Source organism: Netta rufina, assembly GCF_964035555.1.
Source record: "Netta rufina genome assembly, chromosome: 26".
Classification (NCBI taxonomy): Eukaryota; Metazoa; Chordata; class Aves; order Anseriformes; family Anatidae; genus Netta; species Netta rufina.
In genome coordinates, this window is record NC_140150.1 from 3465731 (window position 1) to 3603082 (window position 137352).

At 56.5% G+C, this 137352-nt stretch overlaps 8 protein-coding genes across 8 annotated transcripts; 3 read left to right on the plus strand and 5 right to left on the minus strand.

Annotated features, from left to right (window-relative positions):
- Window positions 1-7209: 7209 nt before the first annotated feature.
- Window positions 7210-21277, plus strand: MDFI (MyoD family inhibitor; the record flags this gene model as incomplete). The annotated part of the gene is made up of 4 exons (XM_084301746.1): window positions 7210-7276; window positions 17188-17370; window positions 20353-20607; window positions 21021-21277. 4 exons carry the CDS (start codon window positions 7210-7212, stop codon window positions 21275-21277), a joined length of 762 nt encoding a protein of 253 aa, XP_084157872.1.
- A 23111-nt stretch (window positions 21278-44388) lies between these two features.
- TFEB (transcription factor EB) lies at window positions 44389-61065 on the minus strand. The gene is made up of 9 exons (XM_084301702.1): window positions 60990-61065; window positions 49710-49957; window positions 49365-49619; window positions 49197-49277; window positions 48260-48380; window positions 47911-47967; window positions 47380-47455; window positions 47054-47201; window positions 44389-46752 (listed from the first exon to the last, which is right to left on the minus strand). Exons 2-9 carry the CDS (start codon window positions 49902-49904, stop codon window positions 46318-46320), a joined length of 1368 nt encoding a protein of 455 aa, XP_084157828.1. The 5' UTR covers window positions 49905-49957; window positions 60990-61065; the 3' UTR covers window positions 44389-46317.
- A 3476-nt stretch (window positions 61066-64541) lies between these two features.
- On the minus strand, window positions 64542-68013 carry LOC311218995 (pepsin B-like; the record flags this gene model as incomplete). The annotated part of the gene is made up of 9 exons (XM_084301941.1): window positions 64542-64709; window positions 64880-64978; window positions 65260-65404; window positions 65561-65683; window positions 65830-66029; window positions 66346-66464; window positions 67014-67131; window positions 67500-67653; window positions 67958-68013. The coding sequence occupies 9 exons, from the start codon at window positions 68011-68013 to the stop codon at window positions 64542-64544; spliced, it is 1182 nt and encodes a 393-aa protein (XP_084158067.1).
- Window positions 68014-70567: 2554 nt separating this feature from the next.
- LOC311219109 (gastricsin-like) lies at window positions 70568-81968 on the minus strand. Its single transcript, XM_084302105.1, has 9 exons — window positions 81835-81968; window positions 73724-73877; window positions 73035-73152; window positions 72690-72808; window positions 72189-72388; window positions 71801-71920; window positions 71371-71518; window positions 71039-71137; window positions 70568-70855 (listed from the first exon to the last, which is right to left on the minus strand). Exons 1-9 carry the CDS (start codon window positions 81846-81848, stop codon window positions 70700-70702), a joined length of 1128 nt encoding a protein of 375 aa, XP_084158231.1. The 5' UTR covers window positions 81849-81968; the 3' UTR covers window positions 70568-70699.
- Window positions 81969-82559: 591 nt separating this feature from the next.
- On the minus strand, window positions 82560-90276 carry FRS3 (fibroblast growth factor receptor substrate 3). Its single transcript, XM_084302104.1, has 7 exons — window positions 90162-90276; window positions 87996-88128; window positions 87675-87763; window positions 86968-87154; window positions 84848-85009; window positions 84282-84439; window positions 82560-83483 (listed from the first exon to the last, which is right to left on the minus strand). Exons 3-7 carry the CDS (start codon window positions 87738-87740, stop codon window positions 82563-82565), a joined length of 1494 nt encoding a protein of 497 aa, XP_084158230.1. The 5' UTR covers window positions 87741-87763; window positions 87996-88128; window positions 90162-90276; the 3' UTR covers window positions 82560-82562.
- Window positions 90277-92330: 2054 nt separating this feature from the next.
- Window positions 92331-99135, plus strand: PRICKLE4 (prickle planar cell polarity protein 4). The gene is made up of 8 exons (XM_084301907.1): window positions 92331-92492; window positions 96317-96469; window positions 96609-96716; window positions 96797-96934; window positions 97035-97235; window positions 97482-97668; window positions 97770-98078; window positions 98338-99135. Exons 2-8 carry the CDS (start codon window positions 96320-96322, stop codon window positions 98814-98816), a joined length of 1572 nt encoding a protein of 523 aa, XP_084158033.1. The 5' UTR covers window positions 92331-92492; window positions 96317-96319; the 3' UTR covers window positions 98817-99135.
- An 11855-nt stretch (window positions 99136-110990) lies between these two features.
- Window positions 110991-112187, plus strand: TOMM6 (translocase of outer mitochondrial membrane 6). Its single transcript, XM_084301920.1, has 3 exons — window positions 110991-111124; window positions 111240-111341; window positions 111852-112187. The coding sequence occupies exons 1-2, from the start codon at window positions 111012-111014 to the stop codon at window positions 111334-111336; spliced, it is 210 nt and encodes a 69-aa protein (XP_084158046.1). The 5' UTR covers window positions 110991-111011; the 3' UTR covers window positions 111337-111341; window positions 111852-112187.
- Window positions 112188-120594: 8407 nt separating this feature from the next.
- USP49 (ubiquitin specific peptidase 49) lies at window positions 120595-127664 on the minus strand (the record flags this gene model as incomplete). The annotated part of the gene is made up of 5 exons (XM_084301803.1): window positions 120595-120785; window positions 121573-121778; window positions 122524-122632; window positions 124281-124485; window positions 126282-127664. 5 exons carry the CDS (start codon window positions 127662-127664, stop codon window positions 120595-120597), a joined length of 2094 nt encoding a protein of 697 aa, XP_084157929.1.
- Window positions 127665-137352: the final 9688 nt, after the last annotated feature.

Genomic DNA, 137352 nt, shown 5'->3' on the forward strand with positions numbered 1-137352 from the left:
TTCTTCATCCCCGTGGGCTCCTCAGCAGCGAGGGGACGGCCAAGGGAAGGGAGTTGGCTTGCCCTGGGCTTTGCTGCCTGGCTTCGGGGCTGCAGCATCACTCTCGGATTTTTAAATTATTGTTTTAATTCCCCCTCCACCCAGTCTGTGGGTGCAATCGGTGTGAGCTGCTGAAAACGGAGGGAGTTGCGGTTCCCAGCACAAGCTGACTCGGGATTTCTCTGCAGGTTCGAGTTGATGGGATGGGATGGGATGGGATGGGATGGGATGGGATGGGATGGGATGGGATGGGATGGGATGGGATGGGATGGGATGGGATGAAGCAGCAGCGGCCCCAAGAAAGGCACAGCTCAAGCAGTGGTGTCCCTCCTCTTCCTCACCCCATGCACCAAGCAGCCCCTGCTCCATCCCGCTGGTACGGGAAGGGTTTTTCCAAAGGTTGGGAAGAAGGTGAGTGGTCGGATGGGCGCTGGAGTTACCTTGCAGTGGGGGATCTGCCAGTACAAAAAACAAACACAAAACCAATCATTAAGAAGTTAACAACTGGTAAGGCAGAGCTGTTGCCTCTGCCCTTCGGAAATTTACTTGCTCCTTTTTTTTTGTTGTTGTTAAAGACCAGTTGTGCGCCAAAGCACCTCCACCAGCACCTTCAGTAGCTTCAGTGCTTGATTTTTGGAGGCTTTTTGAACTCAGCAGCAGCAGCAGCGGGCACCCAGCACCCACCCCACAGCCCCCACGTCCCCCCAGGGCCATCCAGGGGGACACACGGAGCTGGGTTCATCCCAACACCGAGCGAGGGGCAGCTCCGACGCCTCGGCACCCGCAGCTGGAGGAGCAGAAGGTTTTTTTTTTTTTGAAAGCTTTCAGCACGCATCTCCGAAACGAGGGCCAGATGTGCAGCCTCGGGATCTGCCCTTTCCAAAACGCAGCAACAGAGGGGAGATTTTGGCACCGCCACCGGGGAATCGACTTCACGGGGAACCCATTGCCACCAGGAGCTTTGGGCCATCGTATTATTTTTTTTTTCTCCCTGAATCTCCTTGCTCCGAGTCCCAGCTGGAGCCGCAGCACCAAGAGGGACAGGGATGGGGCTGGGAGCAGGTTTTGGCCACTGCCGTGGCCCCCGGCCAGCTCGCAGCCCCCCTGCTCCGCAGCGCAGCGAGATGGCTCGCTCCCATCTGCGTCTAGACCCTGCCAATATTAATAGACTGCTATATCCCCTTTCCCTCCGCTGCTCCGTCTCGGCCAAACTTCCTTAATCTTTTTTCCAGTGGGCCTTTTCCAGGGCTCTTTGAACCGCAGCCAGCTCGCCGGTGTCTTCCTGGGGCGCGCTGAACGTGCCTGTGCCAACAGGACTCCCCCCCACACACGGCCCCCAGCCAGCACCCATGGGTGCAGGAGCCACGCAGAGACCCCAACCCCATCCTCAACTCCCGCAGCGCCTGGGGCTCGGCACGGGCTGCGGATCGCTGGGGGGAGCATGTGGCTTTGATGGATTTAACACTTGGAGAAAGAGCTCGTAGCTTTTCAAGCTGAAACATTTCCCCCCCCCCCCCCCTTTTTTTTTTTTTAACTTTCTTTTGTGTGTGTGTTGTTTCTTTCTGTTTTGTTTCCCTTTGCTAGGAACATGAAAGCTGGCTTGGTTTGATTGCTAAACCAGTGAGTGGCCGGGGAAAGAGACTGGGAGCAGCCACCCTGGTCCGGAGCAACCCCAAGCACACAGCAGGAGGCACCCAGCCCGCTCCTCCTCGCGGCTCTCCCCTCCTGGGTGCTGCTGGGTGCTCTTCTCCCACCGCCCTGATGCTCTGCCCAAAATCTGGGGGAGTTTATCCAGTCCTGGAGCACAAAACGGGCTTTTCTGCTGGGAGCTGAGCCCTGTTTTGGGATGTGCCATAGGCGAGTGGCTGCCTCGGAGCGAGCGTGTGCGTTCCTGAACCTGCACCACGCTCCCATCGCCACCCCATTACTCCACTTCATCCCTGCCACCGTTAAATTAAAAGGCTGCCACCAGTAACAAACGAATCTGGATATGCACGGCTGGGCCGGCTTTCGAATAGTTAAAAAGAACAAAAAAAAAAAAGGAGGGAACGCTTTGGGGTGTTTTGTTGTGTTTTCTTAAATCAGCATTAAGGAACTGCAACGGCTGCGGTCAGGAAGGGATGTGGCCAAAGGAGCGGCGAGCGGCTTTGCGCCGTGCTTTTTCGTCTCTTTTGCACTGGTTTTGCTTCTCGGCCTGTGCACGCCCCTGGCCTTTTACACCCCAGACAGGGCACAAACGAGTTACTGTAAGAGCAGACCACGGACATGCTCTGACTGCGCGCAGCTGATTTATTTTCCTCTTGCCACTCAGACAGCAAAGTATTCCCTGCGGAGAGATGGAGAGCGCGGCCAATTCAGTACCAGTGTCACGGTGTGTCCGGAGCTGAGAGCCCTTCACAGCAGGGGGAACACGGGGGGGGTCCGAGGGGCAAAGGGGGCTCAGCTCCTCGCTGCTGTGTGCCAGGATGGGTGCGAGGCGCACCCCAACCTCGGTGTCACCGTCACCCAGGCTTGGTGGCAGTTTTGGAACAACCTGAGGATTTCAGCCTGCGGGTCAGGATTGCTGAAATAAAAAAGTGATGGGAAGAGTCATTTGGGCTTCAGCAGCCAAGAAGAAGACAACCTGTAAGCGGCGGAGCACGCCGCCTGGCTGGCTGCACGCGCCCGCTTTTGCCACGCTGCCCTCTCCAAGCGCCTCACCTCTTACAGGGCCGGGCAAAAAACCCACAAACCTCACCAGGAACCTGCGCTTCCCTGCGCACCAGGATGGGGAGGGAGAACAAAGGGGGCTTGTTGGGGAGCAGGAGCAAATCTGGACACCCGTGGGACCCCTGGAGCTGCTCAAAGCCCGGGCAGCCCAAGCAGCTGAGCCCCCTGCCCCGGTGAGCCCCAACCACAAATCCCCTGCGGTCCCCAAAGGGGTGACAACAGCGGGAGCCCCCAGCCATGGTCCCCTGCGGTCCCCAAAGGGGTGGCAGCGGTGGGGTCTCTCCAAGACGTGCAGCACGGTGCTGCCCGACCCGGACCCTCGCGTGCCGCTGCGTCCCTGCCAGCAGCAGGCTGCACACAAAGCCCCCGGGGCCAGAGCACGGCGCAGAGGGGAGGGGGAAGTCTTTAATTTTTCCATCTTCAAAAGATGAATGTTCGTGGGGCCCTTCTTCTTTTTTTTTTTTTTATTTATTTTTTTAAAAAATGTCCATTTCCTTTTTTTTTTTTTTTATTATTTACAGAAATAGCTCGTGACTCATCAAAAATCTTTCAGCAGCAAATGTGAAACAGTGGGGTCATTCACTGCGGACCCAGCGGAGCGGGCTCCCCTCCTCCCCTTCCCGCCTGCTTTTGGGAAGGTTATTTTGCCGAGATATTTTTTTTGTGTGTGTGTGTATGAGCCCAGCCGCGGGTAATTCTGCTCGGCAGATCGGGGGGTTGTGGCTTGGGCCCTGAGCAAACACGGCTCGGGCTGCACAGCCCAGCTCTGTGCTGCGACCCAGCCGAAATCTACGGCCCCATTCACGGCAGGTTGACCGCACGGCGCGGCTCAGGGGGGCGTTGGGTTGGGTTGGTTTTTTTTTTTTTGGTTGTTGTTTTCAGATCCACGCATTTTTTCTCTTATTTATTTGTTTTTCTTTCGGACCAGCACGGGGCCCGCCGCGGGACAGCCGCCCGCGGGTGTTGCAAAACCTCCCCGGTGAGCTGCGAAGTCGGGGCTTAGCTCTAAATCCTTGCCGAGTCGGAAAGGTCAGGAGGGGCTTTTCAGCTGCCCAAAATCTCCTCTCCCCTTCCCCTCACTGTTTTTTTTTTGGGGTGGAGTGGGGCAGAAGCTGGGGCGCAGACCCTGTAGCTGGGAGCGCTGGGGAGGATTTATTTTGGCTGCGGCCGCCCCGTGCGAGCCCGGCGCGGAGGCTGCTGCCAGATGCTTGTGAATGTGGGTCAGTGAAGTCCCACACCTACATAACCGGCCTTGTTTTCCAAAATCCAGCCAGCTCCTCGGGGCGCAGCAGCCCCGGGTGTATTTTCCCTGCAGGATTTGACTTTGCTGCGGCACGGCGCCCGCAAACCTCCTCCTGCCCACCCCAGCACCCTGCCAACAACTGCTCAGGGGATGTTTTCTTTAGAGGGGACAACGCTCCGAGCAAAAATACTTGTTTTTTACGGGAAGAAAACACTCCCGTTGGCTCGCTGAGTGCTTGGCACCGCGGAGTAAAGTTAACCCAGGAGCGAGAACAGGCTGGACTCGTTTGCACGCCTCCTGCCCGCCTGCATCCGCTGGGACGAGGACGGCCCCGCGCCTCTCCCCAGGGCTTTGCAGCACGGGGACGGGCCCGTGGGGTACACGGCCCTGCCCGCGGCGAGGGAGGGATTTGGGGGCCGGTTTTGTCACCGTTGGGCAACTGTGGAGCAGAGTGGCCATGTTTTTTTTTTTTTATAGGGTGCTCCGTGGGAGAGTGGTGGCAGGGCCGGCCGAGCCGCTCGCCCCACCGGGTGCCTTTGGTGACGTGCTCGAACCGTCCCCGCCGCAGCCCTAATGAGAGGTCTGGGGAAGGCTGGGGCTGTGCTGGCCAAATGTCACCTCCTGCGTGCTGCTGGGTGAACGTGGGATGCAGAGAGAAGTTTGGAAAGCCCAAGGGGAGGAGGCAGAGCAGCCTGGGGGCTGGCAGAGGAGGGCAGAGCCTTGGGGTAAGGCAGCAGGGAGCAGCCCCGCTGCCAGCCCTCGTGTCGGCAGCACGGAGATGGGATGTATCCTGCGAAGGCACCCGGAGCAGGTACCGGGGTGGCAGCTCGCCTTGTGGCTAAGGGATTTGGGTGTTGGAAGAAAGGAGGGTGCAGGGCTGGTGTGGGGTGTCAGATCCTGCCTTTGGTTTTGGTGTCGTTAGGAAGGGGAGCAGGGCTCTGTCCCTGTGTCCCCACGTCCCTGCGAGGGGCACCGAGGCTCTGAGGGATGCCCAGGAGAGGAGGCAGGCAGCAGCACGGCTGTGGGGCAGCTCTGGGTAAAGCCCTGTCCCCTCCATCCACTGGGTGCCCTTCGTGTCCCCACACACTAACGCTGCCCAGGGTGCACCCAGCCTTGGGGCTGCTCACCCCTAAATCCCAGTAATCAGCTCCTGGGGGGGGGGTTATCAGGCCCCAGGAGCCCCAAAGTCAGGTTCGTGTTTCTGTGTCCTCAAAGAGGCTTTCGAGTCAGCGCTCTCCCCCAGCTTGCTGCAGTCCCTAAGTTAAAGCAACCCTACAAAGCAACCCTACAAAGCAACCCTACAAAGCCCGGGTGCCTGCGCAGCCACCGCGGGGACCCAGGGGTGGTGCTGGGCCACCGAAGCCGTGGCTCAGCCTCGCCAGCACTCCCAAATTCCTTCCTGTGGGTTATCAGCCCCAGCTGTCAGCACGGAGGAAAGTGCTGAGCTGCAGCCTCGTATCCTCAGCCAAGCACGTGGCCCCGGGGTTCCCAAATCCGGGTGCCCCCCCAGGCAGAGCATCGCAGCCACCCTCCTCTTTCCCCCCTCCCCGCCGGCTGCTCCTGGGCCATGCTGGGGCTGCTGGATCCTGCTGGGTGCCACATCCCCTGGGGCTGGCGGGTGTCAGAGGGCAGGGAAACAGGCAGGAATGTGAAACGGCGGCGTGTGGGGCTGGCGGGGCCGCACCGTGACTCAGGCACTGTCTCAGAAGCCGGCGATGCCGGCACACCCCACGGCCCCATGCACCGGTGTGAGCACACCCTGATCCCAGCTTGGGTGCTGCTTGCACGTGGAAATCGGGGTTTAACGGGGGGTGGCAGGGATGGGGCAGCGCGGTGCCATCAGACGCTGCGCCCCCGGTGAGGGTGCTGAGGGCAGGAGGGTGGGCGCGTGGGGTCGGTGTCAGGGTGCCCATCTCCCCAGGGAGCACGACGTGCAGTGCCTTGCACAGCGGGGTGGGCAGGATGCTGCTGGTGAGGGTTTTAGGGCCGTTTTGTAGGGTGCAGGCCTGGAAGGAGCACAAACCCTGGTAGTGCCAACTTGCCTTTGAGCAGAGTGGGTTTTTGCGGTCTCGCCCCCTCTCCATCCTCCGGGTGTTCACAAAGGGTCTGAGCTGGTCGGGTCCCTCCAGCCCCCCTCATTTCCCCTTCCCAAGTCCTTTCCTTTAACATGTGGCTGCGGTGGTGATGTCCCAGCACCGTCCCCTGACCCCTCTACACCCTAAAAGCTGCACGCACGGGGCAGGGGATGGCAGCGGGGCGACGGCAGTGCCAGGCAGTGGGACAAGGGACGGGGACGGGTGTCACCCCGCTCCATCGGCCCTGCTCCAGCATCCTGCAGCTCCAGACTGCAAAATGGAGCGCTACGCTTTGGGGATAAAAAGCAGCAAAAAGTGAGGCTGTTAAAGAAAAAAAATCAACCTTCAAAATGTCCCCCCCGGGTCTTGGAGGGGAATGGTCGCTGCGGGGACACAGCACACCCTGGTTTGTCCCCCTTGGAAAATCCTGATGCTGGGAGGGGGGAGCCCCAAAGCCCGGCTCGCTCCGGGGGCTGCTTCCACGTAGGGAAACTGAGGCACGGGGGGGTCGGGGGGGGCTCTCCGGGGGCCGTGTTCCTGCGGCCAGGCGCTGGGACCCTCCTGGCTCCGCAGCCGGGCCGCGGGGCGGGGGCACCTCCCCAACCCCAGCCCCAAAAGTTTCTTCCCGCCGCTTTCCCACCCCCCCCAGGCCGAAAAATCCCCGGCCGGAGGCTGGCCCCGGGGGCCCGGCAGCTTCTGCCTGCCCTGCGCCTCTCCCCTCCCCGGCTCCAGCCCCCAAAGAAACTTTTCCTCCCCCTCCTCTTCCTCCTCCTCCTCCTCCTCCTCCTCCTCCTCCTGCACGGAGCTGCTCGGCTGACGCGGGTGGTTGGTTGGTTGGTTGTTCTCGCGGCTTTTTTTTTTTTTTTTTTTTTTTTTTTAAGGAATTGGGGAAGCAAACAAACAAAACAAAACAAAACAAAACAAAAAAACTTTTTTTTTTTTTAAAAAAAAAAAAAACAGCGCTTCGCGAGGGTCCCGTGCGCGCAGCCGGGAGCGCAAAGGGATGCGCGGGGGGCGCAGCGCGGTGCGGGGCTGAGCCGCTGCCCCCCGGGGGGGGCCCAGGTGAGAGGGGGCCGCGGAGGGGGCGGCCGGGGGGGGCCGTGCATGAGCCGAGTGTCCCGAGCAGCGCCCGGCCCCTCTCCGATGTCCCAGGCCAGCAGCCACCGGCAGAGCCGCCCGGAGCCCCGCCGCGCAGAGCCGCCCCCGGCAGGTATTGGGGTGGGGGGGAGAGAAAGGAAGAGTTGGGGGGGAGTGGGGGAGAGTGTGGGGGGGCGTTTGGGTGCATGGGGGGGTGTCTGGGGGGAGAGTGGGGGTGTAGGGGGAGTGGGGGTGGATGTTTGGGGGTGTTAGGATGCTGGTTTGGGGGTGTTGGGGTGCGTGGCTGGGGGTGGCTGGGGGTGGGGAGGGCGTGCGCGTGTGGCTGGGGGTGTCTGGGTGCACAATTGGGGGTGTTTGGGGGGGGAGTAGGGGTGTAGGGGGAGTGGGGAGTGTGTGTTGGTGTGTTTGGGGGTGTTGGGGTGCATGGCTGGGGGTGTCTGGGGGGGAAAGTGTGTGCGTGTGTGGTTGGGGGTGTCTGGGTGCGCAGTTGGGGGTGTCTGGGGGGATGTGGAGATGTAGGGGGAGTGGGAGGGGTGTGTGTTTGGGGGTGTCCGGGGGGGAATGGGTGTGTGGGTGCATGGCTGGGGGTGTCTGGGGGGGTTTGCACAGCTCTGGGACGTGCAGAGGTGTGTGTGTGTGTGTGCGTGGGTAGGGGAGCTGGGTGATGGGCTGGGGGGGCTGCGAGGAGCTGCAAGGCTTGGAGGGGGTGCCTGGCTTCTGGGGGGTATGGTGTGAAAGTATGAGAGTGTGGGAGTGTGTGCGTGTGGTCTGGGGGGGTCTGGTGAGGTGTGTGCATGGTCTGGGGGGGCTGGGGTGGAAAGTGTGTGCGTGGCCGGGGCGTGCGTGGTCTGGGGGGGGGGGGGGCGCATGGCTGGGAGCGTGCGCGTGTGCAGGGCTCTGCGCGTGCAAGCGTGTGGCCGTGTGCGGCCGTGTGGCTGGGAGCGTGGCCGTGTGGCCGTCTGCACACGCGTGTGCACTCACACGTGTGTGCACGCAGCTGGGGAGGGGGGGGGCCGTGGACTTCTCCAGGAGGGTCCGCGTGTGCGTGTGCGCGTGCACGGCCGTGCGCGTGGCCCCGCTCCCGCCTGCGTGCGTGTGTGCACGCCTGGCTCGGTGCGAGCACAGCTGATGCAGGCGAGCCCCCGGGGGAGCTCGCAGCACAAACTTCGCAGCGGTTCCTGTCACTTTGCCAAGTGCACGGGCCCGGCTGGGGCCGACGCAAGCTGAAGGGGTTAAAAATGTGCCTTAGGGGGGGGAGCTGCAAGGGGTTAGGGCTGTGGTGCAGCCCCGATGGCAGCACCCCGAGAGGGGTTGGGGGTGCACAGCAGTTCCCTGGGGGCCCCTGGCCAAAAGGAGGCAGCGGGGCAGGATCAGGCTGTGGAGAAGTGGATGGAAGGGTTTGGGGGATGGTTTTTTTTTTTTTGGAGGGCAGAGCTGAGCCCCTCGAGATGCTGGGGTGGCACTGTCGGGGCTGGGGAGCTGTGCTGGTGACCCGTGGTGGCCGGTCCCTGCCTAGGGCAAACCCGTGCCGAAAGCCCAAATGGGGAGAGAAAAAAGCCAGAGCTGGAAGGCGACGGCACGGGGTGAAACTCCCTGCCGCACGCTGCCCGAGCAGACACAAAAGGGGCCAAATCCAGCCCGGGACGGGCTCTGCCTGCTCTCCAAAAAGAGCTGCAGCTCTGGGGGCTGAGCAGCAGGAGCTGGGTGCTGTGACACCGGGCGCGGGGATGCGCCGAGCCCAAGCGAGCGCCGCTGGGTCGCTCCCCTTGGTTTTGGCCCACGGCACAACCGGGCCCAGATTTTGGAGCACGCGTCCTCTTGGTCTCTTCCCCCTGTGTTTCCAGCTGGCTGCTGCTGGCTCCGCTTCCCGGCTGAGCTCCTCGTGCTGCAGGGGTTGGGGTGAAGTGGCTGCAGGGGCTGCCCCGTGCTGGTGACCCCCCCAGCTCCCTCTGGGTGGGAAATGGGGAAGCGATCGTGCCCCGGCCTTGTGGAAAAAGGTTTTTTTGTGTGCCCTTGCCAGGGGTTTAAGGGAGTGCTGTGCACTCAGTGCTGTGAGATCAAGAGTGCTTTTAAACAGTGGTTTAGAAATCGATGAGGTTTGGGGAGCTTGGGGGGTGCTGGGTGGGTAGGAGCCGGGCTGTGAGCCCTCGCTGGGCAACGTCAGGGAGCCTGGGGGCACCCATGGGTGCCCAACCTGGTGCACCCTGGTGCAAACCAGCACCCACGCCACCCTCCTCCTCCCCAGCTCCTCTCAGGGAGGAAACCTGAGCGGAGTTGCTCCAAGGTTGCCCCCTTTAGACCCTCCCCAAAGCCGGGGCGTGCAGAGGGGGTCTCCAGGACACCCCAATTTCCACCCCCCCCAGGCTCCAGGGACCCAGTCCCACACCGAGAGAACTTCCCCATCCTTCCTCACCCGGCGGGAGGGCTCCAGAGAGCAGCTTCCCAGGCGCATGGCGTGAGCTCGGGCTTTTTTGCTCGCACCATTTTTTAAATTAATTAATTATTTTTGAGGGATGAATGGACACGGGCCGTTTTGTGCTTGGTGCTGGCTTGGCCTCGTGACGCTGCAGCACAGAGGCGTTATCTCTTGGGCCCTTTCCAGGGGCTCTGTCACGCAGCGTGGAGCCTGGGAATTTTCGCTCGTCTCCCTTCGCAAATCGGACCCGAAAATTTGGCGATGCCAAGCCTGGAAAATAAACAGGGAAACCGAGGTGCTGGAGGGGTTTGGGCGAAGCCAGGGTGATGTGGGCAGAGCTGGGATGGTGTCGCCCTGCTCGGTCTCATTTCCCAGCCTGAGAGGAAGTTCTGCTCCTGGATTTTATTCCTTGGCATGGCTGGGGATGGGCCCCGTGCCACCACAGCCTCCTCCTGCCCGGGGGATCGGGCACGCAGCAAGCCCGGCCCTCGGAATAGCCGCAGGGAGTTTGCGGAGGAGCCTCGGAGAGAAGAGGCAATTGTCTGCTCACGTGAAGTACGTGGGGTGTAATTATTTTCCGGAGGAATTAGCTGAAAACAGGAGAAACCAGCACCCCTCTGGCTGACGGGACTGGGTTTGTGCTTCCTTCCCTTTGCGGGGAGGCAGAAGAAGGGGGACGGGGGTCGGTGAGCGGGGCTGCCCTTAGGGGAGCAAAGAGATGTGAGGATGCTGGACCCAAAACTGCCTCCAGGAGGAACAGCTTGCCCTGCAGGCTGCCTCTCCTCCCTCCCACCACCCTTCCCAGCGGGACAAACTCTGCGTGGGGCCACCTCCGCGTCCCCCCCTCCATGCCCACGTCCGGGCTCAGCCGCAGGCGCCAGCAGCTCTGCGCCTCGTTGCTCGCACACAGGCACTTCTCGTTTTTGTGTTTCTTCTTTTTTTTTTTTTTTCTTTTTGGTTGGTTTTGTTTTTTAATTCTTTCTGCCTGTTCCCGAGGAGTTTGCCCCGAGGTGGAACATGAGGCCAAGCCCTGAACAAGGCAGCTTTCATGGCAGCAAAGCTCCACTTGATGAGCTCAGGGTGCTGGGTGCTGTCCCTGGGTGCTGTCCCAAGCCCCCGGCCAGGCAGGAGCCGGGGCTCAGTCCTGCACGGAGAGGTGGGAGAAACAAAGCCCCCCCCCCTCCCCCCGAGGTCAATATAAAAGGGTTTGTGTTAATCCTAGCACTGATTTAAATGAAACTCGTTGCAGATTTGTGCACAGCAAATGCAAAGGAGAAAAAGGAGGGGAAAAAAAAGCCCCCCAAAGATTTTTTTTTTAAATCCTAGATTAATTTTTTTTTCACCCAAAGATTCATTTCTCTTTTCTTTTATAGTTACTTGTCAGCTCATGAAAATATTTGATTTTTTCCTCTTTCTTTAAACAGAAAAAAAAATCTTAAAAAAAAAAAAGAAAAAGAGTCAAGAATCAGATTTCTGGCTTTTTTCAAATGTTTCTCATTTGGAGCAAAACAAAGCAGGCCCTTCGGGGCTGTGCCGCTTGCCACCCGAGCGTCCTGTTGCTGCTCCAGCCCCTAACTGAATTTCCTTGGAAAGCGCTCGCCCGAGCCTGTTAGCTGCAGAAACCTCAGCTCTCCTCTGGGCATTTGCTGTGATTTTCCTGATTTTTTCCCAGAACTCTGCCTTGCTCGTGCCATACCTCCTGGTGCGGGCAGCAGCACCCAGGGTGTTGGGTTTGGGGTGGGAGAGGCTCCACATGGAGACACCTCGGTCCTTCCCGCATTCTCCAGGCGCTGTGCTGCCCGCTCAGGCTGTGCTGGTGGAAATGAGTTGTTGGGTATCAGCAGAAATGGGTTAATGGGACTTTTTTTGTGCCCCAAATCTCCATCTTGAGGCTTTCCTCAGCCACCACAACCACAGCTCTGCTTCACCTTCAACCAGGCTTTGGCAGCGTCTTCCCCGCTTGAGCCTCGTGCACTTGACTTTGGGGACGGTCACCCCCTCGCTCCAGTGCTGTCCTGCTGGGACGAGTGTCCTGCTCTGCAGTGGGACATGTCAGAGAGCACGCAGCAGCTTCTGGACGTGCTTCCATCCCAGTCCCGTTTTCCCTTGGGTCACCCTCCATGAGCACAGGAGGCTCTTGGCTGCAGCACCGACTCCTTCCCTGGTGCGGGATGCGGCGCACGGGGTGGGATGGGATGGGAAGGGACAGGACGCGTTGGGAAGGGACGGGACGGGATGGGAAGGGACGGGACGGGACAGCTCCCGCCCGGTTCAGCCACTTTCAGTGCCAGGGCTGGGCTGCTGGGGCGGCGTGTTCTCCCAAAGGGCCACCTCACGAGGAGCGGGTCGGCTCGCTGGCTCCAGGAGCTGTTAATTACTCGCTCCACCCAAATGGCTCATCGTTGGACGGCCTCGCCGAGCCGGCACGCTGCTGCCCCGTGTGCCGTGCCCTGACCTCTGCAGAAGAGCTTGTTCTCACCTCGCTGCAGCTCCTTCAAAGCTGCTTTAGTGTCCGTGCTTAGGAAAAGCCCCAGCCTCACAAGCACGCAGCCCGCTGCAAGGATTGCGCACCACGACTGCAACATTTTGTGCTCCGTCACCGTACGGTGTTGTCTTGAGCAAATCCCTTCTGCCTCAGCTTCCCTGTTGAGCCAAGCAGCGTTAAGGCTATTTCATGCTGCCTTAGAGCTGTGGCTGTGCTAAAATGAGGTTCATCAAGTCTGGGGAACGTGTGATGGGCACAGGCTTAAAACTGTAGGCTGGGCAGATCTCCGGATGAAAGGTGCTGCATAAGTGCAAATTATTATTCTTGTTAATAATGATGTCCACCAGCTCACATTTATCTGCTCTTCAATTAACTTTTTTTTAAGGACTCTTAACAGGTTAGAAAGACACAAATTTTTCCTGGCAGAACCTGTGCTGGTTTGACCCCGTAAGGTTACGCAATTACTGTACTGGCATGGTCCTTAATTAGACTCTCCATAATTTTCCCCGGCACAGCGGTGTGGCTCGCTGCTCTGTAATTCCCAGAATCTCCTTGGATCTGATAGGCATCGCCTTCGCTGCTTTCCAGGCTTCAGGGATAATTGCTTGCTCTTAGGGACACTTTGCACGTCTCAGGACCTCCTCCCCATCCTACAAGGCTTCAAAGTCCCCTTGGCCAGCTCGGTGAGGAAGCACCGAGCCACCACGGTGCTCCTTGGTGTCCATGAAAGCTGACTCAATCCCAGACTGGATCCTTCACCCTTTGTTGTTCTCCATCCTTTTTCTCCACTCCTAGACCCCACAACATGTTTGGGATGCAACACGATGCTCTTTGGTTTCCGTAGGTAGAGCTGGGGCAGGAACCTAATCCTGCTGGGTCCGTGGGTGTCCTTGGCAAGCTGCGTTCTCCCACGGCTTCCAGTTTAGTCCGAGGGCTTTGGGGCTTGGAGACTGCTTCTTCCCTTGGATCTGCAGCCCCTCAGGGGTCTTGAATGCCACCTTTTACATATATGTTAAATATATTCTTGAGGCATATTTCCCCAGCATTGCTCAGAGTGACGGATGCTTCCTGCAGTGATTTATTTCTCACCCTCCCTGGGCTCCCTTCTTGCAGATATTCAGGCAGGTTGGTTGTGTGACGCGGCTCCAAGTCATGCTCTTCCTCTCTTTAGGAGACAAGGGATCACTCCTGCCCCACCATCGCATCCTCACCAGCAGATTTTGGGCAGGAGCAGGTACTCCAGGAGGGATTTGGGGTGGTCGGTGCCTCCTTGGCAGGAGCCATTTGGGTGGACGAGGCCCTTTGGGTGACGGGTTTGTAGGCACAGCCAGGCCCAGGCTCTGTGCCCCAAACTCTCAGGAGGGTTTTGCAGCTGGAGAAGAGGCTTGGTGGTGTGCTTTCAGCCCGGGTCTGATGCTGCTGAGCGTGGTCCTGGCCATGAGTGGGACCTGTGGGGTTTTGTCCCTGCTCCTGCCCAGGTGCTGTGACCCTGCCCTGTGCCAGGAGGATGGACGGGATGGACGCTGCTCCTGCCTGTCTGGCCAGCCCAAAATTCCTCTCTTCCTACCCACCCACTGGCTATAAATAACAAATAATAACATCTCCCAGGCTGGCAAGCTATTTGGGGTTTTGTGGGTTTTTCTGCTTTGTTTTGCTTTTTTGCATTTAGGAAGTAACTTTTCATAGAAACCAATATTTTTATTTTTTTTTTCTCACCGGATTCCTCATTGTCCCGGGACCGAAATGTTTTTACAAACCACGGCCCAGGTGAGCGCGGGGGCAAATGGGGAGCTGCAGGGGGGTGAAGCTGGGAGCTGAGCTCTGCTGGATGCGGCCAGGGCTTGCTCAGGAGCATCGCGACTTCTGGGCCTTCCCCCCCCCCCCTCCTCTTCCTTTCCCTGAATATCATTGAATGCGAAATGCTTTAGTGCATTAATTTCAGACTGAATGTAAATAAGCCATTTGGACTTCTCCCAGTCGAGCAAACTTTCAAACCAGGATTTTGCTTTCCTCTCCGCCAGCCTGGCTCGTGGGATTGGAAGGATTTGCTTCAGCGCTGTCTCTTCTGCACTTGAAACCACTTAATCAAGCTCTGAAATATCCCCCGAATAGGTCAGACAGGCACCTGATTGGGACAGGCGGCGTGTAAGGGAAAACCAAGAGAGATTACGCGCCCGTTTTATCTGCACGAAGCAGATTAGACAGCTCCCAAACTAAATATTGCTGCGAGGTAGCGTGTTGTTCATGGCAAATGCCTCGCTAGACCGTCTCTGTTTGTGTCTCCGTCCAACACCATCACTTCCCTGCCCTGGGACATGAAAGGGAGAGGAGACGCGAGGCTCCTGAGCTCCTCCACGTCAGCCGGTGCCAGCTTTGGGTGCTCCTCAGGTCCCAAAGAGCTCAGATGTGGCTCCAGATGTGTCCGAGGCCCTCTCCTGCCACCAGATTTCTCCCTTTCTGCAGCCAAAGGCACAGCTCAGCCGGCGGGGGAACAGCTCGTCCCTAGCGCTCGGCTGCAGCTGAGAAAACCCAAGGGGGAGCCATGGGAAAACCTGGGAGGATTTAACCCAAAAATGCAGCTGCGGCGTCGCCTCTTCCCACATCCTCCGTGCCTGCCAGCTGGGGGGCTGAGCACCACGGGGACGAAGGAAAGCCACCCATGGGACACCCGCAGTCACCCTGGGCTCAGTGGTTCTTGTTTGTGCTGCTGGGCGGCTGCTGTGATGCTGCCGTGTCCTCCTGCTTGTGCCCAGGGATTTTGCAGATGGGTCAGCTCAGGCCTGAGAGCTTGTTGGGAACAAAATGCATTTCCAAGGCATGCGTGTGCTCACCCCTAGCCAGCACAGAGGTGCTGCATGGGGTCCATCCCAATCCCGGTTTCCCCCCGGTCCCAAAACACTCATTTTGTGCCTTTTGCTTTGCGAAAGTCTTGTGAGATCCTCGGTGAAAGGCAAGGGGAGCTCACAGCTCTCTGACATCCACCAGCTCTTTCCCCTTCTCCCTCCTTTTTTTTTTTTTTTTCCCAAGCCCTGGGCTGTTCGGTGGGCACCGGAGCTCAGCGGTTTCCTGGGGCTTTTGCAGAGGAGCTCCACATCCGTCGGCCTCCCTAAATCCACGTGTACCCGACGGCACTGCAGTGATTTACTGAAGCCCCAGCTGGTATTTTAAACACCGTGTCACCTCTGCTCTCCTAAAGCCCCCGGGGCGAGCTCCCCGTGTCACCTTCATTTCTCCCTGGGATTTTCCAGGAGGCTTCCTCGCGCTCCTCACCCCACGGACTGGGGCAGCAGGGATGGGACCAGCTTTACCTGAATTTCTCTCCCGTCTATTTCTGTCCCTCTCCTGGCCAGCTCGTTCCAGTGGGAGGTAATTTCATCGCCAGCTTCCTCCCTCCTTCGCTGCGGTCGCGTGTGCGGGGTAATTACCCGGAGGGGAAGCGTTGCCTGCAGAGAGCTCGGCCGCAGCGATGCTCAGCACCTCGAGCCCCTTCCTGGGGATTTTTTGGAGCCGTGCCCTCCATCCACGGCTCCAGATCACACCTCTCCAGCTCAGGGCTCTGTCTGGAGCTGCCCAGATATCGGGGCGTTCGTGTCTGGTGCTAAGAGGTGTGAGATCAGGCGTGGGCCAAACCCTGCGGGGCTGACTCAGGCCGGTCCAGGTCGGGGCATGACAGAGGACTCGGATGCAGCAACCTGTGGTTATTATTCACCTTCTCACCACACCTATGCCCAAATACCTGGGGGTAGAGGACAGCCTGCTCCCTTCCCTTTCACCCCGGGCTTTCTCAGGGAACATGTTTCTTTCCGGGGCTTGCTTGCTCCCACTCCATTTGGGTTTCTGCGCAAAATTCATCCAGAACTGGTGGGTTTGCCTCGGTCGAGCACCAAAATCGCCACCCCTGTGGGAAAGGTTGCAGGAGAGCCACGCTCAGGGCTCTGCAGGTTTTACTCAGTAAAAAAATCTCCTCCACCAGGCGACTTTGGGGCCAGGGAGCAACTCTGTGCTGGAGCTCCGGGAGGTGGTTTGTAAAACAAAAACCCAAGGCAGGTTCGTCCTTTCCTGCCAAGTCGCATCAAGCTGTTCCGTCAGGGGATTTTTGTCTTGGGGAGGAAACCCGAAACCAAGCTGGGGCTGGATCACCGAGCTCTGCAGGGGGGAAACTGAGGCAGGGGGGTGCACGCGTGGGGCTGGGCGAGCGTCGCTGCCAGCTCCTTGCAGCCCCTCTGCGACAACCCCGGGCTCCTCCTGCCCCCCTAGGGCTGCGGGTGGTGCCCCCCCTTCCCTTGTAGGGCCTCTTGTTATAGTCCCTATAATTATACGTGTGCGGTCTGCTCGCCTTCCTGCCCAGCTCCTGCCTGCAGGAATATTTTGCTCGTTATATCGAGCATCACGAAGCGGCCCAGCTCTCCTTCTTCCCCCCCCCTTCTTGCCTGCCTGCATGTAGGGCCTCTTGTTATAGCTGGGAAAATGACGGGTGTTTGGTCTCCCTCCCTTCGCCCAGGCTATAATTTAGTTTTATAAAAAGTGCAGCCCAGCCCCTGTGGTGCAAGCGGGAGCTATTCCTGGGCCGGGGAGGAGGAGGGGGCTTGGGGGGGCTCAGAGCTCTGCGCTGAGCCCCGTGCGGCCCCCCCCGGGCACACCGCTTCTGCAAGAGGATGTGGGATGCTGGGGTTTGTCCCCGTGAGGCTGCTGGGGATAAATCCACTGCTTTTGGGGTTTTGCTTGCAGTCCCTGGGGGCTGCTCTTGTCCCAGTGATGGGGGGGTGGCAGCCAGCTCCCCGTGGGGACGACACTGCCCTTTTAGTGGGAATGGGGGGAGAAACAGCTTGGGAGGCTGCGTGTAACCTGCTCCCCTCTCGTTTTTTAAGAAGGAATCTGTGACTTTGGGGAGGTTTGGGGAGGGTGCCCGCACACCGCTGGTGTTGCAGCAGGGTGAGCGGCCCCCCCAAATCCTTCACGACGGTCCCCCTGTCCCCCCAGCCGTGTACTGGGGGCGGATGGCTCTGCTTTATGCCCCAAAACACAACCCCCGGCGTGGTCCGGCACAGCGGGCGTGATGGCAAGGGGGGTGCATCCTGGTGGCACCCCGAGGCGCTCGTTTCCAACCCCGTTTCTCTTGCAGAGGCGGGCGAGACCTCGCGCCCTTCGCCAGCGGCCCCCTCGGCGGAGCCCCGGCCCCCCGCCCGCCCCGCAGCCCCCAGGCAGGAGAAGTGCCCAGAAGACGAGGAGGAGTCCCACAAAGTGCTGACAAACGGCACGGCACCGGCCAGGACCGAGCTCGCGGGCGCTCCCGAAGCTGTGACATGTGAGTGCTCCCTCCACGGCGCTCCCCGGCAGGGCTCGGCCCGTTAATGAGCGATGGGGCTGATTAACGAGGCGGGCAGCGGCGGTGGGAAGCCGGCTCCTCCTCGCTCTGTTCTTCCCCACATCAAAGGAAAAGGCTGGGGCTGAGCGTGAGTCACCGGGAGCTGGGGAAAGCCAAGGGTGGCAGCCAGCAGCCCCTGGTTTTGGGGAGAAATGGGGGCTGAGAGGAGGTTTGGGGCGCACCGGGTTAACAGCAGGGCTGGGGGCCATGGCTCTGGGTCCTGTTACGGGGCTGGGAGAGCAGAGCTGGCCGAGGGGGGAGGCTGGGGGCCAGCCCCTCCTGCAGCCACGCCATCCAGCCCTTCCCTGGCTCCCAGCCTGGCTGCTGGGATTTTGCTCCCAGGCTGCCCATGGCGCACGCGGCCGTTCCCCGTTCGCTGGACGCGAGCGCACAGCTTTCCCTTCCAAGGGGCGGAAAGCGGGTTGATGCTTCCCCGCGGGGCAGGAGGAGAGGGTGGGAAAAGGGGGAGAGAGGAGAAGGTGGAAAGGGGGCGAGCAGAAAGCGGGAAGGGGGCCACAAACTTCGCCGAGCGGGCAGGAGGAGGTGGGGGAGCGGCGCACCGCGGGCGCTCCTGCCGGCGCGGCGTACGTGGAGCGAGGCGAGCGCACGTTTCCTCAGCCCCAGCTCGAGCCCTTGCAAGCATCTGGGAGCTGGGCCGGCTGCCCACAGACATTCTGCACCTCTGAGTCACGCCGCAGCCGCTGCGCCCCGCGTGGTGCGGCCCCGCGCAGCCCCCTCCCCACGCCGCGGGCCCCGGGGCCGGGAGGAGCGCAGGCACCCGGGGGCATGGGGTGCAGGGAACCCCCCCCAGCTCCTTTCCATTTCCTCCCCAGGAGGTTCAGCTCCCCGCATCGTCGCCGGCAGCCCTCGCTTTGCAGCCTGCTCGGGTGCAAAGGGAGGGCTGGGGCTGTGGTCGGTGGGGCTGTCATTGATTTTGGAGGGCAATTTTCCCCGTCGGTGCCGTGCCAGGTGCTCCAAGCCCTGCTGGTGGCACCTCTGGACCTCTGGCAGAGCTGGGTGGCAGCTGGGAGAGGACGGCTACGGGTCAGACATCCACCCACCAAGCCCCAGGGATCCTCCAGGGTGTCCAAACCACGCTGGTGGTGTGCCCATGCGGGGCCACTGCCACCCCAAGGAGCATCCCCCTGGTGTGAAACACGAAGTTTCGCCCTTCCAGGAGGGTTTCGGTCAAGCACAGGCAGGATCTGTCCCATGGGCTGCTCCTCCCGGCCCTGCCACCGCCTTACAGAGCATCCCACATCGCTCCTGGTGGCCCCAGGCTGAAGATGTCAGAAGAGCTTTCTGAGCTGTAGCCCCCTCTGAGAAATGGGAGCTCTTTTTCGTGGCTTGAAGAGGTGTGGGGGGGGACGGCTGGCTGGCCCTCACTGCTGCTGGCTGGAGCCGGAGCGTGATTTTGATTTACAAACAGTTTAATCTGAGGAATGCAGCGAAATGGAGAACGCCAAACCCAGCACACTCCGTGCTGCTGTAAGCCCTGCTGCTTCTCAAAAAAAAGAATATATATATATCATAAAATAAAGAACAGCAGGCAAACCTGCGGGCCAGTGAGTGGCTGCACTGGGCTCTGTCCTTGTCCCCTCCCCGTGGCTCTGGCCAGCCCCAGGTGCCACCATCCCCCCCAGCCCTGTGCACGATGGCACCTTGGGGGGTGCCCCTTGGAAACCAAAGGAATCTACTTGGGACCTCGGGAGGTTTTGGGGAGAAACGTCCCGTTTTATCCAAGGTCCATTTACTCTTTCTCCCCTCCTGCTTTCAGCCCGATCTTCCAGCTCAGCCCTGCCTATTTCCAGCTTCCTCCCCAGCGCGTTTCGTGCAGTTTTCACCCAAACTCCCGGTAAACTTCCCTCCGTGGTCTGAGCCCAGCTCCCTTTTTGGAAGGGGCAGGGGCACACACTTGTGGTTTTCGAGCCTCCATCTATTTTTGCCAGTGCAGACAGAGGTGGTGGGGCTGTGCACGGGGGGGGGCTCGGCCGTGCCCCCTCCTCCTGTGGGACCCCCGTGGCCACGGTTCACAGAAAGCAGCTACTGTTCCCCGGCGGCCAGAGGTGCCTTTGCCCTCGAGCCTCTGGGCTGAATCATCCCTTGTTTACTGGCGCAGGAGAGGAAAAAAAATCAAAGTTTGGCAAAAGCAGGGGGTGATTTGTGCCTTCGAGTGGAGCTGCTGTGCCAGGGGGCGAGCGCTCGAGCCCCCTCCCTTGGGCCTCGTGTCCACGGGCGGGACACGGCACCGGGCAGGAGCGAGGACCAGCATGCGAGGGCTGGAGGCAGAGGCAGCCGGAGCAGATCTTTGTTCCCTCCTCCAGCAGGGAAGTTCAGCCAGAGGCTGGGGAGCCCATTCACGAGGCGGCGGTGGTGCTGAGCTCTCCAGCTTCGCCTTATCTGGCTGCCCGCAGCGCGCTGGGGACGGCCACGGGCAGCACGGGGGCTGTGCCATGGGACAGCGACATGGCCCTGGGGTTCCTTTTGGTGCTAGCAGGGGCTGATCCTTCTTTTCCCTGCTCGGCACGAGGGGAGCTCATCGCTCCGTGCCGCCGGTCACCCCCCCCGGTGGCTCCATCCCTGCTGCCTGCGCTGGCGATGCCGGGACCCTGGGGACCTCCTCCCCAAGTCCTCCGCTGAGTTTTGGCAGCTGCGCCACGTCCTGCACGCCAAGCCTTTATTTCTTGCTCTGTTTTTTCATCCCTCCCTCGCTTTCTTGCTCTGCTTCTCCCTCCTTCCCTCCAGCCAGCGGCTCCTTTTCCCTCTCCCTCCTCTCAGACCGCTACGGGGCCGCACCATGCCCAGCTGGGGACCAGGTCCCCGTGTAGTGGCAGGGGACGGGGACCAGGACCACATTTTTTCCCCCCTCACAGTGCTGCAGGGGCGGCAGGACCAATGGTAACGCACTGCTCTCCCCTCCAGGCCAGCCCCAGGTGCGAGCAGCCCCGCAGCCCCCCGGCCCCTGCACCCACCTGCTGCAGAACGGGGCCGGGCGAGGGCCGGATCCGGGAGGTGCCCTCGGGGACGCGGGGAACGGGGTCTTCCGTCCCTTGCCCAGCTCGCAGAAGCCTCACCGTAAGCTGCAGTCCCACCACTCCATCAACAGCCAGAGCAGCAAGAAGAGCAAGGGCAGCTCCAAGTCGGCTTCGTCCCACATCCCTATCGAGGCGCAAGAAGGTACCGGCTCTCCCCAGGGGGGGGCCCTTCCCAGCTGGTTTCCTCCAGCCCCGCATCCCTTGGGGTTTCTCGTGTAGCACCCTTCCAGCTCACCGGGACCCCGGGTGTCAGCCCTGCTCCCCTCCTGGGACCCCACTGCGTCTGCACCTCTTGCTCTTCCCCAGGGTTGGCGCTGACCGGGTCATTTCATATCCCCCAAAATCGGTCTCTTTTGGGGTCTGGGCATGTCCCAGGCAGCAGAACTGATGCCCAGGCATTGAGGCAGATCCCTAGAGCGGTGCTGGGCTCCCGGCCCCTTCCCATCCCTTAATTCCCAGGGGAGAATTTTCCTCTGGGGGCTGAGCGTCTGCTCACCGGGTGCTGCCCCGGCCCATCTTGGGGTGTCAGCACCTCCCCGCCCTGTTCCCCTGCAGACTGCTGCGTCCACTGCATCCTCTCCTGCCTCTTCTGCGAGTTCCTGACCCTCTGCAACATCGTGCTGGACTGCGCCACCTGCGGCTCCTGCACCTCCGAGGACTCCTGCATCTGCTGCTGCTGCTGCAACTCGGGCGAGTGCGCGGACTGCGACCTGCCCTGCGACATGGACTGCGGCATCATCGACGCCTGCTGCGAGTCAGCCGACTGCCTGGAGATCTGCATGGAGTGCTGCGGGCTCTGCTTCTCCTCCTGAGGGCTGGGGGCAGCGGGAGGGAGGACGAGCAGGAGCGGGATTCCCCCTCCTGCAGAGCCCCTGAGCCTCGCCGGTGGGGAAAGCCGGGCGCGAGGCAGAGCCAAGCCTGGTGAGGGAGGAGAGCGCAATTCCCCCGTTGCAAACCTCGTCCTTGGAGCCTCTGAGCCTGCTCAGACCCTGTCTGGGGACAGTGCCTTCGGGCTCTACCTCTTCCCCATACGCCAAGGGTCGCGGGAGCACCCTGCCACCTGAGCCGAGCGCAGGAGCTCCCATCCCGCGCCCCCGCTGCCCGAGGAAGCTGCTCCGGGCACGGCGACAAAGGGGAGCCTGCAGCATCCTCACCCCTGGGACCCTCCAAGACTGGGTGCAGCTCCCCGGGGAGACCCCACGGACACCAAAACCTTCAGCCAGGCTGCGGGACTGGTGTTATGGGGACGCAGCGCCGCCCCCCAGCACCTCCCCAGTGCTGAGATCGGCAGCCAAGTGCAATAAACGGCCCACGGCGGGGATCCCTCGGCAGCCGAGTGCCTTCACCCCTGCCTGGTCCCTTCCTGCGGGGCCGTGGCAGCTGTGCCAAGCTGGCACCAACCCCGTGAGCATCCCTCAGTGGGTTGGTTAGGGCCAAATGACCCCCAGCTGCCATCACCCCAAGGACGGGGCTCGTGGCTGGGTGAGGGTGGAGCACGCCCCCTTGGAGAGCTGGGGAGAAGGGGAGGGAGAATAAGTGTCATGGTATTATTATTATATATTTTTTTTTTTGGTCCCTTTTGTTACTGTAAATAAAGGTCTTTCTTCATTTCTGACCGGGGGCTGCTGCATCACGCGCTCCTCTTGGTGCTCCTGGGGGGGACCGTGCCCCCCATCCCTGCGCCGTGTCCCCTTGTCCCACCACAGGGCATGGGGGCTCGGGCAGGGGCTGCAAGGCTTTCCAGCCCGAGATGGCTCGGTGACAGCCCTGGAGCTCTGCCCTTCACCCCTCACCTCCCGCAGGGACACGGGGTCCTTACAGGAGAAAATCAAAATGCTAATTCCCAGCTGTGGGGCTGGGAGGGCGCAGAGGGTCCGGGGTTTGGGGATGCTTCAGGAGGTGGCAGCCAGCCAAATTTGGTGGCCTGGGTGCTCTCGTGCCACCCACCCAGCCCTGTCTAGGGACCGTGGAGCATGCCGTGCCGTGCCGTGCCGTGCCGTGCCACGCTTTGCCATGCCGTGCCGTGCTGTGCCGTGCCAGCAAGAGATTTTGACCCCCCCCCAAAGTCTCGTGGCCCCTCGGGGTCCCGACTGCCCCGGCGAGGCTGCTGGCTGGGCTGCAGTTGAGCAAGGAGGGAAAAATGCTTAAAAGCCGAGGCCAAATGGGTCAGTTGGTCACGGTGACACAGGCTGGTTTGGGATCTGGGCTGCCTGCCCTCCGGGGCTGCGGCTCAGCCATGAAACCTATTTTTAGTGGTGAGCGCAAGGCGGCCGGAGCCCAGCGCAGGGCAAGTGCACGGAGGAGAAGAGGACGGTGCGAGCAGCCTTCCTCCACCCCACCCATGGGACTCAGGGTGGCAAATCCAGCCTCAAACCCTTCCCAAAATTCAGCTGAGCCCCAGGACGAAGAACTGGGGGGGGCTGCACTTCGCTGCCTGCTCCGGGACGCGGACGGGAGCGGGGCCCCATCGCGGAGCCGGTGGGAGCTTTGCCACAGGCTCTGGCTGCGGCTCGGCTCCAAGCCGTTCGCATCCTTGGCAAGGAGGGACGGAGGCGCCGGCCTTCCCCAGCCTGGCCTCACTCGTGGTGTTAATTAGGGAGGCTGGAGCTGGCAGCACCCCACCAGCCGCGGTAACGAGCGCTGCTGCCGGAGCCGCTTAATGGGGAACAGATTCCCCGGTGCGGGAGGGCCCCGCGGCTGGCGGTGCCGTGCATGCTTGTGTCCCAGATCCTCCTTCTCCCTGTGGGGAGGGTGGCACGCACCCCACGCCCCCAGTTTCCCCAGTTCCAAAAGCCCTTTGGAACTGGGAGCGATCCCACGCTGCCCCCAAGGAGCAGGTCCTCAAGCACTGGAGGGGGGGAGCAGCGCCGGGCTCTGCGTGGAGCATGATGTGCTGCTGAGTGTATGTGATATTCACGCCTACAAATGTACTTTAGTGAGGGCTGCTTCCAAAAAAAATGCAAATAAAAGAGCACCCGGTGACTCCGCAGGGCTACCCAAAGGCGCAGCTCAGCCCTGCCAACTGATGCTCTGCCCCCAGGAGGCTGAGGTCCGCTGGCTTTATTGGGCACTGGCAGGGGCACGGCCAGATTTTTATTTTAAACCCTTTTTTTCCAAGCCTGGGTTTGGAAAAGAAAAAGCATGTGCTACCCTGGGCAGCGCTGGCTGCTCTGCTCATACCCCAGCTGCTCCTGAAAATTGGCTCGGGGGCACGGGGATGTGGCAATGAGGGAGCTGAGCTGCCCAAGCGCCTGGCAAGGGCTCGGGAAGCAAAGTGCAAACCTTCCTCTGGATGCGAGCTGCTGCTGGCCGTGCACCTTGCAAAGCACCGGGGGGAGGCAGGGGTTAACCCTCCTGCCTGGGAATTAATTAACAGCAGATGTGCTCAGTTTTTAACTAATTACTCTCCTGCCAGCACTTGGTTTTCACGCTTCCCTTGCAAGCTGCTGGGAGCTGGGCGCCGTCACACCGTGGCCAGGCAGGTGCTGGCTCTGCAGACTGGGCTGTGCTGGGTGCCCGGGCTCATCCGTGTCCTCCCCCCAGCCCGAATGGGGTCCTCACCGAAGGAATTCACTGAAATGGGCTAAAATTCATTCAACTATTGAGCGCCTGCAATAGCTTCACTCTGTTAAAGCTCGGTGACCGGCTCCCAAAGTGACTTGGGTCTGTTTGGGGAGTACGTGGTGGGTGTATTGTTCATCCCATATGGGGCTGTGCTGCTGGGGTAACCCCTGCCCTCCCTGCTCCCTGATCCCTTTGCTGATAACCCAAAGCATCTCCCCAAAACCTCACCCAGGGCAGGGAGAGCCGCAACACTCGTTGCCTTCAGGGCTTTTGTTTGCCTCTCTCTGCAGGCAATTTATTATGGCTGGGACATTTAACATATTACTCAAGGAAGTTTATTATCGAGCGTTGTCAGCGGGCAGCACGGTGTGTAGGGACGCAGCACCCATCAGGATACGGCCGAGCCCCTCCGGCCCCATCGCTGAGGGCAGCAGGAGGATGCTGGGGGGGGGACGGGCGGCGCGGATGCGCCTCTGCTCCTTCAGTGGTGATTGCTTTCAGCAGCCCAGGCTATTTCTGTCTACAATCACAATCAATAAAGCAAGTGAGAGGGTTTTTATTTTTCCACTCCAAATGCTTTCTTCATCCTGTTTCCTCCCTGTTCACACGGCGGACTGGGGCGCGCTCCAGCAAGGAGGCCCACGGAGCCGTCTCCTCCTTCCTCCTCACCACCAGTCCCGTCCCTGCTCCCACTCCTGCTCCCACTCCTGCTCCTGATCCCACTCCTGCTCCACGCTCCCCATCCCGGCCCGTGCAATCCCTGCCCCATCTAACACACCGCAACCACAGGGGCAGGTTTGGCAGGAAGCGAGAGGACAGCATCGCACGTGTGCATGCGTGCACACACACACACACACACGAAAACCCTGCCAGAGCCAAAACCAAAAAAAAAAAAAAAAAACACCCTAGAACTAGGGCTCTGGAAGATGCGGCAGCTCGTGTAATCCCCAATTCTGCTGGGCTGCCTTCGTAGCGCGGCGATGGGGGGACGGGCCGAGGGGAGCCGACTGCAGTCTATTAAACTTCCTTTGAGAGCCTGCCAGACTGACAACAGCTGGAAGGAATTAGCTTTGCAGGTCCACCAGCTCCTCTCCTCGCTTTCACCCTTCCCCAAAAAAGCAGCTTGAGGCCGCGGGCCTGACAGCATCACTTTTTCCCCGCTCTCCAAGATCCCTGGCGTCCCGCGGGATCTGCTCAGCGCTGCTTTCGCCTTTGATCCCAAACCTGCAAGGAGCGCGAGCACCCGACGGAGGAAAAATCCCAGGACCTTCAGTGATGGCTAACCACTGCCATCCTGCATGAGTGCAAGGTGCTGGAAAGGGTTTATTGGGCAGTGACCCCCCCCCAGGAGCCTGTGTTCACCATCACTGCTCGGTGTCCTGGTGCTGTGCGTGTACCCGTGCCAAGGGGGGACGCTCAGGGCCAGTTGCTGGGGTGCCAGCCCAGCACCCAGCCCCTTTGCTCCACACGGCGGTGGGTTTTGGGAGCAGGGTGTGACAGCCCCACGCTGCTGTTGCCAGCAGGGATTACCCAGAAATGTCTCTTTTCCCTGGGGAAGGGGGGTGCAGAAGCCGTCTGAGCTCGGCGATATGTGCAGCAGTGCAGAATTGGCCACCACTGGAGGGTTTCGCTGCCAAAGAGCAAGCTGCCTGCAAGCGCTGCCTCCTCCAGCCAGCCTCGGGGGCCGGGACCCAAGCGGAGACCATATATCTCCACGTTCTGCCTTGCTACCAAGTTGGAGAAGGAAAATGCAGGAGGGGTTGTGTTAACCCTCTGCTGGGTGCCTGCGGAGGAGCGGAGCGGAGCCGAGCAGCCCCGCGAGCCTCTCGCACGCTGCTAGACACCCAGCAGGGAGGGCAGGACAGGGCTTTGCCCCCCAAAAAAACCACCAAGACCCCAGGGACACACCATGGGATGAAGGCAGGGTGTGCAGCACAGCCGGACCAAGGTCCCCATGGGCACAGACACCCAGGGAGCAGCCACGGGGTGGCCGGATCCTGCCCCAGCAGCGCTGCTGCTACACGTCCTGTCCGGGCTGGTTGCATCCCCTAGGTCCCTACCTAAGAGCCACGTCCTGGGTCCTCTATAAGTGCAGAGCAGGGGAAACGTGGCCAACAAAATCCAGAGTGAGTTTATTTTCATTTGACTAACATTTCTCACACCTTCAGTGCCTCGACGCACAAAGCTCTGTGCACCAAAGGCACCGCTGTGCCTCTCCTCTCCTCTATTTCATCTGAGGAGCCGACGCAAGCTCAATCACCTCAAGCATCTCCTTCTTTCCTGCTGGCAGAAGCTGCAGCCCTTGCAGGAGTGGCTTTCCTGTGTCCCCCTGTCCCTCTCCGATGCCGAGGGTCCACGTGTGACACTGTCGGGCCAGGGACCAACCTCGCAGAGCCAGCAGAGCCGTCTCCACGCAGCCCGTCAGGAAGAGGTGCCTCATAAACCCAAATAGTGATTTCCTGCTGCAGTCGGTGGGAGTTGTTTTCTTTAAAAACGCAGCTGAAACCGGAGAGGAGACGGAGTTAGCTGAAATATCTGGGAGCTGGGGAGCTCGCCGTGCCGGGAGACAGCGCCGGCAGCCAACACACACACACACATGCGCAGGCACCCGCCGGGGATGCCAACATTTGAAAGCCATTAACGGGAATATCTGGGGAGGAAAATCCAGCCCTACCTTTAACCCCACACCGAAACGCACCGAACGGCCGCGGTGAGTTATAGAGTGAAAAAAGCGGCACCATTTTTTTTATTTTGTTTTATTTTATTATTTTTTTTGAGACCAAAGCGCTCGTCCCTCCCAGAGCAGGGAAAGTTGGCACACGCCGCGCACACGTGCGTGACAGAGCAGGAGGCAGCCGGGCGCCTCCCACGCATTAAATTCGCTCCTCTTTACGTGCTCGGCCTCGTGTGGGCTCCCGCTCACACCCACTGCACTTCTCTGTGTGCACAGATGTGGGGTGGGGGGCGAGCTGAGCCCCCTGCCTCCTCCATCCATTCGTGTGTGTGCGTGAGACGGACCCAGCAAGATGCCAGAGAGTCTGGCAAGGGTGTGTGTGTATACAGACAGACACGTATTTATATATATATTTCCCTTTCTGCATATATATAGCACATATATATAGCCAAACACACACACATATACACACAGAGACATATTTTTATGCATTCATCTGCTCGTGCACATTTTTACGCGCCCTCCCCGGTGCTGCTATCCGCGTTATCTCACTGTTGGAGGCTTCGTCCCAGCAGCAGGCTCTGGATTTCATCTGGCTCTGGGTGGCTTTCCCGAGCACTGGGATGCCCCAGCCTTGTTTGCTTTCCCCTCCCCGTGCTGGAGACGTCCCCTTTGCCCTCTCGTTTGCAATTACCAGGGCTCAGCAGCCCCTCAGCAATCTGGGAGCCAACCCCTGCGCTGCCGTTCGGTGTTAATTATTTGCCAGTACCGCTGGTGCTGGAGGGAGATGGGGCTGGTGGCTCCAAGCTCCATTTCCACCCAAGCCCTGTTGATTCTCAAGCTCTTTAGTGCTTATGCCTGTTCCAGACTATGGACCACAAAATATTTTGCATTTAAGGATCAGGGTTTCAGTGTGCCTGCGTGCTCAGCACCGCCGGGTGTCCGGGTGCTGCTTGAGGCTGTGCACTTCGTGCCACATTTTGGGCAGAAAGGCATCTCGCTGCTGCTCATCGTAGTCATTTTACTCAAGACTCTGGCAGCACGAAGGGAACTCTCACAACACGAACACGCTGCTGGGTGAGCAGCCTGTGCTGGCGATTACCCGAGTAACCTCACGCCTCCGAGCCGCCTTTTTTCTTTTTTTTTTTTTTTGCTTTGCAATAAATCCAACCCCGGCCATCGCCGCACTGCCTTTCATTTGTGCTCAGCCTCCGCTGGCCGCGCGAGCATCGCGCCACTCGCCCCTCGCTGCACATCGGCTGCTCCGAGATGGTTTCCAGATGTCGTGAGCAACCGGACCACGTTGCTCCAGGGCTCAGCCCCAAAGCAAGAGGCTGTCCCTCGCACCCAACACGGGCTCGGCCACGCTCTGAGATCACAGCCGGGCTTTTTGGGCAGCCCAGACCTGGCCTTTTCCACCCGAGCCGCTGCCTTTCGATGCCAGCTTGACCAAGGTGTGAAGTTCCTTGGGTGCTCCCACCTGTTTAATCCCCAATCGCACGGATTTGGAGCTGAAGTTACTGGCATGCTGCTGCCCTCTAGTGAAGGGCTGGCCTCTGCTCCCAGTCACGCTCGTACTGGGCCCAGTTGCCCGGCCTCTGGTCGGTTCCTCGCGGGGGAAATCAGGGCACAAGCATCCCATTTTTATTGCTCAGCATCTGCCCTGCTCGGTGCCATCCATCAGGTCAGCCAAGACGTCACAGCATTTGATCTGAAGCAGCCTCTAGCCCAAAAGACAATTCCCTTGTTGGGGGAAATCCTTGTAAGAGACATTAAAAGAGATGTTGGAGGCTGCATTGAGCCACCTGCCCAGGGACTGGGGTATAAAAGGGTCTCGGCAAGGCAAGGCTCTCTTTGCTGGGGTCAGTGGGATGGACTGCAGTGAGCAGCCAAGGTAAGCACGCGCTCCCCTTCCCCCCGTAAAGCAGGGGAGGGTGGCTGGGGGCACACGCAGGTTCCTGTGGTGCCCCGTGGCTCTGTTCTCCTGGAAAACTTCAGCCTCTGGAAGGACCTGGGGTTCCCCGAGTGCCTGTTACAGGTCTGCTCATGGGCTGTTTTGCCAAACTAGCTTGACCCCAGGGCTGTTTCCAAAGCAGTAGAAATCTGGGGCTCCCCTCACCTGGCTGGTGTGCAGGACCACACCAGGTGCCCACGGCCCCCAGCTCTGCATCCTCCATCCCCATGTCTTGTACCTGGGGACCAAGCAGCTCTGTAGCAACCACACAGCCACCGCTGCCTGTAGTGGGGCTGTTTCAGAGGTTTTTTGATTTACACAGTGCTTTCCAAGCCTGCAGTGAGAGCAGCTCCGTGCATGCTTCAGCCACCGTTATCCCCATGTACCGGAGCGCAGAGCAAGGCTGGCCTTGTGGGCACAGCTCCGAATGGCAGACAGCAGAGCCAGCTCCTTTCACCTCGCTCAGGCACCAAGTAGGACTGAAAACCCCTCTCCCCTTCCCACCCAACCTCTTTTAATTGCAAATATTGGTGTTGGCATCCAGGCCCTGCAGAGCACCTAGCACAGGGTAGCCCCTCTGCTCCAGGCTGTGCAGGGATGACCCTGAGCTGTGCCAGGAGGAAACCTCTCCCCAAAACCTCTCCCCAAAACCCCTCTCGGTGCCCCAGTCCCGCAGTCCTTCTGCCAGACCAGCCTTTGGCTCTCCTACAGCCTCCTAATTGAGAGCAAACACTCGCCCATGGGAGAAAGGAAGCAAATAAGGGAGGTGAACATTTACATCCCAGGCAGTATTTCCTGGCTGTAAAGGGGAAGCTGTTGTGGCCACGGCACATAAATAGCCCTTTGATTATTTTCCTACTTACAGTTTTGAGCAGCCCAGCAGCAGCCCCGGCTGCCTGGCAGGGCACATCCTGGCTCGGACCCCCCAGGGACCATTTTTGGGTCAATGCTCCTCTGTGCTGCCCATAAGCACCTCCGACCCCCCCTCCTGGGAGGAATATCGATACCCCTTCCTTCCAGGGAGGACACGAACACCCCTCATGCTTAATACCCCTACTCTAACAGGGGCTGGCTTGCTCCAGAGATCACCGTGGCCTCTGCAAGGACTCGCTGGGCACAAAGCAGAACGTGCTGGGGTCTGGGACTGTCCCTGCTGGGCGCCCCTTGGTCCCTTTGAGCCCTGTTTGGGGTTTGCTGGGCGTGCATAACACGATAACGCCCTGTAAAGCTTGCTCTGTTCCAGGCTGTGGTTTATGTCCCCTTGGTTTTATGTTTACATTGAATTATTTTCAATAAAGTTTTTTTTTTTTTTTATTGTCCCGACTATTTCATGTTCAACAGAGGCTGCTGTTGGCGATGGCTCGATCTGGTGCTGTAAAAAGGGCAGGAACGTAACGAAACGCCCGTTCCCGATATGGTTGCACAAAGTACAAAAAAAAAAAAAAAGCCCCTGATAAATTCTCACTTAACAAACCCCCCTGCAGAGAGGTGAGAAATGCTCTCAGAGCACGTAACACCTCAGGGCTTTGGCTTTTGAGATGGGGGTGCCCTGCGCCCCTGGGGCTGGCTGGGGGCTGGCTCAGCTCCTTGCTGCTGCTTTTTCCAGATCCAGGGAGTTTTGACTTTTGTCCTGTGAAGAGTTTTGCCAGGACATGTACCGCATTTTCTCACTTTCTTCTTTCCCTCTGTGGCTTTCAGACAGCACGAGGCAGCCCCCTCTGCATCATCCCACCAAACCAAGCAAAAGGGACAAACGTAGCTGCCCTGTGCAGGCAGCAGTGTTGGGGGAGCATCAAAATCCCTAAGAACAGCTCTCTCCTTTCCCAGGGGTAACCTCAGGTATCACCAGCTCTTAAAAGGAGCTCGTCCAGGCATGAGGGGAAGGCTGGAGGGCAGGGAGGAGCGTTTCCTACAGCCCCATCCTCACCTGCACTGCTGTGCTCCCCTGTGCAAGCCTGAAGCACGAAGCCACCCGCCCTCCCCACCCCTCTCCCTTTCCCTGTTGCTGTTTGTGTAAGCACAGCAGCGCTCTGGTTAATAAAATAAAAACGCTGATGGGGCATAAACCCATCAGCATTTTTAAAGAGGGGGGTTAAAGAGGGACTTGTCCTCATGCTGCTGCTGCTGCTCTGCAGCTATCCCTCCTGGAGATGGTTTTGGGGGGGTTTCTGGGCATCTGGTGCCAGCTTGAATGGAAAAAAGTTGGCTGCTACCATGAGGACTCCTCCCTGCAGAAGAATGGGGGTGCAGAGCAATGGATAAAAGTAGTAAGATGGGGGAAAAAATAATCTATCAAGTTCTTTTGCTGCTATCCCCAAACAGAAAAACAAAAAAATCCTGTCCTTTTGTCCCCTTGCTTCCCTGCTACAGATGCGCATGCAAAATCTAATTAAAATTTAGCAGAATAACAATAATAAAAAAGACACAGTTTTTAGCTTTAAAAAAAAAGAGGGAGAAAGAAAGAAGATCCTTAACAAAGGCCATAATATTAACAGGGCTGATTCGTCAGCCGCTACCTGATAATATAGAGTTGAGAGAGCTTTATTAACGTTGGAAGCCTTGGCTCTTTGTTAATTACGGGCTTTGCTAATGATTTGGAATATTGGCCGGTTCTGGGGGATGTTGATGAATAGAGACCTCGCCAAGATTTATTCCTAATTATCTCATTTGTCTCCCTCCATTACTTTTTATGGCTGAAATTTATGGAGCTATTACCAGGGACCTCGCCACAGCTATGAGATGATTTGGGAGAAGAGAGATGTTTAATAATAATAACAATAATAATAATAATAAAATGCCAGATTAATAGGGAACCGATTACGTGGTGGCGGGCAGGGGGGGACCATTCCTCGGTGACCCCTGGGCATCCCCTTGAGCCCCCACCCCTGGGGGGATGATGTCCTTGCCAGGCAATGCCTGGAGATGCTGATGGAGCCAGCTGGAAACTCCTCCTGGCACCTGTAAGAGTTGAGAAACTCGCTTCAGAGGGGACAGCAAACATTCAGCAGGATTTTCTTTCCTCCTCCCTCATCTCCGGATTTTTCTGTGGATGTTTGGGAGCTGCTGGGGGTGCTCCAGCGGGGCTGCACGCGGCCAAAGGGAAACCTCAAGCCCTGCTCCGACACGTGGCTCCTGCTGCAACCCTGGAGCTGGTGACAACGCTCCAGGGATTGTATCTAGATGCCAACATTTCCCTTTCCCCATTCATCCTTACCAAAATAACCCAACGCTTCCATCTCCCCGTGCCCACGGAGCAGAGCTGCAGGTGGTCCCGCTGAGCACCAGCGATGCCCTGAGGGGCTGCAGCTCCCTCCAGCCATTCTGTAGGATTTTTGGCTGCGTCCCCACAGCAATGGGGGCACCCTGACACATCCATCACCACACCCAGGGCACCACCAGGAATGCCAAGGGGTTCCCTGCAAAGCAACGCCTCCCCGCAACCCCAGCCGGGGGCAGGGGGCAGAGCCCAAACCCATTAATTACAATGCAAAGCAATTATTTTTCTCAGCTGCACCAGGGACTAATTCTCTCCCAGAGTCTCCCAGTAAACATTTTCCCAGTACTATCAAATTTGCCACACAAAGGCGAGCCAGGGCTGCAGCTTATCTCTGCTGAGTATTATTCCCCTATCTTCCAGCGTGTAAACCTACTCTCGTCCCGATAAGAGGCCTTAGACAAAAGATCAAAGCAAGCAAGGCTCTTACGGAGAGGAGGGTTTTCTTCTCTTCTTTCTTTCTTTTTCTCTCTCTTTTTTTTTTTTTTTTTAGTGTTAGTATAAATTCGCAGATCCCGAAGAAGCTGCGTTCCCGCCCAGTAACACAGATTAAAATAATTACCCACAGCTGGCTTCACGAGCCAAGGGGAAAGAAATATCAGCGCCGCAACGCAGGGAGCCCCAAACTGCAGCTGTGCCCTCGTGGGGACCTGGCAGCCCCGGCTGGCACCAAACGTCCCCGGCCCTGCAGCAGGGTGGGTGGCAGAGGTGTCCCAGCAGCTGGGTGAAATATTTTTCCCTTGTCCCAAGTCCCCATCACCCACCTGGGCACGGCTCCACGGCACGTGCAGCTGCACCTCTCCGAATCAGGGCAGGAAACAACGCGGGTCTTTGTCCTCTCCACCGGGGCTGCTGCACCCACTGATGGAGCAGAAGGCTCCTGCTTCCACCCTGAAGCTCCCACCTTCAGTATTTCCCCCTACGGAGCAGGAGCCCCCCGGTTTGCAACAGCACCAGCCAGAAAATGCAGCTTCAGCGCCAGCTCAGCCACCGCTCTGGGAGAGAGGAGGGAATTTCCCACTGAGAAACTTGGATTTTCTGGCGTGTTTTGGATTTGGGGCTGCACACGGGGTCCCCGGGGGCTCCAGGCACTTGTCCGTGCCATGGGCATCGATCCCTGGCACCTCACCCCGCATCCTGTGCCCCTGCAGCTGGACCCCCAGCCCCCTAATTCCCTATGGAGATCGGGTGCTGGCACAGCAACCCTAACCATTGGTGAGCCTGAGCCAGGTCACACAGCTCCTGCAAATAATATAACAGGGAAAAAAAAAGGGAAATATTGCAGTTGTTGAAACAAAATATGTCAGTGGTCATTATTTTTTATTTTAAATAAAGCATTTTTTAAAAAGCATTTTCCAGGTTTTGGCTGCCAGGTCGGTGATGCTCCAGGAGGCACCAGCCCTGCGTGGGGATGGGTTAGGAGCTGCGGTCCCACCAGCCAAGTGAACATCAGTGCAAATGAAAATCGGGACTGCCTGGGGACTAATTGAGCCCTTTTCTTCTCCAGATGGGGAAGGAGGCAGGGGGATCATCGCGGTTATTTCTGTTTAGAAACACCCAGGCGATGCTCAGAGACGAGGGAGGTGGAGATGGATGAGACAGGGATGGGTCTCAGCACATTCATCCCATTCATCCCAGCACAACCCCGGGGATCTGTGCTTAAATCCACACTCCCAGCACCCTGCAGAGCCCAGCAAGCCCCCAAGGCACCGAGGAGGTGCTGAGCCCCCTCTGCCCCGCTTGGTTTTGTCCCCCAGAGCCAGGCTCAGCCCCTGGCAGCGCTGGCAGGCAGCAGTGCAGCATCGGGCTCCCAAACGCAGAGTGCGAGCACCCCCCTTCCCGCCCGTCAACACAGATGGCAAAATCTAAATGTTATGATAAGGTATTTCTCCCAAATTTCCATCTTAATAGAATTACGAGCCTGTAATTACCCTACAAGCCTGAAAACCTGCCGGAATCCCAATTAGGAATCTGAGGACATAATTGGCCCCTAATTAGAAAGATTTGTCAAATGTGAGCAATTTTCTCACCTCTTCATTTTTTTTTTCCCTTTTCCTCCTCTTTTTCCCTGGTGAAAACACAGATATTTTCCTTTCCCCTCCGCCTCTCTCCCCATAAACAGGGGGCTGTGCCCTCCCAGCTGCACCGTGCTCCTCTGGGCTCTCGTGAAAGACGAACTCCACGGCAGGTGTTAAGCTGCTTTAAAAATTCCTGGAAAACTGCACTATTAAAAAAAATAAAAAATAAAAAAATATATATATTAAACAAGAGAGAGGGAGAGACCTGGCAAAACTGCAGCCTGGGGGTTTGGGCTTCGCTCCGGCCGTGAGGATGGGTGCTGGTGGGTGAGGCTGGGTGCTGGTGGGGCAGTTTTAGGGCAGGGAGATGAGTCAAAGGCAGCGGATTTGGGGCATGGCAAACTGGAGTTCAGGGCATCGCCTCATGGCTGTGATCCACGGGTGGCCAAAGGGTTTTGGGGAGCAGCTGGGCAGGGGCACAAGCACGGCAAGGTGCAGCAGGCTCTGGAGCAGCGAAACTTTGCAGAGCATCGTCCAGTGGCAGTAGCACAACCAGATACAGAACAATCCCCCTCCCAAACCAAGCAGGGAGCTTCATCACGGTGCCCAGCCTGGCCCTAAGGCACACACAAACCCTGCCCCTGCACGCCAGAGGGGCACAGAGCAGCCAAAAAATGAAAATCCTCCAGGGGAGCAAAACCACCACAGCTGAGGTGGGCACGCAGCAGGGAAGTGTGCTGCTCGAAGCATCCCCAAAGCAGGCGGCCAGCTGAGCTCAGGGGGAATTTGGGCTGAGGAAGGTCTGCTTGAGGCAAAGCGTCGCTGCCCCTGTGATAACAGGCAAGCAAGCACTGCTGCCTGGCAGGGAGAGGTGGAGCAAGGAAGGAAAAGGAGAAAAACCAAAGGGGATGAAGGGAGCAAGGTGACGGACTTGCCAAAAGGGAAAAGTTGCCTCTTGGGGGAAGGATGCCAGGAGCAAGGTGCAGGAACGTGGCTTGCACAGCACCTCCTGGGGACATCCCCAGTGTGGTCATGCCACATCCCTCGTGCCTGATCATTAACAACCCCTAACGAGCACTCGGTGCCCTCTCACCCCTGGCTGGGCACGGCCCCATCCCCTGCCCAAGCTCCACCTGGAGCCACGCGTCCCAGTCCCAGTCCCAGTCCCAGTCCCAGTCCCAGTCCCAGTCCCAGTCCCAGTCCCAGTCCCAGTCCCAGTCCCAGTCCCAGCACCCGGGTGCTGGGGGCACAGCCTCCCCCCTTCCTCCTCCTCCTCCTCCTCTTCCTCCCACCAGAGGCTCTTTAGTTAAAAGCGACAACAGGAGGGGAGGGATTGGGAGGGGAGGGGGGGACATAGGGGGAAGCCTGGTTTTCCTAATTAACAATTAGCACAGAGTGTGCTGCTAATTATGTGGTTCCATGTAATTAAGAAGCTAATTAGTGCAGTGTCAATTAAGATTTAATTAGTACCCTTGTCAAAAATACTTGAAAGCGCAGTTTATATGCAAGTACTTCAATATTTCAGTGGTCATGATCTCTCCCCGGCGCGGGGAAGCAGCCAGCTTGCCAGCAGCCCTCGTCGGAGCCTGCTCACAGCTCGCCGGGGTTTATTGATATCGTCCTTTAATCCACCGCCGCCGCTCGGAGCCCCGGACCAGGCACGTTTCTGGATGCTGCAGGCGGTGACGTGGCACAGCTCGGCTTCCCCCGGGGGGTGCCGAAGCCCCCTCGCCGTGGCTGCGTGGTGCAGGGCCCCCGCTGCCCTCCTGGCTTTGGGCATCACCGGCACCCCCGCGCAGCCTCCTCGCCTGCCAGGAGCTCTCAGCTCCTTTAAAGCAAGCACGCAGCCCCCGCAGCTGCAGTAATTTGTGCTCCCAAGTGCTTTAATTCTCATATCTGTCCCTCTTATGACTGAGGACAGCGGTGACTTGCTTATGGCCACATCGGTGCCGGAGCTGAACCCACATCCTTCCAGATTGGTGACCTGTGCTTCCCCCTGGGCACCCCCCGTGTCCCCATGGGACACCTCGGGGCAGCTTTGGTCATTTCTCTGAGCTCCGATTCGCCCCTGCCACAAGGAGGGGACAGCAAAGAGCCCCCAAAAGTCCTGGACGGCATGGGGTCCCCAAAAGTCCTGGGGAGCCAAAGGTGGTGCCTGGTGATGGCACAGCAGAACAGAGACATAAAGGAGGGATGGGGAGATGGGGGGCGAGTAATTCCCATCGCCAGCACCCACAGCAGCAGCAGCCGTGCCCCCCCCCAAGTGAGGGGTCCCATCTGCTGCCCCCAGTGCCCCCATCCGAGGGCTGGGATCACCCCGGGATTCCTCACACCAGGGGAGGTGTGGGATGAGGCAGGGGGAGGAGAGGAAGAAATATGTCCAGGGCTCTCAGGGCTCCAGGAGGCACACAAACAAAAACCCGCCTAGAGAAACAAACCAGGGAAAGTCTGCAGCTTGTAAATCATCCTCGAGCAAGCAGCTCGAAGGCTGACGAGCCCAGAGACGCGAGGACCAGAGCCAGCTGCTCGCGATTTCTCAGCTCGCCCCGTCTCAAAGGTGCGCTTGTGGCGCACAAGCTCCGATGTGTCAGCGCGGCAGCTGGGAGGGGAAGCAGCTCCCGAACCTGGCAGCTGGCCCCAGCAGCCACCAGCCAACCCCTTCCCAAGCAGATATCACCATGAAATGATAAACTCGGCTGTGGACTGGAAGGTTTTGTTGTCTCAGGGAGTTTTGAGAGTGAGAGGCAGAGGCAGCATCTCTGCCAGGCCACAGGACAGGGCTGGAGCAGGGCAGAGGGTGCAGAGCATCCCTAGGAGATGGAGCCCTCCCTCGCTCTGCTTCTCCCCAGGGGAACACGGGTGGTTTTATACCCCCTAGAGCACCAGGAGCCAATTTATTGTCCCTACAAGAATTGCATCTCCACGGGAGGCTTTCAGAAGTACGTGGAAGAACCAAATGTGCCCAAGGAACTAAAGCAGGGTCAGGCCAATCACCCCAAACAACCCCAGGGATGAAATCAGACCAGGGCAGCAGCAGCACCGAGCACCCGGGGGTCTCAGTGGAGGGAATGCCCCAGGCAGAGCCAGACCCCTGCATTTTGGGGTAGGTGAGAATAAACCCTGCGTCACCCCGTGGCTTTGGGTCCAACAGGTTGTCACCATCCCAGCACCTTGCCGCAGCCCTGGCGATGAGGACAGGGACGTGTAGGACCGTGCCCTTGTTTCCCAAGGGAGACGACAACACAGGACAGCAGCAGAGCACTCACCCTCATGGAGCTGCGCCCATCGAGGCCCCCAGGCAGAGGGGACGAGCCCAGGAGGGGCTGGGATTTTTCCCTTCTCCCTGCCCCCAGCCTCGCACGCCGCCGAGCCGCCTGCTCTCCCACAACGGCTGCCAAAATACAGCGAGACAGGGTATAATTACAGACACTTACTGCGGCCATTACACCACCAGCACGGGCTGCGCAAAGTGACACACGACCCGTCAACTCCTTATTCACGCCATTAAGGGGACTCATTAGCATCTTCGCTCAGAAGCAAAATTACCCTCACTGCTCATTTCAAGATGTCATAAATTTTAATTTAGGACCCAAAGATAGCACAATGGGAGCCAGCCGGCTCTCCCGGCAGTGGCGGGCTGGCTGAGGGAGGTGGTGGTGGTGGTGGTGATGCTGGGGGGGGAGGAAGGGAAAAGGGATGGTTTGGGAGAGGGTGAGGGGAGTTTGAGGTGATGGGGAAAGAGGATGAGGTGGGTTTGAGGTGGGGAAAGAGGAGAGAAAACATGCCCAGGGGCCTGGCAGGAGCTTTGCCCCGTTGGAGGGGATGGAATTGGCCGAGGGCTGAACGATGCTTGGGTTTGGGTTGGGTTTTGCTGGGAGGTCTCGGCCAGTAAGGGGGATGTTGGTCAAGGGAGGTGGGGAGGAGAGCAGAGCCCCGTGCACGCGTTGCTGCTGCGTGAGAGCAAATCCCCTGCGGGGATGCCCTGCTGGCCCTTATCACACACCGTGCTTGGAAGCACATTAAAGATAGGCACAAACCACCCTAAACACCCCCCCACCACACCATGCACAAGCAGAGCTGTGAGAGGAGCGATGGGGGCGCATCCTGCTGGGGCTCAGCCCCCGAGTCCATCACCCCCCAGCTTCACTCCTACCCCAAACTGCATCTCCTGGGGCCGGATGCCTGCAGCCCACGGCACAGAAACCCATTAGAGCCTCCCAAGTTTCTTTGGTCTTTCTTCCCCCTTCCTGATGGAATCGTATCTGCAGAGGAGATGGCCGAGTGATTTTGCAGCAGCACCACCTCCAGCCCACCTCCCGGGGGTAGCTCCAAAATCCTGCTGGGATTTTGGCACCTCCACGTGCCCGGGGTTGCCCCTCCGATGGGCAGGCGCGCCCCTCTTCCCTCCCGCCCCTTCCCGCAGCCAGGACACAAGGCAATTACAAACCTCTTCAACTTTACCAGCCACCAGGCTCCGTGATTAATGACTCGAAATGTCCACATCTTTAAAAAAAAAAAAAACAGGGGGGCGAAAAAAAAAAAAAAAAAGACCGAGAAGGAAAGCAGCTCCAATTACAGGCGGCTGAGGGACTCTGGCCCGCTCCTGTGCTCTAAGAACATATATCCAGAAAGGTTATGTTAATTTTTAATGTACAAGACTGTAATTAATTTCTGGGGCTGGCTGGATTAGCTGAGTGTAAATTCCAGCCTCAGCTCGGGCTGCGGATAAACCAGCCCTGCTGGGAGCAGCCCCATGCTGTGGACACAGCTTCAGGGGGCTCCGGGGGACCTCATGTCCCTGGCACGGACCCACCGAGACCCCCTCTGAGGGACACAGAGGTGATGGCACTAGGGACAGGGGTGCCACGTAGGCCTTCCGAGACTTAATGCAACTGAAGCATCCAAACCCACTCTGGAAAGATAAAACTACAAAATAATCCCTCGGACAGCCTTTGGAGAGGCTGCGAGGAAAGGGTCTGGACCCAGCAGGCAGGGATCATGTGGCCTGGAAATACAGTAAGTTTTGAAAGGGAAGAAAAGGCTCCATTATTCTCCCATTAAACTCTCCCCGGCTCTCCCCCTCTCCCTTCCTCTCTGTCAGTCTTTGGTTTGCTCGCTGACTTCCCCCAGCCTCTCCGAAGACAGATCGTTCCCTTAATCACTCTGGAAAAGAACCCCAAGCCGATATAATATTATAATTAATTAATTCACTAAAAAGGTATTAAATTTCTTTTCCCCCCTGTGGATATTATCTGAATTCATTGACCTTTAGAAAAATCACCCTCTAATTGTAACCAGGTTCAAGTGCATTTCCAGCCTGTCCCTTTTACATTAATAATATCTTCCAGGACTCTACTATGCTGCTTAAATATTGTATAAATTTCACTGCCCCCTCAAAAAAAGGAGAGAGAGAAAGGCACGAAATGAAAACTGTGAGCTGATTAAACCAGCTCGGAGCACGGGGGAAGAGGCAGAACTCCGCAGTGGCCTGAGAGATGCACGAACCCAAAGCAGGACCCCAAAGGGGCTCGGGACGAGGAATTCCCAATTTCCAAGGTCCCCACAGCACAAAGCCCAGGGATCCGAGGGCAGGATCCAGGGGAATCCCAAACGGAGCATCCTTGGGAAAAGCAGGCTGCCAAAGGCTTTGGGGTTGGGTTTGTTGGAAGAGGGGCACCCCGCGTGCCCGTGGTGGTCACTTCGGGGGGTGGGGGTTGCAGGAATTGCACGAGGGGACTGGGTTTCCAAGAAGGTTTCTAAACGCTGGGACAAACGGGGTGCAACTGGTCCCAGCCCCTTGGATCCCGACACCTCCACGCCTCGAACCACCCCTCCTGCAGCCGCTGCCCCTTCCCCACTTTCCCCATTTTGGGGCCACGCTGTGCCAAGCTCTGGGTGCAGGGACCGGGCTCCGCTGCTGTCTCAGGGACACTGCGCTCGAGCCACCAGCCAGCCCACAACATCTCCAGCATCCAGTGCTGTAAATTCAGCATCAGGCATGGAAAATCCAGCTGGGCTGCTGCTCCTGAGCCCACTGGGGATCCTGGGCCAACTCTGCCTCTGGAGCGGGGCCATTTGGCTGCGGCGGAGACCTGGGAGGGGGGCAAATTCCTGCTGCTCTGCTCCTCACCAGGGAGGGGGAGCCCAGCTCGTCTCAACTAAATGCAGCATATGGGGCTGTACATGACCAGGGGCTTGGGTTTTCGCTCTACAGGACTCAAGCCTGGAGGCTTGACACCCCCAAACCAACATGAGCTGCCTTCTGCACCACAGCGAGCGCCGTGGCATTGCCCCCGAGTCAGCCTCTGCATCACCATCCAGGCTGCAGGGAAACTGAGGCACGCCGTGGCCTTCCCCACGAGTTGCAATCTGCCTCCTGCACCTCATTTATGTCTTCCCAAGGTGTTTTTTTCCCTGCAGTGCTTCGCCCAGCCAGCCCCTGTCCTTCTGCCCAGGTTCTCCTGCCCCTTGGCTTATGGCACACGGCTGCTCCCGCCGAGGCACCAGGCATCCCAGCAGCGATCCCACCCTCTGCAAGGGCTCCCCGCAGCTCTGAAAAGCTGCTGGAGGAAAAACAACAGGCCAAACACATCCAGGGTAACCCTTCAGAAGCAGGCACCAACCTCGCCCCCTCCCCTTGGATGCGGTTCCTGGACGGACATCACAGCTTTCCCCCTCTCCCGCCCTTTATTGCACGCACAGATTCACTTGCAAAGAGCTGTATGGGGTTCTGGAAGCCAAGCTGCCTATTCCCCCACCTGAAAAAAAGCCAGCCCTTCCTTCTGAGCTCATCCCAACCGTTGCCACAACCACCCCCGGCCGAAGCACGTCACCGGCTCGGGCTCCAGGTGGGGACGGAGGCGCAGGAGCAGCCCCAGGAGCTCGGAGCACGGGAGGAGCTCGGCGAGAGCCAGAAAGGAAATGAAAGGAGATGGGGGGGGGGGGGGGGAAGGAAAACTCAGCACCAGCCCAGCAGCGAGACAGGGGATGGCTTCCAGACTGCAGGGCCGGCTGGGCCTGTGCCAGGCTTGCTGCCGAGCCCCACACCCATCCCATAGAGGCTGAGATTTGGGGTGGAGCAGGGAAAGCCCCCGACCGCCCACCCCCAGCTCCCATCGCAGGCTCCTTGCTGCTCTTCTGCTTCCATCCTGGGGAAGGGCTGCCCTGCTCGGGGCTGGGGCCAGGAGCAAGCCAACCTTCTGTTTTATTAAAGTTTCCCTCCCCGCCTTCTTCGAGCAAACTTTTTTTAGGAAAATTCCTGTGACTTGGGAACCTCCCAGCGCCACTGGCGAGGGGACCTGGACGCACGCCTGGCCAGCTGCACGTGAAGGGTGGTGCTGGGGAAGTCACAGGGCTCTGGACGAGGAACCTTGCTGCTCTCAGACAAACCCAGCTTGGCCAAAAACCCAGCAGAGCCCCCCCCAGCCCCAGCCCCCTGCCCACAGAGCAGAGCAGGGAGGACACGGCCGCGTCCTCCCGTGGGGCTCGGTGCCCACAGCTCAGCCTCGCAGGGGGTTTTATCCTGTCCTGGCTGCCCACGGAGCTGCTGCAGCTTAGTTTGTGGCTCAGCTCAGAGGTAAAAGGGCTTTAGGCTCTCAAAAAGTCACATTTGCAGCTTCAAGGGACTTTAAAAACCAGGCAAGTTTGTTGGCAGCGCTGAGGGACCTGCAGGGAGGCCTTGGCACAGGGCGCTGGTGGCAGCAGAGGTGGCACCCGGGGTGGCACGTCCTGGGCCAGGACCGTGGCTCATCAGCTGTGCCTCGTCCTGCCGGGTCCCTCTGCAGCCCCAAAGCATCCCAGAGAGAGGAGGAGAGGATTCACTGCTGGCTGGATGCCTCATGGGGACGGAGAGCCGGGGACGTGCTGCCACCCCTGAGCACCTCCAGGTGCACCCCAGCCTGGGGAGCCAGGGATGCTTTTTTGGGCTCCCTCCCCAGCCCAACCTGGAGGCAGAGCTGGGCTCGGCAGGGAGCTGGGGCTCTCCAGCAACAGTCTGGCTCTCTCTTGTGGCTGCTCAGGCCCTGTGCAGCCTTCCTGCTCCTGCCCAGCCACCAGCACCACGTCCCCCCAAACGCAGCCCTTGTCCCCCAGCCCTGCGAGCACCCATGGGTGTTCTCAGATGCTCCTGAACCTGCCCCGGGCCAGTTGGGGATGAGGGATCACCTCTCCTCTTCTCTCTTTTTAGGGTAACCGGGGGATGAGCCCCACATTGAGAGCCCCTTTAGAGCAGGGGGACACGGCTGTCCCCAAAGGGCCCAGGCGATGCCCATGGGAAACACAAGGGGGGCACAGCACTGCTGGGGCTATTTGCAGCCTGCCCTCCCTCCTACCCCCCAAAAAAACACCCCGGGATATCGCGTGGGATGATGGAAAACAGTCCCAAAGAGTGCAAAGCCAGCGGTACCACTGCAGGGCTCGAGGACATCCATGCGGGTGCTGAGACAGCTTCAGCTACACCCAAACATTCAGCTAAATAAATCAAAAATAAATTTGGCTACACCCAAACGGGCAGCACCAGGAGCAGCAGCAGCCCTGCAGCCCACCCCCACTGCTCTGCCAGCCTGTCCACCCATCTGTCCGTCCGTCCATCCATCCATCCATCCCACCCAGCCCATGCGCAGAGCCCCTTTGCAGCTCATCACAGAGACCGCAGCCCGGCTGGCTCCATCCATCCCTCCCTTCCTTTCTATCCCACTCGCAGCCCCGACACCGGTTTCTTTCTGCGGGTGGCTCGCACGCTGTAATTAAGAGCCCTTCTCTCCCGCCCGCCCGAGCCCCGTCTCCAGCAGCTGTTGTCGAGGCGAAGGAAACCCCCTTTCGTCCTCTCTCTCCTTTATAATTTTTTTTTTTCCCTCCTCCCTTCTGAACATAAAGGGATGACAGTGCTCCAAGCCAGGCTCTTTTGCATTTCTGAGTTGGTTCTGTTAATTGGAAGGAGGGTTAAGAATCTGCAAGGTCGTTTCAATCTACATCTGACCTTCAGAGTAATCCTCTATGCCAACACCAGAGCATGTCATTAAAATGAGGCCCTCTACCATATCCCGGCATCCCTTTATTCTCTCCTTGTGCACATTAATTGCTCATAAGTTGATTTGATCTCCCTATTCTGCAAGAAGTAAATTGCCCTCTTATTTCGCCATTTTCATCCTGTTTTCTTAATTAGGCCCTTAAAAATCTCTAGGGCCTCAGCCGGGCCGCAGGCCTCATCCTGGGAATAAATTTTGATCTCAGCCTGATAAAGAGTGAGCAAACCCAGAGATTGAACAATGTCAGCCCCCCCCCCTCCCCTCCGCGCTATTCTCTTGACATGAAAAGGCTATCAGTTTTTCTCTGTGTTAATATAGGAAATAATTCACACTTCAGGCGTTGTTCTCTATTTAGTGTTCACACTCCCCAGATAAATCAAATCAGGATTTTTTTTTTTTCCTTCGAGTGGCTGAAACCACTTACTCCCTCTCTCCCCCCAAGCCTCCTCTCTCTCTTTTTCTCCCCTTTTGCTTTTAATAAAGTTTCCGAGATTAGCCCCTGCGATTTTCCACCCTGGGAAGTCTATTTTAAGGCCGAATCTTGTTTTTTTCTTTTTTTTTTTTCCTTTTTTTTTTTTTTTTGTTTTCTCTCTTATGTGTGTGTTTAATGCCATGGCCGAGGGGCAGCAGGGACCTGGATGGGGTGGGACGAGCTTCCCCAGGTGGGGGCTCAGCCCCCTGCCCAGCCCACCAGCTCTCGGGGACCACCATGTCCCTGGTACACCGTGCACACCCCTCCTCCTGAGGTTTAATTAACCAGCTGGACGCTAATTGCAGGGTGTGCGGCTGCCCAGCTCCCCCAGGCCTGTGGGGGCATGGTGTGGAGGCAATGGGACCACTGTGCCCCATGAGGTGGGGGTCCGGGCACCCCACATAGGGACACCGCAGCACCCCAGGTGGTGCTGAGCAAGGGGCAGAGCAACCCCAGGCCTGCTCCAGAGGTGACCCCAAAAACAGGAGACCCACCTGAGCTCCTGGGATGGCTCCACAAGGGTCAGGCCAGGCCACCACGAAGCTGCTCAGCTCCAGGGACTCAGTTCCTCCCAGCCCTGCTTCCCTGGGGCCTCACAACTATTTATTAATTAGGGGGCCTGGTTCCCATTAAGCAATCAGCAGCTGGGTCAGCACCACCGGAGCTGCGGAGCAGCATCCCCCCCCCCCAAAAAAAACCCCAAACCACCCTGGGGGGGGCTGAATCAGAGCAGTACCAGCGCTCCCCCTTCCAACCAACCTGGGATTTCTGGAAAAAATAAATTAAAAAAGCACCAAAAGGGCAGCCCCCAAACTCAGCCCTGGGAGAAATGGGGATTATGCCCCAGCACCACGGGGGGAACAGGGCTCTGGGTGCCCCCCACCTCCCTCCTCCGGGTAGAGAAGAACCAAGGCCACGCTGCGACGCTCCGGCGTGTTGTAAATAAATATATTTTAATGATTCTTCTTCCATTCCAGTTCATTCTTTTATACATTTCTTTATAAAACAGTAGTAAAATTTTTTAATCAGAGCACAGTGCATTAAAAAAAAAAAAAAAAAAAAAAAAAGACAAACAAAAACCCCAAAAGATTAAAAAATAATAATAATAATAATAATAATAATAATCCACAACTGCTAACTCACGGCCTGGGGGGGGGGGGATGATGCCCCGTACGGCGCTGAGCAGCGGATGACCACCGGTGGGGGCCCCAGCCAGCCCCCCGCGTGCCATATAGCAGCACAGGGGGGTTTGGTGCAACCGTTTTATGGCCACGGTAAATCCCACAGGGCTTGGTGGTGGCGCAGCGCGGGGGCACCGCCCGCCAGGATCAGTCTCTTTACAGGCACTAACGGCAGCGCACCAAGGACGCCAAGGCCTCCTGTGAAGATTTTGGGGTGAAACGGCCCCAAACCCGCCGGCGTGCATCCCACCCAGCCGGTGTCCCCCCCCTCCCCTTGCTCGCCTGCCCCTGCCCGGCACCGCCAGCACCTCTCTGCCCCTTCCCTCCTCTCATCCCCGCACTATCCCTGCACCCTCCACGTCCCATGGGAGCTTCTCCGGGGGGCGCTGGGGCCACCCCACGTGCCACCTCGCGACCCCACCTCGTTGCTCCTTCTCCATCCTGCTTTCCCATCGCGTCCTGATCCCGCCAGCCACGACATTCCCCGTCCTCGGTGCACAACGTGACCCTCGTCCCCATACGAGCTCCTGGCCATGCGCCCACCGTCTCCAACACCCAACCTCCCGCAGCCCGGGGGGGGGGGATAACGCCGTGCTCTAATGGGGTTTTGCAAAGGGGTCTCCTCTCTCCAGCCTTCCCCTGCACCCCGCTTTAGGCTTCCCACCAAGTCAGAGCAGCGTTTTCGTGTTGAGCAGCTCACCCCCCTGGCCCCAGCTCCCTCCTACCACCAGCAGCACTGACGACCGAGGTCCCACGGCCCCCGTGGGCGAGCTGTTGTGGCCGGGGAGTGAGCTGGCAATTTGGGGAAGAGCAAGGAGCCCCGTGGGGAACCGCCACCGACCATCCCCAGCCACAGCCGCCGTGCCCAGACGCAGGGCAGGACGTCAGCGTTGGAGCCACGGCGTGGCCTTTTGGGGCGGGGGCACCTCCACGGGGTGGATGTCACCGGTGCCCAGGTGACAACGGGGTTTGGGGTGCTGCCAGACCCACCCTAAAGGGTTTGCACGAGCTGTGGAGGAGCTGCACACCCGAACAAACCCCGGGACACCAAGCAACAAAATTCACAGGACCCCTCCCGTGCCTCGTGAATTAATTTGCTCTCCCCACTACCTAGAGGAGGAGGTTGGTGGGGCCAGGCAGCACCGCTCCTGCTTCCCCAGCAGGGAAGGAGAAGCCCCCACGGGGAGGTGGCAGCGTGACACAGCCACCGATGGCATCTGTGGGGCCACCGGAGCTGGGAGGGGGGCGAGGGGGCGGCAAGGCAAAAAGCTCTGAGCATCCTCTCCCTCCGGGGACTTGGGGGCTCCTCGCTCCGCTCCCAGCCCCGGGGAAGGAGCGCGGTCCCAGAGGGTTTTGCTGCAAGGCGAAAAGCAGCCGAGGAGCTGGGAAAGCTGCAGTCAGGCCAATGCCATGGCAAGCCAAGAAGGTCGGCTCCAGCTCCGGGCGAAAATAAAATAATAAAATAAAATAAAAAGCTTGCAAAAAGACGTGGCGGTACCCGGCGAGCCTTGAAGCGAGCCCCCTCCCACCCCTACCCCATTGCATAGAGAAAATGTACTCCTACGTAGATTCAAGTGCTCGGCGGGACGGGCTCCTCCTCCTCCGGGGAGGGGAGGAAGAGCGCGCCGTGACTTCAGCAACCAAACTCGAAGGCCCAGTCCTCGCCCCCAGCGCGGGCGCAGCTCCTGGTCACAGCATGTCCGCGTCCTCCATGCTGAAGCTGCTGCGGCGACTGCTGGCCTTGGAGGCCTCCGGGGACATGGCCGAGAACAAGGGGTCGGAGGCCAGGGGCAGCATGGTGTCCTGCATCAGCATCAAGTCCAGCTCCTTCTTGGAGAGCGAAGGGAAGGAAGCGCCGTGGCCGGGCTCCAGGCTATCCGGGAAACCCCGGGAGCCGTCGTCGAAGCTCAGGCTGTGGGTAAAGTCCAGCTGGTGGTAGGGGGACTGCGGCGGCGCAGGCAGCGTCGGCTGCGATTCGGGGTCCTGGGGGGGCAGCAGCGGCTCCAGCGTCCCCTCGTCCCCGCCGGCTTCTTGCTTCACCACCTGCTGGGCCAGCTCAGCCACGTTGACACCCGAGGGCGAGGAGGTGGGCAGCCCGTGGACGCGCGCCTGCATCTCCAGCTCCTGCCGAGAGAGCGTAGGAAGGCTCGGTGGGGACGTGGGGACACGGGGACAGGGCGCACGGAGGCAGGAGGGAAGAAGGGAGGCACAGAAATGAAAGGGAAAAGGGGACAGAGGGACCAGGAAGCTCATGGGGAGGGACAGGAGCGGTGACCCACGCAGAGCTCGCTGCGGTGGCCTCTGCCCGCGGTGTTCCCGGTGAGTTGGCAGCCCTAAAAGAGGGAGGGAGGCTGTGCCCCGCTGGTGGGGCAGGAGGGAGGTGTGCTGGCAGCTGCAGAGCAGGGCAGAGGACGGGGAAGCTCACCTGGATGCGGAGCAGCAGCTGCTTGTTCGTCATCTCCAGCCGCCGCGAGTGGTTCTCCAGGTCCCGCGACCTCTGCAGGTCCTTCTGCATCCTCTTGATGTAGTCCACCGAAGCCTTCAGGATCGTCCCTTTGTTCCAGCGCACGTCCCTGCGGTGCAGGATGGAAAAAGAAGACAAAAAAAAAACCACCAAAGGATTGCAGCTTGCACCCACTCCCCCAAAACGCCCCTCTGCAAGGATCTCCCTGCCACAGGGTCGTGCACGGCGTGGAGCAAGCCCACGAGAGCCACGGGTGTCCCAGCCCCGCAGCCACCAGGGATACCTACAGGTCGTTGGCTTTGGGGATCAGCATCCCCAGCTCCTTGATGCGGTCGTTGATGTTGAACCTTCGCCGCCTCTCAACTGCAGGGCGAGAAGAGAGGGGAGAGGTGAGGAGGTGGGGGGGAGCTCCCCAGCTCGCAGGAAGGGGGGATGTCATCATGCCCCTATGGGACCCTCTGGATTCGGGGAGCTCAGGGTGAAAAACCAGCGGGGTGTAAGGAAAGGTGGGAGCTGAAATAGGGGAGGCAGAGCTCCTCCTGTCCGTGTGCACTGAGCTCTCCGGGGCTCAGGGGTGACCTCTGGTCCCACTCCCACCCATCGCCCCCGCAGCTCTGACCTTCCCCCGGTGCTGACGGGAACACCAAGCAGGTGTTTTCGGCCCCACGGGTGTTTTGCAGAGCTGGGGAAGAGGTGGCCGTGGGGGTATTCCCCCTAGGGTGAGACGGGAGGGGAAGGGGACCCAGCTCGGACAGAGAGGGAAGGAGGACGGAGGGTGCTGGGGTGGGAGAGGGATCGGCGTGCCGCCCCCAACTCACTCAGGTTGTGATTGTCTTTCTTCTGGCGCTCCTTTGCCAGGGCTCGGCTCTCGGCATCTGCAACGGAGACCCACAGCATCACCCGGAGAGGCTGAGGCTGCGTCTTGCCCCTACAGCCTCCCCCAGGGCCATCCTCGCCACCCGTGGGGACAGGGGAACCCCAGCCAGCCCCGCTCCTCACTGTCACCGCGGGCTCCAGCCATGGGGATGGATATCCCTGGGGCTGGGGACGTGCTTTGGGGCTGGGGACACGCTGTGGGGCTGGGGACACGCTGTGGGGCTGGGGACATGCTGTGGGGCTGGGGACACGCTGTGGGGCTGGGGACACGCTGTGGGGCTGGGGACGTACCTGTCAGCTCTCTCTTCTGGGTGAGGTCGGCGGGGCAGGAGCTGCTGGTGACACCGACGAGCGAGGCGGTCACCTGGGGGTCCCCGCTGTACACATTCATGTGACTGCTGGACATCGGCAGCTGGAAAGCAAAGGGACAGGCGGGTCAGCTCCATCCGGGGCCGGGAGAGAGGCTCGGCAATGGGATCGGGGTTTAAGATCAGCTCCTTGGCCTCCAGGACGCGAGTGCGCAGACTGGGCAGGTATAATTGTCTTCCCGGGCCCTTAAAGCAGCTATAATCAGAGTCGCCAAGAAAACAAGACTTCAAAGGGCGCAGCTGATCCCCTCCCACGGCCAGCATCTAAAATAGGGCAGGTGAATCACAGCCCAGGAGGGCCCGGCAGGATGAATCCCACTGCAAGGCTCACACCAACCCACGGACCTGGCCCCGGAAGGCGGTGCTGCGCTCCTGGGAGGGGATAGGGTTAGGGTTAGAGGTTGGGGTTAGGGTTATGGTTAAGGTTAAAGGTTAGGGTTAGGGTTAGGGGTTACGGTTACGGTTAGCATTAGGGGTTAGATGTTAGGGTTAGGGGTTAGGCTTAGGGTTTGGGGTTAGTTTTATGGTTCGATCCGTCAGTTTTAGCGTTAGGGTTAGGGTTAGGTTGGGGTTAGGGGTTCGGGGCAGGGTTAGGGGTTAGGGGTTTGGGTTAGTGGTTAGGGCTATGGTTAGGGTTATGGTTATGGTTAGGTTTAGGGGTTAGAGCTTGGGTTAGGCTATGTTTAGGGTTAGGGTTCGGAGTTAGGGTTAGGGTTGCAGTTGCAGCAGGGCCATCTTGCTGCCTCCCTCCCCCAGCCCCAAGCCTCCCCAAACTGTTCCCCATCCCCCCCTCGGGTCCAAGCCAGCTCAGCCCCCTCCACGGCACGCCCCCCGGCCACCCTCCCTCAGTCAAGCCTCACCGTGTTGGGCATGTGGACTTCGGGGTTCATATACCCCAAAACATCATCCAGGCGCATGATGTCATCGATGACCTCATCGAACTGCAAGAGGAAGGCATATGGGGTCACTCTCCAGGCCGTGCTGAGGATCCCCGTGCCCACCCAGCAGCCCAACGGCCCCCTCCTCACCTCCCTCTCGGGGTTGGAGCCGATGTTGAGCATGGCCATGGGGCTGTTGGGCGCGCTGTTGCCCGCCGAGGAGGAGAGGACGTGGCCGGGCCGCACGCCGGGGGACGCGGCCGGAGGGGGCTTTGGCGAGTGGCTGGCGGGGCTGACGTGGGCGGCGAATTTGTTCCCGTAGGTCTCGGAGAGGTACGCCTGCACCTTCTTATCCCGCGACTTCTGCAGGTGGTAGGTGGTGGGGTTCTCCAGGTAGGACTGCACCTGCGTGGAAATAACCCGTCAGGACCCCCGCGTCGCCGAGGGATCCCCCAAATCTCCTCCTCTCTCCAACCCCGTTCCTGGCACCGTTACCTTGAGGACCTCTCCGGGCACGGGCGGCGGGGACTGGTAGTGGACGGGGGTGTTGATGGCCGGGCTGGAGGCCACCGGCATCCGCTGCTGCTGCATGTAGTTCATCATCATCTGCTGCTGCATGCGCTCCCTCTCGGCCTCCTGCTGCGCCTGCTGCTTCATCAGCTCCATCCGCAGCCCGATGCGGGACGCCATGGTGCGGCGGGGGGGCGGGGGGCCACGGGCGCCCACCAGGCACGGAGGTGACCCTAAAAGGAGAAAGGAGTCGGGAATAAGAGCCTGCTTCGAAACTTTGAGGCACGGGGAGGGGACGTCCTGCTGATCCTGCACCTGACGTCGCTAAGTCGAGGAGCCAACCGTGCCGCGAAGCCGCGGCTCAGATTTTGGCTCCGATTCGGGCGCTGCCATCATTGAGCCGCGCACCGAGCGTCGCGCCGGGGCAGCTGGGCTCTGCCCCAACGTGGCTGAGCGAGAAAGGACAGCCCTAATGACAGATGGACGGACGGACGGGTCTGCCCACAGATCCCTGTGACAGCACCGCTGGCCCTGGGGACAACGAGAGGAGGAGAGGACAGGGCACGGCGGGACTCGGGGGACACCCTGGGGGAGATGGGGATGGTGAGGGGCACAGCATCGGAGCATGCTCTGGAGCCACCAAGCCCCGAAAAGAGGGGCAGCAAAAAGCCAGAGCAGCCCAAAAGAGAAACAGAAAGCAAGGGAAGGCCGGGAAGAAAAGGCAGCCCCGTGCCAGGCGCCGCAGGCGGGCTGCGACCAAACCTCCACCGCGGCACGGGCGAACAACGCGGCTTTGTGCCGGGCCGGCACGCGAGCGCGGCGGTGGGGAGAGGCGTGCACGGCCCCGCAGCGCACAGAGCTGCCCTTGTTCCCCCGTACAAAAGGGGACGGTGGCCCGAGGAGGGCAGGGGAGGCTGTAGGGACAAGGGGACAGCCACGGGGCCAGGGGACGGCCGCATGAGCTGCCCGGCACGGGGTACGAAGCTCGGCTGGGAACCGCGGAGATGTTTTGCCACACGGGGATGGGATGGGGATGTGGGACCAGGGCTGTGCAAAGGCCCCGTCCCCTCTTGTAGGGCAGCCCTAGGGCAGCACACCCAGAGAAATGGGGAGGGTTTTGCTGTTTAAACTCAACGTGTAATCGCAGGCAAAGGGGAGACGTGGGGGATGCAGCACGCCGGGGGTCGGCGAGGCGTCCGACGCACGGTGCCACGCCGCATCCTAAGGGGGAAATTAAATCGAGGCAGCGTGGACAGGAACAGGATTACATGGCTCAAGAGCCAGCTATTGAACAGCAAGGGGAAGGTAATTAATTAGACATGGTGGCCCATCTGAAGGGGGCAGGGAGGAGACGGGCCTAGGACAGCTTGCGAGCAGAGCTCCGTTAAGGCGCCAGCGCAAACGGCCTTGGAGGGGGCGCAGGAGGATGCTGGAGATGAGCAACAGCTGAGCTGCCAGGGGACGGCCTGTAGGGAATAAAACAGGGCTGACGGGGGAGAAATCACAGCTTATTGGGATAATAACCCCAAATACAGAGCGCAAGGTGAGAGGAAAAGCCTCCAAGAGCAGCTGGGACATGCAATGAGCCCTCCTGGTGTGGTGGAACAGGGTGGGCACAGCCGGAGCACGGAGGGGGAAAAGCAGCCAGCCCCAAAAAGTGGTGTTTTCTGGGCTGCTTCCAGCACAAGGGGATGGCAGGAAGGGATTTCAAGCCATGCGTGGGACCCTGTGGGATCGCCCGCCCTGGTTCCAAGCCAGCAGCTCCAGGCCCCACGAACCATCCCGAGGGGGCTGCGTGGCCAGGCTGGGTGGGCACAAGGGGAGGACGAGGAGGGGAGCAGGGGGAAGGTGAAACAAGAGGGACCGGCACCTCCAGCGCTGGGGAAACCCAGTTTGGAGGGCGAGGATGGAGCTGCAGAGCTGGGGGGGGAGGTTTGGGGGCTCCCAGGGACACTTTTCAGAAAGGGCACAGGGCAGGAAGGTGTCACGGGAAGCGTGCCGGAGCGCAACCACCCACAGCACAGCACTCGTCATCCCCGTCCCCCCTAAACCAGCCCGGCTGCAGGATCTTCCCCTCAGCCCCTGTATCGGAAACGGGGGCGGGGGGAGCAGAAAACGCTGCTTTTCCCACCCCACCCCCCCCAGGGAAACCCCTGCTCGAAGCCACAGAGACGGGGCGCCGCCGAGGGCGAGATGGGGAAGGGTGGTCAGAGCAGGGCCCGGCCTCGAGCGAGCGATAAGCAGAGGGGGAAATTGGGTCAGGTTTAAAATAACCCGCTGGGTTCTGCTCGGCTGCGCCCCCCCCGGAGTGCCCAGCAGCTTCTGCTTTCGCTCTGACTCAGCCCCACCAGGAGGGAGAGGGCCGGGGTGGGCCGGGGAGCGGGGAGGCACCCCAGGCGACACGTCCCGTCCCCCTCCAGGGGACACATCCTGCATCTCTGGGGTGGACAGGACCACGTTTGGGATTCCTGCTATTCCTGGGAAGGAGAAAGGTGTTCGCAGCCAGAGCAAAGCACATCCAGCGGCTCGCCCAGACCTGGTCCTCACCTGGAGGGGACCCCGGTGGGTCAGGATGCGTTGGGTTACCCCGTGGGTGCTGCCAGGGCACCTGCTCGGGGCGATGTCCCCGGTGGTCACCGAGTGGATCGAGGGATGGAGTGGGGTGGTGGGAGGCAACGGGAAGGGGAAGGAAGGGGAACGGGCACAGGGTGAGAAGGCAGAAGGGAAATAGGGAAAGAGGCCGGGGAGCCCAAGCTGCCCCAAGAGATGCACGGAGGATGGCATGGATTTCCCGGAGGAAACCCCCGGTGGGAACGCCCCAGACCTGCCCCTGGGTCCTCGGGGGGGAAAAAGCAAATCCCCGCATCACTGCAGCATCGCACCCTAAAATCCCAGCAGCTTTTAGGGAGAAAAGCTCCCGGTGTGAGCAAAAATCGTTGGCTCTCCAGGACAGCGTCCCGGCCGGTCGCGTGCAGCAGGGTGAGTGCTGCCGGTGCCCCCCCCGGACACCGTGCGAGGCCGGAGCCAAGGAATTCGTCTCCCTTCAGAACACCCCCGGTGCTACCGAGCCGCAGGGTTATTTCTGGACCTTTCCTGCCTTTCCTCTGGGGGTGTTATTTCATCAGGCAGATCCTCCCGTGCCCTGGCAGCGCTCGGGAATAAGCACAGCCGGAGCTGCCCCCCACGGCACCGACCCCAGCGCTGCTCCACGGGGCTCTGCACGGCCCCACAGCCACCTGCTGACCCCACACGAGGCCAGCGGCCCCACAAAGGGGCAGACGTGTCCCCAAAGCCACTCAGGCAGTGGGGGCGGCAGCCAAGGGCACCCCGCTCCTGGCGCTGTCCCCGTCCCCACACGCGCGGCCCCCCACCGCCTCGCCCCCAAGCGCACCTCCGAGCGCGGATGCGGCTGGAAGGCCAAAAAAAAATAAAAATAAAAAAATAAGAAGTTGGGGTTAAAAATAAAACCTGCCCGGAGCCAGTCCCTGGACACAGCCCCAGCAGGATCGCGTTACCCTCCCAGCAGCACCCAGCGAGTGCACCACCTCCAACCTGGGAGGAGAAGGGGGGGGGGGCACTGCCCCAGGGTTTCGTGGCATTGGGGCCGAGTCCCCCACCCCACCCCATCGCCGGCACACCGGGAAGCTCCGTGGCCAGTCACTCGTGGGCATCACAAATGGAAAAATCAATCGGCAGCTTGAGCCTGCCCCGGCCCTGGGGAGCCGGGGAGGGGGGGCTGGTGACCGTGCCGCCCCTCCACCCCCACCCCCCCCCCCCAGGTCCTGTGCTGCTTCATTGAGAAGCACGAGGGCTGAGAAAAGGAAACGGGGAAGAAAGAAGTGAAAATAGCTCCGCTTCTTGCTACGGGCAGCGAGCGCCCGCCGAGCCTTCCTTCCTGGTTTTTGTTTTTCAAAGGCAGGGAGTGGGGGGGGGGGACACGAGGGCAGCGAGCGAGGACACCCCAGTGCACCCCAGCCCGGCTCTGGCGAAGCACCCGCGGCCGTTTTGGGGACGCAGCAGCCCCCTGGGTGCAGGGCAGCCCCCTGGCCTGGCCAGGACACGCGGCGGTGGCGATGCTCGGCCCACGCTGAGATTTCCTCCGAGGGCACCCAGCGCCTCCTGCTCCCCCCCCCGCGGCTTTGTTTCACCCCAGCTCTGGGTGCCAAGCGGCAAAAAAGGCACCCGGCTGCCCCTACACCACGGGGGCACCCCAAAACCACCCCGCGGGGTGTCCCCAGCAAAGCCACCCGTGGACAGGGAGGAAGGGGGACACGCGTTACCTGGGCAGGGGGTGGCGGGGGACAAGGGGGGGTCTCCGGGCGCCGAGGCTGGCCTCTCGCAGCTCCTCTGTGCTCCTCGCTGCCCTGCCCGGCTCCTGCGCCGGCCCCGCGTTTCCTCATTTTTAGGGCCCTGCTTTTAACGCAGCAGCAGCCGCAGCGGGCGCGGGCGGAGGAAGTTGCAAAAAAGCCTCCCAACCTGCTGGCTCGTCTCGCTGCAGCACGGGAGTCAGCGCTGGGGCCGGGGAAAAAGAGAGGGACAAAAATAGCCCCGGCCACCGCCACCCACTGAAGGGCTCTCCGGGGTGCCAGAGTCCCCCCGGTGGGGTCTGCCCCATCGCAGCCCCTCGGGGCCACCGGGAAAGAGCTGCTGGTGGTGACATCCTGCCCTAAAAGCAGTGATGGAGGGGGGCAGGCTCCTCGTCCCTCCGAGGGATGGGATCCCAATCCCAATCCCAATCCCTCGGTGTGCCCGCAGAGCTGGATCCGGCCCCACATGGGATGAGGGGCGCAGCTCAACCGGGGTCCCTATGGCACCCCCAGCAGCACCCACCGCTGGGGATGGAGATCCCGGTGCTGGGCACCACCAGGATGGTGGCAGCAAGTCTGGGGGACAACAAGGACACCAGTGTGATGCCCTAAAGGGCTGGCACGGTGCCGGGGACCCCGCACACATCCTCCTTGTGCAGAGGCTCCTCGCACCCTCTCCATTTTGCGCCTGTGCTGAGGACACCCACGGGGCTGGGGTCCCACCACGAGGGCAGCTGCGTCCCCATTGTCACCTCCTGCATCCTCCCCGTGGGACGATGCTCACCCCATGGGTGAGCCCCCGAGGAAGCCCCCCCAGGCCAGGCGGCTGAGCCACCGCCCTGCCAGCACCACGGGCTGGCACCCAGCCGGTGCCACGCAGCTGGGCCCGGCCCCACAGCCTCCCCTCGCCCCGACTTGGCAGTGGGGGGGGGATTTACGCCGTGCCAGCGTCCCCACGGTGTCAGGGGTCGGGTGACGCTGGCACCCAGCGGGAGGAAGGTCGGGGTCCTTCATCATCATCGGCACGCGGCTCCTTTTTGGCGCACGGGGCAGCGGGGCAGGGTCGGACCCGGGGTGGGAGGAAGGAATTCCTCCCCACGAGGGTGGCCAAACCCCGGCAGCGGGGCGCTCTCCGTCCTTGGGGACACCCAAGGCTCAACCCAGGCTCAGCCCTGAGCATCCCCATCCAACGGCTCCGCTCGGGGCTGGGCCAGAGGCTCTCGAGGCCGCATCTGCTGGAGGATGAGGATGGGGAGGTGAGAATGGGGACAGCCGGAGAGCAGCAGCGCCCTCGGAGGCGGACGGGGCCCAGCCAGCCCGAGGCACCTTCCCTGAGCCACCAGCACGCAGCCCTGAAAGGGAGAAGGAGAAGGCGGAGGGGGGGGGAACTTGGCAAATCCCAGCAGGAGTCAGTTGACAGCGCCAGCGAGCGCCTGAGTCACCGGGCCTGTTTTTAGCCCCGGCATTTGAGAAACGTGGACCACGGCGCTGTTAACAGGCGCTTGGGTCAAAGGCCAAATGTTTTCCCTGCCATGCGTTAAATGCTGCTCTTGGAAGCGGCCCAGGCGTTTAGCACAGTGAAAACATTAACGCTCGGTGCGGGCGGCAGCAGGACCCCGAGAGAACCAGGGCCCCGATGGGGAGGTCTCGGGACCCAAAAAGCATCGGGGCACGGTCACCGAGAGCCACCCTGAGCGTCCCCTGTCACAGCGTCACCCCTGGAGCAGAATAACTGGGGTGAGCCTCTGGTTCTGGAGGCTCCAAGGACATCCCCAGGAGCCAGGTTCCCACTTCCATGTGGCCACCTTTATGGGGTCAGGACCACAAAGCCTCGCTCCTTTGCCCCAAAACGCCTCCACGGCGCAGGGATGGCCACGGTGCCACCCCAGGTGGGCTCAGCAAGCAGAGGCCGGGACCTCGCCGCTGTAGGGCCAGATCCTGCCCCTACAGAGGGCCCCGAAATGGAGCCAAATCCTTTCCTGCAGCAGGAAAGCAGCCGGGGCTGCACGGGGGCCCCCGATTGAAACATCACTGTCGGACCGACCGCCGCGAGCACAAACAGCCAGAGCCGACAAGTTGCCGCCCTCCCCTCCCGGAGAGGCAGGCAATTAAAAATAAAAGTGTTAACAGGCAGAAGGACGTTCCTGGGGCCAGGACGAGCCAACGGCCACGAAGGGGCCGGGAAGGGCCGTGGAGGCCCAGCACCACCCCGGGCTGAGTGATTAATCGGGCCCGGACCGCGGCGGCCGTGCAGCGAGGAGCAGGAGAGCGCAGTGACCTTGGGGAGGCCCCGGCCGTGCAGGCGGGGAAGGACACACGGCCTCACCGTGTGCTCCCCCCCCAGGAGAAAGGATAAAAACAGGAGCAGGAGGGCAAAACCCCACCCTGGGGTCACCCCGCACCACTCAGGTGCTGGGTTTTATGGTATTTTTCCTTTAAAATGCATAAATAAGGGAAATTGGAAGCACGCCTCTCTCCTCATTCCCCCTGCTTGGGGCGCAGCGCACCACGGTGCTCCCCAAAACCCTGCCTGGGGGGTCCCTAAGGGGGGACACCCAGCACAACCAAGCCCCCAGCCCCTCTCCGGACGCTGCAGCCGGTGCTGGGTGCCAGCAGCCACCTGCGACCCGAGCTGGGGGTGCTGCCAGCGCCGCCCCCGGCCGTCCTCCCCCCCGTGCCGTGCTGCTGCGGGGAGGTAATATTTATAAATACGCCGCCGCCCGCCCGCCCGCAAGGTGGATTTCATGTAACCGTACCGCGGCCGCCCGCCCCGGCCCCGCGCCCGCCCCGGCCCCAGGAGCTGCAGCTGTTCCCCGGCCCCCCCCCCCTTTGCTCATAAACAACTCGGGGACAGCCGGTGACATGTCCTCTCCCTGCCACCAGCCCCGGTGAGCGGCCGGCGAGCGGCACCTTACCGGCGGCGGGGACCTTTCTCCTCTCCGCGCCGCTCGCCAAGGTCAAGGGCGGACGCAGGGAGCCCCCGGTGCAAAGCCAGCCCCTGCCCCGCAGCGAGGAGGGTGCACGAGGCCGGGGGTGTTTGCCCTGCTCGCTCGGGTCCCGTGCCACGCGTTGCACTGGTTTGAGCACGCCGGAGCCGAGAGGTTTTGCCCGAGCGGGTTGGGATTGATCCGGGCGAGGGCTTCGCCTGGAGAGGGGCGCGAAGGGCACCAAGCCCCCCGCCCCGGGGCATGGGAGAAGATTTGGCCCCAGAGGAGCTGGCGCGGCGCTGGGGCTGCGATAGGCACCCACCCTGCTGCAGATAAGGCAGGAGCTGCTGTCAGCGACGAGCCCGCTGGCACCCGACCCTCTGCCCACGAGCCAAGGAAACGCGGCCCCCGCTCTGCCCAACCAGCCCAGCCGGACCCCCCCCGGCTGCAAAACCTCCCTAGCACCTTCCTCGCCCCCATCCTTTCCTCCTAAAACCTCCCGGCCCCGTGCGATTCCTCCAAATCAGCCTGGGGGCAGCCAGAGCTGCTTGGGGACACGCCTGTCCCCGAGCACACGCTGCCACGAGGGGTGGGGGCACATTGGGGACAGCACAGATCCCACACCAGGGACCCCCCCTAAGCCCCGTGAGGGCTCCAACTGCTACAGGTGGGCTCGCCCCACCGGGCAGCCAAGGGACCCAGGCCGGGTGCCCTCACACCCCTGCGAATTTTGGCACCTGGGCGCCGGGGCAGCAGCTGCACAAACTGCGCTCGAGGTTCGGCCCCGCGCTGAAAGGAGAATTTACAGCCGAGCCGGGGCCGGGCAGGACGGAGCGGTGGGAAAGCAGGCACGGGATGGCAAACAGCTCTTCACCGACGGCACCGCCTTCAGCTTCCCAGCTGTTTAGACGAGAATTAAATCGCTTCCATTAATTGCATGCACGTACGGCGAGGAAAGAAAAAAAAAAGAGTGAATTAGCCGGCAGGGAAAGATGTTGTTTGGGCGTTTCAGGTTTATCCGGTGAGAAAGTTGCATGGGTTTAAGAACAGCAGAGCATTATTTAAGCTCCGTGGGGAGCCTCCGGCCTCACGAGCAGCCCCCAGGCTCCTCCATCCCAGACCCAAAGCACCCCATCGGGGCAGAGCCTGGGGGCGGGCAGGACGAGCTCACCTTCCCAAAACGCCTCCAGAGCACCCTGCCCAGGTCCCACCGTCCTCAAGCACCAAGTGGGGGCCCCAGGACCTGGCCCCCCAGGACCATCGCTGCCTCTCTCCAGGAGCAAGGCCTCTCTCGGGGTCTCTTCTTCCACCCCCAGGGAAACCGTGTGGCTTGGTTGTGGTTTTTTTTCTTTTGTTTTGTTTTTTTCCCCCCTTTCTTTCTCGCCTTTTTGCCATTTCATATTTACAGCTTTGCTCCGCTGCCTGCCCAGCACCAAGGGGGGTGGAAGGGGTTGGCAGAAGCGGCGGTGCGGGCACCGGGGGCAGCCCCGTGCCCATCCTCTGAGTTTTCCTTCTCAATTTCTCCTCGCCTCCGCCTCCCTCGGGTCTCACTGGAGGGGAAGGAGCAGAACCGGAGTTTGCTCCGGATCCCCGACAGCTGCTGGAGCTCGGGGCTCAGCCTCCTGCATCCCACGGCCGGGCAGCTCCAGGCCTGCAGCCCCGGCTGGCGAGGGCGCAAACCCCCCCCAAACTGTGCCAAAACCCAACCACGACGAGTCACCGGCACCCACCGGGCTCCTCCTGCAGCACCGGGGGCAAGGAGAAGCCGTGCAAATATTTCCTGACGCTTCACCCCTGCGCATCGCAGCGCCGTCACCCTGGCCCCACTTCAGCCTCCAAATCCCCAAAGCAAACGGGGACTCGGCCACCACGGTCAGCATCGGGACCCGTGGCCACCGGGACTCCCCGGGGGATGATTTGGGGACGTGGATGTGCTGAGCTGACCCCAATAAGTGGCCGGCCCCGGTCCCTTTCCTCTCGGATTGACGTGCACCAGATCCGGGCAGTGGTGACAGCGCGGCACGGCTCGAGGTGCGCCCCCCCAAAAAAAAAAAAAAAAAGCACCAACTCCAAGTGATTATGAAAAAATGATTAATTGGGGAAATTCGGGGATGGGGTGAGGCGCCTGGTGGGAACCGGCTGCAGAGGGGATGGAGAAGGCGGCTGTGCCGTGCTCAGCACCAGGAAATCTTCCGTCCCATCTACTGCCCCCCCCAAAAAAAGGATGGAGAAACACATACGCAGGGCTTTGGTCCATGCCCTCACCACACCAGGCCCCCAGCACCCCCCGAAACACCAGGAGGGCTGCAGGGAGCCGGGGGGGGACATTGCTGCCCTCGGTGCCCCGGCTTTCCCGGCACCCTCCTCGCCGTGCCTTTACCAACCCCACCTCCTCTTCCCCAACCATTTTCCCCATTTCCCCAGCTGGAAACACCCCCAAAAAACCCCAAACCCCTTGTAGCTCAGCAGCTCACGGGCCCGGGGTGCCCTCCCCACCCCCGGGAGCATCGCAGGAGCAGCGGCTGAGCCGTGGGGCCGTGCACACACGTGCCGCCGGCCCGCACGGGGGAAAAAAAAAAATTTTTTAAAAATAAATAAATAAAAATAAAAAGAACGAGCTGGAAAGGGCGGCCGCGTCCCAAAACGCCCGGATGCTGGAGTCGCCCCGCTGCACCCAGCCCCACCCCGAGCGGTTTCCTACTGATAAGGGTGGTGGTGATGGAGGGGGGGGGGGGCGCAGCCGGCATCCTCCCCAAAACACGCCGCCCCCCCTGCGCCGTGGGGTCACCACGTGCCGCTTCCCGGCGGCACCACCACAGCTGGAGATAACCGAGCACCCCCAGTGCTGACCCCCCCCCAGCAGGGTCTCACCCCCAAGACCCCCATGAGGAGGGGTGTGTGGGGGGGTCAGGGTGGGCTCAGCCCCCCCCCAGCACCCAGGGGGAAGCGGGGACGGCGCAGCCGTGCGCGACGGCGGTGGCGGCGAAAAGCAAAACGGGAGCGAGTGGTGGGGAGGGGGGAAACCCCCCAAACCCCACAACCTCCACCCCATGCCAATACATCGGGATAAAATAACCCCCCTGCGAGCCCCCCCCAGTGCCTCAAGGGCAGGGGAGGCAGCAGAAGCGCTGGGATTGCTGGAAGCAGGCCCTGCGCGCCCGCGGGCTTATTTATTTATCCGGGGAGCGCCCAACAATAACCTCCATATTTATTTTTTTTTTCCCTCTCTCTCTCTCCCTCTCTCTCTTTTTTTTTTTTATGTTTTTATTTTTTTATTTTTTTTTAAAGGAAATTTCCCCATCGTCTGACTCACCCAGGCTTTTAGAGGACACGGGCGCGGGGGCTGGCGTAATCGCTCCGGCTTCTTCGCAATTAAATTCGCCGGAATAATTAAGGGGCGCCGGGAGGTTTAACAGCAACCCCCCCCCAACCCCCTCCGTGCCCCCCCCTCCCTGCGCTCGGGGATCCCCAAAAAAGTTGTTTTGGAGGGGGGGGAGGCCTCTTGCAAACCCCAAAACAGCCTCGTTGAGACCATGGGGGGGGGATTTTGGGGGGTCTCCTTTGCGCCTCCCCAAAGCCGGGGGGGGGTCGCCCCCTGACTTGGGGGTGCAGCTTGGGGGGGGCACCGGGGGCTGAGCATCCGTGCCTCAGTTTCCCTGTGTGTGTGCACGGGGGGGGCACCCCTTAAACCCCAAAAAAAAGCGAACTTAATGGAGACGGGGTGTGGGTGCTCGGGTGCGCACCCCCCCCCCCTGCTTTTCGGCTTGGGGGCGGAGGGGGGGGGGGGGTTATCGGGTAAGAGAAAGGAGGAAAAAAAAAAAAAAAAACAGGAGGGGGGGGAGGAAAAAAGAAGCTAAAAAACCACCGCGCCAACAGCAGGAAAACAGCGCAAAGAAGAGGGGAAAAAAAATTAAAACGGGGAGAAAAACAAGCAAAAAAAAAAAAAAAAAAAACGCGGCTGCGAGCTCGGGGCGAGGAAGGAGCCCCCCCCCAAAAAAACACCCCTAACCCGCACCCCAAGAGGCACTCACCCGGCTCGGCCCGGCCCGGCCCGGCTCGGCTCGGTCCCGCTGCTGCTGCACCGAGGGAGGGCAGCACTGCCCGGCACGGCTCGGCTCGGCTCGGCTCGGCACGCCGGGAGCTGGAGGCCGCCCGGGGCAGGGCTGCCCGCGCCTGCCGGGAGTTGTAGTCCTGGCCCCCCCCTTCCCGCTCCGGGAGGTTTTATCCCGGGGGGGAGGTGAAAGGGGGGAGGCAGGGCCGGGCCGGGCTGGGCGCAGGATGAGGCGTGTGTTGGGGCTGAGCGGCTCCTTGCACCAGGGTCGTGAATTTCCTTGCACCGGGGTCATGCAGCTCCTTGCACTAGGGTTGTGTGGTTTCTTGCACTAGGGTCGTGCAGCTCCCTGCACCAGGGTCGTGCAGCTCCTTGCACCAGGGTTGTGCAACTCCTTGCACTGAATCATGTAGCCCCTTGCACCAGGGTTGTGCAGCTCCTTGCACTGAGGTCATGCAACTCCTTGCACAGGGGTCGTGCAGCTCCTCGCAGCGGGACCACGCAGCTCCCTGCACCAGGGTCGTGAATTTCCTTGCACAAGGACTGTGCGGCTCCTCGCACCGGGGTTGTGCAACTCCCTGCACCAGGCTGATGCAACTCCTTGCACTGATTCACACAGCTCCTCGCACCAGGGTCGTGCAGCTCCTTGCTCAGGGGTCCTGCAGCTCCTCGTGCCGGGCTCCTACAGCTCCTCGCACTAGGATTCGTGCAGCACCTTGCACTGGGTTGTGCAGCTCCTGGCACCAGGGTCCTGCAGCTCCCTGCACCCACGCCTGAGGCTCGTTGTGGACACAGAGGATCAGCAGTGACCTGGAGGCACGAGGGGTGGGGGGCGCACGTCGCAGCCTCTCATGGCCCATCCTTCGGGCCCACAGCAGTGAAGAGGAAGATTTCACCCCTGGAGAACAGCCACGTCCCTTTGTTCCCACCGAGTGCCTTTCCATGACGGTTTTTAATCCCTAATTTCTTGGCAAACACACGTGGGCAGCCCCCCCAACTCTGCTCATCCCGATCCTCGCAGGTTCCCGACAGCCCCGGTGACCTCGGGGTCCCCGAGACGTGGCTGAGCGCATGGCACAGCCCAAATTAACCCTGATTGTCGCTGAGAACCCAGACAGTTACGGGGTTGTAGGATGGGCTCACAGCCTCAGAGGGCACCCAGGGCAGCTACAGCACAGCAAGGCCTTGCTGACAGCTCATCAAAAATCATCGGCGAGGCCAGGAGCTGCCAGGCTGCCAGAACACGGAGCAGGCAGTGGTCCCAAAACACCAGAGCTGGGGGAAGGAAGCTGGGAAGGAAGGAAGGAAGAAAGGAAAAAAAAGAAGAAAAGAAGCTTTCACAGCTTTCACACTTACATCCAGGTAGTTCATCAGCCTCAGCACGTCGGAGCTGGTATTTCCTGCCCAGCTCCGCTTGGAGGTGCTCCGGGGCCCCCTCCGGCACCCTGCTCGCTCCCATCCAGATCCACCCTTCCTCGGGGGGGTCCTGCAGGGCACGGGGATGGCCGTCCCCATCCCTGTAGGCTCTCCTCACCTTCCCTTCCATGGGCTGCAGGCAGAGCAGGGCCAACAGCAGCCTCCACCACGTCCCCGCTGCGCCCAGCCGGTGCCAGCGCTTCCCACGCACTTCTCGCCGCGGTTTGCCACCTTCCTCGGGCGCCTGGGTGCTAGCAGGCCGGCCAGTTTGGTACGGAAATCAAATACAGGACACCTGATAAGAAGCACGATTCTGTTGTTTTCCAGAGGCTAAGGTATTTTCTCTTTCCACTAGCTCAGTCTTTCCAGGAAACAAAGGCAATGTGCGCCTTCGTATCACATGGAAATTCCCGACACTGGCGACCTTCCTTCAACCTCTCCACGCAGCCAAAATTTAGTGAAGTGGCGCCACAGCCTGCAATATTTCTCCTGTGCAAGCCCACGGCACGTTTTACATCCTACAGCTGGCACCAAGCAGTAGGGGTGGGTTTCGGCACCATTCTGAGCCTCCTGGGCAGCAGCACGTGGCCCCAAAACATCTCCCTTCCCTCGCATTTGTCCTTTCTTCCCCTTCTGCCCGTCGGTGCCCTATAGCCCTGCCAATGCCCCCCGAGGAAACCAAGAGTGGAGCTAGAAATCGCTCAGCAGAGAAGCCCTGGAAGGCATTTTACCCACCCAGCTCCAACCACTCAACCAGCCCCAAAAGACCAAAGATTCTCCCCGGCAGCTCGTTAGCCGTTACCCCAAGGATGCTCAGGTGCGTTAGGGACGATGGGTCCCCACAATGACTGTCCCCATGTCCCCAGCAGCCTCATCTGCACGGGCAGTGGTGCAGATTTTTTTTATCCTTCTTTTTGGGACGAGCCCTAAGCCTTTTAGGGACAGCACACGGGGCTGTGCTGCCGGAGCAGCTGCGGCTCCCCGAGACCTCCACGCTTTGTTGCGCGGCGCAGAAATGCCCTTCCCTGCGATCTGCTCCTGCCTCATCTCCATATCGCTGCGCTCCGCCTGTGTCAATATTTTGACACAAAGCACGGAGGAGTTTGTGTCCTTTCTCTGCTGAGATGACAGAGCTATTAATATATCTGATAACGAGCCCCGGTGATAAAGAGCTTCTAAGAAACAAGTCTGGATCCCAGGAAAGCGGTGTTACCCGAGCCTCCGGCTGCTCTCCTCTTGCTGCAGAAGACGCTGCCCGCTCCCAGGTGCCAGGACCGGCTCCCTCTTGCCCAAGCCCACGCCTCCCAGCGCTCTGGCTGTTGCCTTACCTGATCAAACAGGATTTAGGGTCATTTGGACCGCATGGCTAACCTCAACTGGGCTCGTATCCCACTCTGACCTCACCACGGGTGTTTTCTAAGCCATATCCAGAGGCACAGGAGGTTGCTCACTCCCCACACAAGTCCCTGGGGAGCTTTTCGATGCCCAGAGCAAGAGGCACGGAGGCGGGGAGCGCCTGGCCCTGCTGCTGGGGCTCGGCTTTTTGGTCCCCAGTTGCTCACACGCATGCACAGCTGCACCAGTACGGAGCAGAGTTGGCTTTGGGGAACTCCTCGGGGAACCCCTCTCCCTGGGGCTGCGTTTGCTGTTTGACACCAACACCATCTGTGTTTGAGACCCCCCAGCTGAGCTGCAAAACCTCACGGAGGGGCTGGGCACCCTCGCAGCCAGGCGCTCAGCAGCACTGCCTCCAAGCAGGAGCTCAGGAATTCCCTACGGATAAAGGCTGAGACTGTCCCAGCAGCTGCCGGGGGCAGGCAGCACGCTGTAAGCGCTGGGTTTGAGCAGGGACAGCTCTCCTGCTGCTTTCCCCGTGCTGACTTTGCAGAAAGCTGCCCAGAAGCACGTCACGGCGCTTTGCTTGCTGTCGGAGACACACGAGCCCTCAGCTGGCGCCCAGCAAACGCAGCGCAGAGGCACTTGCAGGTGCTGTGGTTTATTGGCAACGGGAGACAGAGAACAACCTCACACAGAAACCTTGGAGAGACAGAGGGCACGAAAGGGGTCAAAAAGACCCGTAGGGACCCCACAGCACTCCAGCAAGGCTCGCTGGATTTCACTGCCTCCTCCTCTCCGCCGATGGGGCGAAGCCGACGCGGTTGTTCGCCATGTCGAAGACGGTGTAATACTCCTTGAGGAAGACGTCACCCAAAATCCAGAGCGGCTGCCCGTTCTGGGCGGACAGGTAGGTGGCCTCGATCCCAAGGGTGCAGTAACCATTGCTCTGCAAAGGGGGAATAACGGGGAGTCAGGGCCTAGGAAAGCACCAGCACCCTGCAGCGGGGTGGGATGTGCTCGTACAGGGAGGGAGAGCGCCGCCGTCCCCCCTAAAAAACCCCACCAGGTCCTTTCCCTTCGGGACCCAGCAGGGTGAGGCTGCTGGCTGATACGTACGTTGAGGACGTAGGCAGAGGGGCGCAGCGGGAACGCCTTGCCGCTGATGACGAAGGTGATGGTGGGCAAGCTGCGGATCTGGCTGCATTCGACGGCGTACTGAGGAGAGAGGGGGGCAGGGAGCTCAGGGTGACGGGGAGCTGAAGGTAATGGGGAGCTCAGGGTGATGGGGAGCTCACTTAGGGTGATGGAGAGCTTAGGGCTGGAGCAGCACCGACCACAAGAGGTGCGCAGAGCCCTGGCCGTGCACCAGGCTGCCTCCAGCACCACGCTCTGCAGACACCGTGGTTTTTTTTTTGCAATATCTGTTCAAACCCAGGGTTTCTGGCTCTCTCACAAGCCTGCTCCGTGCCCGCCTCTGAAGCCAGCCCTGCACTTACCCCGTAGCTGGTCTCCTGGGCACCCACGGCCTGCAGGAATCTGTTCAGGTACTGCTCGGGCACCGTGAGCAGGAACGTCCCCGTGTCCACGATGGCCTGGCAGCCCTGGTTGCACCAGCCCGTGGGCGACCCTCCGATGGCAAACCTGGGGGGAGAGAAGGTAGAAAGAAGTCGCTTTAAGCACCCACGGGCAGCACAGCCCGTCCCGGCTGGGTCTGAAAGCCTGGGAGCCTCCGAGATGCAAAACTCAAGGCTGGGTTTCCCAAGCGGGTGATGCCCGGCGGGGACGAACGCAACTCACTCGTTAATCGCCACCTGCCAGTACAGCTCCTGGGTCACGGGTGCCCACACGATCTCCCCGGTGTACAGCCTCTTGTCCACTCCCCCGAGAATGAGCTCCCCCCCGTAGTTGTAGGTGGGGTGGCTGCGAAAACAGCGGGGTTAGGGCGGCACAAAGCGACCCAGAAAGCCGTGACGCGCACGGATCAGAGGGATAAATTCCTGAGGGAGCAGCGTGGGGACGGTCGGAGGGACACACGCACACACGTGGGACCTGCAGGAGGGTTTTACCGGGAGAAGTAGAAGCTGAAGATGGGCTGGGTGAGCTGGTTCTGCTGCAGCATGCCCTGCAGCACGGTGGGCGTCCCTCCCACGGCCAGCGAGGGGTAAGCCATGCCCATGATCCCGTCAAACTGGGCATAGTAGAAGGGCTCGGAGGGCTCGTTCTTGCTCAGCCCGAACTCCTGGTTTTTGACTTTGATGTTCTGGATCTGGAGGGGAATGGGGTGCCACGTCAGCCGTGGTGGTGCAAAGCCAAAGAGTGCAAACCCGGGGAGCGCACGGCAAGCTCCCAGCTGGTGAAAATAGCACCGGGCACCTGGAAAAACCACTAGGAATCATGCTAAAAAAAAAAGATAGAACCCCAGCTGGGTAACTAAAGGGCTCAATAACCCCTTTATGCTGCTCCTACCCATCTCAGGACCTGGTTTGTGCGAATCTTGTCTACAAGAGACACGAGACCTGCCCGAAAGCCACCCCCCAGGCTCTTTCCATCGGGGAACTCAGCCGGAGCAGGGCTGTGCCCACCTTTAGCGTGTCGTAGCCCAGCTGCACCGTCAGCGAGCCGCTGCCGTAGGTCAGGCTGTAGGTCCGGCCGTTGTTGATGAAGGTGGAGGAGGCGCTGGGGTTGAACGTGGCATGATTTTCTGCGTGAGAAAAGAGGTGAGGGAGCTCCTGGGGACACCACCGCCCGATATCACACTGAGGGGGCCGCAGGATGATGCCCAGGGAGGGAGCAGGGTGGGCTGGGGATCTGCCCTGTGGCTGTTTCTAAGGCAGGAGTTTTGCATCCCTGCTTTGTCTGCATCCCCTCGAGGGAATGACCATGACCCCGTCAGGTTCCCAGTGTGAGCTCTTAAATCCCCACGGCTGCTCCGCAGCCAGCGAGTGCCAGTGGATGAGACCCACGGGAGAGCGGGCACCCACTCCGCTCTCCCCTTCCTCCATCCACGGAGAGCCAAGCACCAGCGCTGTGATCTCAGCACCCTGAGGACACCCGCAGCAGCCACAGAGATTTGGACACCGTCACTAGCCAGCCACATAAAGGAACAGGCTCCGTGCCCTCAGAAAGCCCCAGAAAGGCACCGGGGATGCTTTTGGGGCTGCCGTGGTGATTTTTCCCGTGTGCTGGGACTATGCTGTGCTCTGCGGGGGGGGCTTTGTGCAACGCAAGCATCGCCCCTGCTGGTACTCACTGCAAGCCGCTGTCTGGCACAGGGTGGAGGGCACCCAGAGGTTGGAGGAGCCGGTGTCGAAGAGCACCAGGAAGCTCTGCGGGGGGGTCCCGAGGCTGATCTCCCCGAAGAAGGAGGACTGCGGATGAGAGGCACGATGTCCCCACGGCCCCGGGACAGGTTTTCACCTCCCAGCCCCGTGTTGGGACCCATCGCTTTTCAGGGATGCTGGAAAACCCAGGCTCAGCCTTGCAGTAGCACAGTAGGAGGGAGGGACTGAACGCCCACCCTGCTTTTGCTCCCAGATTAAGTGACATGAAATATTTCTTTTGGTGCAGAGAGAAAAGCGGAGATTTTCGGGCTGCTGACTTGGCTGGGAGAAAACTTGTCTAAAATCTCACATAGAGGCTTAAAAAGGAGCGAGACAAAGAAATCTCATGCCCCTGGAGGCCCACGGGCAGACAGCTTGCTCCAACAGCTGGAAGCGAAGGGGGAACCTGTACTCACATCCAGATGGCTGGCCATCGGCTCGTGCACGATGTAGTTCCGACTGAAGTGGTATTTCCTGGCTGTGTCATGCTTTATTTTCTTCAGGTAGTCCTTCAGCACGCCCGCCTCCCTCATCACCTCCCGCGTGGACTTGTATTTCCTCAGCTTGATCCTGCACAGAGGGAGAAATTAAAAAAAAATAAATTAAAAAGCAGGACATCAGGAGGCTGGGCATTTTCAGGTGATGCCTCCTCCAGGAGCCGTGAGCCCTCTGCTCGGCTGCTGGGTGCTTCTCCAGGGTCCCCTCCTAGCCAGGGGCACATCCTGGGCTGGTGCTGGTGCAGAACGATGGCTTATGGCGAGGCACGAGGCCAGATGGACACGAAAACACCTTATCCTCGGGTAGCACAGCACACGGGGGCTACAAACCCAGCCAAGCTCTGCTCGCTGAGCTCTCCCCGCTCCCCCAGACCCACCTCACCACCCCCTCCGAGAGCTGGAGGCACAGCACGGCCAGGACGAGCCACTTCATGGTGCGGGCACCCCCGGCTCCGCGCATCCCCTCCGCAGGCTGCAGCAGCTGGGTGAGCCACCCGGGCTCCCCGGCTTTATAGCAGCCAGCAGTGACCCCCCCCCCTTATCTGCTGACCTCTGTTTTCCATTACCAGAACCCGTAACCCTGGCTTGAAGGGTTTCTTTGTATTTGGGGCCACGAGGAGCTGGGGAATTTTGTGTCCTTAGCGAGGCGCCCAGATGAGAACAGAGCGACTCGCGCCTTCAGTGGCCACATCAAAGCATCGCCATCGGTTAAGGGGCCACTTCTTATCGCAGCGGGGAGAGGAGTTATCAAAAAGTCAGCACGCTGGAGCCGTTTTCTCTCAAACCTGTTCCACCTTGCCCAAAACAAAGGCGCTCACAGCTCGCAGCGCAGGGAGGAACCTCGGGGCTCTTTTGCCTCCCTTTCAGCCACCCCGGCAGACCCAGCTCTGCCACGAGGAGGTTCTGGCGTGGAGGAGCAGCGGGTGCTGGAGCTGAGGCTTTTCCAGAGCTGGTTGCAGGTCTGTGCTGCTCTGCTGCCCACCCAGGGGCTCGGTGAGCCCACCAGGTTCCTTCTCCTGCCCCCTCCTAGGTGGCCTCAGCGCCCTTCTGCCTCCTGCTCCGTCCTTCTCCGCTCCTTCAGCAGCTTCAGAGTCCTTCGCTGCCCAAGTCCAGCCAGTTTCCATCTGCTTTCACACTGGTTAGGACAAAAATCACTTAAAAAAAAAAAAAACAAAACATAAATATATATGTGAGAAACAATGGATGGGCTTCATCCTGGGTTGAAAAGCAGGTGCTGTGCTGCCTGCTTCAGAGACGGCTAAAGCCCTGCGGAGGGAGAGCTCCTGGGCATGAAGATGCAGCTTCACACGTGGGGTCCTCACCCCAGCACTGAAGGTCAGGAAATTGCTGGTTTGCTTTTTTTTTTAATTATTGTTATTATTTTTTTTCCCTGTGAAAAAAGAGACCCGCAAACACGGATCTCCCAAACGGCCAACAACCAGAGCAAGTGGACCAAAGCGTTTGGGGTCATCACCTAAATATTTTCTAGCAGCGGGAAAGCTGAGAAGTTTTGGATAAAGCCGCACCTATGGAACTTCCTACAGGAGCACGGGTGGCGATACGTGACCGGGTGACACCGGGATGTCACCCCAGGGCAGTCGGTCCCCATGGGGGCAGCTGAACCCTGCGTCTTTTTGTGACTCTGCCCAGAAGCGTGCGAGCAGCTGCTGAGCACGATGCTTTACCCCATTAAAGCATCCCAGGGGATAACCAGCTGGGGAATCCCGCAGCTACATAACCACTCTCTGTGACATCCAGCATCCCCCCCTGCTAAAAAAAACCATTTGTGTTGAGCTGAAAACAACTCACATCCTCGCCCTGCCCCTGTGCCGTCCTGCAGACTCGCCCGCAGCACCAGGACACTTCCAGGAGCCGCAGCAGGGCCTGGCCAAGACAAACCCAGCCTGGAGGGGATGACCCCACAGCTCAGCACCCCGTGCCCCCCCAGGACCCTGCGCCGAGCAGCCCGGCTCCTCGCTGCCCTCCGTTATCTGCCGCGGCGCTCATCCCGTGTCGGCGCTGTGCACATATTTCACTCCCCCGGGAGCACAGGGAAGCGCGTGTCCTTTGCTGGATATTGAGACTGTAGTAAAGCAATTATCTTGTTTGCTAGCAGGATTGATAGAAAGATCAACTTATTAAGATTGGATAAAAGGCAAATTCTGGCTGAAAGCAAAGATCGGTTATCAAAACGTCAATATACCGAGTGTTATCTGCAGGTCCCCATGGGGACTCGGGCTTGCCACCAGACAAAGGAATAAGGTGCCCTCTACAGCACGCACAAACATTCTACTTTTGGCACTTTTTGAGCCCAAAAGTGTTAGATGGGGTTTGTTTGCTGAGGGATTTAGGCAAGTCAGGGGGTTGCAGCCTCTGACATCGGTGGCCGTGCATCCTCACACGGGGCAGCTCTCACCTGCACTGCTGGGCACGGGGCGTCTCCTCTCAGCAGGATCTGACCATGTCCCTCTTCTCACTTCTGGTTTCCTTTCCAAAAGCGTTGGTGTAACATCCCAGCTCAGCCACGAGCCGTGCCAGCCCCAGGAGCCCTCCTTGCAGCAGACAGCAGAAATCCACAGCCCTGACAGTGCAAGAACAGCAAGAGAGGAGCCATCAGTAGGTGTCCTGGCCACCCCAAGCATTTCAAGCCTGAGATGTTCGTTTGCCTAACGCCTGGCCGCTTTCTAAGATTCTTTTAGCTAAATAACAAGGGCCCTTGTGCCCTTGTGCTTGGTTTAATGTGGAGTTTGCTGCTGCTCTGAACAGTCTGCCTGCAGCAAAGTTGGCTGTTTTCATCTGCTCTCATTGAATATGAGAATTCATATTCATATTCTCATATGAATATGAGAATATTCTCAGGCTTGTTTGTACAAAGAACAGGAAAATACACGTTATGAAGAAAAAAAAAAAAAAAAAAAGAAAGCACACGTGCTTTATCTTACTTTTACGGACTTTTATTTCTTTGTAGTGCCCTTTGGAAAGAAAGCAATTTCCAACAGAGACGTCTAAGTAAAGGAGGTTTTGCAGGGAAGGAGATGCTCCAGCACGTGGAGGTGCAAGGAGCTGGGACGTGGGGCCAGGGCGAGCAGCGACAGGGACAGCGGGGGCCCCGGGGCTGCTCACACGGCGGTGGCGAAGCCCACTTGGTTGTTGCCCATGTCGTAGATGGAGTAGTAGGACCTCAGGAAGACGTCGCCGAGGATCCACAGCGGCTGCCCGTTCTGGGAGGGCAGGTAGGTGGACTCGATCCCGACGGTGCAGTAGCCGCTGTTGCTCTGGTGGGAGGAAAGATCCGTGCTGGAAAACGCCGGCTCCGAGCTCTCCCCACCCACGGGGGTCTCTCAGCAAGGCTGTGACCACCGTGCCCCCCTCCAGCCCCCTGCTCTGCCTCATCCCTTGGGGCTCAGACCCCACCGGGAGCAGCACTGGGGTTTAGGATGGGGGGCGAGACGCCGTACCTGGAGCATGTAGGCGGAGGGAGGCAGGGGGAAGCTGGTGCCACTGATGACAAAGGTGAGGGTGGGCATGCTCCCGATGTTGCTGCAGCTCGCCACGTACTAGGGAGAGAGAAAAGCACGGCTGGTTTGTAGCCGGGGGGCTCCGTGCAGAAAGGCTCCCAGCACGAGCTGCCACCCCCGAACCCAGGAAGGCAGATTTTATCAGATCCGTCATTCCCTCCGCCGAAATTAGAGGTAAAACGGGATTTCCGATGCGCCTCCAACCCAACTGCCTGCTTGTGACAGATGCACCCCCCTTTATCCAGTCCTCCTGTTGCCCAGCCTGCTCTCACCTGGCCGTTGCCGTCAGCCTGAGCCCCGATGTACTGCATCAGCTGGGTGAAGACCTGAGTGGGGACGGTGAGGAGCGAGGTTCCCGTGTCGACGATTCCCTGGCAGCCCTGGCTACACCACCCGCTGCTCTGCCCACCGATGGAGAAGCTGCGGAAGGAGAAGAAAAACCACTCGTGAAATGCGCCCTGACCTGCTGCAGGATGAGCAGAGGACAGGAGCACGAGAAATGATTGAATTCTGCCTCCACAACCTGCACCATTAAAGGCTGGTTTTCTCTGGTTACACATTAGCAAAGTGAAGATGAGACCCCACAGCCCCAAAACGCCTAAAAGCTGAAATCTTCGAAGCCACCAGAGATGGCAGAAAGGTTCCCCTTGTGGCTGCAGATCTAAGAGAAGCTAGAGGCAGCTGGAGAAAGCAGCATCTTACTCTTCGATCCCGATCTGCCAGTAGCCAGCCTGGGTGACGGGGGTCCAGGTGATCTGCCCCGTGTACAGGTTGGGGTCGACGCCTCCGAAGACGAGCTCTCCGCCTTGGCTGCCCTCCTGCCTGCAGGAGGAAGGCACAGGGACACACTCGGGTGTTTGCAGCCATCGGTAGCCACTGGCAGCAGCCTGCTGCTAGCCTGGTGCGTGCCAGCGAGTGGAACAGGGAGGGGAAAAGGTTGAACAGGGAGGAGAGCAGGAACAAAGCGCGAATTTCCAGCCCCCCCCGAAGGTTTCACGAGATTTGCAACGACAAAAATAAAGGGGATATTCCTGGAGAGCATGAAGGCTGCACAAAGTGGAAGGAAAAAGGGGAAGGGGTGCATCCTTACCCGCTCAGGTAGAAGCTGAAGACGGGGGAATCCAGCAGGTTTTGCTGCAGCATGCCCTGCATCACCGTGGTGGCACCGCCGGCAGAAAGGGAAGGGAAGGCCAGCCCCAGGATGCCATCGAACGGGGCGTACACAAAGTTGGTGCCAGGCTCGGTCTCACTCAGACCGAACTCCTGGTTGGTGATGGAGAGGCCTTGGATCTAGGGGAGGAGAGAAAAGGGGCAGAGCTCCCCTGAGAGCACAGCCCAGGGCAGCGGGACCCCAGGAGGCAGCAGGACACTGGGCTACGCAGCGGGGCGGCGAGCCAAAACCAGTACAAATACCATGTGTTACGCACAATAAGAGACTGTTAGAGCCAAGCCATAGATTTTCCCCTTTTTGCTCCCGAGGGGAAACCCCAGAAGCAATCAACCTGCTTTTTTTCCGGGTGCACACTCCCATCCCAAGGGCGCACGGGGAACCGGGGCGCCCCTCGCTCCCCCCCGCCGCGGTGTCACTCACTGTGACCGTGTCGTAGCCGAAGATGCCGGTGAGGCTGCCCGTCCCGTACTGCAGGGAGAAGTACTCGTCCTGGGTTGAAAACGTGGAGGACTCATTGGGGTTGAACAGGTTGTGGTTGGCTGGATTGGGAGAGCAAAGCAGAAGGGTGACGGCTCCAGCCAGGGGCTGCTTTTGATAAAACAAGCAGTAAGGCAAGCCCTAAATACAACAGTGGCCAAAAGAAGCATGCCCCAACTTGGCTAGGACCTCTGAAGTCTAGGATCCAAAGGGATCGCCCACCCTCAGCCTTTTTTTTTTTTTTTTTTTTTTTTTTGGCCACCAACCCTTTGCCCAGGAGCTACTCACTGCAGGCCTGGCTCTGGCACAGGGTGGAGGGCACCCAGAGGTTGGAGGAGCCGGTGTCGAAGAGCACCAGGAAGTTCTGCGGGGGGGTCCCGATGCTGATCTCCCCATAGTAGGACATCTGGAGGAAAGGGGACACTCCTTGCATCCCATCCTCAGCCAACGAACAGCACCACGAGGTGCGCTTGCTAAATCTCAGCCCCGCTGGCGTTACGGGATGGGGGTTTCCAGCACCGCTCCGTGGGGCTGGAGGGTCTGCCAGGGTCAGTGCTCTGCTCCCTTGGCCATTGACACCGCCTTGCTCCCAGCAAGGGGGGGTTAAAACAGCCACACAAATTTAGCCCGGAGCACAGCATCGCTCTTTGCTCGGGCTCTCCCCCCAAGCACAGCTCCTGGTGGCACAGAGGCAGCAGCTGTGTTTGGGAGCTGCTCAGGGCGCACGGAGCCTTCCCTCAGTGCCCCACGAGCTGCTCTGGGTGTGTTTCCAAAACAGAAATCAGTACACAGCTGAGCAGCTCCATCCGCACTAACAGAAACGTTTCCTCTTTCCCTACACAGCCACGAGAACGGCTGCCGAAACAAACACTGGGCTCCAAGGTCCTACGAGGAACTTCCCAAACGTCTCTCTCTTTTCTCATTTCGGTCCTCCCGTCTCTCCTCCCCCTTACTTTAAGCAATGAGCGGATACTCACTTCCATGCTGTTGGACAGGGGCTCGTAGATGCTGGAGAAGCTGTTGAAGAACTTGTAGGCAGGGTCGTGGTAGCGGTGCTTCTGCAGGTACTCGTGGAGCACCCCCTTCTCCTTCATGGCTTCCCGTATGGACTTGCCTTTCTTCAGAGGAATCCTGCACGCAACGAGCAAAATCGCCAGGTCAGTGTGGTGTGAAGCAAGCCTCCACCTCTCCAGCTCCTTCAATTTTATTCCTCTATCCATTTTTTCTGCCTCTGTCCCCTGCCTGCCCCATCTCCCGCGGGCATATTTGCTCTGATCAGCACATCCCTGGAGGGAGGTGACCCAGTCCTGGCCACGGGAAGGGCCCTGGCCTTTGGATCCCGATCCCTTCAACTAATGAAAAAATGAGTTTGACAACAGGCCTGCCTTGGCCATGACTTCTTCAGATACAGCGAGCTGCACTGTGAAATACAATTGATTATTTTTTAATGTGAAAGCCAACCCAATATAACCATTATCTAAGGAGTTCTCCGCGATACTAAGCGCTGGCCCCAGATAAAACCTAAGACCCCCAACAGATTTCCCACCGCCGCCCTTCCTGACTTTGCCCCCGTCCTGTTACGAGCTGAACCACGACCGAGGTTCCTCCGCGCTCACCTCAGCAGCCCCTCGGAGAGGTGCAGGCACACCAGGGCAAGGAGCAGCCACTTCATGGTGATCTTCCCTTGCTGGCAGCTTCCGAGGAGACCTTTGAAGCCCCACAGCACACCCTTATATACCCCCAAACGCTCGCTATCTCCCTGCATCAGGGTCCCACGCATGCCTGAGGTTTATCAGTGCACCCAAAATATTTGCTCGAGACTTTCCCACAGCGCTAAGGAATATCTCGAGAACTCCAAAGTCAAACACCAGTGGCTAACGCCATTGTACGTGCAAGCTATTTTTTGAAAAACAAGGGTGAAGAAAAAAAAAAAAAGCCGATAAGAACAACTTCTTGGGAATAATCCAAACCTGCAAGAGTCAAGCTCGCTGCTACTCAACTCCTTTGGATCCGATAGGGCTATCAAAGACTTCCTTGAAAGAGAAATGAAAAAGGGTTTCCAGGAAGAGGCTGGAAAGACTAACATGGGTTATCAGCAGTTGTGTTATCTCCTGTTTCCATTCCTGCTCTTACCTCTAGCACTTTAGAAAGTCCCAAAATGACCCTGGATGAGAGAAACCCATGGGCTTGCAGAGGAGACTCCATGCACGAAGGATTGCGCTCTTAGGATGGCACAGAAGGCCCTGTTAGTGGTTCTTAACTGGGCTCCTGCTGGGGAAGAGCTTTCAGGAGGGATTTCCATGCACCGAGGGATTAAGCTGTGCATGTTACCCCACAACTCTCTCTTCTTTGCTATAATTTGGCCAAACAGGCAAACCCGCCCTGCACCAAGCAGTGGCAGAACCCAAGGCAAGGCACCGTGCCCAGGGCACCTCGTTCGCACCAGCCCCCAAATCCATCCCACCCCTCCAAACCGCACACTACCCCTGGTGGAAATAGGGCATCTTAAGGGCAGGACTCCAGCGAGCATGGATCTGTGTTCAGCCCACGTTCAGCACATCCAAGTCCAAGGCACACCCATGCTTTCCTCCTGACGCTTGTCTCGATGGAAGCCTGGTCCACGAGGACCCGCCAGCAATGGCTGTGCCCTAAAAAAAGATCCTGCAGAAGACTCGGTGGTTTCAGAGCCTCGGCCAAACATTTCTGCACCGAGCTCAGTCCCCTCCTCAAACAAACGCGAAGCTGTGGAGTTATCCCACAGAGGGAACCCCTGGCCACCAGCCAGCAGAGGTTAGGATAAAGGTATCTGCCTGCGCACAAGTTTCTCATTTTATTTCCCAAATTTATTGCATTTTGCCCTATTTTTTTTTTCTGTTCCTAAAAGCCACGCTGAATTGCTTCCTTTCTAGTTTCTTCAAGCTGTCCAAGAGGATGTTTTTGACCAGCAGCAGCAGTGAGCAGGAGCTGCTGCTCCCTGGGACACACATTTACCCCTCCCTGGGGCAGGAGAGGTGCTGGGGCAAAAGGAGAAAGAATAGGGTCGTGGGGAGCTGTCTGCACCATCAGCCCTCTCCCACTCAGCAGTTCAGTTTAGGAACACATCACGTGCCAAATATTTCGTGTCCTGGCTTATTATCAGAAGGACAAAATATCTTTTAACTCAAACATTATCTTATCACCAAGGATTGGCACAAACAGCAGCAACTGTTCACCCACCCTGGCCAAAACAACAGGGGGACAAAAAGGACACAACTGACCGGGGACATGAGGTGACCAAACCTTCCACGAGGAGCTAATTGCTCTTTTATTTAACCTGCATCTCACCTTTGGAGTCCACAAGAGCAGGGACAAGGCACCCAGCTGTGCCTGGTCACGATGGGAGATGCATCATTTACCGTCACCTTTAAAAAATGTGTTTTTAGTAAAGAGGTCGGCTGGGGGTGGGTTACCACCGACAGGAATCGCTCAGAGGTGGGTAATTTCCCTCCTAGAACCGTGACTGAGTTCAGTACAGCTGCTTTTAGGTCGAAATAGCTGCTTTGTTCCTTTCTTCTCAAAGATCAAGCTCAAAAAAAAAAAAATAGGTTGAACACCTACGTTTATCTGCAAAACTCAAAAGCGAGCGCCCTGAAGGCTCAAAAAGCAGAATTTGGATGGAAAACTCCCAGCCTTTTAAAATTGGAGTTCATAAAATTGTGTTTGGGGGTGGGGGGATTGCCTTTTTGTGTGATCCTGATGGCTGCTTCTGGTGGCGCGTCCCAGGTTACGCACGGGTCATGCAGAGTTTCAGCCTGCTCTGCTCTGCAGCTGGTGAGGTGTTCAAAGCCAAAAAAATCGGGAGACAGCAGAAGAGATGCTTAAGGTAAAAGCAGCGCTGAGGTAATTCCATCACGGGAGGGAGACCTGGAAAGCAAACGCTGCCAGAAGCCTGGATTGAGCTGCACCAGGACAGCTGGTCCTGAAGACATCGGGCATGCCACAGCCACGCTGCGGGGCCACAGGGGCCAGGGTGAAAAGGGCGAATTGCAGGACACGAGGTGGGCTTGGAGAGGCCACGGGCAGGAGAAGGTTGACTTCATCCATCCCGTCCCACCTCCAAGCAGTCAATGTTAAATAAAAAGGACGCGACCAGCGGCTAATCGTCATATTCTGTTTATTCTGTATACATTCGTAGTGCACGTTAAGGTAAGACATGAGCACTCCTCGGGTCACACAGCACTGCTACTGTTCTTCGCCTTTACGGTTACACCCGGATGAAATATAAAGAGGGACCGAATGGATACCCATAGGAATAACCCGAAGAAGCAATTACACAGCGGGATCAACCCCTCCGCTAAGATCCACCCAGGCCCCGGTGGCCGGAGCCCCGGAGCACCTTCGTTTTTCTGCCGCATCCAAAATGTTCGGTATCAGAGACAGCAGTAACAAGGAACAACACGGAGAACCACGTGGGAGAAGAGCTCGAGATAACACGGATGCATCTGGGTCTTTCGACTTGAAAAATCACATTCACTTAGGGAAGAGAAAACAAATCAGGCCCCTTCTGAAGAATTAACTTTTTTTCTACACCCCGGCTCGTAATTGGCAACTTCAAAGCTCTCGGGATTTCCCCTAATGTATTCAACCTTTGGTCCTGTTTGGTAACAGGAATCTGAACCTGTTTTGCTACCTGCGCGCAGCATTTCACCAGGAGCCACGTTTGGGGGAAAGAGAAACTTCCCAGAAAGACTGGCTGCAGCCCCCTGGAAGCTGAATTTGGACCACGATGAGGCAACAACGCTCATTAACAATCGCTCGTTAATGTTATTTCACAGTCAAAATACGACCCACGAGGGCTGAGCAGCGTAACGTGGAGGGACAGAGGAAGGATTTGGGGAGAAAATGGCTAAGAGAACATAGAGCCGTAGTACCAAGCCCTGCCGCAACGCTCTCCCTCAGATCTCACAGGCATCAGCACACCAAGGAGGTCGCCGCCGCCTTCCCCGTTTTGCCACGGTGAAACTGAGGCACGGGGATAGGAAACGCGGGGCAGAACCCGAGGTGGGAGCCCTGCTGGTGCGAGACAGGGTCCTGGGGATCGGAGGTATTTGGTCGGTAATCGCTCGCTGGAAAGAAAGACAGCAGGAGCTGAAGCTGGGTTTGGGTTTTGTCCCGGAGGACAGCATGGCTTAGGTAAGAAAAGTGACACTTAGTACTGAGACAATCAAAATCTGCAGAAATATTGATCCCTTAACCCTCACAAGCCAGCCTCTCCTTTGCCACCCCCCTCCCTGTAAGGCAGATCCAGCTCACAAATGATCAGACCACCTTTTCTCAAGGGGAAAGCAGGCACATAAAACGGGTTAAAATTAGAAAACAAAACGAAAAACCCTCCCACAATAAACGACGACTGGGAGCCATGGGAAGCTATCCACCTCCCAGCAGGTCCCTGGGAAAGGGAAGGGTAGAAGATCTCTTTATGCAGTCACCGGGGAAGAAATATCAGGGGAGAAACTCTGGTTGATTAACTCAGAGCTCAAACAAGAATCACTTAAAAAGGTTAAGTCAGTCAAATCATCGCTGCACAGCAGACAGCTGCTTCCACAGCCGTCCCCTGAACCTCGATCCTACACGCAGAGGACAGCAAAGCAGCACCGCAGCCTCCAGCAGGAGCCACCGAGCAGCAAAGCCCAGGATCCAGCAGCCAGATTCAAGCCGTCAGGTCATCACCGTTCCCCCTGCCAGCTTCGTTTGGTTGCCTAAACCTCCTCTGAGGAACCAAAGAAAGTCTCAGCAAACCCAGGAGCTGCCTGCACATCGCCCTTTTTCCAGGTCCCCATCCACGGATGGAACAGCCGGGCACGAGGGGCACCAGGCGAGGGATCCACCTGCCTTGCAGAGCCAAGCTGGGAATTAAAGGATCTCAGGGATTTGCTCAGCTTCAGGGCCCGGTGCTGGAGAAGGCTTCAGATGTCTTCAGATGTACACAGCTTGTTCCTTTCCTTTCAGACAACTGGGCAGCACCAGCTGGAGGCACAGAGCGCAGCTGGATCATGCAATCTTAAATCCAGATCTGGGGACGCAACCGCAAAGGGTGAGGAGTTCTGCTCTGCGGAGAACATCTTCCCTGCAGGGGGAGAACCATGGCTGGTGGGACAGAAGGAGTCGTTGGCAATCCCTGGTTTGTTTCCCATCCAGGTGAGCACAAACGTGTCCGTGCACTCCTTGGGAAAGCCCAGCGAACTCGCACGTAAGGCTCAAAGCAAGACCTGCAAGATCCATCCTTGCAAAGTGCCACAAGGAGACAGCACAATTCAGAATTTTCAACCAAAAGAAAACCGTAAGGAGGAATGACTCCAAAGGGCTCTCAGGAGGGATCCCTACTGCCCAATGCTCAAATCAAACTGAAGGAATGGAAAAAAAACCACCAAACGCCCCGGCCTTCCGACCTCGTACCGATTTTAACTCTGCAACCGTTTCAGGTCTGACCACTAGAGGAAGCTGCGACACTGGAAAGCTCCACACAGGTGGAAACACCAGGGAGAAACCCAAACTAGTGACATTTCTGCTCCCAGTGCCCCTAGAACTTCTGCCTCAGTGTTCAAACAGCTCTGGTCTGTTCTCACAGCTCCACACCACCTGCAAAATTGAGGTTTAAGAAGTTATGAAAGGGTCTGGGTCACTTTACGCAGGTATTGCTCTGGTGAAGTTTTCCACAAAAGCGAAGAAAAATGAGAAAAATGACTTGCACGCGGACCTGATGCACACCCTGAAAGCCATAAACGACCAGTTTCCTGCTTGCCCACATGAAGTTTCCTACCGAGTTGCTTAAACATTAAACAACCCCCCTGCGAACGACGGGCTGCGAGCAGCTTTTCATCCCCGAGGCTTTCCGGGGAGGTGGCGATAGCACAGCGTGAAGCAGAGGATGGAGAAGCGAGGTGCCCACTGGATTACGATTCTCTGAGAGCAGCCAGCATCAGTTCTTCCTTAACGATGAGAAAATGCATCTCTTTTTTCCTTCCTCCTTAGGTGCAGCTGTAAAAGGGGTGCGGGAGGCTGGCGGGGACCGGTGGGTGCTGCGCACGCACTCAGCTGCTGCCCAAGGCTCTCCTCGCTGCTTCTGATGTCCTCATGAGGTAGGGGAGCTTGGGGATTGCTGGAGGAGGGCAGGAGGCACAAGGCAGACAGCACAGTTCATCAGGAGGACGTGAATGGCAGCAACCCAAACAGCAAGGGCAGCTTTCCCCAATCTGAAGCTAATTTGAGCCATGTAAACAGCAGCCCGGCCCCTCGGGGGACCGCGGCGAGGAGCCCCCAGCAACGCAGCCGTGCTCGTCCCGACACCTCCGGGCATGTCCCATCCCTTGGGGACACGCAGCCAGGTCAGGGGACACCACAGGGAGCAGGAGGTGCCACCAGCAGGTGCCCCAAGGCTGAGCCACACGCGAGCCCTCACCCAACAGCGCACACCCAGCCTGCAGACCTGGCCCTGCCACCGTGCTCCACATAAATGTGAGATATTTCATCCTTTTTAACCTTTCTGGGTGAAATCGGGGAGTGTTTTGTATTTCCCAGCCGGGCAGTGATGCTGTTGTGAAGGCAGGTTCATGTGGAGGCTCCCAGAGCACCGCGCTGCGGGGTCAGAGCCGCTGGAGCTGTCCTGAGGACGACGCCGACAGGTTAGACACTTCTCATGTAGAAATTAGAAAAATAATTAGAATTATTTAAGTAGTTTGGTTAAGGCTTAACGCAGTTAACTTTAATACATCGAGTGAAACAATTTCTTCTCTCACTTCCTCAAATGGAAGTTTGATAGGTTTAGGGGAATACATTACTTGTCCTTTTCCCTCCACATAAAGTCACTTGGCACACATATAAAAATAGATGACTTGGGTTTCCTTTCGGTTATAAATCACTCAAGGGTTGGGGTGGAGAAAAGAGCATACAACAAGCATGAGAACTTCCCAAAAATAAAGGAAAAATCACTGAATTGAAGCCTGTGGTGCACTTTGAATTTCTAGTGCAATGAACAAGTCGAGGAATCCGTGCTGTGCCCGGACTTTGATGCCTTTCTGAGCTGCACGGCACGTGCCCCTGCTCCCAAAAGGGTCCCGTTTCGGCGTGACATCGCAGCACAAAAACCAGGCTGAGCTTCAGAAGTATGGAAATGGAGCCTGTGGACCTTGCAGGTTATATGGCTGGCTGACCAGGTCCTGGCCCCTTTCTCTGACTTCAAATCAGAAAGCTTTAGGAACAAGGACACGGCGAGGCTCAGAAAATGAGCGCTCCACCCCTCAGCTCGCATCCCAAGGAGGAAGATGAACACAGAGAGCAGAAACGTGTGCCTGCAAAGCAACCCCAGGTGCTTAGAAGCAGCTCGCAATGACAAAGTGACCCGGGGAGGGACTGAGCTGCAGCAGGTCGCCACGCAGAGGGGCGGTGGCACGTCCCCACCCAGAGCGGAGCACAGACCCTACACGGGACCTCAAAGGGCGGCCTGACAGCTCAGCTCAAGCTCAGCCCCGGCGTCAACAGAAAAACCCAACATCAAAGGCCACGAGTTTACCCGAGAGCTGAAACTCAGCCCTTCCCAAGGCTGCAGTTGTAGGAAACGCGCGGCACGCTCGCTGGAAACGCAGATCAAATATTTCTCATGGGCCCAGCCAGGCACGTGGGTGGTGGAAACGTCTTTGATACGACTCCAAGCTCGGCTGCCTCGCAGCTCTCCTCGCGCTCCCACGTCTCCCCCACCGCTTCCCTCCCACCCACCCGCCCTGCGGCAGCAAATCCCGGTTAAAAAATATAAAATTAAAAAAAAAAAAAAAAAACAACGATTCCTGGCTGCTCTTTTCCCCGGCCACAGCTCAGCAAAGCCACCAGCTCTCATCAGAGACCCCAGGCACAGCGCGTGGAGCAAGTACGGTTTGTATTGGCACCGGTTTTTGGCAATTTACCACTGGGAAGGCAAAAGAGCATTTAATAAATAAATAAATAAATAAACGAATAAATTAATCGGCAAGTCAACAGCACTTCTGAACAGCCACCAAAAAAGAACCCTTAAAAATCAAAACAGTGTACGGTACAGTTGAAGGCTTCTATCGCAAACCTGCAATCTCTCATCCTTGCAGTCTTCCCCTCCTCTTTTTAAGCAGGGTGTCTTCAGGAAATGAGGTTTGTGTGATCACAGTGTCTGTGTCCATGGCTGTGTCTCCTCCTCTACTAATTTCTAGAGTCGCCCAATTTAAATCGAATCTGGGAAAGGGCCAGAAGGACGAGAAGCTTCTGCGAGCTTCAAGGAAACAGTGCAGAGGGAGGAAGGAGCAAGCTGAGGGGGGAAAGACTGCAGCATGAGCTCCCATGGTGTCGGGGACCAGGGAAAGCACAAGGCAAGAACCAACTCTGGAGTGGCCTGACCGCAGAGCTTGCTGCCCCCGGAGCTGCAAGGTGTGAAATCCACGGCAGATGAGCTTGATTTGCTGTGGAGATCCCCCAGCACCTCGTTTTTGGGACCACCTGCACTGCCCCCGGAGCTGCCGGGAGGTCAGAGTTAGCCCTGCCCGAGGTGGTGCCCGCACAGCACCTCCTGCTGCCACCTCCTGCCCCTCCGTTCACCTCCAACAGCAGCTTCCCACATCCCGTAAGGCTTTAGAAAACAAACTACACGGGAGAGACGGGGAGGGGAAGACGGACGGACAGACTAGCCTTGACATCAGCTGTAGGACCCATCCCATGACACCAGGAAACGGGGTAACGGGGAAGCAGAGGGCGATGGCGAATGGAAGCCACACTGAAGGGCAGGGACCAAAGCCACAAGACAGCGCTCGGCAGCCCCCCTCACAGAGGCAGGTCAGTGCTGTTATGTCGGGTTTTCCGTGAAGTCCCGTCGTCCCTCGGCAGGGCCCTTTGCAAATTGGACATGGCTGCTGTCTTTTTGAGGTCAATGATGGCGTAGGAGTCCGTCCGGCGGGCTTCGTGGGCAGCGGGAGGCGCGGCACAGGGGGCTGGGGGCTTCGCGTGGCCTTTTCGAGGCTCAGCCTCCAGCTCCACCTGGATGTAGTTGAGCTGCCGCGGCTGCTCCAGCCGGGGCCGGGGGAAATCGAAGCTGAAGACGTTGGGCACGCAGCCCCGACGGGGTTTGGGTAAGAAGCCGCCTCGCCTCAGGCTGCCGCCCCCGTGCAGCGCGGCGCTCTCCGAGTTCATGTAGTTCTGCAGGGGATCCTCCTCGCCAGCCTCGGGGTAGCCGTTAGGGGAAGGCGTCAGCACGTCCCCGGCGTCCTCCTCGCCCCGTCGGAGAGGCTGGCACTCCCACACCGGAGGCAGCGAGGGCAAGTTCTCGTAGTGCAGCAAGGCAGCTCTGCGCTGCGAGCAGCCGGCCGAGCCCGCGTCCTCCCGGGGGACTTTCAAGCGCCCGGCCCGGCAGAGGGACGAGGTGGCGGGGGGCAGCAAGCCGTTGACGTTTTCGTAGACGCACTGGGGTGAGGGACACTCACCCTCGCACTCGTTGTTGTTGTTGTTGGGGGCGCAGAAGTGGGTCCTGCACTCCTGGGGGTGCCGAGAGATGCGCCTGTAGTTGGGCGCGGGGCCCAAGACGAATTTCACCTCCCCCGGCTGCAGAAAGACCTGGGGGTTGCGGTCTTCGAGGGAGCAGCTGCGGTTCCTATGAGGGAAAGGAGGGTGGGCTTCAGGCAAGGAGTGCATACAGTGTCGGCCCCTCGGCTCCTGATCACCATTGGCCGTGTTCACGTAGGTGTGGGACTGCAAGGAGAGAAGCAGAGGGACAGTGAAAGGAGAAGAGAAGAGGCGAGGGCGAAGCAGCTGCCAGGAGCTGAGAAAGAGACAGGAAAAAGTGGTGATGAAGGAGATGAAAAAAAAAAATCAGATATTGGAAAGATTTGGGGAAGAAAAACAAAAGTCATTTCTGGATTTGTGCACCGAGGGAGAGAAAAAAAAAAAGGAGTCCGACTGCAGCTCCGACACATCATCTGTTTCACACTGGATGCACATGGTACAGAACAAGAAGCAAAGCCACCTGAAAAACGTTTCCTTCAGCTCCTTACACGGGATATATGGCAGCACTCAGCCCTACACAGGCTTCTCTGAGAGTGGCTGAGACAAGATGAATTACGGAGGGAAAAATCATAATTTCTAAAGCTGAGAATAAAGAGCTGAGCGTCAAAAATTAAACAAACCTGAACTCGGGCACACATTTACAGATTGGTTTAGGGGTTGCAGTGATAGCTGGTGGATAAGGAAATACGAGACTCACAAGCTAAGTGCTGCTGTTAAATAATTGTCAAGTAATGAACAGATAGGGAACGAGGAAGCCCGTCAGCCCACCTCAGCGGAGTGCCTGTTTTGGTGAAGCATCAGAGCAGAAGTCTCTGAGACCACAATGAAGCAAAAGAGAAAAAGGATGGCAAAGAGACAAGGACCCCTGAGGGCCCTTGAGTAAGGACCTTGAGCAGAAGTAAAAGAAACCAAGAATTGCACAGGACTGGAAGCAAATCGAGCTCATTGTTCACAAACAGCAGAATTGAGGGCATCCGTGTTTACCTGCTCGTCAGGCCCAATGAGGGCATGAGTGGAGTCTTCACCGACAGAGGAATGCCTCAGGCTGCTCACGGAGGGGTGGCGGGCTGCTGAGTAGGACAGGGGTTCTCCAGAGAAGCTGTGAAATCCGTTGGGAAATCCTGGGACGGTGTAACCCAGACCTGGGGAAGAACAAAGACAAGTCAGAGCTTTTTTCTTTTTTTTTTGTATCAAACAAAAAGAGTTGACTGTGTTCTCACAGCGAGCTGGCCTCTGCACTGCACTCTCTAAATCAGAATCAGCTGGTCTGGGGAAGACGAAAACCAACCAAAGGGTGACAACCTGGCTGACTACCCAAGGGTTTTTTTTTGGTTGCCATTTCCCTGGGAACAAAACACCACATCGCAGACAAGTGGGGCCTTAAAATAAACCCACTACACGGGGCGCACACGAGCATAAAGACACAGGCCAGCAGCGAGGCAGCGCTCGAGAGAGATCCGTGCCCTGCCAGGGGCACTTTGGCACGAGCCATCGCAGGCATCACCCATGTCTCTGCGCCTGCTTCTCCCCGCAGCCCGAAGGAGCCTTACTGCTGGGTGCCTGGGGGGTCCGGGAGAGGTCCCGCTCGGTGGGGTGAGTGTTCCTGGTGATGACAACGGGCTCCTCCACGACGTTGATGCTGTTGCACTGCATCAGGTCCTGGAGCAGGTTAAAGATCTCCTCCGCTCTGGAACACTTGAAGGCAAAAATCCCTGCGGAGTAGCGAGGAGGAGGGTCAGAAAAAGAAGAAAGCAATCCTGCTTTAATCAGAGAAGACATAATTCTGCGCTCTAAACGAAGGGGAAATTTGGGTTTCTTTTGCTGGGTTTGACAGAATCAACCCCTGCAACTCATATTCACGGGAGACCTACCAGTAACTCGGTGGATTAAAGCATCATCGCACCAAATGGTGCGTTCTTACAAGAAAAACAGCGAGTGCCTCAATTATCTTACGGCACCCAACCCTAGATGAGCAGAGGTGTGAAAAGGGACAGCTAGCAGTCTTGTTTCAGCTCTCATCTTCTATTTTAACTCGCTTGGCACCCTGGCCAATTCTCGCTGTCTGTCCAGCAACTGGTCGAGGCTGAGCTGGGCCCTGTGGGGTGTGTACGGGAGGGAGGTCCGAGCACATCACATTTCAGAAATGCATCAAATTCAGAAGTGTCTCCCCAAACGAGCAGCCCAAACCAGAGCTGGTGTGTGCAGAGCAAGCCAATCCCAGGCTGGCACGCGCACGCACGCACAAAAGCCATAGCAACGAGGACGGCATGGCAACAGCTGCTGCTACTCCAAAGAATAATGTTTAAAACATTCTGGCCAAAAAAAAAAAAAAAAACAAAAAAAAAACCAAACAGCTATTTCTGCCTTATATAAGACGAGGAGCGGCACCAGGAAGCAATCCTCCAAATGAAATTAATGCAGCAGAAGAAATCCTACAAGGAAAGGAGAACTCATCACAGCACAGTGCCATCCCTCTCACTTTTGGCTGCATTAAGACCGATGAGTAAGTGTGTGTCTGCTAAAAACGTCCTAGGATACGAAGAGCAAACAGCTTTATCACCGCTCCCCGGGTCTAAATAAAACCCAAAAGCACCGACAGCAGAATTCTAATCCCTGATGCTGGAAAAGGCAAAACAGACGACCGCAGACAAGCAGTTCCCATCGCTGGCACGCGATGCCAGGAGAGGAAAGCTCCACTTCCATAAATCTGAAAAAGGAGCATACGGCACTACAGATTTGTGCAGTGCTCCACAGACACCAAACAGTCGCGCAGAGTCCTTTTGGATAAGGAGTTTACCAACACGTTAATAGAATGAGGAAACAAACTTTTTTTCCCCCCCCCCCTTCTCCTGGGATGCATACGCCAGGAAAACGCTCAGCTCTTTAAAAGCAAGAGACAGACCGGTGGGGGAACTCGGAGGCACCAGAGGAAAACTGGAGCCTGCGCCCGGTGCTGATGACTTGGCACACAGTCCTGGGTGACTCACTTCCCTCTCCTATGCACAGCATCCCCGTGCATAAAATCAGCAAAACGCACCAGTCCCTTCCCCTCTACATTGCGGAGCGCTGCCAGACACAAAATACAAAGCAGTCAGGAGGAGCAGCACTCGCCAAAGCAGAGAGATTGTGGTGAAAAGCAAACGGCGTTGAAACAACTGCTGCTACTGAGGGGCACTTGAGAGCCCCGTGAAATAATCGGGTACTAAGAGGGGGCTGGAAAAAGGTGCAGCTGATGTCCCAGAGCTAAAAGATGCCTGGCAAAGCTTTAGTCTTGCAGAAAGCACTTCCCAGCACTGAAACACATCCAGCAGCCCCTCTTACCATGGCTGTGCATCCTTTGGAGCTGACTGGGTACCTAATACTCTCCCTGACATTAAATGTGCTCCATCCAAGGGAGGCTTGAGCTCAGTCCTGTTTCACTAATTACCTCAAGTGCAAGCACACCAGCAAAATGAGTCCATGAGATTTATGACCAGGTCCAGAGCTCTCATTAAGTGTTTTAATTGGGAGGATCGACTGCATGTGCATGCCCAGTGGTGTTCTGGGGGAACAGAGGCTGCAGAAGGACCTGTGGATTTGTTAGCTGGGGGAATTTGGGAGCATCGGCTCAGCCCCAGCTGCCAGGGAGCAGAAACCTTGGAGCTCCTTCCCCCAGGAGACGAGCACTCACCCTGCCCCGTCTGGCAGCGGCGGCCGCTCTCGAAGGAGAAGAGGTTGGAGTCGTAGCCGTAGCGGCGCAGGCAGAGGTAGGGCCACCGGACCGCGTCCCGCTTGTGAGTGTGCAAGATGAGCTCCGTCTGCGTCAGCTCCATGATCCCAGACCCCAGCTCGTTGCCTTCATCGTCCACGTTCGTTACCTGCGGAGGCCAGGCACTGCTCAGCTGGAAGCTCAGGGAGTTGACACGCATTAAAAAGCAAACGGCCACCCACAGAGATCCTCTGATTCCCATGGATTCCCCTCCAGTTCCCCAGATGACTTTATCTCGGCCGAGAGCATGAATTCATCGCTGGCACCAGGCGCCAAGGCGGCAGCCCTGGAGACTGTGCGCTTGGCAGTTCAGCTGATGTGCCTCAACAAAGCCACTGGAACACAGCCCTGAGCAATAAAAGGTTTCTCTCCAGCTCTCCATTTCCTTGCTCAGGCTGAGTCTCAGGGCAGGGGAAATTTCTGCTGCAAACACAAACAGATTTGCAGCAGAGGATGCTTAATAATAATAAAATAAATCAGCAGCGTGTTTGCAAATCTTATCAGCTGAAAGACTTATCTGCAGGAGCAGAGTTTTTCTTTACTTTCATGCCTGGAGTCCGACCCACGCTGGGCTTTGCTAGCAGCCAGCCCTGCCAGATTCTGCAATGGGGCTGGGGTCCAAAACCTACCTTAAATTTGCTGGGGTGGTTGTCTGGGATGCTGTCTCTGCACAGACAACTGCAGCAGCTCCCCATGACGTCAGCAGGAGAGGTAATCCCTGGGGAAAGGCCACAAACCAGAAGACAATCACATTTCCAAGCCAACTCCTCCCACCCCCCTCCCAACAAGCAGCATTCACAGCCTGTGCCTTCCTCCCCCCCTCTTCACACAGCTCGGTGTGTCTGGATCTCAAACGTTGGTGCTTTGAGAGCTTTGTGTTCCTCGATTACTAGACACCACGTAACACAAGCCTAATAAAAGCCTAATAATAATAACAGCAGCTTGCTTACCATTAGGCAACTGTTTGGGTGCTTTTGGAGGGTGAGAAGAAATTCCCACTGCTGTCCCTCTATCTCCTTCGGGACTTCATGGCAAGCAGGTGTCAGTCACCTAGAGCACGAGGGAAACTGCCCCATCTTCCCCCTGGAAAGGAAATTAAAGTGAAGGAGATCAGTAAACCAGGGGACAATAAGCACGGAGGAAAGCGTCACTGAATTTATCCTCAAATATCCCAAGGAAAGGAAGGCACGTGTTGGTTTTTTAATAGCTACCTGCACTTGAATGAATACGGGGAATAATTCAGCACTCGCTGCTCCTAAAACGCTCAGCAGGCTTAGAGCAGGCATCAGATGTTCAAACACACTTTGCACGGTGAGTGTAAATCATCCTGCTCTGCTAGCTGTGCCAATTTTCTAACAAACTTATCAAGAACTCAGCACAGACACTGGGCTTGAAGACATCCCAACGGGCAGAGAGCAGCCAGTGCTTTCAACGCAGAACTTCTGAAGAAATACCAGCTAGAAAACCTAAAAACGAGACATTTTCCTTCTTGGCTTTGGGACCCTAAGCAGGAGAGGTGAGGACAAGAGGGATTGACACATCTGCTGCTTAGGAGCATGAAGGCGTCTTCATCCGATGGAAAGCCCTCAAGGGTCTGAGAACAATTGGCCTTAAACACAAGTAAACACAGCAGCTGCTCTGTTTCAGACTACAAAAAAGCAACAAATGCCCCAAAACTCTGCTACCTGCTAACAGTAAGTGCAAGCGTGAAGCACGCAGGAATGGCACGCCTAGCAGCGAGGAAAAAAAACGGGAATTTTGGTGTAATCTTGACACCAAAACACAACCTGGTCGACCTTCCCAGGCAGCTCCAGGTCACTTTGCCTCAGCCCCGACACCTCGGGAGTTCCCCGCTGCACCCAGACCCCGCAAAACCCTCCAGAGGGGCAGCAGGGCCACGGTTTGGGTGTGCTGGAGGAGCTCGGGCACCAACCCAGCGGCTGCCTCCTGCCCCTCGCTGCCTGCGGGCACCCCAGGAGCAGCAGCACCTCGAGCCCTGCACCCAGCGGGGACTGACCCCAGGGTTGGAGCAATAATTTAGCACCGGATTTGAGCAATAATTTAGCAGCAGGTTCCTCTCTGCTCTGTCTAACCTGGTCAGCGGGGGCCTCGTCCTCTACAGCCTCTGCTCTCCTCCTCCCATATCATCAGTAAAAAAAATAAAATCCTGTAGAAAACAAGTTATTTTTGCCTCTTTCTTCTCCATTCCCCTCCAGTTCCCCCCAACACTCGGCTCTCTCTCCCCTACAGGGGCTCCTGGCTGGGGGCCTGATAACGAACAAAAATTAATTGTCAGACCTCCAAGGAGGTCCCAGCCGCCGACCCCAAACCCAAACCCTCCCCAGCCCTCGGGCAGACCCCAGCCTGGGGACAACGCGCCTGCCCCCAGCCCATGAAGCCCCCAACTGGGGGGGCAAGGGGGAAACTGGGGAGTTGGGGAAGGGGACAAGGGGCAGTCCAGGGGCAGCATGGAGGGGAGGGGGTGGAGGGCTGGAGGGGGGGGGGCTCAGGAATGCTTGTGGGGGGCCAAGACCCCTGGGGGGGAGCGCAGGATCCCGGGGGGAGGGGGCTCAGGACCCCTAGGAGGGGGTGGGAAAGACCCCCAGGGAGGGATTCAGGACCCCAGGGATGGGCTCAAGACTCTGGGGGTGGCTCAGGACCCCCGGGGGGGATTCAGGATCCCCGGGGGGGGGCTCAAGACCCCCGGGATGGGCGTAGGACCCCGGGATGGGCTCAAGACCCCCGGGGGAGGGGGCAAGACCCCCGGGGGGGAGCTCAGGACCCCCAGAATGGTCTCAGGACCCCTAGGAGGGTGGGAAAGACCCCCAGGGGGGGATTCAGGACCCCCGGGATGAGCTCAGGTCCCTCGGGGGGGGGATTCAGGACCCCAGGGGGGGGGCTCAGGACCCTTGGGGGGGTGGGAAAGACCCCCGAGGGGGGCTCAAGACCCCCGGGGGGAAGGATTCAGGACCCCGGGATGGGCTGAAGACCCCCAGGATGGGCTCAGGTCCCCCGGGGGGGGGGATTCAGGCCCCCAGAGTGGTCTCGGGACCCCCAGGGTGGGCCCAAGACCCCCTTGGGGGGCTCCCCCAGCGCCCCGCGGAGCCGCTCTCTACCTGAGGCGCTGCCCGGTTCCGCCGTCCGGGAGCCGAGGCCCGTGCCCGGAGCTCGGCGCCGCTCCCCGCTGCCTCCTGCCGCCTCCCCCCGGCCCGGCCCGGCCCCTGCCCGGCCCCCCGGGCCTTGGCTGCGGACCGGGACCGGGCCGGGCCCCGCCGCCGCCTCCGCTCCCCCCCCACCGCCAGGCCCGGGCCGGGGTCCTCCGGGAGCAGCGAGTTGGGCGGCCGCCGCCTAGAGCGTCGCCCGCTGGGAGGACCAAAAGGGGAGGGGGGGGGAAGGAGGGGAGGAGGCCGCTGGGGGGCGCGCGAGGGACGCGGCGCTGCGGGAGGGGGCGGGGCTAAAAGGGAGGGGGCGGGGCTATGGGGAAGGGGCGGGGCTACGGGGAGGGGAGGGGGTGAAGGGAGTGTGAGGGGAATTGAGGGGCTGGGGGGGCAATGGGGGCGATACGGGGCAATAGGGGCTTATGGAGGGGGTAATGGGGGCTTATATGGGGCAATAGGGAGGTATAGAGGGTAATAGGGGCTTATAGGGGGGCAATAGGGGCTTATGGAGGGGGTAATGGGGGTTTATGGGGGTGATAGAGGGGCAATAGGGGCTTATAGGGGGGCAATAGGGGTTATAAGGGGGCAATAGGGGCTTATGGAGGCATAATAGGGGCTTATGGAGAGGGTAATGGGGGGCAATAGGGGCTTATAGGGGGTTAATAGGGGCTTATGGAGGGGGTAATGGGGGTTTATGGGGGTAATAGGGGCTTATATGGGGCAATAGGGAGTTATAGGGGACAATAGGGGTTATATGGGGGGCAATAGGGTCTTCTGAGGGCATAATAGGGGCTTATGGGGGATGGTAGGAGGGCAATAGGGGCTTATGGAGAGGGTAATAGGTGGGCAATGGGGGCTTATAGGGGGCAATGGGGGCTTACCAGGGGGGAATAGGGGCTTATATGGAGGGGAATAGGGGGCCAACATGGGCTTATAGTGGGGGAATAGAGGATTATAGGGTGGCACTAGGGGTTTAATGGGGGGCAACAGGGGCTTATAGGGAGAATAGGGGCCTATGGGGAGGCTTATGGGAGGCAATAAGGGCTTATGGGGGCATCATAGTGGCTTATAAGGGTCATTAGGGGCTTATGGGGACAGTAGGGCAGGAGAGGGTTTGGGGGGTCAGTGGGAGCACCGGGCAGCGCCCCGCACCGTGACTCCCCCACCAGACCCCACAGCCCCCAGCACACCCCAAACCCACGGGCACCTCGTGGCGCTCCCGGGGCCGGGGCCTGGCTGGATCCGGAGCCGAGGCCGCGGCCCCCTGGCGCTGCTAACGAGGACTTTGCTCGTTAGCACGGAGGGCGCAGGCAGGGGCAGCCGCGGGGGCCCCCCAGTGTGCAAAGTCCACCAACGGGTGCGATAAGGCCACGACCGAGGTGGCCCCAAGCAGCACATCGACCTCCCCGGGTCCCCTCTGACCCCGTCCCCTTTTCCCCGCTGCTTTCCCATCCCCGGGGGGACTTCACGGAGCCCCAAAAACCCCAAAATGCTGTGGGACAGCGCCAAAACCCCACACCGACACCTCGGTGTGTGCCACGGAGCCTGGCCGCATCTCCGGGGCGTTTTCCATCAATTTTGTCAACATTTTACAAATTTGCCCCGCTCTTTGCACAGGTGCCACGGGCGCAGCCGAAGCCACGCGAGCGGCTTTTGGAGAGGGTCAGGGGAGAAGAAAATTGGGAGGTGTGGGTTAAGCCTCGGAAATTGGGGCCGTCACGCCGCTTGCCCTCTATTCATGAAGCTCCGGCTCTTTCTGATGTAGGCAGGAAAACCCAAATCACCGCCCGGCATGAAAGGCACCCCGACGGCAACCCGGGCTGAAGCGAGCCGCGGGAAGGGCGCGGACGCTCGGAAAATGAGAGGTGGCGAGAAAAACAGATGTCATCCGCGGCTCGCTGCCCTGTAGGGTTAACCTCCTCCCTCCCTCCCTCCCCTCCCCTCCCCTCCCCTTCTCCAAGCCTTTGCTCTTCCCCTCCCCGCCCGCTGCTCCGATTCCCTGCCATTGGCTGCCGCTGTAGGTTTAGGCTAAAAAGCCTGTAATTAGGACCCCAGCTGACACAGATCCAGTTTCCTGGGCAGGCAGATTAAAAAAAAAAAAAAAAAAAAAAAAAGGAAAAAAAAAAAAAAGAGAAAAAAAAATTAGTTTCCCTCGCTCGGCTTGGATGTTTTCCTTTCGCTTTGCGAAGTTTGCCCAGCCCAGGCTCCCTTCCCTCGCCTGCGTCGGAGCCACTCGGGTGCTCGGGGCTGGACGGGACGGCGGAGCCCAGCGCGGTGGGGAAGGGGCAGGTAGGTGGGCAGGGGTCCCCCTGGGGTGGGGAAGGGGAAGGTGGGTGGGCGAGGGGGTCCCTCGGGGTGGTTCTTCCCCATACGGGGGCTGAGGGAGCCGGGGCTGGAGGAGAAAACCGTCGGGACCGAGGGGAAATGGGACGATTTCCCCATCCGGGAATTGTTGCGCGGGGAAAGGCAAGGTGGGAGAGCTGGGAGAGGAGAGGGAGGGGGGTTTTGGGGCTGGTTCCTCTCCGGGAAAAACAGGCGGCGGGGAGCAGGGAGCTCCCTCCACTCCTGAGGTCTTTGTCTTTGGGGAAAACGGCCCTGCAGAGCCCCCCGAGAGCAGGGGAGGGTGGCGATGGAGCCACCAAGGCGCCGCCGTCCCCAGGCTGGAGCCCGCAGGTGCAGGGGGCTGGGGGCTCGCCCCGAGGAGCTGGGGGGGCACTGGATCTGCCGGCACCGAACCCACTGAGGGTCCCCACGGGGGATTTTGATGTCTTCTGCTCTGGCTTGGAGGGAGCGGGGTGGTTTGGGGCTGGCCGTGGAGCTTTCTGCTGGTGGATGAAACCCACCTGGGGCAGGGAGCGCGGTGCCGGGCTCGGGTCGTCCCCGCGGCCACAGGAGCGAGAGCACTGCAGCGGGTTAATGGGTTACTCACTGCTCCCTGCCGAGCTAGGACGGGGAAAAAAAATCCCTAAGAACCCCCCTGCAGCAGCAGCACCTCCTCCTGCGAGCAAACAAGCCACACACCGAGGGTCCCCTCCGGTCACTTGGATGGCACGGTGCCGCGTGGCGGGGCAGGAGAGGTCCCTGGGATCTGTGCCACAGCACCTGGGCTGTGCGCTGTCCCCGTCCCTCCTCGCTGCCATCCTTGGGGACGGCTGTGCCAGGCACCCAGGCACCGATCCTGCTGCTGCCATCGCGGGGGGTTTTGGGGGCCAGGTTGGGGCAGGCTGGCTTTGGTTGCTCTGCAGGACGAGCTGCTCCGGCTCGCCTGGCCAGAGCTCAGCTTATCTCAGCCCGAACGCATCTCTGCAGCTCCATCGCCACGCACCTCCGCTGCAGCTGTGTTGACGGGAGCAGAAGCACAAACAGGTTATGGTGGGGGTGAGGCGTACCGAGCCGTGCCAGGGTGTTTTTGGGCGCTTGAAAGGGGATCCGGCCTTTATTTTTTTTAATTTTTTTTTTTTTTGGCGATGGCCAGCAGACGCTTTTCCTCGGGGCTGGGGAGCCGGGGAGTGTTTGGTGGAAAATAGGACGGAGGTGGCTGAAAGCAGGTCGGGGAAAAGGGAGCAGTGCTTCAGAGAAACGAGGGCTGTGGCAGGGATGCAGAGCAGCCCCTGGCTGGGCAGGGAAGCGGGAGGCTGCGCTGAATGCGAATGGGCCGGGGTGGCTGCGCCGCACGGTAACGCTGCGACCTTGGCAGGAGAGGGCTGGCAGCCCACACGCGCTCCCACCGCCAGCCAGGGACTGGGGCTGCTCCCAAAGGGGATTAAAATTCCCGTGGGTTTCAGCCTCTTTTAGCCAGGGAGCTGCAAGCGCTTCCCAAAGAGCACAGAAATGGACTTGGAGCAGGACGGGGAGCGCTGCGGGGCCACCGAGCCAGGCGGTGCCGGCACCAAAAGGCACCGAGCAGGCAGGGGAGCATGGCAAGGACAGCGCCCATCCTTTAGAGCGGGTGCAGGCTGGAGGAACTCCTGGGGCAGGACCAGAGGCTTTTGAAGCCCATGGAAGCTCCGCGGGGCGGCTCTCAGCCCGTCCGACTGGTCCCTCGCGTGGCCCTGCTGGGGGGCCGCGCCGTGCCGGCGGGGAGGAGCAGGTCCCCAACGCGCCCTCCTGCCACCTCCCCTGACGCCAGGGCTGGTGGCCCCGCCGGGAGCATCCCGCATCCTTCCACGGGCCGGCAGGGCAGGGCGATAGCAGGACTGCCCGCCGGCGGCGAGGAAGGAAGAGGGGACGGGAGCAGAGCAGAGGAGCCGGACCTGTCGGGGCTGCCTGGCTCCTTAGCATGGGAGGCGCGCAGCGCTGTCACCGTCTGGGGCTAATTACAGGGACTCGTTCGCAGCCCAGACGGCTGCCAGCCGGTGTAATCACATCAAACCGGGCTGGGCTGGGCTCCCCCAGCACGGCCCCATTGATTCACGGCCCTGCCCGCTCCGTTCTCCCCAGCTTTACCCCGCTGCCAGCCCCGGGACGGGGAGCCCCGTGCGCCCTGCTGCGGGGCTGCCAGCCCTGCTGCCTCCACGGGGCATCAAAGGGGGCCGGTGACAACAAAGCCCCAAGAGATTAGACAAAGGCAGCTTGGAGTCTTAATGACCCAAGCAAAGCCTGAGACGGCCATCCACGTCCCGTGGGGAGAGCAGGGGTGTGTTGCCAACAGGGACCAAGCAGCAGCAGATCCAGGACGCTGGACCCATGGGTGTCCTTAGCCAGCACCCCAGGGATGGGGGCCATCCCCCATCGCAGCTCTAGAGACAAGGTTGTTCCCTGAACCACCACCAGCAGCTCTCATAGAGAGGTCCTCACCAAGGCAGGGCTCTCTTTGGGCTGTAAATACGCAGAATTGGCTCAGACACCGTCTTCCCCCTCGGTGCAGCCCGTCTGTTCCATCCCGCCGGCCGATCTGCCGCGTTAATCATTGAGCTGTGCACCAAGGCAACCTGAGCTGCCCGGGCTGATCCCGCCAGCTCCCAGCTGGAGCCCGGAGCAGAAGCTCGGAGCCGGCCACCTTTGGGTGCCCTGGTGCCCTGAGCTGCTGCGTGGAGGAAGGCGCTGAGAGCTGGGGCTGAGCTGGGGCTGAGCTGGGGGTGTTGAAGCTGTTTTATGGGAGCAGCAGCAATGGGGTCGCTGGTTCTGTCCTGGAGCACCCAGCAGGGACGTGCCACCTCGCTGCGGAGGGACGAGCTGGGTTTTGTGGCACGAGGAGACCTGGAGCCACCTGCCAGCACGTGGCCGCGTGGCTTGAGGGTCACCAAACCACAGCTCCAGCTCATGGAAAGCAGGTCCCAGGGCAGGTCCCAGCTCCTGCTGGGTACCCGAGCGAGGTGGCGATGGCACGGCTGGGGATTTGGGGTGCGGAGGGGCGCAGCGTGGCCCCATCCCTCCCACCTCCCCACCTCGCAGGACGCCCTGCAGAGCGTGCAGGGAGCCACGGCCTCGCCGCCTCGCTTGGTTTTGGAAAGCCGAGGCAGGAAGGAAGCGAGCGGTGACAAGTGGCGCGTGGGGAGGAGGGGACGGATGGGGACGGCCGGGTTTCCACCCCGGACCCATTAACCAGGCAGGCGGTGGCGGCTGGGCGAGCCGGCTGCCCGGGCAGGAACAGCAGCTCGGGGCAGAACAATAGCAGCCCAGGGGGAATAAATTATTTTCCACTGAATTGGGCTAGACCTCGGTCTCCTCCCACTGCTCCGCTCGGGGACAGGCCACTAAAGCAGGGATCGGCCGTGGGATCAGCATAGGGCTGGGAGCAGCCAGGGAAAATCTCCTGCTGTGGGTGAGCAAACAGGCAGCGGGGCTTCCCGAAACCTCTTCCAGGCTGAGCACAAACACCCAGGGGCTCCCCCTTGTGCAGCTTCACCCCAACACCGTCCTTTCTCCGGTGCCTCCCGCTCAGCAGGCAAAGCCCCAGAGCAGGGAGCACCTCGGTGTGGGTTTGTTTCTCACCCTTGCCGAGAAGGGAACGACCCCCCCAAAGCCCTTGCACTTCTGTGGACGTTCAGCAAAGGGTCTCGAGGTCCCTCTGCACCTGGGCATGGGGGGGATGATGCCTCCCGGGGTCAGCCAGCCCCCTTCTCCCCGCCGTGCCACGGCTCTCCCCCAGCTCCTCTCCTCTCTCCCCGCAGCTCATGTCCCTGCCGAGCCCCGCATGGCCCCAGCCGGACGAGCCCCCCCCCTGCGGCACCGCCACCGGCCTCCCCCCAGCCTCGTCCGACAGCGACTCCGGCTGTGCCCTGGAAGAGTACCTGGAGCCCCCCGCAGACCCCGCGCCCTCCAAGGTGGGCAGCGCCTGGCCCTCGCGGGGCTCCCTTTGCTCCTGCTCTGCCCCAAAGGGCTCGGATGCGCCTTTACCTCGAGCAAAGCCACTTCATCCCCCCCGATCACCCCCCCGTTTGTGTCCCCGTGCTGTGTCCCCAGGTCCCTGTGTGCTTCGAGAGCCGCTCGCTGGATCCTGCCTCTCCCGCTGACCGGAGCCGGCTCCGCGTCAAAGCTCTCCTGCAGCAGCTGCCTCCTCAGGACTGCGATGTAAGAACCAGATTTATTCGCTGCTGCCCTCCCCGGGGTTTTATTTCCTCGCTGTCCCTCACCTCTTTTACCCCGTGCAGGAGCGGTACTGCCCTGGCCTCGCCGAGGAGGAGAGGAAGCAGCTCCGAGCCTTCAGCGCCCGCCGCAGACGGGAGGCGCTGGGGCAGGGGCAGGAATGTCCCGTGCCGGGTCCCTGCCACGGCTGTCCCTGCAAGGAGGTGAGGTGTCCTCCCCCGGAGGGCTGCACGCCACCAAACCGTCCCCCAAAAAGCAATCCTGACCCCGAGTCCCCCCTCTCCCCCTCTCCGTGCCTTGCAGTGCGGCCGGAGGCTGAACAAAGGCGACCCGGGGATTTCGGCGTCCCGGCTCGGAGACCACTTCTGGCACCCGTCCTGCTTCTCCTGCCACTTCTGCCGCCAGCCCCTGGTGGATCTCATCTACTTCCAGCAGGACGGGAGGATCTACTGCGGCCGGCACCACGCCGAGCTCTTCCGACCCCGCTGCGCCTCCTGCGACCAGGTGGGTGCCAGCGGGGAGGATGCTTTTAGTTCTTTTTTAATTTTTTTTTTATTTTTTATTTAATTTTTGCCATCATTCAGTGCTCCGTGCTTGGCCGGGAGCTGCAGGGCAGGAGGAAGGATTCCTTCCTGAGCCCTGCGCGGAGCCCCACGCCTGCCCCGAAGTCCTTTGGCCCCAAAAAGCAGGCAGTGGGTGGCGGGTTTTCGGTCTGGCTGCGTACAGGATCGGGTTTTTGTCCCCCTGCAGCTGATCTTCATGGAGGAGTGCATCGAGGCGGAGGGCCGGCGCTGGCACCCGGAGCACTTCTGCTGCCTGGAGTGCGAGGCGCCGCTGCGCGGGCAGCGCTACGTGATGAGGAGCGGGCGGCCCTGCTGCCGCGGCTGCTTCGAGAGCCTCTTCGCCGAGCCCTGCCAGGCCTGCGGGGACCCCATCGGTACGAGCAGGGTGGGGTTGATGGATTTTTTTTTTGGGGGGGGGGGGGGGGGGAGGTGGCGGTGGGGAGAGCCCCTCGCTCACCCCGCGGCCACCCCTCAGGTGTCGACAGCGAGGAGGCCACGCACCAGGGGCTCCACTGGCACGCCCGAGCCCCCTGCTTCTGCTGCAGCCTGTGCCGAAAACCGCTGCGGGGGCAGCCCCTCACCGCTCGCCACGGGCGCCTCTTCTGCTCCGAGAGCTGCAGCCTGGGGCTGGACGCGGCCTCCAGCGCCTCCGACTCCTCCGACTCGGCCTTCGTCTCGGCCCCGTCCCCCGACTCGACGCCCCTCTCCCGAGCCGGCCACGCAGCCAGGCCCGCGCCGGGGAGCGCCGCGAGTGGAAGAGAGTGGAAAGGAGCGGAAGGCGGCGGTAGGGATCCGAGTGCGGCGTTTTCGGGGCGGTGGGAGGGAGGTGGAAGCAAAGCCAGGCTCTGCTCGGCTGCTGCAGCGCCCTGGGGTGCTTTTGGGGCGCGTGGTGTGGGCGCTGCACCGATTGGGGCCGCAGTAGCAGTGGGAGCTGCGGGTGGGTTGCAGCAGCCTTGTCTTGCACCCTGAGCAGCCCTCACTGCTGAACCAGGGTGGGCTCAGCTCCCTCCTTCCTCACCTTTCCTCGCTTTTCCTTCTTGCAGAGATGTCTCCGGACCAGGCCTCCCTGCATCCTGCCTTCAGGAGCCTCGAGGACCACGAAGCAGCCACGGAGAGGAGCCGGGACGTGGCACATGCGGGGATGCAGGGGTCAGGGGGCAGCCCCCAGCCCGGCACAGAGGGGCCCAAGGGGCTCGGAGCCCCAGGCCCCCCAATTTCGGGGGATCCTGGTGCCCGAACACCAGCGGGTGACGGAAACCCAGCCCTCCCAGCGGGGCTGTCCCCCACCCTACACAGCCCACGGCCGGAGGACACCCACCTGCAGGACATCACGGAAGAGGACGACTCCTGGTGCCCCACCTGCTCCTCATCTTCGGACTCAGACTCGGACGAGGAAGGCTTCTTCTTCGGGAAGCCCATTCCCAAGCCCGGGATGAGCTCCCTGGGCAGGGAGCCCCCGGAGAGGGCCAGGGGCAGGACGGCGAAGCCGCGGGGCAGCAGCAAGCACTGCAGCGTGTCCTAGGGCCCCCACGCCTCGCCGGGGGAAGCACTTTGCACGGTATTTAAGCAGCAGGACAGCAGCTGGAGGAAGGGGAGGGGGGGATCCTCGTCCCCCTTGCCGTGGTCTCCGTGCATTCCAAGCGCGTTTTGGACACGGCCCAAGGCCGGTGGGGAGAAGCCGCCGGGATCCTTTCACCGGTAGCCGCAGGCGAAGCACAGCCTGCCCTTCCTGCCGGCCTCTCCCGCAATTAGGAACAGGTAAAGCGAGTAGGGAGCAGGGAGGCAGCAGCCCGCACCGGGGCGCGCTCGCCAGCTCCCGTCCCAGCCAAGCTGGCAGCCTCGGAGAGCAGCAACGCAGCAGGGAGGGCGGCCAGGGGCTTAGGACGAGGGCAGGGGCTTCTGCCTGACTCGGACAGGAGGGATTTATTTGGCCCCCGGGGTCAGATCCAGACGCCGGGTGGGGGTCTCTCACCCGCAGGGACTCTTTGGAGGGGCGCTGATGCTGTCCCGTAGGGTGCTGCCACCACGGGGAGGGGACGGTGCTCCAATAAAGCTCAGCTGAGACCTGAACGCAGGAGAGCCGACGGTGCCTGGCCTGATTCCCTTCCCACCCCAGGTTTTGCCGTGCTGCTGGAGAACCACGGACCCCAGGAGAGGGTCCCCAGGGTGGGGTCAGGCTGGGGGGGCCACCACAAATCCCTGCACGCTGACCCCGGCAGAGCAGGAGCAGAACAACGGCGGTGCGAGGATCAAAGCTCAGTTAATTTTTTATTTTTTTATTTTTAAAAAAAAAGACCAAAACCCTGGGTTTAACGGAGCAGCACAACGCCACAAGAAGAGAGCAAGGAGCTCTGAGAAGGGGGGAGCCCTCCCGTCCTCCTCTGCCCCAGCTGCTCTCCCTCCCGCCACCCTTCAGTAAAACCCTCTTTTCTTGAAAATTCAGCTCAGGGTGGGGACAACCTGCCCACGACCCCGTTCCCTGCCTGCAAACCCCAATTTCTGGCCGCCCCACGACCTCCACACCCCCCCTTTCCACCTCCAGAAGGGACGGAGGGACCTCACCGACCCCGACACGGGGGGCTCTCCACACATTTTCCCCCCCGTTTAGGGGCTGGGGGTGCCGGAGTCGTAGCTGTTGATGAAATCCTCCAGCTCCTGGAGGTGGTGGGTGCGCACCTGGCGCAGGTTGGCCCTCAGCGCCAGCCCCAGCGCCGCCTCCATGGAGGGCTCCTTCTGCAGCAGCATCGTGGCCACCACGGCAATGGTCAGGCTGAACTGCTGGTACGACTGCAGGGAGAGGCAAAAGGGGCAGCAGGGGGCACCCCAAAACCTCTCCCTAAGCTGCACGAAGCCCTCTCGGGGAGGTTCTTTCCCCCCCCCGGGGGTGACAGCCCCTTCCCACAGCACCCGGGGCTGCCCCGTGGCTTGCCCAGCACCCGGTGTCACCTCATTCCCTGTGGATTTTGAACCTCGGGGGTGTCCCCATCTCCTCGGCTAGCCCCAAACCCTGCGTGTGCCCGCCAGGACTCACCAGCTCAATCTCCTCTTTCCTGGCAAGGACAGCGGCGGAGCGCAGATCTGTGCTGGCCGGGGAGGGCGCGGGGAGCGTGGAGCAGAGCAAGGGCTGGCAGCCTGCAGCCTGGGCAGGGGAAAAACGAGGGAAGGTCGCATGCTTTGAAAGGGAAAAGGAGAGGGCAACAGAACAGGAGCGGGGTTGGGGCCGAATTGGGGCTGCTGGGGACCGGCCACCCTGTGGGGACACCTCTAGCACCTCGTCACTCCCTTCCCTCCCAGCACAGCGCTGGCAGCAGCACCTCTGAGACCCGAGGGCCCCCTCCAGCTGATTTCTCTTCCCCATTAGGCAGTAATTAAGCCACTCTGCCACACTCGTTTGCTTCGTTAAAGCTCCAGTCCTGGGGTCGGTCACGCTCCAGCACACTCCCAATCCCCGAGTTATTTTTTTGGCCCGTCTCCAAACCGTCTCCGATTTATCGGTGTCTCCTGCACGGCCGACAGCGGGGCTGATACGGGCGCTGCACCCAGACAAAGCGGCGCTTTAACCCCAGCACGTAATCCTGGGGCTGGCAAGGCCAGCGAGAAAATTCCCCCCGGAGCTCCTGGGTTAGCTCCGTGCTCCTGAGCCTCGCTGCGGGTGGTTCCCGGGGCCACGAGGGCACCGTTCCTGCACAGAAGGCAGGGCTGCGCACGTACCAGCTCCGTCCCGTCCCCAGGAGGGTGCCCTGTCCTGGGTGATGCTGCTGGCTCGCTGCAGACGTTGGGGCTGGTCCGGCTGGGCTGCGCATCGGGCTCCTCAGCAGCTCCCGGTGAGACCTGCGAGTTTTCAGAGGGATGAAGGCCACTGAGAAGCCCTCGGGAGAGAAAGCACCCAGAGGAGGGAGGCAGCAGCCGTGCGAGAGCAGCGGGAGCCAAGCAAATGCTGCTGCCTTCAGGAAGGGAAAGCTCAGCAGGAGGAAACGCTGCGGAGCAGTGCAGCCACGGCCTGAAACCTGTCCCACCACGGGAGGCTGCTGCAGTGCCCAGGAGAGCGGGCAGAGCCCTGCACGTACCTCCACACCCGGGCTCGCTGCGGCGCCAGCCGTCTCCGCAGGCTCCTGAGGGGCTGAAGTGCTGTGGGGTGGGGACCCAGCACCCTCTGTGGCCTCAGGGATGCTTTGGCTGCACGACTCTACCTGCACAAAGCGTTTCGGGTGCGCTTCAGAGTCCACCCAGGGCGGTCAGTACGGCCCAGGCAAATGGGAAGAGGTTTGCGGAGAGGACCCCAAAAATCCCACCTCCTCCACGGCACTGCAGCTGGGCAGAAAGAGGAGATGGATGCAGCAGCTCGTACCTGCTCCAAGTCCTTCTCCGTCCTGGTACAGGTGTTCTCTGGCAGGGCTGGCTCCGTTTCCAAAGCAGAGGGGCCCGGGCTCTGGCTGCCTGCAGCTTTCTGCCCGTCTTCTGGCTCGACCTGGGGACGGGGAATGGCGTGAGGCAGGGACGTTCATCCCTCCTGGGGAGAAGAGCTGGGGAAGGGGACAGGCAGGGTGCTAAAACCCCAAGGAAAGCAGGGTCTTTGCAACCCCAGAGAAGCCAGGAAAACCTCCCACGTTCTGTCAGAGCCAGCGAGGCAGAAAGGGCTGGGTGAGAGAAGCGAGGTGTTACACGGGATGAAGGGACCCTCTGAGGGTGCAAGCATCCCCGTACTCGTACCAGCTCTGCTCCTGCTTCTGGCTCCTGCTTCACAGCCTGAGGATCAGTGGCTGGGCTCTTCTGCGGGGAGGCTGCTGGCTCAGAGGGCTCCGGCACCTCTCCGCTGGCTGCCGGCTGGCCCTGGGGGAAATCACCTTGCTCAGGGACACGGCAGCACCACGAGAGCCATGTGGCCGTGAAATATGGGCGTGCTGGAGGTAAAAACCCACCTCAGCCACCTGCTCCCCGCTCTGCACGCCGTCCTTGCCGGCACTAGCTGGCTGGGGAGCAGCAAGGCTCTGCGCATCTTCCTTGCCTCCTGGCTGACTCTCCTGGGAGGATTTGGAGGACGCCTGCTTCCCTGCGGAGCAAGAAGGACAACGGGGCGGAATCCACCGAATCCTCACCCTTGGCAGGGAGATGCTGCTGGCTGCACGCACCGTGGTGGCGTCCTGGGCACCCCCAGGCAGGCACCACGGTGGCAGCACGAACCTTTGGGGAGCTGGGGAGAGGCCGGGCTGTAGTACACCACCGTCTCCTGCTGGACATGGCGAATGTAACGGCAGCGTCTGTGGCTCGGGCCACGAGGACGCCAGGGCGGGCAGCTTTCCTGGAAGGCCCCTTGCTCCCTGCAGGATTCAACACAGCCCCCGGGGGGGGGGGGGGGGGGGAATTTAGGCTGGCGGGGATCTCTGGTGCAACCTCCCACCCGGCCCCGCAGCCTGCTGTGGGATCCGTCCCCTTCTCCAGCTCCTGCCCCCTGCCCTCGGTGCGGGCACCCACCACGAGAAGTCGGCCACGGGCTGCTCGTTGTTGGGGAAGTCTGACCAGTTGAAGGAATCCGGGGCAAACAGCGGCTGCACCTGTGGGGAGAGGCAGATTTAGGCACGGATCCCGGGGCGGGGATCCACGCCTGGCACAGCCACGGCCCCACCAACCCTCCCCTGCCCGCCTCCCCTCACCGGGTACGAGTCCTCGGTGAAGTTTTCCTCCTGTCTTTGGTGCTCCTCTCTGTAGTCCCAAGGGGGTGGCGGACGGGGACAGTCCTGGGGTCCCCATCTCCTGTCCCCCTCCATCCTATAGAAGTCGGCGGGGCCGGGGAAAGGCCAGGGCTGCCAGGGACCGGGCTGCCAAGGCAAAGCACTGCTGGTGAGGACCTGGGGCAGCTCATTTCAGGCAGCCGTGGGCTTTCCAGCAGGAGTTTTGGTTTTCCTCCAGTTCCCCCTTCCCGCCGTGGCCCCAAGCTTTCTTTCTCGTGCTCCCCCAATTTGGTCACCCCCAATTTGTAGGGGAACCCTGTCCTGTCCTGCTTGGCCGGGGAGGAGATAGGTTTATGTGAATCCCTGGGTTGGAGGGCGAGACACTCCAAGTCTTTCGGGGTTTCAACAGGGTTAAACTTTGCCTGATAATTTGCCGAGGAAATATTAGATGCTGGGCAAAAGCACAAACGTTCCAAATAAAGGAAAAATAAATAAATATAGGGGTTGAGGGGTAGAGAGAGACACCACCAGCTGTGGATCCCGTATCGACTTGGCCTCTTCAGGCTCTCAGGTGGTGGGCGCACACCCAGACGCTTTTGTGTCAGGGTTTTTAAAGCTCAGCCCCCACCTTTTTGAGCAGGTTCAGGTGTCCTACGTGGCCCTTTCCCGGGTATGCATGGTTCATATGGGGAAATGCTCCAGAAATGAGTCTGGGGTAGCTCTTGGGGTCTGGGAGAGACGCTGCCCTGCCTTCACGAGGCCCTCTCCCTCCCCTGTGCCCCTATCAGGGCAGATGGTTACGACCTAACGAAAGCTGCGCTGAGGTTGCCTGGGGAGAGCTGCACCCCACAAACCCCAAGAGCACCCCACAAACCCCAACAAACCCCCTTACCGGGTGCCTGTTGTGCCTGCCTCTCCAGGGCTGGTGCTCCCAGGACGGCTCGTACCAGTTGTCCCGGGGGCCGGCACCGTAGGGTCTGGGCTGCCACGGCCCCTGCTGCTGAGAGGACACAGAGAGCAGGATGAGACCCTCCCCAAACCAGAGGGATGCTGAGCCCGGAGCCCACCCAGCCGAGGTCCCAGCCCGTTCCCAGTCTTCCCAGTTCCCCCCGCAGGCTGTGGTGATGCTCCCTCAGCTCCTCAGCATCCCAAGGGCTGGAGCAGCGGGCAGCCACCCTCAGCACCCCGGAGAGGAGCCCCATGGAGCCCCCCCATTCCCACCACCACCACCACCACCACCACCACCACCACCTACCTCCCAGGGAGCATCCTGGAACCCCCTCCTGTGGAACCTGTTGGAGAACATCTCTCTGGGACGTCGGCCCGGCCTCTGCCCCTGCAAGGAAAAGGCCCTCGGGAGGGCCAGCGGCGCTCAGCTGCGGAGGGAGAGCTTTTGGGGGAACGCGTCCCACGGGACGGACGTCACCATCGGCTTGGGGACAGCTTCCTGCTGGGGCGAGGCTGCTCCTCATCCCAGGAGGGGACACAGGTCCCCCCCATGCCAGCAGTGCTCCCTGGCACCACACAGCTCCGCTCCCTGCTTGCCCTGCCCGGGCTCTGCCTGCTCGCAGCGAGGTTTCCATCACCCCGTGCCAAGCGCAGGGGTCAGGGCGCCCGGCGGCACCACCCCGCTATTGTTCCCTCGGGCTCACAGGTGCAGCCGGGCACTCTGCAGACTGGGAACAGCGTTTGAGGCTTCCCCCCCCCAGCAGGCAGCAGCGGCTGCTCGGTGTTTATCCCACGGGACGCCGTCGGAGCGAGCAGGGGCCAGCTCTGACCCTACAGCAGCCGGCGTGACCCCAAGCAGCCGGCTCGCAGGGGACGCGGGCAACCTCACGCCAGGAGTCATGGAAGTCACAGACCCCAATCCCTCGATCCCAGGGAGCAAACGAGGAGAGGAGGGAGACAGAAATCAAGAAAACAACTCTTTTGTCCCCAGACTGAGGTTTTACCTGGCCCTAGAAGGGAGCTCACCACCTGGAAGCACAGCACCAGCGGGCAGCGGGGCCGGGACCCCCTGCTTGATCCCCCTGGGGGATCTCCGCAGCTCCCCTTGCTGAGCACGCAGCAGCTGGGTGCTGATTTTCCCCCAGGAAGCCTCCTTTGGCCCCCTCCTGACCATTTATTTCCTGGGAGGGGCCACACGCCAGCCTGATGCCCTGCAGGAGCTTCAGCTGTTTGCGGAGCGCTTCCCTCGGCTGCCGGTGCGAACAAACAGCCAGCAGCAGGGGGTGCTCAGCAGGACCAGCAGAGCCCCCCCCCCCAAAAAAAAATGTCCTGAGGACCGCACAGCCCCCACATAACAGTCCTCAAACCGGCCTCTGGTAACCAGAGACGGGCAATTTCCTCGCTTTCCCTCCTCTCCCTCACCAAACACCAAATGGTTTGGTGCAAAACCTTGCAAATCGCCACGCCAGCCCCCGCTGCAGCCCCCGTTCCTATCCCGTCCCCATCTCTGGGGGTCCTGCGGGGCTGCCGGGGGGCACAGAGCCACCACGAGACCCCCACATCCCCAGCGCCTGCCTCCACCTGGCTTGGTCAGGGCCACGCCGTCCCCAGGATGCCCCCAGCCTTGTGCCAGGGGGATTTGGGGGGAGTAGAGCAACCCCAGCAGCACGGCTGCTCCGGGACAGCCCGAGGAGGCGAAAGGGAAGGGCGAGAGGAGGCTCTGGGCCATCGCACCCACCTCTGAGGACACCGGGAGCAGCGAGAGGTTCGCCGAGAGCCGCTCGGGGACGCCGTGGCACCGGGGGACCGCTCACCTCCCGGCACCGCCGCTGGGTTTGGGGTCTGCTGGCAGCATGGCCAGCCCCCCACGCAGCACCAGGCAGCGATCCGAGGTTTTGCCAGGCACAAAGCAGCTCCGCCGGGGCGCCTACAGCCTCTCCTCAGCCCTCTCCGGCTGCATTTCCACCGGGAGTGGCGTCCCCGAGGTTGTTAGCGCCGGGCAGATGTGTCCGTGCTAGGCGCAGGCACCTGGGCCAGGCGCGGGCCGACGCATGGTTTTCCCGATGCTTAATGACCATCTGCTTCGTCTCTGCTCTGCCCGTAGCCGTGGCTCCGGCTGGGGGCTGGGAACGCGTTGATAACGAGCTGGTCCAAACTGGTCTGCCCAGCCATGCGAACTCCGAGCGTAAAGCCGACTTTGTGACCTTGTAGGAGGAGATACGGGGGAGTAGGGAGACTCGGAGAGAGCCAAACGTTAGGGGAGGAGGAGATAAATGGAAAAGCCTCAAGCTTGAAGCAGAGCAAAATCCTTCAGGGATGCCAAACGAGCAGGGATGGGGCAGCTCGTGGCCCGTTGGAGCCGGCTGCCTCTCAGCGCTGCTCCCACCGGGCAGATAACGCACAGCTGGTCGGTTAATTATAGTCTCTAATAGCTATAAATCAATTAACTAACTGGGTGGATCAATTAGCTCTCGGGGGTTTGGGAAAAAGACTACAGCAGCGTGGACAAACTGTGGGCAGCACATCACCCTCGGGAGGGGAAACGGCAGCTCCTCGGCTGGTGCACGTCTCCCCACCAGAGCCAGGTCCTCCTCCTGGTGACCCAGGTGTCCCCGAAGAGGAGGATAAATAAATAGCTCCCGGGGCCCACGGGGATGGTGTCCCCTGGAAGAGCAGGCTGCCTCAGCCAGGATGAGCACCACAAAATTTGGCTCAGGATTCCTGTCGCTTGTCCGATCCCTTGCAGAGCCCCCAAGGCTTCTTCGTGGCCATTTTCCGTCTTTCTCACTGAGTGATGTGGAAGGGGAGGACTGGGAAGACCGGAGCAGGGTCCAGCCGGGGCTCGATGCGCTCACCTCGTCCCAGTTTGGGCCGTGAACGTCCTGCCCCGCCGACAGTCATCAGTCACGGTGTTAGTGCAGCAGACACATAACCACAACGTGATTATATGAAGGTGCTTTATTCAGCGCTGGAAACCAGGGGCAGGTGCCCAAATCTGGCTTCAAATCCCGTCACATCCTGACCGCAAATTTATATTCTTGGAGCTACATAAATTCATATATATTCATTTCCAGTTGCAGCATCAGCCTCAGTGACTCCTCCCTTGACTCCTCCCTACTCGCACATGCGCAGCACCATCTGGTGGTCTTCATGATGAAGTAAAGAGTCTTCCTCTCGGCTGAACTATTCACCTTTCTTCTCTGCGCGTGCTCTTTCCAACCCTCCATGTGTTTTGCCACCTTCCAAGTTCTTACCAAAGGTTGAGATGTACCTGTCCATCCTCAGGATCTTTCTGTGAAGAATCTCACGTCTCTTTATCAGATTAGGAGTTTATTGATAGCATTTGGCTATCTTCATTACCTGGGAAACACTACAACATTTGTCTAAAGACAGCGACTCCTTAGGAAGAAATAGTGCAGGATACTAAAATATGTGCTAATGCCAACAGCGGCGAGCCTGGCACCTCGGCACCGCGGCACGGCGTCGTTTGACGTGTAACCACAGGGCCGTAGGGATTTATAACCTGCTGTCAAGGAGGAAAGAGCCCGCAGATTGCAGCAGGGGTGCCTGCAGTTACAGCGAGCTCAGTGACAGTGCCGGGGTCGTACGAGAAACCTGGGTGGCTGTGAACACCGTGGGCACTGCAGAAACACCAAACCGGATGCCTTTGGAAGGAAAATGGTGGCGGTTCTGTGGTGGCAGATCCTGAGATGTGCTGAGAGGATTTCTCATCTCCTCAGAGCAGGAGGGTGCTGCACTGCAATATCCTCCTGGTCCTGCCGAGGGCACCATGACTGTGCCAGGCTGTGCTGCGGCTTGGCCGAGCCAGGGCAGGGCACAAATCCCTGGTGCAGCGCTGATCCTACTGCTCCCTGTTTGCTCCAGGAAGGCAAAATCCCCCAATTCAGCACCGCACGTCGTGCCTTTCCCTCTGTCCTCCGTGGCCATCCTTCTGTCCGTAGCTGTGTGACTTCGGCTGCCGAGCTGAGCCTTTGGCTTCTGCCCTAAAGTGGCTGGACCCAAATTCACAAGGTTTGCAGTCCCAGCAGAGACTGAACGGTGCCAGTCGCCTGCGTGGGCTGCTCGTGTCCCCCGCAACGAGGATGGCCCAAAGCCACTGCAAGTGCCCCAGAGGTGGGAAAGCTCCCCGCGGAGCTGGCAGACAACAAAGTTTTCCAAATCAGCTGCGAGGGCTGAAACAGCAGCTCCGGGAGTGGTGGAGCAGGCTTGTGAAAGGGCAGACCCCAGGGGCTAAGGAAAGCAGGGAGGAGTGGGAGGAGGCAGAACTGAGACTGCAGCGAACGAGCAGGGAGGAATGGAGAAGAAATTGGGAATTTTTACGAAGTGCCTGGCAGCACGGCAGAGCCGGAGGAGCCTGCACAAACCTGTGCCCAGCTACTGCGAAGCCTCGGGGACTACAGGCGCTGGTGATAACCCGCAGAAGCTGCGTGCAGGCAGCCGGGAGCTGGGCAGCTCAGCAAAGCGAACGAGAAGTTGTACAAAGCGACAGAAACCTGCAGGGAGGGATGGAGGAAACGGGGAGAGATGTTTTCCAAACAGCACCGCTGGCACGCCGTCCTGCCCACGCTCACGCCGAGCGGTGCCCTTTGGAGCGCAGCAGCCCGCGTTACAAAGCACGGTGGCCGTGCCTGGAAATTTCCCAGTCAGACACATTTCCAGCCCACGCAGCGTTTCAGGCAGCCCTCCCGGCTTTCGACGCATTTTTCTCTTATCTTATCTCGCATCCTGCAGGCAGCGAGCCCCGGGGCAGCGGCACGGCCGCCCTTTATCACCCTGCTTCCCAGGCACCTCAATTGTCTGGTCCTGGCTCGGCCGGGAGGTGACAGCGTTCACCAGGCCCTAACTTTCCACAGCACAAACGCGTGGCCGGGGCCACCGCTGATTTTTGGGGCCACCGCTGATTTTCAGCTGCACCGGCACCATGCCAGAGCCGGGGTGGATGTACCCGATCCCCAGCGGTACGTATTTGTCAGCCACAAACAGGCCACGTGCTTGGGTGAGGCTTTTATTTTATTTTATTTTATTTTATTTTATTTTATTTTATTTTATTTTATTTTATTTTATTTTATTTTATTTTATTTTATTTTATTTTTTTGCCTAGTGGTGGAAGTGGTCATCAAGATCACTAGAAATTTGTATTTAGAAAAAATCTATAAAGAGGTCTGCTAGTGGGACAGGCCAGCCTGGGAACGCAGCGCATCCTCGAGGAACATCCTTGGGAGGTGCAGGTGAGGACCTGAGGCACACTGAGAAGTCCTTGGTAAGTACAGAACAGAGAAACCACAGCACAAAACTACAATAACGAACGTGTTGTTTGGGAAAGTGAAATCTGCAGGCTGCTCCACGTGGCAGCATCCTCCACCCCCTTATGTCTCTAATAAGGAACTATCTACCCAAAACAGAGCCCCGCTGCAAGTATTTCTCTACTCTGGCTGAACACGGGGGGCGGCTGCCCTGGTCCTGGAGCTGAGGGCAGCAGGAGGGAGGTGAGAGCCACCAGGGCAGAGCCCAGCCTGGCAGCAGAGCTCGAGCCGGGCACGCTGTGGTGGCTCTGGGCTGCCAAAGCAACACTGGAGCCCCGTGACGGGCAACCCTTGAGGCGCAGGAGCAGCCCTTTGAGGCACATCCCCTGAGGTGCAGCACCTTGAGGACCAGCCCTTGTGTCATACACAATAAATGTTTGTTCATCAACTGCCCTCGCCCTTCGAGCAGAACTCCTTGTTCTTGTGACACAGGGGAATGGGAGGGGGGTTCTGTTTGAGCAGCGGGAGCTGCGAAAGCTCCCTGCTGAAATAAGGAGCTGTGTAATGCTTGGCTAGACATTATGAAATTCTTTTGCTTAATGTAACAAAACGAGAACCCCCTCCCCTTCCCTCTTTCTGCATCTCAGTTCCCTCTTTTGTTTAAAGACACTGTTGCAAAGCTCGTGTAACCACCTCCTGATAAGTCCCTAAACTAGTGTATCAACGTCCTGCCTACCTGTCTCAGGCTGAGCCATGACCAAAAAAATAAAAAAGAAAAGAAGTTGAACCACGACGCCGAGGAAGACCACGGCCTTCATCTTCACGACCACCAGAGGGACAGAGACGACCCCCTAGCACCAGTGTGCGCAGCCGCAGAACACACCGGGATGTGCTGCGTAATCCCAGAATTACCAAAAATATAAAAAGGGACCCTGGCGGGGGCGAGGTGTGCGCCATTGGCAGAGCCAAGACTCCCTGGCCACCCAGCGCTGTTTTGCTTGGTGCTTGCTTACTCAATAAATCCCTTTCTATGATTAATACAATGCTCTCTGAGAATTAATTAAGGGGGCAGCTTATAACACTTGGAGGCACAGCCCCCTGAGGAGAAGCCCCCTTGAGGCACAGCCCCTTGAGGGACAGCCCTTTGATGTGCAGCCCCTCGAGGTGCAGCCCTTTGAGGTGCAGGAGCAGCCCTTTGAGGCATGTCCCCTGAGGAGAAGCCCCTTGAGGAGCAGCCCCCTGAGGAGCAGGAGCAGCCATTTGAGGCACATCCTGAGACTCAGTCCCACTGAGAAGCCCCCTGAAGCACATCCCCTGAGGAGAAGCCCCCTTGAGGTGCAACCCTTTGACGTGCAGTCCCTTGAGGTGCAGGAGCAGCCCTTTGAGGTACATCCCCTCAGGTAAAGCCCCTTGAGGAGCAGCCCCTGAGGCGCAAGAACAGCCATTTGAGGCATGTCCCGAGACTCAGTCCCACTGAGGAGCAGCCCCTGAGGCGCAGGAGCAGCCCTTTGAGGCACGTCCCCTGAGGAGCAGCCCCTTGAGGAGCAGCCCCCTGAGGAGGCACCTCATGAGACTCAGTCCCCCTGAGGAAAAAACCCTTTGAGGAGCCTGAGCAGGAGCTGCAGGAGCTGCAGGAGCAGCCCTTCGAGGCACATCCCCTAAGACTCAGCCCCTAAGGAGCAGCCCCTGAGGCGCCGACATTCCCCCCCCACCCAAGGACCCGCTCGAAGCCCCAGCACGCGGCCGCCATTGCGCATGCTCCACCCCCCTCCCTCCCGCCCTTCCCGCGCACCGGAAGCGACGCCAGAGGGGGGCTGTGGCGGTGACGGTGACAAGATGGCGGCGAGCGGCGCGGTGGGGGCGGGCGGCCCTGCGGCTCCTCGGCAGGGCCTGGGCGGGTGGCTGAGGGGGCTGCTGCGCTTCGCCGCCGACAGGAACGACTTCCGAAGGTTGGTTTCGGCCGTGGGGGGGGTCTTAGAAGGGGAGGAGGGGGGAGGAGAGAGCCCCCGTGAGGAGGCCCCCGTGAGGAGGCCCCGCGGGCTGCCCGTGCGCTGTCCCTCCCAGGAACCTGCTGCTCAACCTGGGGCTGTTCGCCGCCGGCGTCTGGGTGGCCCGCAACCTGACGGACATCGACCTCATGGCCCCGCAGCCCGCGGCGTAGTGGCGGTGAGAGGCTGGGAGGGATCGGGGGCCGGCTGAGGGGGCCGAAGGGGGTTGGGGGGGCTGGGAGGGGGCTGCAAGGGGGCTGGGGGTCGAAAGGGATCGGGAGGGAGCTACAGGTGGCCCTTGGGGGGGCTGAAGGTGGTCGGGAGGGGGGCTAAAGGGGTTAGGAGGAGGCTGCAGGGGGCTGCATGGAGTCAGGGGGCTGGGAGGGGGCTGTAAGGGGTCAGGGGCCAGCAGGGGGGTGAAGAGGAGTGAGGAGGGAGCTGCAGGTGGCCGGGAGGGGGGGTGAAGGGTGGTGGGAGGAGATCGCTGAGGATCAGGGGGCCGGGAGGGGGCTGCAGGGAGGCTGGGAGGGGGGCTGGGGGCTGGGAGCTGGGAAGGGGATCCCAGGGGGGTCAGGGAGGCCAAGAGGTCTTTGGATCAGCACTTAGTTGCAAGGAGCAGACCCTGAGCCAGCCCCACTCGTGTGAAGCACCCTGACCCAACCTTGATTGTGCTTAATTACCCATCCAGGGAAGGATCAGACCTGCCCAGCCGAGGAGTTCGCCCTCCCCGTTCGCCAGGACCGCAGGCGCTGTGTGTAGCAGTTACAAGGTCTGATGCGCTCACGGGAGCGGCTCCCGTTCTTCTCTGCAGAGCTCCTACTCCTACGTCCAACGTGTCCTGCTCAAAGCAATGACAACAGGGGGAAAAACTCAAGTATGGAAGAGAGAATTCCTGAGCAATTCATTCCGCAAGGAATTGAGAACAGTCTCCTCAAAGATGGGAAGCCCTCACACGCAGAATTTTCTTCTGTATCACCATCTAGATGCCTAATTTAATATTAAAGTATGTAGAATAATGACATGACCCAGTGGAATTTCATTTTTTTAATAAGAAACTTCAGCTTACAAAAACAAGGTGTAAAAAGAGTAAAGATTTACAAAAAAATCATAAAAACATGATTTATATTTCACACCCAAAAGACAAAGGAACAAGTCCAGTCCTGGGTTGTAAGCAGGACCCATCAGCTACTTATTCAAAGGAAAAACAAAACTGTAAAAAGCCCTAGGTAAACTCTAACCACCGGAAGGTTTCATGGGTAATGTCTGGCTGAGATAAAGCTGGGATGTTTAAAAGAATTAGGATTCTTTTTTTTTTCGGGGGGAAAAAAAAGCCATTTGGTGTTGCATAGCATTTTAATTCCGTGGCCTGAAAGCCCCAGGTGAGGCTGCTGGGAGCCGCAGGTGCGATTTCAGCAGGCAGGGGACACTGCAGCTCCAAGAAGCTGCTCGTAGAGCAAAATAACTTCCCAGCCCTGAGTGTTACAGCAGTGTGACTGCACCATGGCTTCGCATTCTTTGGACAGTTGTGCACGGGTTTTTAATTTAAGACATTCCTTTCAAGTAGCACTGCCCCCGCGCTTTGTGGCTGAGAACTGCCCCTTTAACCTGCCCGAAAGAAATTATTTCCACTACGGACACAGATGTTCCAAAATGCTGCGTTCAAAGCAGGACTTCTTACATCCTGTAAAGAAACAAACTCTTGTGAAGTCTGGATAATCCGAGTTCTGCAGGAACAATTTCTGAAGGAAAAGGGGATTAATTAGAACATTAGGTCATTTTCTAGTTAATCGGAGTTTTGATTTAGAACGCACTAATCGCCTCTTGAGGCAGGGGGTAGCTCACGCAGCTAAGTACATTAGGCTTTTACTTGATGTTGTCTTAAACCTTGACTAAAATAAAAGCTGCTGACCCCGTGATTAGGAGCAGTGCCTCGAGCGTTCGCGCTGAGCTATGAGGCAGCTGGACAGAGCGCCAGAAACATTCGGTCATTAATTGGATTCTCTTGTCCCTCGCTGCTGCCTGGGAGTGTCCTTGAAGCAAAGGCGGTCTCATTCATGAGCACAGCACGGCGTACACCGGCTTAAGTCATTAGCAACATAAGCAGCAGAAACTCGAAGCAGAAACTCGAGGCTGTTCTGACCCAAAGCCCCCCCCAGAAGTCACTGAGAAATCAGGAAACCCACCCAAGCTCCAGCTTTGATCCTTATCCAAGAAAGCAGGGCAGCTTTTTACTCTTGTTTTCACAGGGGCTGCAAGGGGATTTCGTCCTGAAAGAAAAACGCTCGTGCTCTGCCCAGCCTTTGCCAACAGCACCCTTCCAGGGATCTTAACTTAGAGCAGGATTAACTTTAAAAGGCCTGAAGATTAATTCTGCCCTTGCTCAAGTCAACAGCGGAGCTTCCGGGGCATTAGTGGAAGCAGGGGCTCCCCGGCAGCATCCCACCCGCGCCTGCCACACCTGAAGGAGCTCAGCACTGCTCTGAGCAGCTGCTGGAACCATCCTGAACATCGCAACCAGGTTTGTTCTGTGGAAAAACAGATTTGTCAAAGAGTTGGACTGGAAACAAACTTAGCCACTTGTTCCTTTGCTGCAAACTGCTTATTTAAGTGGATGTCGAGGAGGCTGTGGCTCAGGGTGTGACTGCTTAACCAAAGCTGAAATTAAGCAGGGAAAAACTAGGACCTCTTTTACATGGGCTCTAGGTTTCTGTACTTTGCATGTCTGATAAACAAGGTGAAAACTTGATCTGCACATGGATACGCAGAGCTCATCTCGTAGCAGTAGGAAACAGCCACCAGGGCCAGGCCTAGTACCTCCATTTAATAAATGTAAGGAGAGCAAAGATGACACGTGCTACGAGATATTCCCAAATCCGAGGTACAGAGGTATGCAGAAAGGAGAAGGAGCCCCAGGGGTGCTTATCCCAACTTCTTACCTACAGATCCTATTCAGCAGTGCACCACAAGCCTGTGGTGGCATCGCTCACCTGCAGGGCTCTGGCATGCCCACATTATAATACATTCTTTAACCTCATTTATCCACAAACGGGGCGTTGATTTGACCCTACTGATGGAGCTGTAGCAGTACAAGTTATCCCCACAGCATGGATGTGGTTATCTAAGGAAATAAGGCTAGCCTAAGTAACACTTAACGCTGCCCGTGCTGAAGGGGGGTCTGTGCCTCTTCAGCAGGAGGAACATTCAAAAGCCTCACGTTCCCACAAAGAGATGATCACACAGAAAGTGTCTGTATAGCAGGAACAGAAGCAGGCCTTTTCTAGTTGTACTTTGACAAGTCAGGGCCCAGAACAGGAGGTTTAGCAGGGGGAAAAAAAAGGGAAATTTGCTACCTGCCATCTCTACTGAAAGTATGTCATCAAGACTAAAAAGAACAAACCAAGTTGTGTTCGGTCACCAACTGCATTATCTCCTTTCTCACTTCCAGTTACGGAAGCACTTACAGTGACGTTGTGGGCTTTAAGCAGGTAGCTTTAAAAAAACAAACAAACAAACAAACAAACAAACAAACAAAAAAAAAACTTGAGGATATGGGGTACTGTTCCTTAGGAACTGCAATTTTTAATGGAAAAGCACCATTGGTTTGCCAGTGTGAGATTACTGAGAGGAGAAATTTTTGCCCCCCAAACCAGGAGCTTGCTGCTAATGAGACTGCATTTGGATTTTAATGCTTACACCTGCAAAATACGCAATCGTCTGACACTCGAGATCTGTGTATCAGATGCTTCCTGTCTCTGCTGAACGCAGACCACAGCTCACTGCTGCAGTCAGCTTGGCTTTATCGTTGCTGGTTGTTTCATTCCTCCCGTCCCTTTTCCTCGCCCCAACCTGCAAAAAATCAGTAGTCTGGCAGTTCAAGAAGAACCCAAAGGGGAGAGCACTTTGCTGTAACTGCACTCCGTGTCGTGCACACGCTTCAAAACAATAAATAATTAACAGTGGTTAAAGTTAAAGTCAGTCTTGGGCCCACTGGCCCGGTCTTTTTTTTTTTTCCTTCCTCCCCCCTTTTGGAAACATACATTGCAAACAGCATTTTTAAGACCTAAGAACTCTTTTGGAGGTGTTTTGGCCCACCGTGCAGTTATCCTTTAAACAAGTGGAACCCATTCTCTCTCACACACCGAAAATAAAATAAGCACGATGGAAGAAGTGGCCTCAAGGCACACCCCTTAAATGAACTAATACAAACAATCACAGGTTGGTACAGGTAACCGACATACATAGCTTAAGATCATTCATTTGTGCTGTAGATTTTACAAATTTAAAAGCTCGTTAGAATGCTTCACATTCCCATCTATCTACCCGCAATAAGCAGGTATCAATGTTAATGTAATAGACGTTAAAAAAAACAACACTTAATTGAGGTTTTATCTTCCCACGGGCAATAAATTCTCTGCCTGAGTCCATGCTATCTGATCTCAAACCAGCTGAAGGGATTAAACACACAAAAAGGCAGAATTCAGAGCTGCTGCTTGGGTTTTACCACTTACTCTGAAGAAGGGCCACTTGGCCACCTTACACAAGGGAAATCTTGCACAACTCACTCACCCAGGCATTACCACGACAGGTCTGCTCAGGCGCAGAGATGTTTGCTAGGCTGCTAAGAAGAAATCTGTGCAAACACTGCCATGGCAAGAGTAACTACATGTATATTCTTTCTTTTCTAAACCAGCCATTACCATTACTTGTAACAGAAGGTCCTTTCCAAAGCTACAGCTACTCTTCCCCAAAAAAAAAACACTGGAGTGTGTGTTCCCTGCACCACATTACATGACGTGGTGGATGTCATCTCACTGACCTGGCTGCAAGGGGCCCAGATGACATGAGAAAAATCTAAGAGGCCAAATCTAATCTGCCTTTGAACAAGTTGCTCCTTGAATTATTCCAAAAACAGAGATCTCAAACACGTAACAGTAAAACGCTAGCTTCTGAGCTTGCTGGTAAACTTTTCCACTCCCATACCGATATGAAATGTAAAAACGTCAGCGATATTGAGAGTACTTACAAAAACCACACAGATCTGCTGCTTCAGTCAGGAATTAATGACTGATTTCCCAACATTTCTGTCCCACGCAAAACGTTATCGGATACAAGGCACCAAATCTGAGGAATCATACAAAATTAGTTCACAAAATTGTATTGGCAGGTGAAACTAATCTCCCTCTACTTACTGTCTCTTCCTTAAGTACTTCTCATTCTGCAGCACTGTTGATTTCCACTGTAGCTTATCCTGGGGTATCGGGCAACAGCCAGAAGGTTCATTAGTCTCTCTCATTGAGGTGCAATTAAGCATACTCAGGCCTGGGGCCATCACAGTCAACATAAGCACGTCTAAATTGCCACCAAGACAATATTTCTGCTAGAAGCCTTGCTTTTACAAACCAAAACAACTTCTGATAGTGAGTCCATAGGACACACTTACTGCTTTTACTGCTTCCAATTTGATTCCTATGCTCAAAAAAACCTTCTGGAAGTCCTTAAGTACACGGGAGTGGTGCTGCCACCCAGAAAAGTTTGATGTCAAGCGTTTAATACACATTCTTCCATTTGCTGCCTCCCATTGACAACTCCAAAGCCAGATTGTAGAATTGTTCTGGTCAGAACTAATGGGGAAGAAATTGTTTTTTTCACTGCTGTACAGAGAAACCGTTTTTGTGGTATGCATAGTTTAACTTGGGCATGCAGGCAGCAAAGGGGTAACATAAAGGCAAATCTGCGCAATTAACTCGCTAGTGGAATGAAGTTAGCTAAAATAAAGTGTTTTCTAATGACTACAGCAGATGTTGTATCACACCTGGCCATGAATACATTAAGATTCTTCATTCTTGAAAGCATAAAATTAAGAAACACCGATTTACTTACAAGTTGAACAGAAGAAGGACATGCTGGGAACAGTCCTGCCCCAAAGGCTGCGTGCTCACGAGCCTGACAGTGGCTTCCTTCGCCCTCCAACAATAACCTGCAGGGTGCCACAAACCCAGCACTTGCTCTCAGCATCTCTCAAGGCAACTGGCTCCTTGCTACAGGACTGAGCCCTGGTACAGGAATCGCTGTACGTACACAAACCAATTCCACTTCCAGTGGGACCACAAGAAAGATGCTAATCCTGCAGACACTCAGCTTGAGACTCAAAACTTTGGATGCTGAACTCCACACCTGAGCTAAGTTGCATCATTTGCTTAGGTGTTTGCAGAAGTAGAGCCTGCATTTGGAATTTTTCTAAATGTGTACCACTGTATTAGCAGGATTTGAAGCCAAACCTTTAAAGGAGGGACAAAGTTTGCATCACAGGCTGCACTTTGTCAGGCATTCACTTAAATGAGCTTCGTTGTAATTGCAAGTTGTATGTTTGTCTTACTAATGTAAAGAAGTAGCTGCCGATTATTATTTCTGGCAAGCAGGACACTATAAAACAGTGTCCACCACGATGGGGGCGTTGGGCTATGCTTATACAAAGATGCCTGCAGTAGACAAATATAAACCAAACAGCATAAAAAATGCTATACGCTATCGCTTCCAAATAAAAGCTAAATATTACAGAAACCTCACAGTGTTGGAAAAAGCAAGTTTACTTTGAAGTATAATTCATTCCTTCCCTATCAGGGCAATCATTTTTCTGACCGCAGGATCTCCACGTCTCAGCACAACGAGGCTCACACGGAGAGGCCACTAACGTCAAAAGATGTCAACAGCACGTGCTACAAAATCTGCTCGGGCAATCGGGTGCACCTACGGCTACGGGTACGCTCCCAGCCCCCCTCTGCAACTTATTCGCTGACAGCTGTATCAATTCCTACCTGAATTCAAATATTAACGCAAAACACTCAGTCAAAAGATGAGCATTCACAGCGAAGAGTCTCGGCTCACTGCAGTAACAATCAGAGTGTGTATGAACAGGGTAAGGGAGTCGGACCGTGAGCACAGTATTTGGTAGTCACAGTAAAACTGTGAGCCTCCAGCTTTCCCTTCCACCGCTGAGATTAAGAAGGCAACGGCAAACACCTTTTCCTTTCATTTTCCTTCTAAGACGTGTAGTTTTCACAAAGCACGTTTTGCTCCAGAAAAGAATCCATCACATATCTGAAAATAGCCCGCACCTGAAAATCACGAGCACGTGGTTTCCATTCCTTCAGGAATGCCAACTTCCACCTGTGCTGAAGCCAAAGCAATTTCCTCTGCATCCAGCAGGGTCACGCTTACTTTTATTCTATCTCGGCCTGGCCTATTGCATTTGCATTAATTTTATTTACTAGTAGCACAAAAAATAATGCTACCTAGTAAATACGAGGATATATAGACATTCATAGGAAATCCTTCCAGACCACGCTACATTTAGAGAAACAGAAGTTAAAGTTTTCCCTTAGTTCCCACAGGACTCTTTCACACTGACTCGTCTCCAAAAAAACACATGAGCATGTGAACTCCCAATTAAGAATAATTGGCAAAAAACAGTTTTTGTAGGCTCAGAAAGCCTCGTGTTCCTCGGATGTTCAGGAAATGGGAATCTTTAAGGACAGAGGAGACCTAATGCGGCACTGTGCTCTAACAAAAGAGGAGTTTCATGTTTGCTGTGCTCATCTCTGCATGACTGAAGTGACATGTCAGCCAAAGTAAAATGGACCGATTTGCCCATAGGACAGGGAATTAGAAGTTGCAGTAGCGGCAGTGGAAAAAGAGGAATGGTATTTGGGAAATTTTCCGATTCTCCCCCTCTAAGAATAACGCACATTAATTTATGTCTGATGGGCATATGATGGCAAGGATAAAAGTAGAAGAGGGAAGAAGAGAAACCTGCTTTCAGAACTTCTCTTCCTGAAAATAAAATCAATTTTTTTTTTGAAGAGCCTCATGTTTTAGATGACAGCAACCTATAACCGTTTCCAAAAAAAAATTAAAAAATAAAGCAACCATCAAGACTGAAAGATGTCATGTATCTTTGCAGTTACATATTCAGATTTGTTTAAAATATGAAGCGTGAGCAGTCAAACCCCAAATTATAAAAATACCTGAGGTCCAACCGTAGGCTGAGAAGTGACTATAAAAAGTCAACTAGGGCCCTACATTCTAAAATCAAGATGATTACAAGATACAGACATTATTGTAGCCTTTCAAGCTCAACATGTAATTTGACAGTTAACAACATTCCTTCCCCTTATGCCCCAGCAGGAATAAAGACTTCACAGGTTAAATTCTGCTCATGACAGCACGACATCTGTGCAACCCCACTGCCTTCAGTTATTCTGGACCTTGTGTAACCACCAGAGTTCATGAATATTCCCACTACAGGAGCAGAAGCAGAACCTAGCTCTGTCTCCTACCGTTGTGGTATTACCTTCATCCTGTTCCCCTGAGGAAAACAAGCCACACTTGTTAAAAGAAAAAAAAAAAAAGTGCCAGTTTTCCAGTGTAAGTTGCCTCCATTCTAACTGCTTCTGCTGTCACAGCTCTGCAAGTCAGGGCTTTGAATTCCTTATAACCTGATCAGCACAGTTATGCCAGCAGAAACTTGTAGTATAGGCTTCGTTTTTGCTTCCACTGTAAACAGATGTGACTGATCACACACAGGTACATTCCCGTCTTATTACAGGGTGTTTTTGTTGTTTTCTTTGTTTGGTTTAAAACAAAACAAAAGACACATTCTCCAGAGCAGAACTGTTTCAAGAATCACATTCTTAGTGAATTTAGCTGCCTATTCAGTTCAGCCTAGAGAATAAACCATCAAGTGTGCACAGAGCCCCCGTAACACTGAAAAAAAAATAAAATAGCCAGCCATTTAAGCCATTTTTAGGAATAAGGTTTGCCCTTAAATGATAGCAAATAAATTAGTATCGCAGAAATAGCTGAGGTCTGGGGAATATTTTCTCTTGTAGAAGAGTGTCAAACATTTCTTCAGCAAGAATGGCTGTTAGGGCAGCCAACACCATTTATCCGACAATCATAAAAATAAATACCTGGGTGTGATTCAAACCCTGGAAATCTGAACGACAATTAAAGGGGATGGTACGATACCTGCTCCTTCTAGAGGTCTGTCAGCATTACTAGGTACTGAAGGTGTTTGGAAGCCAGTTGAATGCTTTTGTTTCCTGGTTGTGCCATGTTACATGTGTTACTCAAATCTATTTTGATATGAAACTAATGATACAAAGCATCAAACTCTCCCTTTTCGTTTTACGAGCATAATTTAACAATAATATTCATTAAAAACCAAGATTCTGACTACAATCTTACGCATCAGAATTGCACAGCTTGATACACTTCTCCAGACCCTGGGCGGCAAGCACCACGATCTGATCCCCTTCCTGCAGTGAGCCTTTTTTCATACAAAGAGGAAAGATGTGAACACCAATGGTTTAAAAAAAACAAAACAAAACAAAAAACAACTGAGACCGTTGATTGAGTTATAGAGCTTCCCATCATGGGAATGTCAGTCTTCTGTCTTTATCACTATTTTTGGACAGCACCTGAGCTTGGAGTTGTTTTTCTGAGATTCTTGCTTTGTCCTGCACTGTTCTTTGAGTGTAAAAGAGAATGTAGGCCTGGGTTTTGCACACCTCCTCCACGCTACATACATTCAGTTTGGAGTCATTGCAGTGGACCCAAAAACCTAGGAATCAAAGTGAGAAAGAGGACATTAGTAGGGGAGGCATCATTTCTTCTGACTGCATTTTGGAACTGTTCATAGGAGACATCCACAGAGAAAAAGGGTCATGTAGGACAAAAGGCATCTCTACCTTTTGCCCTACAGATACCTTGGAAAGGAGTTTCTAAAATGGGAAACGTTTTTACCATTTCTGTGCTGTTAACACAGCTTAGAAATATGGAATCATTATTTAACCAATTGCATATTATAGCCCAAAAACTCAATTAGGAAAATAAGAGTTCTCTGGAGACAGACAATTTGTACCTCTTTCTGCACCAGTTAAAAGGCAGAATCAATGCTGATTCAGCTGCAGAAAGACTGCTGGAAATTCACAAAAACCCTGCGGATGTTATTCATGAATAGTCCCTGTCCGGTTTCAAAACACTTTCTGTTTATCTCACCATCCCAAGGATACCGAGAAAAGACACCCAGCTGGAGCAGCTCCACAGAGTTACATCCCGTGAGAAAATGAAGCATTCATGCTGTTAACAGTGAGCAATAAAAGGCATCCCGAAGTGCCACAAAGCCAAGAGCAGCAATCTGTGGTCTTTACACAAAAAAAAAAAAAAAAAAAAGAAAAGAAGAAAAAAAAAAAGCGTGCTACTAGCAATACATTCTGGGAAACAAACTACCGAATGGCAGGAAACCTGATTCCAAACAACCTCGATCACGAAGCTTTACTATGCACTATGTCTATGGAATAAAAACCGAGATTCTTGAATTTGTTTCCCCCGAAATAAGGCACACGCACCTCCCTCCGTGTTGTAGCAATATGCTGTGTAGTGTCCTGAGCCAAACCCTTTACCATGATGCATCACCACAGCGGAGAGGTCATAGACAAAGGTCTCTTTGTCAAGAGAGGAGAGAGAGTCCCTGCAGCAGTAAGGTTCCATGTTTAGTACCTGGTCAAAGAGGACATGGACCCCAATCTTCTCACGGTGATTGCGTTCAGACCACCTGCAAACACAAGGGCACAATCAAAGGCTCAGGACCTTTCTGGGCAGCAGCAGAGGGCTGTGGGAATGAAGATGCACTCGATAGCCACTGCGGAACAGCTCAAAGAGCTTTCCTTCAAGAGGGCATCACAATTTTTTCCTTCTGTTTTCACTTTAAAATCTACTGCAGTCATCTTTTGCATAAAACTGAATCGTCATTGATGCCCATTGGCTGTAGTTCCAGCATTGTTGGGATATGTAACAGCCAAACAAAGAAAACAGAACATCTACTGCGACAACCAAATGCCATCTAAAATGCTCAGCTATATAGATATAAAAACCTCACATCTCGTAACTGCCTACGCTAACCATTTTAGAAACTTTTTTTTTATTTTGAACTTTGCCTGCTATGTTTTATTTAACATAATACATATATTTGACTATCACAGGGGTTCCAGCTTCAGCAAATCTTTTACTCAACAGATCAGTTCATCCATCTCACAGTCACTGCTTCAAGCTGTCTCCGAAATCAGACAAATATCATTCAGTACAATTCACAACACATTACGTTGCACGTAACAGAAAACACACTACAAACAGGCTGCTGGTTTTAGATTTAGAAGCAAGCATTACACACCTGCTCTGGGTAAAACAATTATAGACATGCATTTCCCAGAAAGGGAGAGAAGTTGCTGGACCCCACTTAGCACTTCTCTCCCAAAAGACACAAGGCACCTGCCTGACACCCCGCAGTGTGCCCCGCTCACCTGAATCGTTTAAGGTGCAGTCGGAGGACCTGAGGTAGTCTGTAGATCATTAACTGCTTTTTAGCTTCACTCAGAACAAGAGGTTTAGGAGAAGACTTTCGCCGTTTGCCTACCAAAGAAAAATAAAATAGCAAGGCAAGGTGTAATTATCATGGTGTAATTATATTGAGAGCAAAAGAGAACCCATTATGAACTCTCTTTTTCTTCCAGCAGCACTAGTCCATCTCACGTGCACCCATAGGATAGAAACACGAGTAAACACTTCTTATGCATTCCTTCACAGACAACTTCCTAAGATCAAAAACCATGCTTAAAACCACTTAAAGTATTTTTTGACATCTAGGGTTGCAGCAGTTTCAGCAGGTGAGCTGCCAGCATACAAATAACACTACTTGACACTGTTCTTTTAAAATAAAACTTCAATCCATTTATTAGAGCACTGCAACAAAGCTTACACCAGCAAACTTGGCTCCAGGATATTAATACAAGTTAGAGGAAAATGCTTCCAGCAAGGTTCCACCTCCAGGAGGAGTGCTGCCCGCTCACAAAGCAAAAGGGATGGCTGAACAGAAACTGGAGAAGAGGGGAAAAAACATTCCTCTTCCCAGTGATTACTCTTTCCAGAACACCAGACACACCACCGTACCAGGAAGACAGGTGGCTTTCAGTTTCCAATAAGAAATGTACCTGTTAATTAGATTTCTGCACCTCGCTGCACCAGCTCAGAACAGATGGGTTGCTCCTCCTCTATCGCGTCTGACAAGCACTGCCCCCAATAGTTTTTGGCACCTAGATGCAAGCTATTTATTTGCCTTTCCCTGATTTTTTTTTCAGCTGGTTAAATGTTTCTTTAGCTGTTTAACTCTGAAGCAACTGTTAAAATTTGGGCTTCCACAAAAAAAAATAAATCACAGAAGACTGAGTTAAGATAAAAGCTGTGCTCGATCACAATGACGCTTTGTGAACATTATTTGTGAATCAGAATCTGTCCAAATTATATTTGGCTTTGTTTCAAGGACATCTCAGTCAATGGTTATTTCCCAACATTTTGGGAAGATGCTTGGTAACTGATTCACAAGTTGATAGCGAAGAGGTCTCTACAAATACTTGTTATTTCAGCTGCCTCGTTGCAATGCAAGTCAAATTATTGCCATTTTCCTCCCAAGGGAATAAACATTTGCCATAAATACCTACATGGAAAAAAAAAAAAATCCAAACACAGCTTATCAGAGTAGCTGAGCTGCATGATTATACACGAGGCTAAAATTACATTCAGAAATATAATGACCTTACACTCAGACCTGCTAGAGAAGTCATCTTCTAGCTGAGCACAGCAAAACACACGCATTCATATAGCAGGTAATACATTAACCTGAGACTCTCAGAATAATGTCACTTCACTGCATTTTGACAAAATGCCTACAAAGAGAGAGAAACTCTAACCTAGTGGCAGACCACGAGAACTCTGCAGTTGTGATTTCTGCTTAAAGGATTCAGTCAAGAGCAGAGAGCAGATAGACAGCTTGTTACAAAAGCTTTCCTGCCATGCAGCAGGTAAGGACTATTGTTCCTTATTGTTTTCTCCTCTTGACTCTCAATCCAATCCCCCCCAAGCTCTAAGTTTCTTTCCCCTTCAATGCAAGGGAGGGATATGCATCGGTCACACCAGGTTTTCAGGCACAAAACATACATCAGGAACCTCTCAGAAAAAAAAAAAAAACAGGGCTTCTAATCAGCAGAGACAGCAGCAGACTTACTGTTGCATTGGTCGCATGCATATATCCTCCCTTCCAGAGCTTCAGTCTCTGTGAACTTGGCCAACATTTCTGTCAGCATGCACTCCGTCTGGTTAACGGGGATGATCCCCTTCTCAATGGAGTGATAGCGCTCAGGAAATTCCAGGGAAAGATCCCAGAAGGGTTCAACGGTGTTGGATTTGTAGTTGCATGTTATGCAGGTGACCTGGGAATGAAATGTTGGTACACAAATGAAGTTAGGTACACGTACACCTGCAGACAGACGTTTGAAATTCACATCTAAATGGCAAGCTTACGCCCAAGGAGCAGCACAGCCTCACAGCCAGAAAAATGGGCAGCAGGCCAAGAGAAACCTTTGTAGATTTAGCTTTCAGATTAGAAATGTCTGCAGCAAATAATTTAGACTTTCTCAATTCTCCAGAAACGGAGACAACATTCACCTTTATGGGATTCACCTCCTCAGAAGATATTGCAGGTGTAATACCACTCCACGGCTGGGTAACGAGCACTCTGTTTTCTACTACAGGCAGTGTGGGTTAGCAATTATCCCATAATCTTCCTTCCCTTGTTTCTCTATTTTCCTTGCATATTCTAAAGTGCTGTGTGTAATTCCTCTGTTTCATCTGCTAACTATATAAAAATTATTCATGAATGGAGCACAAAAGGACAAATTTAAAATGCACTTCTGCTGTCTTTCTGGAGTATTATAAATATGAACAGCAGAAAAGTTTTCCACTAATCTCAGAGGCAGCAAGCAAGAAGATGAGGAGGTAACAAAACCAGAAAGCAGATCCAGACTTTGCATCCTTGTGAAAACTCTCCAGCAGAAAACCAGCTCCCAGCTTTGCACTGGCTTTCCAGCCATCCACCTCCATCCTCTGACGGCACCAGTAACTTCACGATGTACTCAGTGTAGCTAGCGGATAGGGAAGGAGGTCTTCTGTGCTTGGAGAGGTTTAAAATTCAACACAAGGTACACAAGGAGAATAAATACCTTGACAAGTTATTTATAATATATTGTAACAACAGATAGCTCACGCTGATTTGTGAACATCTTCCTGCTGGTAACAGCCCTACCTAGCACACTGACCTTAGCCATAAGCACCACCTTCAGAGCCAAGAGACAACTGGACAAAGAGCATTCAGTTAAGCAGAGAAGTTCATGCAATGCAGGGACAATTCAAACAAACCAGGACTTCAAGCACTCCTTCCCTGGAAATCCAGAGCTTTAGCTCAAAAAATACACCTTTTGGTATTTAACGCGCATGGGAGTCCTTAGGAGTGGTAGGCACAGCAAGGCTGGCACTGAGACAGACCACGTAGAGACTAGCAGGGATGCACACACATCATACGCCTCGGGGGCTGATCGTGGAAGCCCTGAAGTGTCAAGTTATGTGAGCATTCATTTCTCCTGGACAGCAAAGGCAGCGGAGGACTTTCAAACACGCTGCGCTTTCAGGGTCAGCCTTGTGGGGAGTAATGCGTTTCAGACAAGGGAACAGCACAGGAATAAAAGACCACGCAGCGTGACAGGGCAGGCACGTTCAGCTCCTACAGAAACATATGTTAAGCATGCTCAGCATCTCAAGATGACTTTCAAAGGCCTGCAAATAAGAAGTGTCACAGACAGCTTATTCTTTATAGCGCAGGCTGACTGCCCTCTCTGTCCTTCATCGTATTCTTTCTAGTCACAGAAACAAAGCCATAAAGGGATGAGCACTACAAAGACGCTTTAAAAACACAATAAAAACTTAAAAGTAGGGGCTCAGAACCTCTGTGCTAGTGCAGATGTCATTCTCAAGTGGCAAACGTCCACTAAATTTACAATAGACATGAAAAGCATCGAAACCACTGACAACCTGAGCAGCAATCAGTTTTCATTCTCAGGAGGCACTCCTAAGCAATTACTCCTCGGTATCTCGTGGTTCCTCAAGAAACAAAAGCCATTGTTTCTCGCTGTTAACAGCTCCCACTGATTTCTGTGCAAAACCAGCTGCATACCTGACTCAGCAACTGCCCGTGAAAAATGGTGTTCACCACCTTCAGGACCTGCTTGGTGAGCTTCCTCTGAGAGAAAGGGATGAGGATCCTGCGCTTCGTTCCTTCCGACTCCAGCTCCTGCTGAACTTTATCCAACAACTCGCAGAGAAATTCCTGAGCGTCCTGCTGATCGTAGCCCCGAAACGCTGGGATCAGACTCCACACAGAGTGCAGCATGGCAAACGGGGACACGAGCGCCCACTTGCCAGACCACATCACTCTGAAGAGGGTGTGCAATTCGTGACAGAGGGAGATGTGCTTTGAACTTGGTTCCTTGGGTTGTATCAGTTCTAAACTCCTGCTTATCGAGGAGCCACCATTTAAGCCAGCTGGCAAGCTCTGCGTGCCATATGATCCCACTTTGTCAGTCTTCCCTGACTCATTAGCAGCGGATCCATTTGCCAATTTGCCAGGCATCCTAGACTTCCCATTCACAGTTTTGGCTAAGAGTTCTTCTGTTTCACAGAGATCAAGCGTCAAAAAACATTCTCGAAATTTCTGGAGGTGACTTAGCACTTGCAGAATAGAATTCATGTAACACGTGTTTCCCAGGTTCCTTAGACCCGTCACCCCGGGAGTCATCAGAGGCTTACGCCGGATGGAATAAAACTGATTGAATCTGCTGCTCTGCATCTGCCTTGAGGTAGGGGAAGCGGTCGCCACCTCCCTGAATTTCCTTGGAATCAAGTTCTCTCTGTGCACGTGGGACAACAGCCTCGCACTCTTCCTTGGAGGAGTGTTTGCCAGCTCCTCCAGAAGCTGTCTCTTCATCTCCTGCCGCCGCTGCCTCGCTGCCTCCTTCTTCCTCTCCAACTCCTCCATTTGTTTCTTCTGTTGTAATTTTTGCTGGCCTCTGGAGCTCTTATCAAACCAGGTCCGCAGCGCCTTTGTAAGCAAGGACTGGCGCCTGTGCCAGAGAGCTGTAAGCATCTGAGACTGTCCCTGAAGGGTCCTTTGATGGTTGCACATGTCCTCTCCCAAAGCCATGGATCGCAAAGTCCTGCCACTTCTCGTCGACGGATCATGTTTTTGACTTTTAATCGCTGACAGAGAACTTCTTAGCAGTTTCAGATCACCCTCGGGGTTATCATTCAAGACGTAATCTTCACAAAGGTAACAAAACACGTACAGGTCATTAACTTCCATTGCCAATGGATGTCTGGTTTCTTCAAAGTGTTTAAGTGCATGCTCCTCGATGTACCTCCCACAGGCTACATGGGAGCATTTCAGACAAGCCCAGATAGATTCAGTTGTCTGGCAGTCCATGCAGTGCCACTTCTGCGGGTTCAGGATAGAATGGTCCTGGGCGAGTCGTAGCCGCCCAACATGTTTGCATCTATCCATCTCTTACAGAAGTCTTCGCTGCTTTGACCTTGGAAGGCAAAAAGAAAATAAAAAAAATCTTAGACCCACTTCCATCTTTAAAATGCTCTCTTTTTGTACCAGATGTAAAGACCTATAAAAATACAGATGTCGCGTCACATCGATTCCAATTGCAGTTTTCCTTCAACCGACTACATTATTTCTGTGCACAATATTTTTAAGAGCAGTTTTTAGTAGCAGCAAAAGAGATTGGATTGACAAGCTCTGCAGAACAAGACTGTCTATCCGTCTACTAAGGATGGCCCAGACATCTGCCAGCGTGCCCTACCCAACCCGAATGGCTCACTTCCAGAGAGAAAAACATTAATTCAGTCCACACGTTTGATCTTTAGCTGCCCTCTTGAAATTGATACATACAAAATGAATTTGGAATTGGAATGCGTGTCATCAGGAACTAGACGGAGGTTAGCAACTTTTCACAGAAGCCACAAAAATATCAGGTAATGGCCATAACCAGACCTGGTCTATATGATAGCTCAAGTCTGCAGGCTTTACGTTCTACCCTCAAATTCTCCTATCTCCCTCACCCTCCCAAACATTTTTAATGTTTAAAAATCATCGGGGAGAAAAAAATGAAATGCATAACATCTTGTTAGAGTAAACCTAATGAAACATCTCCATGCGTACTTGTTTGCATGAACACACGTCCATGTGTTTTATAAAGGATACTCAGTTGTACAAGGAGAACAACTAAAGTGCCACTCCTCGTGCCAGCAGTGGTGTCTTTTGTGCAGTCCTGATACAAGGGAAAGCCATCAGGGCACTGAAACAGCACCCAGGCCCACCCACACGCACGCATTACTCACTGAGTCATGTCTAAACATTCTTTCCTTCACGACACGACGTCCAGAGCCTGGAACATCCTCATTTCATCCAAAGGAGCCTTGGTGGTTCTTTGAGAATTTAATTACTACTTAAGTCTTCATTGTAAGGCAGCGCAGCTTCAAAACCCTAGAGAGAAAATATTCTTGTGATGCACATAAACTAAGAAAGCAAACAAGGTTGCTTTTGAACGCAATTAGTCCCCTCAGTGCAAGAGCTACTGCGGAAAACACATTTATTCTAGGGAACAGAATTACCTCAAAGTCAAAGCACGAATGCACTTAGGAACCCAAATACTTAGACGTTAAAAAAAAAAAAATCACAGGGAAGATGCACTTGGAATTTCATTTTCCTGCTTTCATTTCTGATAATCTATAAGTCTGCTGATCACACGTAGCCTCTTCATCCTAAGTCTTTTGTAGTGGTTGACCCAACATATGGCAGGGAAAAAATCCGAGCAAAAAAAAAAAAAAAACAAGAGTAAAAACGTGCACCTCCTGGGATCACTTCAATTTTGGCTGCTTCGATAACTTGGTGAAAGGGGGGAGGAGATTAAAAAAAAAATCTGTCCTGAATTAAATTTCATTTCTAAATGATTTTTTGCAAACAACAAAAATGAAGAAAAGAATAGTTGTCAAGTGTAAACTGCAACTAAATAGAGGAAAGAAAAAATAGGAAAAACCTGCATTTTGCCAAAGGCAAAAAAGACTAAAAAAAAAAAATGTATCTGGTATAACAATCCAAGAAAGAAATAATTTATTTGCTCATATATATCTGGCTACAGTACTTCAGTAGAATACAAAGTGATACAGGGGACAGCGATGACATGCACAAAGTGGCTACAGACGTCACAGATAGTGTCAGATCAAGTATTTAAAACAATTAGTTAAAAAATCACTTTACAAGGGACAGAGTTTAGCATAACAAAGGCAACAGCACACCTTCTAAAAGCTTTAGGATAGATATGGAACAACTGCCTCTGAATGGTATACAGAAAACCTTTCTGACCAGGCTAAGAAAACTTATTTTTAATGGTCCTAAAATGATGCAAATTTACCTCAATTGCTAACTCTTTCCACTGATATCGCTGCTAAAGATGAAATCTGTTAAAGAAAAAAATATAAATATATATATAAAATAATATATATAAAATCAAAGCTTTTCTGTTCTTTAACTCTCCTCATCTTCAGATTGAAGCTCAAGTGGCCACTTCAGAATTCATCTCAACACGGTGATTTTTTTTTTCAGTGCCTAAATAGCCCTTTCAGTTATTTGCAATAGTTAAAATCGCTACACCTCGCACTTGGACGGTGTTCATTCACTCAGAAATCCCAGGACCTGGAGAGACTTTTGGAAATGCGACAGTAAACAAAGGACGGGTCCGGTCTCCTCCTTCCAAGTTGGAAGCGTTCCTGCTCACCTTTCTCTCGCCTTCCTCCCAGACCTCTTTTCCCCCTTCTTCTTCATTTTCCTGCTCAAGCCTTGCTAGAAATCCGTGGAATAATCCCGTCTAGCCTTGGTGAGACCAAGTGGCAGAGATTCCAGCTTGAAAGAGTATAGACACTATGGTAACATTGACAGCCTTCATTTACATAAAAGAATACTAATTATGTTGTATCATCAACATCTGTGATTCTGCTCACTGCCATATGCGACAGTGTTGGGAATTTAACCCTTGAGTCTCGCAGGCATATCCGATATTTGTTCCATCAAACAAAAAATGGGCCTTCTGAACGTTATTTCCTAGAGATGGATGAAGCAGCTGCCCAGCGCAGTCACTCACCAGCTCTGCAAGGTCTCGGGACACAATATTTTCCAAAGAGCGCTGGATTTATCCTCAATTTCCAAGCAAAAAAAAAAAAAAAGAAATAAGAAATAAGGCTGATATGTTGCTAGTTTCAGCTGGGTAACAGGCTACAAGGAAATCAATCACACACCAGATACAGCGCATTAAAGAATCATGTTTAACAATGAACTGGGCTGTCAGTATATAAATTACAAGCCTTTTGTCAACTGCTTTTGCTTTTCCTGTGTGGGCCAGCAAGATTTCCTGTTTGAAAAGAGGACAGATATTTTACCAACTTTGGTCGGTTAACAAGGCAGCTTTGTTACACCTTCGCTCAGTTATTCTCAGGACAAAAGCATCTTTGATGCTGCCTGTGATGTTCCCCACCTGTTTCTCTTTAGGTACCTACAAACACTTCCCTCGCAAATCTAAACCCTATTAAAAAAAAATCCCACATACGCTGGGCTGCTCTGTGAGTTAGACATAAACGGTGCTCGTTTAACCCAAACGACTCAAATTATGCATCTTTCCCACTTCCCCTCCCAAGGCTGTTGTCAGATAAGATCCCCTGCTTCTCCTCGCTGTGGTTTTAATGCCCGAGCTGTGCAGGGAGAGCCCGAGCACCGCGCTGCTCGCTGAGCCTCTGCCACGCTCCACATTTCGGATTTTCTCCTTCACGTTATGGATGCACATTAGACTCACGTTTTTTTGACTCCTTCCATGAAAAAAAATAATGAAAAGAGGCTCTCCGGCATTGTGCAACACGTACTGATGGCAGCTGGAGCGTCTGCAGGTTCAGCCTTGCCACCCCACACGCTAACTGATTACTAAATAAGTCAGGGGAAGACACATGCACACAATTAAGACCAAAATTTGTTCCTCTGTTTTATGTAGGTAAACAAACAGCTTGCCACAACCTCCTAGAAAGGATAAAAAACATCGCGCTAGCAGGAGAAATTAAAAAGCCCTGATTAAAGGGAAACACAAAGATGAGTCAGAACCTGCACACAGTCGCACAAGGCAGGGAGGGGGGAACCCTGCCAAGATTACAGAGTTGGAGCCATTTAAGATAAAGCAACAACCGAACCCAAGTTTCTGTGGTTGATGTGACAGTCTAGGATAAGCCATGAGCAGGCAGCCAGCGTAATAATGACAAATTAACATCTTGCATTTTAAGGTCTTGGAAAGAAACTACGAGAACTGCTCTCTTGGCAATCACAACATAACATCATAGTAATAAAATACTTTTTTTTTTCTTGGTTTTATGATTTCTTCCATCAAGGTGGATCTCGTTTGAAGAGATAGCTATATGGCTAGAGCCGTCCCTTCCTGCCTGCCTGGACCTTTTCCAGGTAAGGGGTGGGGGCAGGAGGAACAATTTCATTGATTTCCACGGAGCAGTGGTACCCGCAGAGCGTGGAGCTGCGTTACAACCAGCCAGCTCTTCTTGGACTACCAGGAACGTTCCAGAGACAATCTGAAAAATTCTCACCTTGCAAATAACTTAAACACATTTAAACACAAGGTCAGACCCTGCTTTCTTTACCTGTATGGCTCGTAAGCCTGGAAAAGCTTATTGCAAGATCCTGCAACAACTTCAAGAACCAAACGCAGCAGAAAATCTTAACACTAAGAGAGTGTTAAAAGAAAACACATGACTTTGTTATATTCCTTTGTACCATTGTTACACGTTTGGAAACTGATTAAAGACATCTGCCCAGATCTGTTGACATTTGCTGCTTTCTTTTTCGAAATAAATGTCTGTGAAGTTAAAGAAAAAAGTTTATGGATCAGGAAAGGCGCTGGATGCTTAGCCTTGGAAACTCGGTGCACTTCCCATTTGTTCAAGGGTTGGCTCCAGAACAAATAAGAGCCCCGAATACCGGCACAAAAAATCCTTCAGCTGCAATCTGGAAGTCATCTCTAAAAGACAGGTGGGAAGCTCAGACTGAATGATTCTTTCATTCATTTATCCCTCTCCCGGGAGTGGCAAGAGTGAAACACAGCAGCATTTCAGCAGTCCGCGGGGAATTGCTATCGCATTAAATAAAACATGCCTGCCTTTCTTGCGATTTTGTTTAAAAACACCGCAGGAAAAACATCCTGAGATATTCTGGGGTTCCATCAGGACTAGGTATCCTACACAAATACACGGCATTTCACCCCTGAAGCTTAAAAATCTTCGATGAAAAAAATCAAGAACCTTCCAGGCCCCCTGCCCCCAAACAATTTTCTCCAAACAACTTCAGAGTGGAACTTCTAGCCTGCTGCAAATACTCGAAAATGCAAATTAAGGAGTTATCAGAGAGAATATATAGCTAAAAATTGCATACAATTACTCAAAAACTTTATTCCTCTGATTATTTTAACCTACCCATTTGTGAGGAACCAATTATTCAACCAGATGTCTAATGAAAACATGTAATCTGAGCTGCTCGGGAGATGGGGAAAAAAAATCTCCCTGCTGAAGACAGCCACGTTCCTCCACCAGCAAAAGCCCTCCACGTGCTCACAGCAAAACTCCTACCCCGTGCTCGGTTCCCAAAGCCTGTGGGAGCCAAGAAATGGCACCTTGCACACCGAAACATCGTGCAATTGGTATTTCTTTAGTGAAAAGGAAGAGCTTCATGGCCCCATCACCTGGGCAGGTCTTGTCTGTCCTTCTGAAGTTGGGCACGGTCCACAGCTACTAGCTCAGGCAGCACAGCAGAAAACACTCCACAAGCTCTCCCTCCACTTCTTCTCCCAAGAGCCACCCGCTTGGCAGAGCGAGAATGGGTTTGGGTTTCTCCCTTTACTCCTCCAGTCCAAGCCCTGCTGGTTTCAGGCTTTCAGATTGCGCCTCCGAAGATTAACAGCAGCCCTAGAGATTTTTTTTTTTTCAATTACACTGAAAGCATGTTTTATTAAAAATTGTCAGCTTTATATCCTACAGTGGCTGGCTTCTCTCTATCCAAGATGACACACTATCGAGTTAGTTACAGGCAAATTAACCCAACTGACAAAAAAAAAAAAAAAAAAAAAAGAAGTAATGCTCGGAAAATTTACAGATGATTAGGTGTACGGGGTTTCTTTGAAAAGGCAAGCAAAGCAGTGAATTAAATAGCTACTGTGAATACATGAATAAACCACAACTTAAGAGACACGCAGACAAATAAGGGCTCTGACTAGCTGTGACAGGAGCCTTCAGCTGTGACAGCAAAAGCAGTCACTGCTCTCACCTCCCTCCTGTCCTGGCTGCGATCACCACGAGCAGGATGGGCGCTCACCCCAAGCTGCAAACCCCACGGATTTTATTTCTCTGAGCATCAGCTGCAAGGGCAGCAGCTCAGCATCCTCCCAGAGCTCTGAAAGAAAACTCCTCCGTCCGAATCCCGAGTTTATGGAGCTCTGGAAGCTCTCACATCCCCGTCTGGGAGGTGGCCAGCGTCCCACACGTGCTGCCACGAGCCCGGAGGATTTTGTGCAAAAGACACCGCGTGCCCAGCACACGGCACCATGCATGCAGCCCTGCTCCAGTTCGAAGCTGTAACCACAAGGGAGCTCAACTAAAACAGGACTTCACTGCCAAATTCCATGGAAAGTTCTGCTTACTCCTTTAAGTTAATTATAACTATGTCAATGCTGCGAGTTCACGCTTTGCTGCGGGCTCAAATCCAGAATCTGGGGAATTGGTTTTCAAAGAAATCTTCAAATCATTACAAAAAGAAGAAAACACACTCAAAAGTGTGAGAATCAAGGAAATCTATGATATCCTATTTCCTGCACTGGTATTCTTGGTGGGAGCAAATGTGATTTCTGCAGGACTCAGCCCTCTGAAGCGCCCTGGGGAAGCTCAGCCATCCTCCCTAGGAAGTTTCTGTAGTTTTAGGGGGATACCTGACCAGGATGACACCACTTGGCTCGCATTTCCATCAGCTGGTGGACGTGAGCGTCCCAAAGCTTCCAAACCAGAGGCATTAAGGTCCCAGTCCCACAGCACACTGGATATTAAACCCATCCCACACCAGGCAGCAGCACAACCCACCCATTCTGGACACATTTACCCCAAATTCAGCTCCCCAACAGACCACACCTGCAGAAAACGTAACATTCACAGGTTCTATCTAACCACCAAGCATCACAGAAATTGTTAAAGCTGCGTTCAATCCGGTGCTCAGAGCTTCCCTGGGAAAGGAGCAGCGATGGGAAAACATTCTCTTTTTCCCCTAAAACGCTGGAATTTTGAGTACTCCAGGAAAAAGTTTAATGTCCGACAGGCTGTTTTAAACATGACTGCCATTCTAAAATCTACGGCCTCATATAAGCTGAAATTTTCTGTGAACATGCTGATGAAGCCTGAACAGAAAGTACAAAGCCCCCCAGCCCCTGCTCCTAAAGCAAGGCAATGCCTGGAGTCTTCAGGAACCTCACCCTACCTTTTTTGCTTACTGTGCTTGCTGAGCTGCTTTGGACATCCTAGCCCAACCACCGTTTCTGCAGATAGAAACTTCCTTTACCAGAAAGGCTCGAACCAGAAAGTTAGAAAAACACCAAATTGCTTTTCTGGGGCTAGAAGCAATTTACAGCTAAACCAGAAGGACGCACGCTGCCTGTGTCCTTGAAGAGCAATCGCTCCCATTTTACACAGGCCAACAAATAGTTTCAAATGTGCATGTGTCTTCTATCTACATTCCTTCCTGATGAAGATTCTCTTAAACTGGAGACAGCTCAGCAGCCACCAGGGATATATCTGGCAGTTTATGGTTTGAAAATAATCACAAGAGGGCGAAGGCAAGGCGAGTTTCTTCAGCTCGCAAAGCGTTTTAATACAGCCCTCCTTAGAAACTCGCCAATTTGCACAGCTATTCAAATTCCCCAGCCGTACAAGTTGAAGCTTGGAAGTTTTTAAAAATTAAAATATTTTAAGGATGAATATTTAAGTGGAAATATTAAAAAGATGAAAAATGAATACTCTTATTAAGCCAAACCCACCGTTTCTTGTCCAAGTCCAAGAGATGAATAAAAAGAATGGTAAGATCACCTTTTGAACCTAGATTTAAGATAGTAATTTATTCTTTGGGGTCACCTTAAAATGAACAGGAAAAAAGGATCCAGGATCCTACAGCTCTCTGAAACTATGGGAACTTGCTACAGAATGGCTGCGGATGTTAAAAAGCATTATTAAAATGCTGTATACTTCTTAGTTCATGGTGTTCTGGAAGTTAATGTTTCTTCATTTATTGCAACACATTAAACCCCCCCCTCCCTTTTCTTTCCATAGGCTCCTGAGGTTTTATTTTTGGTTTGGCTTTTTGAAGTGTTAATAAGCTGGGAAACACGATACAGATACACTGTGTAAAAGAGGCACTCTGCATTAAAACAATTCACGATGTTTCCTTTAGTCCTAGTGAAACAGTCAAAAAGGGAAAGAGTCAGCGCAGCCCTTCCGCTGGTAGTTACATCTGTATAAGCCTGAAGCAATTACAGCAAATACATACAACTTGAATTATCAGAATAAAACGTGAAAAAAATGTTTTGCATTAGAACAGTCTGCAAGGAGATGCTAACTGCCCAATATAAAATAATAATTTCACTTTATGAGTCAAGCAAGCAGCTTTATAGAATCCATGAATTCACAATGAATTCTATTTCCATAATTGTGACAACATCAGAGTGGCATGCCATGGGGTTTTAAAGTTTGGTACATGTTTGCCCCTGAACATCACTCATGAAAAAAGCCCTCTCTCTCTGCCAGCACAGACAATACCAGAGCTGTAATGGACGTAAAGTCAGCGGTGCTGAAGCCAAATGAACAGAGCTACACCCATTTTCACTATTTGGAAATCCAGGCGACAGTTTGTACTCCCCACCGGCCCCAAAGCGTCAGGATTCGTACCCAAAGCGATGCCTTTTTGTTTCCTTTCTCACTTACCACTGACCAATTCGGCAAGTATTCAAGTTTAGCGAGGCGGCTGGGATGGATGGAGTACGTGCTGACGTATTCCCGGGTCAGGACCTGTGCACAAGTGAACAAGGCAGATTAAGAATAATTAACAAGGCACAAGTTAAACAAAACGAGCCATGTTAGATTTCAGCGTGGCCTAACAAAGCAGGAATAGAGGAGATAAAGAGCCATTCTCTCGCGTCCCCACTTACCCTACCTTATCATTCCTTCTAATCACGGCCTGCTGTGATGCAGCCAAAAAGCTGATTTTTCATCAGAATGCAGAAAGCATTACTTCTTTTGACCATAATCTTTAAACACCGTTTTTCATATTCAGTATACACCGCATTTATCACCAATTCCCACATAAACAAAGCATTCAGAGTTGAGGCTGACAGCAATAGTTCAGGCATCAGATATTAAAAACACTTCACAACCACCCTCGACCTTTTCGAGCGAGAATTCCACCCAATTCCCAGCCACTTTCACAACACCACCACCAAAATTAAACGCAATTCCCCACCGCCTGCAAAGAGCTCCTTTAGCAAGGTCAGAGCTTACGTTTTGACCTGGAGCGCCTCGCTCCGTCCCCCCCGATCTTTTGCAAAAACTGCTAATTGCTTCCTGCCATTGCAGCAAAACGCACGCGATTTTAACAACCCAAACCCAACCCAAGCCCTTCCATCTCACAGGTACGAGGCGAAGTTTTATAGCTCCAGCACGTCAAGAGAATTCTCCTGGCACCGCTCGCACACAAAACCGATGGCTGCAGCAGAGATCAATTTAACAGCCCTCGTATTCAGGAGCAGGCTAACAGTCTCTTCGAGAATCTCTTTGTGATAGACACAAAGACGGATTATAGCAGGGAGTGAATACTTGGTAAGTTATGGGTAGTCCTCCGCTGCTCTTCCTCCCCCATTTCAATTCATATTCATCTTGGCAAAATCTTCGGCAGACTATTAACTAATCTAAAACAACATCGCAGCTGATACAACACATAAAGCAATCAGTCAAACGAACATGTCAGTGCCATCTACTGAAGCAATAAAGCACGAGACAACCCCAGCAGGCTGGGGCTTATTATCTCCCCAGCCATAATGAATAGGCAAATAGTA

Coding starts and splice junctions, on each gene's coding strand:
- PRICKLE4 (XM_084301907.1), top strand. CDS start 96,320: ATGTCCCTGCCGAGCCCCGCATGGCCCCAGCCGGACGAGCCCCCCCCC. Junction 97,236..97,481: donor GCTGCGCCTCCTGCGACCAG/GTGGGTGCCAGC, acceptor GTCCCCCTGCAG/CTGATCTTCATGGAGGAGTG. Junction 97,669..97,769: donor GGCCTGCGGGGACCCCATCG/GTACGAGCAGGG, acceptor GCCACCCCTCAG/GTGTCGACAGCGAGGAGGCC.
- TOMM6 (XM_084301920.1), top strand. CDS start 111,012: ATGGCGGCGAGCGGCGCGGTGGGGGCGGGCGGCCCTGCGGCTCCTCGG. Junction 111,125..111,239: donor GACAGGAACGACTTCCGAAG/GTTGGTTTCGGC, acceptor TGTCCCTCCCAG/GAACCTGCTGCTCAACCTGG.
- LOC311219109 (XM_084302105.1), bottom strand. Junction 71,921..72,188: donor TTCAGCTTCTACCTGAGCGG/GTAAGGATGCAC, acceptor TTCCTCCTGCAG/GCAGGAGGGCAGCCAAGGCG. Junction 70,856..71,038: donor CCTCCGCCTACATGCTCCAG/GTACGGCGTCTC, acceptor TCCTCCCACCAG/AGCAACAGCGGCTACTGCAC.
- TFEB (XM_084301702.1), bottom strand. CDS start 49,904: ATGGCGTCCCGCATCGGGCTGCGGATGGAGCTGATGAAGCAGCAGGCG. Junction 47,968..48,259: donor CCAGAAGAGAGAGCTGACAG/GTACGTCCCCAG, acceptor TCTCCGTTGCAG/ATGCCGAGAGCCGAGCCCTG. Junction 47,202..47,379: donor ATCCCCAAAGCCAACGACCT/GTAGGTATCCCT, acceptor CCTGCACCGCAG/GGACGTGCGCTGGAACAAAG.
- FRS3 (XM_084302104.1), bottom strand. CDS start 87,740: ATGGGGAGCTGCTGCAGTTGTCTGTGCAGAGACAGCATCCCAGACAAC. Junction 87,155..87,674: donor ACCACCCCAGCAAATTTAAG/GTAGGTTTTGGA, acceptor TGGCCTCCGCAG/GTAACGAACGTGGACGATGA. Junction 83,484..84,281: donor TCATTGGGCCTGACGAGCAG/GTAAACACGGAT, acceptor CTCTCCTTGCAG/TCCCACACCTACGTGAACAC.